Consider the following 117686-nt stretch of genomic DNA (forward strand, 5'->3'; position numbering starts at 1 on the left):
CATAAGGAAAAGAGGGCTAAAATTCTAGATGTTTCTAACAAAATATGCAAGCTGATATAGAGGGTAGGAAGTTGTCAGCATTTAGAGAGTGGTCTGTCTTATTCTAGTAAGGCTATCAATAGTAATTCTAATTTTTAATTATATGGACAGATACAAACAATTACAATACCAAAATTTCGCCTGAAAGTTTAAAATACACCTAAAATAAAATATCTTTCCTTTTAATAGAAGAAAAGCAAATGAAATGAAGAAAGCTTGATCAGTCCAGCTAAAAAGGACAATATAAAAGAATGAAGTCTATTAAGCATGAGGTAAAAATCATCTAGTGAGGCACTATGACTTCTCATTTCCTACAAAGACTGCATGGGTTTTTATCAGAAGCACCTCCTGAATATACTGCCCAAGACCAGTATGGACTGAAGAAATATGAAGACTAAAAGTGAATTCTGTGTACAAGAATCAAGTGCAAACAATAGCAATGATGAAAATTACCCCAAAAGTTGTATGGAAAATAGTTCTAGAATGTCCTTTATTGCTAGCAAGTACATCAATAACATTTATTTCAGGTATATCTAGATATTTAGTTTAACATTTAATTAATTAATTTAGGTAACACAGGCATGCTAAGTCACTTCAGTCTAGTCTGACTCTTTGTGATCCCATGGACTATAGCCTGCCAGGCTCCTCTGTCCATGGGATTCTCCAAGCAAGAATACTGGAGTGGATTGCCATGCCCTCCTCCAGGAAATCTGCCCAACCCAGGGATTGAAACCACCTCTCTTATATCTCCTGCATTGGCAGGCAGGTTCTTTACCATCAGCACTACCTGGGAAGCTCAATGTAGTTAATAAATACTTCTTAATATTTCCGAAGCTGAATTTAATAATAAAATACAACTAGCATATAACCAACAAGATAAGATTTATCGAGGAAATATTTTACTGGCTCTTCTGTGCCAGATATTTCCCACCCAGTTAGCTCACTTGATCTTCATAAGATGCTTTGAACAGAAATGTTTTAACTGAATTACCTGATACCTCCCTGCCCAGTTAATAAAGGAGAGAGATGGAATGGAACCTAAGACATCTGCCACACCACATATGCCAAGTATAACTTTAAAAAAGAAATTCGTGTTCTACAACAACAGCTGCCTGGAGAGAAGTCCCCCTCTTAAGAGTTGTGCACATATAAAACTCAATCAAGACAGCCAGTGTTACTTAGTTTTCAACATGGAAGTCAGCAAGACGGTTCTCAGAGACAAGAGCTTCCCTCCAAAGCTTCTGAGGGATCAGAGGACCATGGCTCAGGGTGGATACTGGGGAACTAACCACATCCAATAACAACCCAGTCTGGAAAGACCACCATGTCCATATTCCACAGATAAGAACACAACATATTTAAACTAGCATCTAAATGCAATAAAATCAAAAGAACCAAATTTAAAAGCAGTCTTCTTTAAAGCCACTATTAGATTTTTAAATAATGTGTCTAGAATTCTAAAGTGGTTTTTTTAAAGAAAATAAATGGCTTCCCTTAACTAAAAAATAATTTTTTATTTGTAGAAAGTTTACAAAGCACTTTTGTGGCTGCCTTATTATTTGACTCTCATCATCAACTCATAAAACAGATATCTTTCAATCCCTTTTACAGATGAGGAGAATGGGAACCAGAACTGAAGGGATGCATTCAAATTACTATTTCTAAGGCATAGTATAAGACTTCAGCTCTGGTTTTGTGACTTGTGAACTCTGCATTGGAAAGTGTTTCAAGTCAAATACATTGTACATTTGCTGAGTAAATGTTATATATCTTGCAGCTTCATTTTGGCATGAAAATCCGTTTAGGATTTTAAAGTTACTGAGTCAGTAATTTCATCATGAGTAAATAAAAATAAAAGTTCAGAAAAGTTTGTCCCTTTGAAATCTTTAGAACCTCAGGAAGCCAGATTCACAGATTCAAAGAATTTGATTTCAAAGCAACCCCATACCTATTGTGTGCTGCCTGAGGACATTCTTGACTGGAAGAAGAGTTGATTTTGTTGTTATTCTTTTGGGATTCAGATGATCATTATATCCACTACTGTGGGCAATTGTTCTAAGAATCCCTTAGAAGAAATGGAGTAGCCCTCACAATCAATAAAACAGTCTGAAATGTAGTACTTGGGTGCAATCTTAAATGATAAAATGATCTACATTCATTTCCAAGTAAACCATTTGACCTCACAGTAATCCAAATCTATGCCCAAACCACTGATGCCAATGAGGCTGAAGTTGACCAGTTCTATGAAGACTTACAAGATAGAATGAACACCAAAAGAAAATGTCCTTTTCATGATAGGGGATTGGAATGCAAAAGTAGGAAGTCAAGAGATACCTGGAGTATCAGGCAAGTTTGGCCTTAGAATACAAAATGAAACAGGGCAAAGGCTAACAGAGTTTTGACAAGAGAACAGACTGGTCATAGCAAACTCCCCTTTCCAACAACACAAGGGATGGCTCTACATATGGACAATACCAAATGGTCAATACTGAAATAAGATTGATTATATTCTTTGCAGTTCAAGATGGAGAAGCTCTATGCAGTCAATAAAAAAAGACCTGGAGCTAATTGTGGCTCAGATCATCCTAATTGCAAAATTGCTCCTTATTGCAAAAATTCGTGCTAACTTGGAGAAAGTAGGGAAAACCAATAGAACATTCAGATATGACCTAAATCAAATCCCTTATAACTATACAGAGGAGGAGACAAATAGATTCAACGGGTTATATCTGGTAGACAGAGTGCCTGAAGAATAGACAGAGGTTTATAACATTGTACAGGGGGCAGTGACCAAAACCATCCCAAGGAAATAGAAAACAAGAAAGCAAAGTGGTTATCCGAGGAGGATTTACAAATAGCTGAGGAAAGAAGAGAAGTGAAAAAGCAAGGGAGAAAGGGAAATATATACCCAAATGAAGGCAGTGTTTCAGAGAATAGCAAGGAGAGATAAGAAAGCTTTCTTCAATGAATAATGAAGAAAAGTAAATGAAAACAATAGAATGGGAAATACTTGAGATCTCTTCAAGAAAATTGATAATATCAAAGGAACATTTAATGCAAAGATAGGCACAAAAAAGAACAGAAACTGTGACGACCTAACAGAGGAAGAAGAAATTGAGAAGAGGTGGCAAGAATACCCAGAACTGCACAAGAAAAGGTTAATGACCTGGATAACCATGATGATGTGGCCACCAATCTAGAGGCAAACATCCTGGAATGTGAAGTCAAGTGGGCCTTAGGAAATATTAATACAAACAAAGTTAGTGGAGGTGATGGAATTCCTGCTGAACTATTTCAAATCCTAAAAGATGATGCTGTTACAGTGTAGCGCTCAATGTGTCAGCAAATTTGGAAAATTTAGCAGTGGCCACAGGGCTGGAAAAAGTCAGTTTTTATTCCAATCTCAAAGAAGAAGAGTGTCAAAGAATGTTCAAACTACTAAACAATTGCACTCATTTCTCATGCTAGTAAGGTTATGCTCAAAATCCTTCAAACCTGGCTTAAGCAGTGTGTGAACTGAGAACTTTCAGATGTACAAGCTGGGTTTAGAAAAGCCAGAGGAACCAGAGGTCAAATTGTCGACATTTTTTGGATCATTGTGAAAGCAAGGAAATTCCAGAAAAATATCTACTTCTGCTTCATTGACTACCCTAAAGCCTTTGACTGTGTGGATCACAACAGACTGTGGAAAATTCTTAAGGAGATAGGAATACCAGACCACATTACCTATGTCCTGAGAAACTTATATACAGGTCAAGAAGCAACAGTTAAAACATTACATGGAACAACTTACTGGTTCAAACTTGGGAAAGGAGTACAAAAAGGCTGTGTATTGTCACCCTGTTTATTTAACTTCTATGCTGGGTACATCATGCAAAATACCAGGCCAAATTAATCCCAAATTAGAATCAAGATTGCCAGGAGAAATAGCAACAACCTCAGATATGCCGATGACACCATACTTATGGCAGAAAGTGAGGAGGAATTTAAGAGCTTCTTGATGAAAGTGAAAGAAGAGAGTGGGAAAACTTGGCTTAAAACTCAACTTTCCAAAATTTGAGATCATGGCATATTGTCCCATCACTTCATGGCAGAGATGAGGAAAAAGTGGAAACAGTGACAGATTTTATTTTCTTGGGTTCCAAAATCACTGCACATGGTAACTGCAGCCATGAAACTACCAAAAAAAAAAAAAAAAAAAAAAGCTTGCACCTTGGAAGAAAAGCTATGACAAACTTAAACAGTTTATTAAAAAGCAGAGACATAACTTTGCTGACAAAGATCCATGTAGTCCAAGCTGTAGTTCTTCCAGTAGTCATGTATAGATGTTAGAGTTAGACAATAAAGAAGGCTGAGCACCAAAGAATTAATGCTTCCAAACTGTGATGCTGGAGAAGACTCTTCAGAATTTCTTGGACAGCAAGGAAATCAAGCCAGTCAATCCTGAAGGAAATCAATGCTGAATATTCATTGGAAGGACTAATGCTGAAGTCGAAGCTCCAATAATTTGGCCACCTGAGTAAACAGTGGACTCCTTGAAAAAGACCCTGATGCTGGGAAAGATGGAAGGCCAAAGGAGAAGAGGGCAGCAGAGGATGAGATGGTTCGATAGCATCACTCAATGCACATGAATTTGAGTAAACTCTGGGAGACAGTGAAGAACAGGGAAGCCTGACATGCTACAGTCCATGGGGTTGCAAAGAGTCGACACGACTTAGTGACTGAATAACAGGAATAATTTAGGGAAATAAAAAGAATTGTCTTTATTTGCAGAGTATATGATCATTTATGTAGAAAATCAATGGAAGCTACATAGAAGAGTAGATTTTTGAATGATAACTATTCTCTCTATTTCTCCAGAGCAATCTGTTTATGTGAAAAACTTGTGACTTCCCTTTTTCTATGCAAAAATCCTAGGGTTTCATATGCCTAACCATTTTACTCTTCATAGAAGGGAGAAAACACAGAAATTGTTGAGCTGGGACAGATCTTAGGAATACTCTAATAAAATGCCTTATATCTGTGTTTTAAGAGCAATGTGATAATGGCTCAGAGAGGCAAAGACTTTCACACATAATCACACAGTGGGTTAATACCAGAACTTCCAGCTGAAAAGTCTTTGCTTTCTCAAATATGAGTTTTTTAATCATGTGAATCTGAAGAAATTGTAAATATTGAACATAGTAAACACATACTATTAAATTTTAACTATCTAGTAGATTAACATGAGAAAGCTGAAAGGTTATGAAAGTTTGTAATAACCTGTGTTACCCCAGATAGTAGGGACATCAAAGTTTAGGGAACGACAGTCTTCCACATAAAGTTCTCAATCAGAGCTCGAAAAGAAACTGGGATGTTAATAACAAGACATACTCTCTTGCCCTTTGCTCTCAGTGATCCACAAAATTCTAAATAAAGAATATGTCAGAATATTTGAGTACAGGATCTACTTTCTAGGTCCCTGACCAGAACTCTAATTTATGAGTAGGTAGAGAATAGGCATTAGTTAAGGCTAAAAAAATCACACCATCCCCCAAGTAAGCAACGTTCAGTGTGGTGAAGGAACCTCCCAGGTAGAAAGAGTTCCCCTCACCAGGAGCGGGAGAGAAGTCTGGGCAACAGGCTTCTCCAGCCTTTGGGGTCATTGTACAAATGTCCTGCTTTGATTTCACCCTACCCAGACTCACAAAGCTCAGATGTATAGAGATGTGAGGAACAAGAAGAAAAGCAGGGACTACTAATAGCAGCCACACAGCAGAAGTTGTTGCAGTTCACAGGGACCTACTTAAGAGACAAACTCAGCAGATTCCACCACTGATCTTGCAAGCCACCTGGCATTTCCTGCAGATGACACCAGTTTTTGCACTACACGTATTCACATTTGCTGATGTGGCTACTGGAGCCCCTTCCCAGTCTGTCCCCAGACCCCTGCCAGAGTCCAAGAGCCATGCCTAAAGTCAGCTTTTTTTTCTGAGGCCGTGTGAGTGTAAGATGCAAGCCTAGGCTCCTCTGGCTGAGACTCCAGCCTGAACTACGTGTGGCCTCCACTGTACTGCACATCTAGAGGGAGAGTTTGCAGCTGTGGGAGAATTTGCCAACAGCCAGGAGACCTGCAACTGCCAGTGAGCCCTTAATTGGCCCGATTTTTGCTATATATATATATGTGTGTGTGTGTGTGTGTGTGTGTGTGTGTGTGTGTGTGTGTGTGTGTGTCTGCACCTGGCTTCTGCTCCAACATAAGACCTGTAGCTGACTCATGCTGCTGAGTTTGTGTCCACCACTTTCTCTGGCTACCATCAATGCCTGTCCTGTTCCCTAGCCACTGCGCTTTTAGACAAAACTGAAGATGCCTATTATCCTTGCAGTCACTGGGAAACCCCAGCAGTGTTCATGAAGGTCCACATAGTTTGTCAGTGTTTTGGTACCAGTGGCCTGAGCTGAAGAGACATCATGCCCCTTTCCTCAGACTCAGTGCTTCAACATGCTCCCATAACTCATACCTTGCAGCACTTGACAACAAAAACAAGACCAGGAGCTGACTGTGGCTCAGATCATGAACTCCTTATTACCAAATTCAGACTGAAATTGAAGAAAGTAGGGAAAACCGCTAGACCATTCAGGTATGACCTAAATCAAATCCCTTATGATTATACAGTGGAAGTGAGAAATAGACTTAAGGGCCTAGATCTGATAGACAGAGTCCCTGATGAACTATGGAATGAGGTTTGTGACACTGTACAGGAGACAGGGATCAAGACCATCCCCATGGAAAAGAAATGCAAAAAAACAAAATGGCTGTCTGAGGAGGCCTTACAAATAGCTGTGAAAAGGAGAGAGGCAAAAAACAAAGGAGAAAAGGAACGATATAAGCATCTGAATGCAGAGTTCCAAAGAATAACAAGAAGAGATAAGAAAGCCTTCTTCAGAGATCAATGCAAAGAAATAGAGGGAAAGAACAGAATGGGAAAGACTAGAGATCTCTTCAAAAAAAATTAGAGATACAAAGGGAACATTTCATGCAAAAATGGGCTCGATAAAGGACAGAAATGGTACGGATCTAACAGAAGCAGAAGATATTAAGAAGAAGCGGCAAGAATACATGGAAGAACTGTACAAAAAAGATCTTCATGACCCAGATAATCACGATGGTGTGATCACTCACCTAGAGCCAGATATCCTGGAATGTGAAGTCAAGCTGGCCTTAGAAAGCATCACTGAAAAGAAAGATAGTGGAGGTGATGGAATTCCAGTGGAGCTATTTCAAATCCTGAAAGATGATGCTGTGAAAGTGCTGCACTCAATATGCCAGCAAATTTGGAAAACTCAGCAGTGGCCACAGGACTGGAAAAGGTCAGTTTTCATTCCAATCCCAAAGAAAGGCAATGCCAAAGAATGCTCAAACTAACGCAATTGCACTCACCTCACATGCTAGTAAAGTAATGCTCAAAATTCTCCAAGCCAGGCTTCAGCAATTTGTGAACTGTGAACTTCCAGATGTTCAAGCTGGTTTTAGAAAAGGCAGAGGAACCTGAGATCAAATTGCCAACATCCCCTGGATCATCGAAAAGCAAGAGAGTTCCAGAAAAACATCTGTTTCTGCTTTATTGACTATGCCAAAGCCTTTCACTGTGTGGATCACTATAAACTGTGGAAAATTCTGAAAGAGATGGGAATACCAGACCATGACCTGTCTCTTGAGAAACCTATATGCAGGTCAGGAAGCAACAGTTAGAACTGGACATGGAACAACAGACTGGTTTCAAATAGGAAAAGGAGTACATCAAGGCTGTATATTGTCACCCTACTTATTTAACTTCTATGCAGAATATATCATGAGAAATGTTGGGCTGGAAGAAGCACAAGCTGGAATCAAGATTTCTGGGAGAAATATCAATAACCTCAGATATGCAGATGACACCACCCTTATGGCAGAAAGTGAAGAGGAACTGAAAAGCCTCTTGATGAAAGTGAAAGAGGAGAGTGAAAAAGTTTGCTTAAAGCTCTACATTTGGAAAACGAAGATCATGGCATCTGGTCCCATCACTTCATGGCATCTCGTCCCATCCCTTCATGGCAAATAGATGGGGAAACAGTGTGAGACTTTATTGTTTAGGGCTCCAAAATCACTGCAGATGGTGATTGCAGCTATGAAGTTAAAAGATGCTTACTCCTTCGAAGGAAAGTTATGACCAACCTAGATAGCATCTTCAAAAGCAGAGACATTATTTTGCAAACAAACGTCTGTCTAGTCAAGGGTATGGTTTTTCCTGTGGTCATGTATGGATGTAAGAGTTGGACTGTGAAGAAGGCTGAGTGCCAAAGAATGGATGCTTTCGAACTGTGGTGTTGGAGAAGACTCTTGAGAGTCCCTTGGACTGCAAGAAGATCCAACCAGTCCATTCTGAAGGAAATCAGTCCTAGGTGCTCTTTGGAAGGAATGATGCTAAAGCTGAAACTCCAGTACTTTGGCCACCTCATGAAGAGTTGACTCATTAGAAAAGACCCTGATGCTGGGAGGGATTGGGGGCAGGAGGAGAAGGGGACGACAGAGGATGAGATGGCTGGATGGCATCACTGACTCGATGGACGTGAGTGAGTGAACTCCGGGAGTTGGTGATGGACAGGGAGGCCTGGCATGCTGCAATTCATAGGGTCGCAAAGAGTCAGACACAAGTGAGCAACTCAACTGACTGACTTACTAGCGTGTGAGATGAGTACAATTGTGTGGTAGTCTGAGCATTCTTTGGTGTTGCCTTTCTTTGGGATTGGAATGAAATCCAATCCAATCCAATCCCTTTTCCAGTCCTGTGGCCACTGAGAGTTTTTCCAAATTTGCTGGCATATTGAGTGCAGCACTTTCACAGCATCATCTTTCAGGATTTGAAATAGCTCAACTGGAATTCCATCACCTCCACTATCTTTGTTCGTAGTGATGATTTCTAAGGCCAGCTTGACTTCACATTCCAGGATGTCTGGCTCTAGGTGAGTGATCACACCATCGTGATTATCTGGGTCATGAAGCTCTTTTTTGTACAGTTCTTCTGTGTATTGTTGCCACCTCTTCTTAATATCTTCTGCTTCTGTTAGATCCGTACCATTTCTGTCCTTTATCGAGCCCATTTTTGCATGAAATGTTCCCTTTGTATCTCTAATTTTTTTTGAAGAGATCTCTAGTCTTTCCCATTCTGTTGTTTCCCTCTATTTCTTTGCATTGATCACTGAGGAAGGCTTTCTTTTCTCTCCTTGCTAGGAATTCTGCATTCCGACGCTTATATCGTTCCTTTTCTCCTTTGTTTTTTGCCTCTCTTCTTTTCACAGCTATTTGTAAGACCTCCTCAAACAGCCTTTTTTTTTTTTTTTTTTTTTTTTTTTTTTTTGCATTTCTTTTCCATGGGGATGGTTTTGATCCCTGTCTCCTGTACAATGTCATGAACCTCCGTCCATAGTTCATCGGGGACTCTGTCTATCAGATCTAGTTTCTTAAATCTATTTCTCATTTCCACTGTATAATCATAAGGGATTTGATTTACATCATAGTTGAATTGTCTAGCAGTTTTCCCTACTTTCTTCAATTTAAGTCTGAATTTGGCAATAAGGAGTTCATGATCTGAGCCACATTCAGCTCCTGGTCTTGTTTTTGTTGACTGTATAGAGCTTCTCCATCTTTGGCTGCAAAGAATATAATCAATCCGATTTTGGTGTTGACCATCAGGTGATGTCCATGTGTAGAGTCTTCTCTTGTGTTGTTGGAAGAGGGTGTTTGCTATGACCAGTGCGTTCTCTTGGAAGTACTCTATTAACCTTTGCCCTGTTTCATTCTGTACTCCAAGGCCAAATTTGCCTGTTACTCCAGGTGTTTCTTGACTTCCTACTTTTGCATTCCAGTCCCGTATAATGAAAAGGACATCTTTTTTGGGTGTTAATTCTAAAAGGTCTTGTAGGTCTTCATAGAACTGTTCAACTTCAGCTTCTTCACTGTTACTGCTTGGGGCATCAGCTTGGATTACCATGATATTGAATGATTTGCCTTGGAAACAAACAGAGATCATTCTGTAGTTTTTGAGATTGCATCCAAGTATTGCATTTTGGACTCTTTTGTTGACCATGATGGCTACTCCATTTCTTCTAAGGAATTCCTGCCCACAATAGTAGATATAGTGGTCATCTGAGTTAAATTCACCCATTCCAGTCCATGTTAGTTCGCTGATGCCTAGAATGTCGATGTTCACTCTTGCCATCTCCTGTTTAGCTACTTCCAATTTGCCTTGATTCATGGACTTGACATTCCAGGTTCCCATGCAATATTGCTCTTTACAGCATCGGACCTTGCTTCTATCACCAGTCACATCCACAACTGGGTATTGTTTTTGCTTTGGCTTCATCCCTTCATTCTTTCTGGAGTTATTTCTCTACTGATCTCCAGTAGCATATTGGGCACCTACTGACCCAGATAGTTCCTCTTTCAGTGTCTTATCATTTTGTCTTTTCATACAGTTCATTGGGATCTCAAGGCAAGAATACTGAAATGGTTTGCCATTTCCTTGTCCAGTGCACCACATTCTGTCAGACCTCTCCACCATGACCCACCCATCCTGGGTGGCCCCACATGGCATGGCTGTTTCATTGAGTTAGACCAGGCTGTGGTCCATGTGATTAGATTAGCTAGTTTTCTGTGATTATGGTTTCAGTGTGTCAGCCCTCTCACAACACCTACCATCTACTTGGGTTTCTCTTACCTTGGACATGGGGTATCTCTTCATGGCTGCTCCTGCCGGCTCCAACAGACCCCACAGAAGCGTGGCCAAAAGGAGCTACCCCTCACCCAAGGTCAGGCTTGGCGACCGAGAGTGCCAGGCTGCAACAGCACAGGAGCAGCCTAGAGGAGCTACCCCCCACCCAAAGTCAGGGGCGGCAGTCGAGAGGAGCAACCCCACGTCCAAGGAGCAGTGGCTGCGCAGGGGCAGGATGGCCGAGAGGAGCTACTCCATGTTCAATGTCAGGAGGGGCGGCCGTGTCGAGATATACCAAGCTGCTCCTGCTAAGTAGCTTCAGTCATGTTTGACTCTGTGCAACCCCATAAATGGCAGCCCACTAGGCTCCTGTCCCTGGGATTCTCGAGGTAAGAACACTGGAGTAGGTTGCCATTTCCTTCTTCAATGCATGAAAGTGAAAACTGAAAGTGAACTCGTTCAGTCGTGCCTGACTCTTAGCGACCCCATGGCCTACAGCCTACCAGGCTCCTCTGTCCATGGGATTTTCCAGGCAAGAATACTGGAGTGGGGTGCCATTGCCTTCTCCTTATACCAAGCTAGTGGTTGCCAAAAGAGTCTCTGTTTTGTAAGTAATTTCATTTATATCATTTCTTTTTAGATTCCATATATAAGAACATCTGCCCATTTAAAAAACTGAGTATTTTTAAAAATTGAGTTGTATGAGTTTTTTCTTTCTTTCTTTCTCTATTCTTTATGGATATATGAAAAAGTTTTTTATTTATTTACACATTTAAGCATAGTTGGTTTATAATATATGTTTCACATGTGCAGTATGATGATTTAGTATTTTGTAGAGTATACTCCCTTAAAAGTTAAGTAGTGGCTATAGTTCCCTGTGCTATACAATATATTTTTGTTGCTTATCTATTTTGTAGATAGTAGTTTGTAACTCTTAACCTCACGCCCAGAATTAAAGGTTAATTAAGGTGAGCATCTGCCTGAAATGTGGGAGACCCGGGTTCAATCCCTGGGTCAGGAAGATCCCCTGGAGAAGGAAATGGCAACCTACTCCAGTACTCTTGCCTGGAGAATCCCGTGGAGGGAGGGAGGCTACAGTCCATGGGGTCACAAAGAGTCGACACGACTGAGCAACTTCACTCACTCACTCACTCAAGGTGAGGTTAAAAATTACAAACTACTATCTATAAAATAGATAAGCAACAAAAATATATTGTATAGCACAGGGAATTATAGCCACTACTCTGTTGCAACTTTTAAGGGAGTATACTCTACAAAATACTAAATCATTATACTGCACATGTGAAACATATATTATAAATCAACTATACTTAAATGTCTTGATAAATCTGTATGCAGGTCAGGAAGCAACAGTTAGAACTGAACATGGAACAATAGACTGGCTCCAAATAGGAAAAGGAGTACGTCAAGACTGTATATTGTCACCCTGCTTATTTAACTTCTATGCAGAGTACATCATGAGAAACGCTGGACTGGAAGAAACATAAGCTGGAATCAAGATTTCCAGGAGAAATATCAATAACCTTAGATATGCAGATGACACCACCCTTATGGCAGAAAGTGAAGAGGAACTGAAAAGCCTCTTGATGAAAGTGAAAGAGGAGAGTGAAAAAGTTGGCTTAAAGCTCAACATTCACAAAACGAAGATCATGGCATCTGGTCCCATCATCTCATGGGAAATAGATGGGGAAACAGTGGAAACAGTGTCAAACTTTATTTTTGGAGGATCCAAAATCACTGCAGATGGTGACTGCAGCCATGAAATTAAAAGACACTTACTCCTTGGAAGAAAAGTTATGACCAACCTAGACAGTATATTCAAAAGCAGAGACATTACTTTGCCGACTAAGGTCCGCCTACTCAAGGCTATGGTTTTTCCAGTAGTCATGTATGGATGTGAGAGTTGGACTGTGAAGAAGGCTGAGCGCCGAAGAATTGATGCTTTTGAACTGTGGTGTTGGAGAAGACTCTTGAGAGTCCCTTGGACTGCAAGGAGATCCAAACAGTCCATTCTGAAGGAGATCAACCCTGGGATTTCTTTGGAAGGACTGATGTTGAAGCTGAAACTTCAGTACTTTGGCCACCTCATGCGAAGAGTTGACTCATTGGGAAAGACTCTGATGCTGGGAGGGATTGGCGGCAGGAGGAGAAGGGGATGACCGAGGATGAGATGGCTGGATGGCATCACGGACTTGATGGACGTGAGTCTGAGTGAACTCCGGGAGATGGTGATGGACGGGGAGGCATGGCGTGCTGCGATTCATGGGGTCACAAAGAGTCGGACACGACTGAGCTACTGAACTGAACTGAACTGATGCTTAAATGTGTAAATAAATAAAAAACGTTTTCATATATCCATAAAGAATAGAGAAAGAAAAAAAAAGAACTCATATAACACAATTTTTAAAGATACCCAGTTTTTTAAATGTGCAGATGTTCTTATATGTGGAATCTAAAAAGAAATGATATGAATGGAATTACTTGCAAAACAGAGACTCACAGAGTAGGTACTTATGGTTGCCAGGGGAAAAGGATAGTTAGAGAGTTTGGGTTGGACAGGTACACACTGCTATATTTAAGATGGATAACCAGCAATGGCCTCCTGTATAACATGTGGAACTCTGATCAATGTTTTGTGGCAGCCTGGATGGGAGGGGTATTTAGGGGAGAATGGGTACACATATATGTATGGCTGAGTCTCTTCACTGTTCACCTGAAACTATCACAACATCGTTAATCAGTTATAACCCAATTCAAAATAAAAAAGTTTTTAAAAACTGGGCAGATGATCTGAACAGACATTTTTCCAAAGAAAGTTTCCAAATGGCTAACAGCTTTGTTAAAAGATGCTCAACATCTCTAGTTACCAGGGAAATGCAATAAAAAACCATAGATAGGCATCTCCTCATATCTGCTTTAATGTCAATGACAATTATGGAATAATTGTGGTAATAATTCACAATGTATTCATATAAAACCATTACATTGCACCTTAAATATGTTCTTTTCTGCTTTTTATTCTAGCATTCGCTCTCTTTTCATTTCCATAATTTTTCATCATACTTGCTATTTTCAGATAATTCCAATGCATAGATTTAACAGGTTTTTCTTTCTATTGTCTACTTTTTATCTTCACACTTTTGTGTGCATCTTGTTTTTTATGTCTATTTTTTAAATTTTTTCCCTTGATAAAATATTAATATAAAATATATGCAATAAAGTGTATTAACCTTAAGTGTACACTTTGGTAAATTTTTACATATGTGTACACCTTCCTAAGCACCATCTACATCAAAATCTAGAACATGGTCCTATACCACAGGAGGCTCTCTCACTTCTTTTCCAGTCTCTCTACCCCAGACAATAAATCATTTTTCTGACTCCTCTCAATGAAGGTTAGTTTTGCCTATGCTAGACAGAAACAGAATCTTACAGAATGTACTTTTTGGTGTCTGGACACTTTCATTTAACTTCATCTTGGAGATTCTTCCACGTTTCCACAAGTTGCTGAGGATTGTCTTTTTTTATTGATAGCAGTACCCTATTCCATGAATGTGATGTGTTATATTTACCCACTATTATGCTAATAGATATTGAGTTGATTCCAGTTTGAAGCCAATATAAAGCTATTGTGAACACTTTTTCCCATGTGTGATCTTAGATACAGGCTGACATTTTTCAAGAATATACAGCTTAAAGTCCTCGGGCTCCAGGAGAAGGCTGATGTCTAGCTTTAGAACATATGGTTAAACATTTCAAGGTTTTGAAACAGTTTGTCCTCCCACCAAAATGTATGGTAGGTCTAGTAGAACCACTTCCTCATGAATACTTGGAATTTTCAGGACTTTTAAAAAATTCTGGTAGGTACATACTAGAGGTAGTCCATTGTGATTTTAATTTTTATTTCCCACATAACTAAAAATATTGTGTACCATTTTTTCATATTTATTGACCATATGGATATTCTTTTCTGTGAAGAATTTGTTCAAACATTTTGCCCATCTAAAAAAATATCTGAATGGAAGTCTTTCATTTTACTGATGTAATCTGGATGTAAGTCCTTCATTGGATTTATTCAGTGTAAATATTTCTCCCAGACTCTGGCTAGCTTTTTGATGATATTAAATGATATCTTTTGAAGAAGAGGAATTTTAAAATTAATTTAAATAAAGACCAATTTGTTGATCTCTTGTAATTAGTGCTTTTTTTGTTCTATTTTCTTAAAACTTTGTCAAGTTCAAAGTCATAATGACTTTCTCTTATGTTTCACAGCAAAGGCTTTATACTTCTGTTTTTCATACTTATGTCCATGATCCATTTCAAATAAGTGTTTGTAAGCAACTTGTAAGGAACAAGTTGATTTTTTTCCCAATATTAATTTCATCTAGCATGAAGATTATTCTTTTCATGCTAATTAAATAGCACTATCACATGGCCATATAGGTGTGAGTCTGTTTCTGAAGTTTTTCCTATTCTAGTGTATTTCAAGCTGTTATTCTTGTGTCAATACCATATTGTCCTAATTATTATAGCTTTAAACTAAGTCCTCATATCTGGTGTAAGTCTTCTACCTTTATTCTTCCTTCTTCTTGATTATATTAGCTTCTTTGTATTTCCACACAAATTTTAGATCAATTGATCAATTCAGAACCTCTGATATTTACTAAGAATTCATTGAATCTCTACATTGACAGAATTGACACTTAAACAATATTGATTTTTCTAAATTTATGAACATGGTATAACTCTATATTTGGGTATAATTTCTCCCAGCAACTTTGTGAAATTTGAAGTATTGAAGTGTTTCACATTATTCATTAGATTCAGCCCTAGATATTAGTGGGGAATGGTTAGCTTATTTAAAATATTTCTTTTATCCATATCATTATTTAATTATTTGATCTTAGCACAAAGCAGTACAATTAATTCTTTTCAATTCATTTTTTAATTAACCACATAGCCAGTTCTCAGGCCACTCTACTTTGCTATGAGCAGTGTATTTCTATTGCATTCTCAGGTGCAACACTCTCAAGACCTAAGGAAGACATGCTTAACAGTTCCTTTATTTTTGTTTGGCAGCTCCTTGGAACTCACATAAAGTTTCTATTCTTTGTCATATATGTCCACTAAAGACTACTCAATTAGCTTAGTGCTCATCTAATAATTGGACAGATATTTACTTACTAGTTTTAGGAACAAAATAGCTCCTACTATTTGCAAGACACTTTATATATATGTTGGAGCATGCTTTCAACATGCATCCAGACACTTTATAGTTTTGCTGTATCCTTCACTTCCTTCTTGCACAGAACCTCCAGGTTTGCCAGAGGTGAAAATTTAGGGTCTTCTCCAGTCTTTTCAGAACATTTGTAGATTTCTAATGTCTCAGGAGGGCATCCCAGGTGTTGCTAGTGGTAAAGAACCTGCCTGACAAGGCAGGAGACATAAGAGATGAGGGTTCAATCCCTCAATCAGAAAGATCCCCTGAAGGAGGGCATGGCAGTCCAGTCCAGCATTCTTGCCTGGAGAATCCCATAGACAGACGAGCCTGGCTGGTTATAGTCCTTACAGTTGCACAGAGTCAGACACAACTGAGTTACTTAGCAAGCGCGCACACACACGCAGTATCTCAGGAATTCATCAGTTTTTCAAAGCCTTCCATGAATATCTCATTCCTCAACTTTTCCTTTTAAGCTTTTTGGTTAGTGTATTGATTTCTATAGCTTCGGGCATCTACAATAGTCAAAAATTGCCCCTGACCGTTCTCAACAAATGTGTCTGTGGAAAGGCTGTTCATACTGGGAAAGTTCTGAGATCAATCCTGAATGTAGTCTTCCACAGTGACCACAAGCAGGTCAAATAATAATGATTCTTTGGGAACAGGGTTTTGAAGGAGTTCCATCTCCACTCACTGCCTTCTGCTTGTGACTGATATATTATTGCTGCTTTTCACCATGATTATAGTCTGTAGCTTTTCAAGGCTACCTCAAAGCTGGGAAGATAGAAGGGAATAAGGCAAAACATGACAAACCTCACTGTTATTACTGAGGTTTATCCATTTTCTTGAAGAAACACTCTGCAGATTGATGCATGTCTTGGCTAATGGCCAAAGATCTGAAAAAGCAGACCCCATAATTTTTACTTGTGCTCTCATTGTTATATATCAGAGAGAATTATTAGAAGTCATTACTCCATACCACATTTGCTGACATCTTTCGGTCTAATTTTGAAAGGAAGTAATGAAAAGTGGTTACTGTTACTTTTTTCACACTTACGGGGAATGGGATCAATATTTCACCAATAATGAAAATAGTTTCTAGGATTTTAGAGACATCTGTTTTTCAGAAATTTTCTCAATTTGCAGAGAATGTTTATCATTAAAAAAATGTTAACCATTATCAAACTTTGTACATTTACTTCAATAAAGGACAGAAATGGTATGGACCTAACAGAAGCAGAAGATATTAAGAAGAGGTGGCAAGAATACACAGAAGAACTGTACAAAAAAGATCTTCACGACCCGGATAATCACGATGGTGTGATCATTCATCTAGAGCCAGACATCCTGGAATGTGAAGTCAAGTGGGCTTTAGAAAGCATCACTAGGAACAAAGATAGTGGAGGTGATGAAATTCCGGTAGAGCTATTTCAAATCCTGAAAGATGATGCTGTGAAAGTGCTGCACTCAATATGCCAGCAAATTTGGAAAACTCAGCAGTGGCCACAGGACTGGAAAAGGTCAGCTTTCTTTCCAATCCCAAAGAAAGGCAATGCCAAAGAATGCTCAAACTACCCAACAATTGCACTCATCTCACATGCTAGTAAAGTAATGCTCAAAATTCTCCAAGCCAGGCTTCAGCAATATGCGAACCATGAACTTCCTGATGATCAAGCTGGTTTTAGAAAAGGCAGAGGAACCACAGATCACATTGCCAGCATCTGCTGGATCATTGAAAAAGCAAGTGTTCCAGAATAGCATCTGTTTCTGCTTTCTTGACTATGCCAAAGTCTTTGACTCTGTGGATCACAATAAACTGTGGAAAATTCTGAAAGAGTTGGGAATACCAGACCACCTGACCTGCCTCTTGAGAAATCTGTATGCAGGTCAGGAAGCAACAGTTAGAACTGGACATGGAACAACAGACTGGTTCCAAATAGGAAAAGGAGTACATCAAGGCTGTATATTGTCACCCTGCTTATTTAACTTCTATGCAGAGTACATCATGAGAAACGCTGGACTGGAAGAAACACAAGCTGGAATCAAGATTGCTGGGAGAAATCTCAATAACCTTAGATATGCAGATGACACCACCCTTATGGCAGAAAGTGAAGAGGAACTAAAGAGCCTCTTGATGAAAATGCAAGAGGAGAGTGAAAAAGTTGGCTTAAAGCTCAACATTCAGGAAATGAAGATCATGGCATCCGGTCCCATCACTTTATGGGAAATAGATGGGGAAACAGTGAAAACACTGTCAGACTTTATTTTTCTGGGCTCCAAAATCACTGCAGATGGTGACTGCAGCCATGAAATTAAAAGATGCTTACTCTTTGGAAGAAAAATTATGACCAACCTAGATAGCGTATTCAAAAGCAGAGACATTACTTTGCCGACTAAGGTCCGTCTAGTTAAGGCTATGGTTTTTCCTGTGGTCATGTATGGATGTGAGAGTTGGACTGTGAAGAACACTGAGCGCCAAAGAATTGATGCTTTTGAACTGTGGTGTTGGAGAAGACTCTTGAGAGTCCCTTGGACTGCAAGGAGATCCAAACAGTCCATTCTAAAGGAGATCAGCCCTGGGATTTCTTTGGAAGGAATGATGCTAAAGCTGAAACTCTAGTACTTTGGCCACCTCATGCGAGGAGTTGACTTATTGGAAAAGACTGATGCTGGAAGGGATTGGTGGCAGGATGAGAAGGGGACGACAGAGGATGAGATGGCTGGATGGCATCACAGACTCGATGGACGTGAGTCTGAGTGAAGTCTGGGAGCTGGTGATGGACAGGGAGGCCTGGCGTCCTGCGATTCATGAGGTCGCAAAGAGTCAAGACTGAGTGACTGAACTGAACTGAACTGAACTGAGAAGGTCACTTGTTCCATCAGCTAGGTTTGTGTCTATGCTATGCATTGTAAATCAAATAATGCAACGATAACATGGGACTCGGGGTGACATTAGTTTTCTCCAGCAGAAAGTATATTCCAGCAGGAGGAAAATGTTTAGGGGTGAATCAATGTAATTTAAGCAATGTTTAAAATTACTTAAAGACGAACTCTAGTCTTATAACTACTCATCAACTTCAGTTTTATTCTTAAGGCTTGTTTACAGATCTTCATAATCTTCAGGTCAGTTGAAGTTCGTACATTTACTTCATCCTTCTTACTTGGCAATCTCTAGGCTCCAGTTTTTTGTTTTTTTTTTCCTCTGAGCACTCAGAACATTTCAAAATTTTTTTCTTTTTTTGGCTTCTACATCTCCTACATAACATTTTATAGTCAGCCCTTCAGACTCTCAGCTCCTGATTTCAAATCAACAATCACTTCAGAGGTAAAATCACATCAAATAACAGGATTCCTAATATGGATTTCTCAAACCCTCTGCTTTCTTGTTCCCAGAAATCCTCACAACTTTGAACTCTCCTCCCTGCTGACAAATATATATGTACATAGGCATGTGTTTGTGTGTGTGTGTGTCTGGGATGAGCCAGACAGAGGAAGAAAATACAGACATAAATATAGATGTTATATCAAGAAGTTTCTGGTCATAGCAATTATATATTATTTGTAGATGATAAAATTTCCCACTTGAAAAATCCATGAAAGGAAACTAAAGTTACTAAATCTACCAAAGAATTCAGTTCTCAGCATATAAAAGGGTTCAGTCAAATAGTCTTTCTATTAGAGTCATGGCAGAAAAGTAAAGAGATACATACTTTTTAGGGTATTATTCTTCAGTATTGATGAAAAAAATGCACATATATGTGCAGACACTTCACTGCTACCAAACTATCCCAAAGAAATAGTACAGGAATAATAAAAGATGTATGCAGGTAGGAGCATTTCTATATTAACAAAGGTTCAAAATTAATCTAAATATCCTTGAACACTAAGATATTTTTTAAGATTATTATAGGCATGAAATATAGTATTATGAGATACATTTATTTAGATAGATTGTGAGAGTACCTGTTGCTAAAATCTAATGTCATCAAGAAGTCAGTGATATAATATAAATAATACATACATACCCACAGAAACACACATGCATATTTCTGTGTGTGTTCAAATATAACCATAAATACATATTATTTTCCTTCTTTTTTGCCTTAATATGTCTGTATATCTGTAACTGGGTCTATGTGTGGGTCTGTGTTTAATAAGTAGGGGAAAAGAAAAAGGACAGCCTTGAAAATAACCAGCAAATGTAATTTTTATCTCATGTTATTCCCCCTAGCTGGAGCAATCCTCCTCTGCTTTCTTCCTGCATGTATGTATGTATGTGTATATATATATATGTATACATGTATAAAAACATATATATCACACATATAATTACACTTTAATGAACATTGAAAAAAACAGAAATTATACATGTCAAACTGTCAAGAGATTACTCCCCAAAGGGATAATAGCAGTAAGAGATGAGTACATTATACATATATATTTTTTAACACATGTGATAATTTTCTACTCTAATTTTTTTTTAAAATCAAAATATGACATTTATAAGATACCTTTTCTCTGTAGATAAGTTACAGCTTAAGATCTCAGGATAGAACTACAAAAAACATTTTATTGAAGACAAAACAGTGAGCTGTAGTTCATGAAGCAAAACTTGAACTGAATCTTAAAGAAAATCAGAAGAGACAGGGCTCAGGAATGTTACTACTGACATTAAGGGAGAGGTGGACCATAGCTAACAGCAAGGGCAAAGAGCACCAGCTTGTGTAGACAGAGCTGGAGAGGCTCATCTGTGATCTGGCAGCGGCCTTTTCTTCAGACTGGAATGAAACAGACCTCGTAGAAGTGTGGTATAGAGCCCGCCCCTTTCAGAAGTGGTGTAGTGTCAATGTTCTTGGGATCGACCAGAGGTTTCAAGGTAAATTGCTGTAAAATGCTGACCAGGAGTAAAAACAGCTCCATGCGGGCCAGGCCTTCTCCAACACAAACTCTTTTTCCTAAAAATGAGACATAAATGAAATATCCATATAATTCTCTTTTGACCTAGTGCACAGGGAGGTGTAGATAAATATGAAATGAAAGACTAGAGTAAATAAATAGATAAACTAAGGAAAATCAAATAATCAATGGCTTCTCCTATTTACACCAAAATCTGTTCTGCTTCATTCCTTCAGAACATATTTCTGTGTACATTCTATTCAATATAGTTTTTAAAATCTCTTCTGTACACCCATGTTGGAATTGCTTTCCTGAGGGTGGCCAGTGACATTTTTCTACACTCACACACACACACAGATATATACAAACACAAAGACATATACACACACAGACATATATACACACACTCGCTCATCCCAATCGACATGAGACACACTATGCATTCTCCATCTACCTCCAACCCAAGTCTCAACAACAGATTTCATTCATTTCATCTGATTTCTAAAAATAATCTTTACCTTGCCATGTCCCTGCTTTAACACTATTTTGAGTTTACCACTATCAGGTATAAAAAAAAATGTCACAAACTAGACACAAGTATTACTACATGTTCACCAAGCCCGGACACATAAGCTATTTCAAGTGTTAGGAATTTCCAGTCATTCTTCCAACTGAAATACTCGTCCCCTGAGCTCTGCCAGCTGAGATTCTCTACACCCTTCTAGATCCACCACAGGTGTCATTTATTCTACAAAACTTCTTTTATCTATTCAAGTGGATACAATTTACTCCCTCACTGGTATTCCACAAGACTTATTAATGCTTCTAGTACAGAATATTTCACATGAAATTGTCATTATTCCTCTGTCCCCGCACACTGGAATATAAGCTCATAAGGTAAAGCCTTAGATCTTATAATAGTAGCACAGTGTCAGGACAAAAGCAATCCCACAAACCCTGTAAATTGAGCAGAAATCTTGAGCAGGCTCATTATGTAACAATGGACCCAAAATTCAGGAAGAAGGTAAGGAGATTATCAGGTCTCTATGCGATGACCTCTGGGCATTGTTCACAGTCTAGGGATGTTTCTCCATCTTCCCAGATCCATTGTTTGTTTTTCTTTTGCACCTACTCTGTGTTTAGGAAGTTGATCTCTTTGGAATGCATAACCCCAGTAGTTATCTTCTTCACTGTGAGTAAACTCAGAGGATTGAACATTGAGAAGGTTAGAGTATGCCTTCCCTCAGTCCCAGCCTGTCAGGCCACAGTTCAGCAGGGGCTGTATTCTCCAACCCACAGACCCATCTCCTGCTGAGGCAGCCATTCTCTCTTTGCTAAAAATCTGCTTGAGTTTCAGCAACACCCTCGTTCTCCCGAGCCCTTCGACATAGGATGGTAACATCGTCCTACTGATGCTCATCCCTGAGTACTTGACCACTCCTTGCCACTTCCTTTAATTGTGTCTGCACCTCTGAAAACAGTTTCTTCATTAAACTGTCTTAAGTATCCTACCTCTTTCTTTCAGGGACCCTGACAAATTAAAGGAAAATACTAAATATAAAATATTTCTTCCTGCAAGAAAACTTCCTTTATCTTCCAACTACTCTGCCCTCTGCCCTGGCCCTCAAAATGCAAGATTCAGGAGCTTCTCTCTCTGGGAGCCCACAGAAACCCTTTGAAGAGTATTTTCTCTCTGGAGTATCCTTGCCTTTAACCTGCATTCCTCTTTCTTAAAGGAAGGATGCATCTGTTACTCACATTTGTATCTCTGGACATGAGTGAGCACGAGTCTACTACATATAAGGCATGTAGACTACATTCAGTGAATTCACTTCATTGAGTGAACTGACTTCTCAGGGCGGGGGAGAAAAGTCACAGTGGAACTAAACATCTAGGAGGAGCTCTTAGGAGACTCAGCAGTGGATAAGGGAGCAGAAGTCAGGAAATACAGCCTCCAACCAATGAGAAATGATCTGCACTTTGGGAATGGTGCCTCTGGCCTCATGCAAATGGCAATTTGTCCAGCCCAGACTAGCCTCCATGCAAAGCCCTTCCTTCTCTCATTTCAACACTGATGTACAGACAAAAATGAAGCATGCTTGCCTGCTGAAAAAGCCATGAAGTAGTCACTCTTCTTAAAGTTACCACTTTTATCCAGGAAGTGACCAGGATCAAACTTCTCTGGGTTGGGAAACTCCTTGTCATTGTGCAGGACAGAAGTCAGAGATGGTAATATGGTTGTGCCCTGAGATAAAGAGAAACAGATTAACTGGATTTTAAAAATGGTCATGGAGCTCGAAAAAAAAAAAAATACCTTCTCTAATCCTTTCCTCTTGTAGATGAGATGACTGAGGCACACACACACACACAAAATTGTTCTTTCCATGTCAGAGAACAAATTAATGACCAAGCCTGTGCTGTGCTTAGACCCTCAAGTCATGTCCGGCTCTTTACAACCCCATGGACTGTAGCCCACCAGGCTCCTCTGTCCATGCGGATTCTCCAGGCAAGAATACTGGAGTGCCATGCTCTCCTCCAGGGGATCTTTCCAACCCAGGGATCAAACCTAGGTCTCCCTCATTGCAGGCAGATTCTTTACTGTCTGAGCCACCAGGGAAGCCCAATGACCAAGACTAACAGATCTTAAATTCTATAATGCCCGTTCAGGGCACTGTTAAAACCTGACTCCAAGATAATCGTCTCCAGCTTGTAGCCTACTTACTATGCTTGCTTTCCAGTAAATTAAAGGAGCTGCACTTTTCTTGATCCCAAAAAAAAAAAAAAAAAAAAGTCATTGTTTAAACTTGCTGATGTCACTTAAACTCTAGCTCTTTCTCTTTGGAATCAAATCTGACATCTTCTTCAAAACTATATGAGTGGCCATATTTTTGAAAACAATTTTCTTCTCCTACTAAGATGAGAAACTGGTAAGCATACCCTCATCCTGCTATGTTTTCTCAATGTATTTGTTGAATATTCTTCTGGAAGTCGGATGGCATTTCTGGATTCTTGTAAGGTTGTATTAAAATCAAAGATACCATATAACATGATGATTTAGAGTTTAGTTTTTAGAATCAGTTGAACATTTTTCTCTGCTAAATCAATCTCCGTGACTATAGGCAAGTTTTTTGTTTGTCTTTTTTTTTTTTTTAACGTTTGCCTGCCTCATTTCCATCACAAGTTAAATATAAACAGGGAATTCCTTGGTGGCTATGGTTCAATCTGTAGCTTAGGTTTAATCCCTGGTTGGGGAACTGAGATCTCACAAGTGGCTCAGCATGCCAAAAAAAGCTAAAATGACAACAACAACAAAATAAACGATAAATTTGCATTATTTTATTATGTAATGAGATAATATAAGAAATACTTTTTAAACAGAGGTTATTACCACAAGTTAAAATGCTCAATAAGTAGAAATTTTGCTATTGTTATGATAACAATGATTTTTTTCACAATATCTTAGGATCATAATACTACAGAGACATAATTCCAATTCAGATTCATCTGAATGCCTTCTGGTATACTGTATGCCCTTTCCAAATACATGATATACTTCCCACTCCAAAACGTCATGAATTGAAAGATGGACTGTCATTTCCATGTGGGCAAATAAATAAAAGAATCAAGATTGCTGAGAGAAATAAAAATAACCTCAGATACTCAGATGACAACACCCTTATAGCAGAAAGTGAAGAGGAACTAAAGAGCCTCTGGATGAAAGTGAAAGGTGAAAAAATTGACTTAAAATTCAACATTCAAAAAATTAAAGTCAGGGCATCCAATTCCATCACTTCATGGCAAATAGATGGGGAAACAACGGAAACATGACAGACTTTATTTTCTTGGGCTCCAAAATCACTGCAGATGGTGACTGCAGCCATGAAATTAAAAGATGCTTAGTCCTTGGAAGAAAAGCTATGATCAACCTAGACAACATATTAAAAAGCAGAGACATAACTTTGCTGACAAAGTTCCGTCTAGTTAAACCTATGGTTTTCCCATAGTCACATATAGAGTTGGACCATAAAGAACGTTGAGCACCAAAGAATTGATGCCTTTGAACTGTGGTGTTGGAGAAGACTTTTGAGAGTCCCTTAGACTGCAAGGAGATCAAACCAGTCAATCCTGAAGGAAATCAGTCCTAAAAGTTCATTGGAAGGACTGATGTTAAAGCTCCACTACTTTGGCCACCTAATGCAAAGAACTGACTCATTCGAAAAGACCCTGATGATGGGAACGACTGAAGGCAGGAGGAGAAGGGGACAACCGAGGGTGAGATGATTGGATGGCATCACCAACTCAATGGACATGAGTTTGAGCAAGCTCCGGGAGATGGTGATGGACAGGCAGGGCTGGTGTGCTGCAGTCCATGAGGTCTCAAAGAGTTGGTCATGAATGAGTAACTGAACTGACTGAAATAAAGGAGAAACTGAAGTTTCAGTCTTTCTTGAACCTCTTCGTTATGACACAGCAACTCCTGTGATTCATTTCCTGACCTGGGTGGGCTTAGAGATATGCCCTGAGCATGAAGTACAGGAAGATAGTATGGCCACAGTACAAAGGTTTTCATATAAAGTTAATAAGTGACAAAAAATTTATCCTGGATGATGGAACCATCTGTTGCTGTTTAGTTGCTAAGTTGCGTCTAACTCTTTGTGACCTCGAGGACTATAGACTGCCAGGCCACTCTGTCCGTGAGATTTCCCAGGCAAGAATACTGGAGTGGCTTGCCGTGTCCTTCTCCAGGGGATCTTCCCAACTGAGGAAGATGGGATGATATACTTCAAGGTATAACAGAGTAACTGCTTTTGAGTTGCCCTCACAAACCTGAAGTATACATAAATACAGAGAGGAGGACTTTCCTGGTGGTCCAGTAGTGAAGAATCTGAGACAGGACATGGGTTTGATCCCTGGTCCAGGAACATCCCACATGCCTCGGGGCAACAAAGTCCGTGCACTACAACTACTGAGCCCACATGCTCTACAGCCTGCATGCTGCAACAAGAAAAACCATTGCAATGAGAAGTCCAGGCACTGCACTAGAGACTAGCCTCTGCTCACCACAACTAGCAAAAACCCACACGCAGCAATGAAGACCCAGTGCAGCCAAATTAGATAATACTTTCTGAAGTCTACGGGGGAAAAAAACACGAAGTAACAGCTGTCCAGCATTGAACAAGAAGCAATCCAGGACTGTGAACTTTAATAAAGAGGAATTGGTAGGCCCTATATTCACTCCTAATATACTTCTGAGAACATTTTCCTCCTAGAGTGCAGGGAGGTGGCAGCCAAGCAAAGTGGGACCCTTTCTGAGCTAAGGAGACAGAGATCAAAACCTGATGCCTACAACTCATGAGGAAGGACACAAGTCAGGAAGAATCTATAAACAGGGAAGATCTCAAAAGTATACGAGACTATTCTCTGTACTTTCATGTCTGTGGGTTGGGCAGCTTCAGGACCCCAATTAGAGTACGACTCCTGGGGCGGTGAGAACTGAAGGTGGATACCAGATACTGTACAGTGATAGAGAAGTTGAGGTTCCAACCCAGTGAGAGTAGAAAGAACTTTCCTGGCAACTCAGGTTTTCTGTCATGATTGATCCCCCAAATTCTAAGTTGTTGGGTTAGTGAAACCACCCTGGACTAAGGGTCATGCCCTAAGATTAAACCAAAAATTGAAATTAAATCACAGTGACAAACAATTATAGTAAGCTTAAGAAACAAAGGACATCTGTCAGTAATTTAGCTGCCTATCAAAATAAATTTCAGTGCCCTTTAAAGAAAGGGTAATCCAGACTCCCCATAAGGCATCATTCAAAATGTTCACTATACAACAGAAAATTTAAAATAAATGTGAAATGAAGGAAATGTGACCCAAATTTGAAGGAAAAAGAGCCAATAGAAGTAGAACCCATATTATCCTAGATATTAGAATTATCTAAGAACTACACAAGAACTACAAACCATCTATCATAAGTATATCCAAGTTCTTAAAGGAATAATTAATAACAAAAAAAATGAGAAATCTCAACAGAGATTTAAAACTGTAAAAATAGAAATTCTAGAAATGAAATTTTTACTGGATTGAATTAAAAACATTAGAGACTGCAAAAGAAAAGGTTAATGAATTTAGAGACATATCAATAGAGTAACAGCTGAGAAGCCCCTACTGGAAGAACTTTCCAACAGACAGTAATTATAAACTATGAAATACACACAAACATACACATTCTGCAAGGTAGCCAAAAGCATGAAGATACTGAAGTGTAGAAAACATATGAGGAGAGAAAAAGATACTGGGTGAGTTTTCCATTTGAAAGATGTTATCATGAGGACAGGTCTCAGACAACAAAATATTGAGTGACTACAACATGGCCATAAGCCAACTCTCACTGCTTTAAAGAATCAGTGACAACATTCAGCTGTACCTACTGCACAGAAACAAAAAAAAGGGGGTGGGGGGGGGTGGGGAGGTAATACCATAAAAGGAAGAGCCAGAGAAGATGAACCTTAAATTCCCTATATGAAATATCCCAAATCTCTGACAATCCTATAATCCTTGGATTACATGTGGAATAAATTCCAGATAAGTACCCTAAAGTTAAAAAAAACTAAATTTAAAACTCAGAACTTTGAGTTGAGAACAACATAGTTAACCACCTGCTAAAACAAGCAAATGAACAAAGCTTGATGTTCCTCAAAGGACATAAATGAATCAAGAGTCCCTATGATATATCATTAAAAATATATAGGACAAAATCCAAAATAATTAGACACACATACATACAAACACACACACCCCAAGAAAATGTGACCCATAGACAAGATAAAAAGAAGAACAACAGTAACATGAAGATAACGATAGTGATAATGGAATAAAGAGATAAGAATTTTGAATCAGAGTCAAAATTTGAATTTATAATCATAACTATTATATTCAAGGAAATGAAAAAATGTCTCAACATTAAGTAAAATGTTAATGAATGAATGATAAAAATATAAATTATAAGGAGAACCCAAATGGAAATTCCAAAACAAATATTTACGGTTGATTATATTAATTATTAAATAGGCTTTACAATAGTTTGAAAGAAAAAGTGGTGAAATAGAAGATAAATAAATAAAACTTTTTTAAGTCTAGAGAAAAGGAAAAAATTGAAAATAAATAAGCAACCAGAACCTGAGGAACCTTTTCAACAACACCATAAGGAGATTGGAATACTAAAAAAAAAAAAGAAAAGAAAAGAAGTAAAAGAGGATGGGCAAAGAAAATTGAGAAAATAATGAAGAAAATGTAGACATCTACAATGTAGACAAATAGAATAAATAAAAACAAAACCAGACTTAAACATAAATATATTGTAGTTAAAATATAGTCAAAAACACAGAGAAAACTTGAAGGCAGTCAAAGAAAATTGGCCCATTACCTACACAAGAACAAGAATTCAAATGACTGCTGACTACGTATCAATAAAACTACATTCCAGAAAATAGTAAAATGATAAAACTCCTAGAGGAGGACATAGCCAAAACACTTCCCAACATAAATCACATCAGGATCCTCTATGACCCACCTCCCAGAATACTGGAAATAAAAGCAAAAATAAACAAATGGGACCAAATTAAAATTAAAAGCTTCTGCACAACAAAGGAAACTTTAAGCAAGGTGAAAAGACAGTCTTCAGAATGGGAGAAAATGATAGCAAATCAAGCAACTGACAAACAACTAATCTCAAAAATATACAAGCAACTCCTGCAGCTCAACTCCAGAAAAATAAAAGACCCAATCAAAAAATGGTCCAAAGCTAAACAGACATTTCTCCAAAGAAGACATACAGGTGGCTAACAAACAGATGAAAAAATGCTCAACATCACACATTATCAGAGAAATGCAAATCAAAACCACAATGAGGTATCATTTCATGCCAGTCAGAATGGCTGTGATCCAAAATTCTACAAGCAATAAATGCTGGAGAGGGTGTGGAGAAAAGGGAACCTCTTACCCTGTTGGTGGGAAGGCAAACTAGTACAGCCACTATGGAGAACAGTGTGGAGATTCCTTCAAAAACTGGAAATAGAACTGCCTTATGAACCAGCAGTCCCACTGCTGGGCATACACACTGAGGAAACCAGAATTGAAAGAGACACATGTGTACCCCAATGTTCATCGCAGCACTATTTATAATAGCCAGGACATGGAAGCAACCTAGATGTCCATCAGCAGATGAATGGATAAGAAAGCTGTGGTACATATACACAATGGAGTGTTCAGTTCAGTCACTCAGTCTTGTCCGACTCTTTGCAACCCCATGAATTGCAGCATGCCAGGCCTCCCTGTCCATCACCAACTCCCGGAGTTCACTCAGACTCACATCCATCAAGTCAGTGATGCCATCCAGCCATCTCATCCTTGGTCGTCCCTTTCTCCTACTGCCCCCAAACCCTCCAGCATCAGAGTGTTTTCCAATGAGTCAACTCTTTGCATGAGGTGGCCAAAGTACTGGAGTTTCAGCTTCAGCATCATTTCCTCCAAAGAAATCCCAGGGTTGATTTCCTGCAGAATGGACTGGTTGGATCTCCTTGCAGTCCAAGGGACTCTCAAGAGTCTTCTCCAACACCACAGTTCAAAAGCATCAATTCTTCGGTGCTCAGCCTTCTTCACAGTCCAACTCTCACATCCATACATGACCACAGGAAAAACCATAGCCTTGAGTAGGCGGACCTTAGTCGGCAAAGTAATGTCTCTGCTTTTGAATATGCTATCTAGGTTGGTCATAACTTTTCTTCCAAGGAGTAAGCGTCTTTTAATTTCATGGCTGCAGTCACCATCTGCGGGGATTTTGGAGCCCCAAAAAGTAAAGTCTGACACTGTTTCCACTGTTTCCCCGTCTATTTCCAATGAAGTGATGGGACCGGATGCCATGATTTTCGTTTTGTGAATGGTGAGCTTTAAGCCAACTTTTTCACTCTCCTCTTTCACTTTCATCTGGAGGCCTTTTCGCTCCTCTTCACTTTCTGCCATAAGGGTGGTGTCATCTGCATATCTGAGGTGCTTGATATTTCTCCCGGCAATCTTGATTCCAGCTTGTGTTTCTTCCAGTCCAGCATTTCTCATGATGTACTCTGCCTATAAGTTAAATAAGCAGGGTGACAATATACAGCCTTGATGTACTCCTTTTCCTATTTGGAACCAGTCTGTTGTTCCATGTCCAGTTCTAAATGTTGCTTCCTGACCTGCATACAGATTTCTCAAGAGGCAGGTCAGGTGGTCTGGTATTCCCATTTCTTTCAGAATTTTCCACAGTTTATTGTGGTCCACACAGTCAAAGGCTTTGGCATAGTCAATAAAACAGAAATAGATGTTTTTCTGGAACTCTCTTGCTTTTTCCATGATCCAGCGGATGTTGGCAATTTGATCTCTAGATCCTCTGCCTTTTGTAAAACCAGCTTAAACATTAGGGAGTTCACGGTTCATGTATTGCCAAAGCCTGCCTTGGAGAATTTTGAGCATTAGTTTACTAGCATGTGAGATGAGTGCAATTGTGCAGTAGTTTGAGCATTCTTTGGCGTTGCCTTTCTTTGGTATTGGAATGAAAACTGACCTTTTCCAGTCCTGTGGCCACTGCTGAGTTTTCCAAATTTGCTGGCATTTTGAGTGCAGCACTTTCACAGCATCATCTTTCAGGATTTGAAATAGCTCAACTGGAATTCCGTCACCTCCACTAGCTTTGCTCGTAATGATGCTTTCTAAGGCCCACTTGACTTCACATTCCAGGATGTCTGACTCTAGATGAGTGATCACATCATCATGATTATCTGGGTCATGAAGATCTTTTTTGTACAGTTCTTCTGTGTATTCTTGCCACCTCTTCTTAATATCTTCTGCTTCTATTAGGTCCATATCATTTCTGTCCTTTATCGAGCCCATCTTTGCATGAAATGTTCCCTTGGTATCTCTAATTTTCTTGAAGAGATCTCTAGTCTTTCCCATTCTGTTGTTTCCCTCAATTTCTTTGCATTGATCTCTGAAGAAGGCTTCTTATCTCTTCTTGCTATTCTTTGGAATTCTGCATTCAGGTGCTTATATCTTCCCTTTTCTCCTTTCCTTTTTGCCTCTCTCCTTTTCACAGCTGTTTGTAAGACCTCCCCAGACAGCCATTTTGCTTTTTTGCATTTCTTTTCCATGGGGATGGTCTTGATCCCTGTCTCCTGTACAATGTCATGAACCTCATTCCATAGTTCATCAGGCACTCTATCAGATCTAGGCCCTTAAATCTATTTCTCACTTCCACTGTATAATCATAAGGGATTTGATTTAGGGTATACCTGAATGGTCTAGCGATTTTCCCTACTTTCTTCAATTTGAGTCTGAATTTGGTAATAAGGAGTTCATGATCTGAGCCACAGTCAGCTCCTGGTCTTTTTTTGTTGACTGTATAGAGCTTCTCCATCTTTAGCTGCAAAGAATATAATCAATCTGATTTCGGTGTTAACCATCTGGTGATGTCCATGGGTAGAGTCTTCTCTTGTGTTGTTGGAAGAGGGTGTTTGCTATGACCAGTGCATTTTCTTGGAAAAACTCTATTAGTCTTTGCCCTGCTTCATTCCGCATTCCAAGGCCAAATTTGCCTGTTCCTCCAGGTGTTTCTTGACTTCCTACTTTTGCATTCCAGTCCCCTATAATGAAAAGGACATCTTTTTTGGGTGTTAGTTTTAAAAGGTCTTGTAGGTCTTCACAGAACCGTTCAACTTCAGCTTCTTCAGCATTACTGGTTGGGGCACAGACTTGGATAACTGTGATACTGAATGGTTTGCCTTGGAGACGAACAGAGATCATTCTGTTGTTTCTGAGATTGCATCCAAGTACTGCGTTTTGGACTCTTTTGTTGAGAACTCCATGAACAGCATGAAAAGGCAAAATGATAGGATACCAAAAGAGGAACTCCCCAGGTCATTAGGTGTCCAATATGCTACTGGAGATCAGTGGAGAAATAACTCCAGAAAGAATGAAGGGATGGAGCCAAAACAAAAACAATACCCAGTTGTGGATGTGACTGGTGATAGAAGCAAGATCTGATGCTGTAAAGAGCAGTATTGCATAGGAACCTGGAACGTCAGGTCCATGAATCAAGGCAAATTGGAAGTGGTCAAACAAGAGATGGCAAGGGTGAACGTCGACATTCTAGGAATCAGCGAACTAAAATGGACTGGAATGGGTGAATTTAACTCAGATAACCTTTACATCTACCTCTGCATGGCTAATAGAAGGGGGAAAATTGGAAAGAGTGACAGATTTTGTTTTCTTGGGCTCCAAAGTAACTCACTGCAGACAGTGACCACAGCCATGAAATTAAAAATCACTTGCTCCTTGGAAGAAAAGCTACGATAAACCTAGACAGCACATTAAAGAGCAGAGACATCACATGGCCAACAAATGTCCATACAGTCAAAGCTATGGTTTTTCCAGTTAATTATGTATGGATGTGAGAGTTGGACCATAAAGAATGCTGAGTGCCAAAAAAATTGATGCTTCCGAATTGTGCTGCTGGAGAAGACTCTTGAAGAGTCCCTTGGACTGCAAGATCAAACTAATCAATCCTAAATAAAGTCAGCCCTGAATATTCATTGGAGGACTGATGTTGAAGCTGAAGCTCCAATATTTTGGCCACGTGATTTGAAGAACCAACTCATTGGAAAAGAAACTGATGCTTGGAAAAATTGAAGGCAAAAGGAGAAGAGGGCAGCAAAGAATGAGATAGTATCACCAACTTAATGGACATGAATTTGAGCAAATTATGGGAGATGGTGAAAGTCAAGGAAGCCTGACGTACTGCAGTCCCTGGGGATAAAGAGTCAGACACGACTTAGGGACTGAAAAACAACAACAATCCTTGGTAAACATAGATGCAAAAATCCTCAACAAAATACTAGCAAACTGAATTGAAGAATACAGTAACAGGTGGATTTATGAGCAAGCTGGATTTATTCCAGGGATGCAAGGATGGTTCAACACGTGTAAATCAACTGGTGTGATAGAACTCATTAACAAAATGGGGAATAAATATCATAGAATCGTCTCAGTTGATTCAGGAAAAAAAAAAAAGCATTTGATGAAATTCAACATTCATTTATCATAAAAATTCTCAACAAAGCGGTATAGAGGGAAGGTACCTCAACCTAATACAAGCTATATATGACAACCCAACAGTCAATATAATACTCAATAGTGAAAAGGTGAAAACTTTTCCATGAAGATCAGTAAGACAGAATCACCACTTATATTGAACAGAGGGGTCAGGGTTTGGGAAAATTTTTCTTTTTCTTTTTTTTTTTTTTTTACTTTACAATATTGTATTGGTTTTGCCATACATCGATATGAATCCAACATGGGTATACACGTGTTCCCCATTCTGAACTGCCCTCCAACCTCCTTCCCCATACCACCCCTCTGGGTCATCCCAGTGCACCAGCTTAGAGCATCCTGTATCATGCATCAAACCTGGACTGGTGATTCATTTCACATATGATATTATACATGTTTCAATGCCATTCTCCCAAATCATCCCACCTGCACCCTCTCCCACACAGTCCATAATACTGTTCTATATATCTGTGTCTCTTTTCCTCTCTCACATACAGTATTATCATTATCATCTTTCTAAATTCCATATATATGCATTAGTATACTGTATTGGTGTTTTCCATCCTGGCTTACTTCACTCTGTATAATCGGCTCCAGTTTCATCCACCTCATTAGGACAGATTTAAATGTATTCTTTCTAATGGCTGAATAACACTCCATTCTGTATATGTACCACAGCTTTCTTATCCATTCGTCTGATGATGCACATCTAGGTTGCTTCCATGTCCTGGCTATTATAAACAGTGCTGCGGTGAACATTGGGGTGCACGTGTCTTTTTCAATTCTGGTTTCCACAGTGTGTATGCCCAGCAGTGGGATTGCTGGGTCATATGGCAGTTCTATTTCCAGTTTTTGAAGGAATCTCCACACTGTTCTGCATAGTGGCTGTACTAGTTTGCCTTCCCACCAACAGGGTAAGAGGGTTCCCTTTTCTCCACACCCTCTCCACCATTTATTGCTTGTAGACTTTTGGATCGCAGCCATTCTGACTGGCATTAAATGATACCTCATTGTGGTCTTGATTTGCATTTCTCTGATAATGACTGATGTTGAGCATCTTTTCATGTGTTTGTTAGCCATCTGTATGTCTTCTTTCGAGACATGTCTGTTTAGGTCTTTGGCCCATTTTTTGATTGGGTCGTTTATTTTTCTGGAGTTCAGCTGCAGGAGTTGCTTGCATATTTTTAAGATTAGTTGTTTGTCAGTTGCTTGATTTGCTATTATTTTCTCCCATTCTGAAGGCTGTCTTTTCACCTTGCTTATAGTTTCCTTTGTTGTGCAGAAGCTTTTAATTTTAATTAGATCCCATTTGTTTATTTTTGCTTTTATTTCCAGTATTCTGGGAGGTGGGTCCTAGAAGATCCTACTGTGATTTATGTTGGAGAGTGTTTTGCCTATGTTTTTCTCTAGGAGTTTTATAGTTTCAGGTCTTATGTTTAGATCTTTAATCCATTTTGAGTTTATTTTTGTGTATGGTGTTAGAAAGTGTTCTAGTTTCATTCTTTTACAAGTGGTTGACCAGTTTTCCCAACACCACTTTTTAAAGAGATTGTCTTTTCTCCATTGTATATTCTTGCCTCCATTGTCAAATATAAGGTATCCATAGGTGTGTGGATTTATCTCTGGGCTTTCTGTTTTGTTCCACTGATCTATCTTTCTGTCTTTGTACCAGTACCATACTGTCTTGATGACTGTAGGCTTGTAGTAGAGCCTGAAGTCAGGCAGGTGGATTCCTCTAGTTCCATTCTTCTTTCTCAAGATTGCTTTGGCTATTCGAGGTTTTTTGTATTTCCATACAAATTGTGAAATTACTTGTTCTACCTCTGTGAAAAATACCGTTGGTAGCTTGACAAGAATTGCATTGAATCTATAGATTGCTTTGGGTAGTATACTCATTTTCACTATATTGATTCTTCCAATCCATGAACACGGTATATTTCTCTGTCTATTAGTGTCCTCTTTGATTTCTTTCACCAGTGTTTTATAATTTTCTATATTTAAGTCTTTAATTTATTTAGGTAGATATATATTAAGTATTTTATTCTTTTCTTTGCAATGATGAATGGAACTGTTCCCTTACTTTCTCCCTCTATTTTCTCATTATTAGTGTATAGGAATGCAAGGGATATCTGTGTGTTGATTTTACATCCTGCAACTTTACTATATTCATTGATTAGTTCTAATAATTTTGTGGTGGAGTCTTTAGGGTTTTCTGTGTAGAGAATCATGTCATGTGCAAACAGTGAGAGTTTTACTTCTCCGTTTCCAATTTGGATTCCTTTTATTTCTTTTTCTGCTCTGATTGCTGTGGCCAAAACTTCCAAAACTATGTTGAAAATTAGTGGTGAAAGTGGTCACCCTTGTCTTGTTCCTGACTTTAGGGGAAATGCTTTTGATTTTTCACCATTGAGGATAATGTTTGTTGCAGTTTTGTCATATATAGCTTTTGTTATGTTGAGGTATGTTCCTTCTCTTCCTGCTTTCTGGAGAGTTTTTATCATAAGTGGATGTTGAATTTTTTCAAAGGCTTTCTCTGCTTCTATTGAGAAAATCATATGGTTTTTATGTTTCAATTTGTTAATTTGGTGTGTTATATTGATTGATTTGTGGATATTACAGAATCCTTGCATCCCTGTGATAAAGCCCACTTGGTCATGGTGTATGATCTTTTTAATATGTTGTTGGATTCTGTTTGCCAAAATTTTGTTAAAGATTTTTGCATCTATGTTCATCAGTGATATTGGTCTGTAGTTTTCTTTTTTTGTGGCATCTTTGTCAGGTTTTGGTATTAGGGTGATGGTGGCCTCAGAGAATGAGTTTGGAAGTTTACCTTCCTCTGCAACTTTCTGGAAGAGGTTGAGTAGGATAGGTGTTAGTTCTCTAAATTTTTGGTAGAATTCAGCTGTGAAGCCATCTGGACCTGGGCTTTTGTTTGCTGGAAGATTTCTGATTACAGTTTCAATGTCCATGCTTGTGATGGGTCTGTTAAGATTTTCTATTTCTTCCTGGTTCAGTTTTGGAAAGTTATACTTTTTGAAGAATTTGCCATTTCTTCCAAGTTGTCCATTGTATTGGCATATAATGGCTGATAGTAGTCTCTTATGATCCTTTGTATTTCTGTGTTGTCTGTTGCGATCTGTCCATTTTCATTTCTAATTTTATTGATTTGATTTTTCTCCCTTTGTTTCTTGATGAGTCTGGCTAATGGTTTGTCAATGTTATGTATCCTCTCAAAGAACCAGATTTTGGCTTTGTTGGTTTTTGCTATGGTCTCTTTTGTTTTGTTTCTTTTGCATTTATTTCTGCCCTAATTTTTAAGATTTCTTTCCTTCTACTAACCTTGGGGTTCTTTGTTTCTTCCTTTTCAGGTTGCTTTAGGTGTAACATTAGGTTATTTATTTGATTTTTTTCCTGTTTCTTGAGGTATTCCTGTATTGCTATGAACCTTCCCCTTAGCACTGCATTTACAGTGTTCCACAGGTTTTGGGTTGTTGTGTTTTCACTTTCATTCATTTAATGCATATTTTGATTTATTTTTTGATTTCTTCTGTAATTTGTTGTTTATTCAGCAGCATGTTGTTCAGCCTCCATATGTTGCCATTTTTAATAGTTCTACTTCTGTAATTGAGATCTAATCTGACTGCATTGTTGTCAGAAAAAATGCTTGGAATGATTTCAATTTTTTTGAATTTACCAAGGCTAAATTTATGGCCCAGGATGTGACCTATCCTGGAGAAGGTTCTGTGTGTGCTTGAGAAAAAGGTGAAATTCATTGTTTCAGGGCTAAATATCCTATAGATATCAATTAGGTTTAACTGGTCTATTGTATCATTTAAAGTTTGTGTTTCCTTGCTAATTTTCTGTTTAGTTGATCTATCCATAGTTGTGAGTGGGGTATTAAAGTCTCCAACTATTATTGTGTTATTGTTAATTTCCCCTTTCATACTTGTTAGCATTTGTCTTACATATTGCAGTGCTCCTATCTTGGGTGCATAGATATTTATACTTGTTATATCTTCTTGGGTTGATCCTTTGATCATTATGTAGTGTCCTTCTTTTTCTCTTTTCACAGACTTTGTTTTAAAGTCTATTTTATCTGATATGAGTATTGCTACTCCTCCTTTCTTTGCGTGGAATATCTTCTTCCAGCCCTTCACTTTCAGTCCGTATGTGTCCCCTGTTTTGAGGTGGATCTCTTGTAGACAACATATATAGAGGTCTTGTTTTTGTATTCATTAACCCAGTCTTTTTTGGTTGGGGCATTCAGCACATTAACGTTTAAGGTAATTATTGATAAGTAAGATTCCATTGCCATTTAATTTTTGTTTTAGGTTTGAGTTTATAAACCCTTTTTGTGTTTCCTGTCTAGAGAAGATCTTTAGCATTTGTTGGAGAGTGGTTTGATGATGCCGAATTCTCTCAGCTTTTGCTTGTCTGTAAAGCTTTTGATTTCTCCTTCATATTTGAATGAGATCCTTGCTGGGTACAGAAATCTGGGCTGAAGGTTACTTTCTTTCATCACTTTAAGTATGTCCTGCCATTCGCTCCTGGCCTGAAGAGTTTCTATTGAAAGATCAGCTGTTATCTTATGGGAATCCCCTTGTGTGTTACTTGTTGTTTTTCCCTTGCTGCATTTAATATTTGTTCTTTGTGTTTGATCTTTGTTAATTTGATTAATATGTGTCTTGGGGAGTTTTGAGTTGGGTTTACCTTATTGGGACTCTCTGGTTTTCTTGGACTTGGGTGATTATTTCTTTCCCCATTTTAGGGAAGCTTTCAACTATTATCTCCTCAAGCATTTTCTCATGGTCTTTCTTTTTGTCTCCTTCTTCTGGAACTCCTATGATTCGAATGTTGGGGTGTTTAACATTATCCCAGAGATCTCTGAGATTGCCCTCATTTCTTTTAATTCATTTTTATTTTTTCCTCTCTGATTCATTTATTTCTACCATTCTATGTTCTACCTCACTTATGCCAAATTCTGCCTCTGTTATTCTCCTTGTTCCCTCCAGACTATTTTTGATCTCATCTATTGCATTATTCATTATACATTGAGTCTTTTTTATTTCTTCTAGGTCCTTGTTAAACCTTTCTTGCATCTTCTCAATCCTTGTCTCGAGGCTATTTATCTGTGATTCCATATTGATTTCAAGATTTTGGATCATTTTCACTATCATTATTCTGAGTTCTTTATCAGGTAGGTTCCCTATCTCTTCCTCTTTTGTTTGGGTTGGTGGGCATTTATCCTGTTCCTTTACCTGCTGAGTATTCCTCTGTCTCTTCATCTTATTTATATTGTTATGTTTGGGGTGGCCTTTCTGTATTCTGGCAGTTTGTGGAGTTCTCTTTATTGTGAAGTTTCCTGGCTGTGGGTGGGGTTGTACAGGTGGCTTGTCAAGGTTTCTGGTTAGGGAACCTTGTGTCGGTGTTCTGGTGGGTGGAGCTGGATTTCTTCTCTCTGGAGTGCAATGAAGTGTCCATTAATGAGTTAAGAGATGTCAATCGGTTTGGAGTGACTTTTGGCAGCCTGCATATTGAAACTCAAGGCTGTGTTCGTGTGTTGCTGGAGAATTTGTGTGATATGTGTTGCTCTAGAACTTGTTGGCCCTTGGGTGGTGCTTGGTTTCAATGAAGATATGGAGGCATTTGATGAGCTCCTGTCGATTAGTGTTCCCTGGAGTCACGAGTTCTCTGGTGTTCTCAGGATTTGGACTTAAGACTCCTGCTTCTGGTTTTCAGTCTTATTTTTACAGTAGTCTCAAGACTTCTCCATCTATACAGCACCGTTGATAAAACATCTCCTTCCAAAGACAATGGGCTGCTTTTCTGGGTGCCTGATGTCCTCTGCTGGCATTCAGAAGTTGTTCTCTGGAATTTACTCAGAGTTCAAACGTTCTTTTGAATTTGTTGGGGAGAAAGTGGTCTCCCCGTCCTATTCCTCCGCCATCTTAGGACTGACCCCCATAGTTCTGGAAAATTTTTCTTAAGACGCAAGAGAATTGGGTATGTTTAAATGCTAATGGAAAGGAGCCAACAAAGAAGGAGAGAATAAAGGAAAAACGAGAATGATTATTTGAGGAAGAATGCTCAAACTATCACACAATTGCACTCATCTAACATGCTAGTAAACTAATGCTCAAAACTCTCCAACCAGGCTTCAGCAATGCATAAACTGTGAACTTCCAGATATTCAAGCTGGTTTTAGAAAAGCCAGAGGAACCAGAGATTAAATTGCCAACATCTGCTGGATCATTGAAAAGGCAAAAGAGTTCTAGAAAAACATCTATTTCTGCTTTACTGACTATGCCAAAGCCTTTGACTGGGCAGATCACAATAAACCATGGAAAATTCTGAAAGAGATGGAAATACCAGACTACCTGACCTTCCTCTTGAGAAACCTGTATGCAGGTCAGGAAGCAACAGTTAGAACTGGACATGGAACAACAGACTGATTCCAAATAGGAATAGGAGTACATCAAGGCTGTATATTGTCACCCTGCCTATTTAACTTATATGCAGAGTACATCATGAGGAACACTGGGCTGGAGGAAGCACAAGCTGGAATCAAGATGCCAGGAGGAATATCCATAACCTCAGATATGCAGATGACACCACCTTTATGGCAGAAAGTGAATAAGAACTAAGAACCTCTTGATGAAAGTGAAAGAGGAAAGTGAAAAAGTTGACTTAAAGCTCAACATGCAGAACACTAAGATCATGGCATTCAGTCCCATCACTTCATGGCAAATAGATGGGGAAACAGTGGAAACAATGGCAGACTTTATTTTGGGGGGCTCCAAAATCACTACAGATGGTGATTGCAGCCATGAAATAAAAAGACGCTTACTCCTTGGAAGAAAAGTTATAACCAACCTAGACAGCATAGTAGAAAGCAGAAACATTACTTTGCTAATGAAGGTCTGTCTAGTCAAGGCTATGGTTTTTCCAGTAGTCATGTATGGAAATGAGAGTGGGACTATAAAGAAAGGTGAGCACTGAAGAAATGATGCTTTTGAATTCTGTTGTTGGAGAAGACTCTTGAGAGCCCCTTGGACAGCAAGGAGATCAAACCAGTCCATCCCAAAGGAGATCAGTCCTGGGTGTTCATTGGAAGGTCTGATGTAGAAGCTGAAACTCCAGTAATTTGGCCACTTGATCCAATGAACTGACTCATTCGAAAAGACCCTGATGCTGGGAAAGATTGAAGGCAGAAGGAGAAGGGGATGACAGAGGATGAAATAGTTGGATGGCTTCACTGACTCAATGGACATTAGATTGAGTGGACTCTGATAGTTGGTGATGGACAGGGAGGCCTGGCGTGCTGCAGTCCATGGGGTCACAAAGAGTCAAACATGAATGAACAACTGAACTAAACTGAACTGATTGAGTTGGTGACAATATTACCCTGAGGGGTTGCATGGTCTTCCAGAAGGGATCAGTAGCTCAAATGCAGGTAGCGAGGAAGAAAACTGTTGCATTAGACTTTTGACAAGTGAAACAGATAGGGAGGTGCTTACTGATTGAGTGGTAAAAGTAATAAAACATACACTGGAAAATAAGGATTGGATGGAAGAGTAGCCTAATGAACAGGCAATGTACTAACAATGTATTGAGAATCCTTTGGGAGTCTAAGCACTGTTATATTTATTAAAATGTATCTACAAACTAAAAGGAAGGAAGCATGTGGTCAGAGGGTGAAATACCTGAGACATGACTGTGTAATAATGTAGACAATTAGGCAATCTATGCATCTACTGCTGTGATAGTTGAAACCTAAGAGTCTTAATGAGGAGTATAGATGAAATACCTCTTACCTTGGGAATAAGATATTCTCTGAATTCAATGTCCTGAGTTGCTGCATGGGGTAGGTTGTTGGGGACAAGGTCAATGTATCTCTGGATCTCGTGGATCACAGCATCTGTGTAGGGCATGCGGCTCCTGTCCTGCATGCAGGGACTCCGGTTTCTGCCAACCACACGGTTAATTTCTTCCTGGACTTTAGCTGGAAGGTAGAAATCAGAATTTATGTCAAGTGATAAAGATATTTTTTATCTTCTTAATCATGATTACATTGTGGTAGAATATGGAGAGAAGGAAATATTACACGTGTTTCCCTACAGGGGAAAAGACGAAAAAGAATTTCAGTGTCATGGGCAAATTGGATTTTCATTAGAGACTTAAATACACCTACATATAAAACACAGTTACATCATGAAATTCATTTCTTAATTCTGATTCTCTCCTTTGTGTATTTTTTAAAATAAACTCAGGAATGTGGGATCTCAAAGGCTCACATCATGCAGTTTAACCATTTTGTTTATGTCAGTTTTATTTTATAAAAGTTCTAAGAGAGTAGAAGTACTCCATGCAGTAAATACTTAATAAATGGACGAACTGAACAAGATGCTTTGTTGACTCAACACATAGGAATAATAAGTTAAGGGAGAATATCCAAGATGACAGAGTAGAAAGACTCTGAGATCATCTCCTCCCACAAGCATTACAAAATGATTAATACAATAATTTACAGAGCGACTATCAATAAGAACAACCTGAAGTCTAAGAGGAAAGTTCTTCAACAACTAAAGACATAAAGATGGAATCACGAGATGCATAGGAGAAGCAGAAACATAGCATAGTTAAGACCGTACCCCCAGATAGGAGACCCATGAACAGGATAATTACAATTACAGAGGTTCTTCCTGAGGAGTGGGGGGTCTGAACCCATCACTGGGCTCCCTAACCCAGGAGTGCTGAACCAGGAAGATGAGCCCCCAGAGACCTTGGCTTTGCAGGCCAACAGGGCTTATTTCAGATGGTCTAGTGAGCTGAGGGAAGTAGAGACTCCACTCTTAAAGAGCATATACAAAATCTCACCCACTCTGGGACCCAGAAGCAGGAGCACTAATTTGAAAGGAGCCTGGATCAGACCCATTTATTGATCTTGCACAGCCTCCCAGAGAGGCACAGGGAAGTTATGGCTTACCTCTGGAACACATATGCTGGTAGCAGCTACTTTGGAGAGCTCATCCCAACACATGGACATGGATGATAGTAAGTGCATTTTCAGAATCTTCCCTGTGGCTTATTAGTGCCAGAACTTGGCCCTTCTGATCAGCCAGTTATCACCCGTTCTTGGATATGGGAGGCCAAGCAGCTAGCTAGGCTGGGACATAGTCCTACCCACCAGCATGCCACATACTATAACAGCCCTGAGCCCCAGCTGCCCCTGGACCCAACTCCTCTCACCCGTTGGGAGACACCAACCCCAGGTCCCCCTGGGCCCCCATGTAGATAACAGGCATGCCAACTGCAACTCCAGGACCCCTAGGGTCCTACAGCCAGAGAACACAGGATCTGGCTCCCCCCACCAAGATACCCAAGACCCTGCAGCCAGAGAAGCCAGGATGTGGTCTCATACACCAGAAGGCAGGTACTATCCTCAAGACTCCTGGGGCCTGATCCACCAACCAGCAGGCCAACCCTAGCCCCAGGACCACAGCAGTCCTGCAGCCAACCATGTCAAGATCCAGCCTACTCAACAGCAGGCCAGTGTCACTAGAAGACATCTTGGGCCCCAGGCTCACCCAACAGCAAACTAACACCCAGTTCTAGGAAACCCAGAACTCTCTGCCAGCCATCTCAGGAAGAGGCCCTGACCCAGCTCTAACCACCAGAGGGCCAGCACTAGACAGGACCCCATGGGGTTTCATAACCAGCTGCCACATGACCCAGCCCACCCACCATCACCCAGCAGCTACTCCACAAGTAAAATGTATTGAATACAAATGGAAGAAAAAGAAAGTTGAGGAAACAATTCTTACACAAAATAGACTTTAAAACAAAGACTGTATGGAACAAGAGAAAAAAGGACATTACATAATGATGAAAGAATCAATCCAACAAAAAGATATAACAATTATAAATCTATATGCATATAGATTTATAATAGTGCTAAGTTGTTTCAGTCATGTCTGACTCTTTGCGATCCTTTGGACCATAGCCCACCAGGCTCCTCTGTCCATGAGATTCTCCAGGGAAGAATAGTGGAGTGGGTTGACATGCTGTCCTCCAGGGGATCTTCTCAACTCAGGGAATGAACCCACATCTCTTATGTCTCACACACACGTTAGCAGATGAGTTCTTTACCACTAGCGCCCCCTGGTAAGCCCGAAAATACATATACATATAACTGGTTCACTTCGTTGACAGCAAAAACTAGTACAACATTGGAAAACAATTAAACTCAAAAAACTAAAAATAATAGGTCTTAATAGATCAAAGCACAAAGCATGATAGAGTAAAGGAAATATTCTCTTAGATGAGGACTGAATAAAGAAAAAAATGAGGATGAGAAATTACATTTTTAGGAATTTTTTTTTTGGCCAAAAGGGTGTATTTGAACAGAATTTTTGTGTATAACTTTGTAGTCTAAAGAGTGAGGTTTTTTGATGAAGAAAGATTGTGATTTTGTTCAGTCAATCCTTCCATTGCAAATGCACCTGAGTAGAATTAACTTTTGACAAAAGTACATTTATCTGGACTTGGAAGGGTTATCAAGCAATATCATTGTAGAGAAGATTCTTAACCATCTGAGCCACCATGGAAGCCCTACTGCACCTGACCTGATGCAAATCAAGGATACTCCACCACAGTAGGGAGGACAGTGATCTATGCCCTCCATAACTCTGCTGCTGCTAAGTCACTTCAGTCGTGTCCAACGCTGTGTGTCCCCATAGACGGCAGCCCACCAGGCTCCCCCATCCCTGGGATTCTCCAGGTAAGAACACTGGAGTGGGTTGCCATTTCCTTCTCCAATGCATGAAAGGGAAAAGTGAAAGTGAGGTTGCTCAGTTGTCTCCGACTCTTAATGACCCCATGGACTGAAGCCTACCAGGCTCCTCCATCCATGGGATTTTCCAGGCAAGAGTACTGGAGTGGGGTGCCATTGCCTTTTCCGCCATAACTCTGCTACTGGTTAAATATTTCATTCTCCTGTTTTACTATACTCTAATTTGAATGCAATTCATACAATGATAGAAAGATGTACTAAGGATGGAAATTTTTCTTGTCCATCTTCTAGGCAGATGAAGAGTAGAAAAGTCATCAACGTTGCCTGCCAATTTCTAACCAGAATTTCATCCTATCCATCATCTCTGATACTACCTGTGACCTCCGGGTGCTTCAGCAGGAGCAGCAGTCCATATCTCAGAGTGATGCTTGTTGTCTCTATTCCAGCAGTAAACACATCCCATACAGTGGTGATCAAGTTATCCATGGTAAACTCAGACTGTTTATTGTGTTTCTCCTAGCAATGATGTATTAGGATTACTTAATAAGTAAAAGCAGCTTACAATAATTCCATATAACAACATAACATAATTGTTTAAGTTTACGAATTTGACAAATTAAACCAAACATTAAAATATGCTATTGATGATGGTAAAGCTAGATCAGCTGTTAGAATTTCTTCAATTAAAATATAACCAGAGTTAAACTTCTAACAAGTCCTTTCTGATTCCTCACTTTCTCACCCAATGGAGTAAATCAGTTCTTCAGTAATTTCTTTCTAATCTGACCCTTATCAAATCATCACTGCTACTCACCATCGGATGTTCAGGCATCTATTGTCTATATCATCATATCTGAATTTCTCACTCAGACCTTCAGAACCACCTATCCTCAAACTGAAACACTATTCCCAAATTCATCAGTCATTAAACCCACGACAGTTCCTCGGTTACTATCAAGACAATCTCTTTAAAACTTCCACACACTTCATCACTGCACTTATCTTTCCCTGAACCAATTTTGTCATCTCTGCTAATCCTCAAAACCTACTTCATCTGTTTCCTACTGTCCTTCCAAGAGTAAGCCTTTCTAGATGCGCATCCATTTCTGCCTTCTCTCATTTCTTACATCACCCATTCATGGAATTTATTTAATGAAAGAGAATATACTATCTTATCACTTATCTTGAATGTGTGTGTGTGTTTCAATCTGTTCTCAAATAAAGAACCAGCTTTAACATAGTAAATATACAAACTTCCAAGCAATTTTCAGTAACAATGCAGAAATAATTCAAGACAACCAGTATGGTTTGCACAACAATAAGTTGCACAAGCAATGCATATATCTTTAAGAAGGAGCATTTGTTTTAATAAACTGATTCCACTAAGAATAACAAAGCTATTCCATGCATCACATCACTCCACATACAAAGATGAAGGAGTAAATCTGAGTCCCCTTTTACCTTTTCCATTTTAATCAGGAAGTAATCAATAAAGTCTTGAGGGTTATTGAGGTCCAAGGATTCTTGGTGTTCCTTTATTTTCTCCAAAATAAACTTTCTTTGCTCAGTCATGTTTTTAAATAATGTGTTATGACTCCCTGGGAGATAATGTAGTAAAGAGGGGAAAGCATTGTAGAGCTGAAAAAGAAAAGAAATAGTCAATTCATTCAGCAAACATTTACAAGCCCATATTATGGTGCAGGCATATTGCTATTAAATGAGTAAATACAGACGAGTAAGATATGCTCCTTGCACTAGAACCCATTTAGGATTTGAAGGAGAGGGAACTGATGAAATGGCCTGAGTGACAGTATGCACAAATTAACAACTAATTTCAAAACCATGCGAATTATTTTCCTAACCATAACTCTGAAGAAGTTCAGGCTCATACCACATCTTTCCAAATGAGGGTACTGAGGGTCAGAAAGGTTAGTCAACCAGTCTAAGTCACAAAACTAGTGACAGAGGTAGTGACAGTGTTTATCCCATTTTACACTACACACATGTCTACAGACAGTCACCTAAACAGCGTCCAGGGATCATACACTTTTTCTACATTTATTTTTATGAAAACATATTAACAGTTGACACATATTATATTAGTTTCAGGTGTACAAAATGGTGATTGACCATTTACATTCATTACAAATTGATCACCATGATAAGCCTAGGAATCATCTGTCATCATACAGTTATTGAAATGTTATTGACTCTTATTCCTTATGCTGTATGTTACATCCCCGTGACTTCTTACATTTATATCTGGTTTATACTTCTTAATCCCTTTCACCTATTTCATTCATCCCTTTACTTTTTCCTCTCTGAGGACAACAGTTTCTTCTCTGTATCTATGAATTTGTTTCTGCTTTATTTGATTGTTTTAACTTTTAGATTCTAAATATGAAGTAAATCATATAATATTTGTCATTGTCTGCCTGACATTCTTCCCTTAGTATAATATCTTCTAGGACTATCCATGCTGTATAAATGACACAATCTCATGCTTTTATATGGCTGGGTAATATTTCAGTGTGTTTGTGTGTGTGTATATATATATATCACTTCTTCTTTATCCTTTCATCTATCAATGGACACTTAGGGGATTTCAATGTCTTACCTGTCAACAGTGCTACAATGAATATAAGGGTGCATATATCTTTTTGAGTAAGTTTTTTTCTTCAGATAAATACCCAGAAGTTTTCTAGAGAGAAGTACCCAGTTAAGTCCCAGATCTTATAGGAGATCTATTTTTAACATTTTGAGGAACCTCTATACTGTGTGCCATAGTGACCATTGCAATTTACTTTCTTACCAACAGTGCATGAGTGTTCCTTTATCTCTACATCCTCCCAACACTAATTATTTCTTTTCTTTCTTATAATAGCCATTCTGACTGGTGTGAAGTAAAATCTTTCAGTGTTTTTATTTGTATTTCCTGATAATTAGTGTTCTGACCATCTTTCCATGTGCCTATTGGCCAACTGTTTGTCTTCATTGGAAAAATACCTATTTTAACCTTCTGTCCATTTTTTAATTAGGGTTTTCTTTTGGTTGTTGAAGTGTACGAGTTCTTTGTGTATTTTGAACACTAACTTCTTGTCAGATACATCATTTGCAAATATATTCTACTCAGCAGGCAGGCATTTTGTTTTGTTGATAGTTACCTTCACTGTGCAAAAGCTTTTACATTTGATTAGGTCACATTCCTTTATTTTTGCTTTTGTTTCCCTTGCGTAAAAATGCATAACCAAAAAAAGATCAACAAGATTAATGTCAAAGAGTGCACATCTATGATTACTTCTAGAATTTTTATAGTTCTGGTTCTTACATTTAAATCCTTAATCCCTTTTGAATTTATTTTTATATGTGGTGTGATAAAGCCATCCAGTTTAATTCTTTTGTATGTAACTGTCCAGTTTTCCCAATACCATTGATTGAAGAGGGTGTCTTTTCTACATTCTGTATTCTAGCTTCTTTTGTTGTATATTAATTACCTACTAAGTGTGGGTTATATCTAAGCTGTCTCTTCAGTTCCATTGATTATGTCTGCTTTTGTCCCAGTACCACACTTCTTTTTCTTTGCTTGCTGTGGCTGGAACTTCCAGTACTATGCTGAATAAAAGTGGGGAGAGTGGGCATCCTTGTGTTGTTCCTGATTTGAGAGGAAATACTTTCAAGTTTTCACCATTGAGAATGATGGGAACTTTATTATATTCAGGTATGTTCCCTCTCTATTCACTCTGGAGTTTTTATCATAATGGATGTTGAATTCAGTCCAAAAGTTTTCTTGCAAAACTTAAAAAATCATATGATTTATTCTTCATTTTTAATGTGATGTATCACATAGGTTGATTTGCAGACACTGAACTGCCGGGAGCCAACACAGGAGATCCCACCCACGACAAGGTCATGTGGAAGAGACCTGATGGGCAAGGCAGATCAGGACTCGAAGGACCCCCTGGACCTGCTCAGCACCTACACCCAAACCAGAATCTGTCTGTCTTACTATTTTATGCCTTTCACCAACTCCTCTGACATTAATGGGGGGGCTATCCCCTACCACCTCTCTCTAAAGGAAATCAACTTAGATCTCTAGTTAATAAGTCTCCTGGGCATAATTGGAGTGTTTCAATTCAAACCCCTCTGATGGCTTTCTAACTTGCCTGACAGGTTTATCCGGACTTTTACAACCATGCCTGTGATTGTTCACAGCTTCCCAACCACGAGAGGCATGGGAAGCTTAAAACATTTTAAAAATATAGAGCCTTTTGAGGAGTTAAAAATTATTAGAATAGTACTGGTGGAGGGTTTCATTGTTGAACCAATGCTTGCTGCTAAGTTTTCATATCTTTCATTTTGTACCTGGGAGTGCATTAATTAATATAGTTGATATATAGAAATATAAGTAGTAGCCTTGGTATTAACAACATTAAACCTTGTGTTAATAAATTCTTTGTTTGTTATACCCCACTGCACCTTTGCCCTATAGGAATGCAACTTTCTCTAGTGCTTTCAGAGAATGGCGCTAGACTTTAGAAAAATCACCTTTAGAGAAAATAAGTTTTTTGCTTGATTAACCTTTATCACAAGAAAGAGTCATAAAATGTTATCAGGCCTCCTAGCAGAAGATGATGTAAATCACCTAAGACCTTTGTAAATGGAAAGGTATGCAGAAAGAAAGCCTGGTCTTGATAAGGGTCAGGACTGCTGACCCTGCATGACTTTGCATCTTCCATTATTCTCTATGTACAACTTAAGGTATAAAAGCTCCTTTTGAAAATAAAGTTGCGGGCCTGGTCTCCCCGTGTCATTCTTTCCTTCTCTCTCTCTCTTTCTCTTTCCTTTTCAGGTTGATCCCCTGGAGTGCAGAGGCTCTCTGAGTTCACTTTCCTGCCCAGGCTTCTAAGACCCTCTTGAGAAGGTGCTCTGCACCTTCGCCACATCGAGAGGGTGCCTGAGGCCTTCGTGAACAGAGCAAGTCCCATGCAGGGGCTTTATTGGCTTTCTTTTTAAACCAAGGAATACCAACCTCTTCCTCTCCTCTACTTTCTTAACTGCAACATTCTCTCTCTCTCTCTGTCACCGACGCCATCTCTCTTGAGGGTACTCTTGGATCCTGCTGGGGCTGGACCCCAGCACTGAACCATCTTTGCATCCGCACAATAAATTTGGCTCATTTATAGATTATAACATGTTAATGTATTGCTGATTTCAGTTTCATGCAAAGATGGGCACAATAAAGGAGAGAAATAGTATGGATGCAACAGAAACAGAAGATATTAAGAAGAGGTGACAACAATAAACAGAAGAACTATTAAAAAAAAAAAGTCTTAATGACCCAAATAACGATGACAGTGTGCTAACTCACAAAGCGCCAGACATCTTGAAATGTGAAGTTAAGTGAGCCTTAGGAAGAATCACTACAAACAAAATGAGTGGAACGATGGAATTCCAGTTGAGCAATTTCAAATCCTAAAATATGATGCTGTGAAAGTGCTGCACTCAATACACTAGCAAATTTTGAAAACTCAGCAGTAGCCACAGGACTGGAAAAGGTCTGTTTCATTCCAGTCCGAAAGAAAAGCATTACCAAAGAATGTTCAAACTACCACACATTTGCACTCATCTCACATACTACAAAGTAATGCTCAAAATTCTCCAAGTAAGTCTTCAACAGTATGTGAACTGGGAAACTCCAGATGCTCAAGCTGGATTTAGAAAAGGCATAGGAACCAGAGATTAAATTGCCAACATCTGTTGGATCATTGAAAAAGCAAGAGAGTTCCAGAAAAACATATACTTCTTCACTGACTACACCAAAGCCTTTTACTCTGTGGATCACAACAAACTGGAAAATTCTTCAAGAAATGGGAATACCAGACCACCTGACCTGCCTCCTGAGAAACCTGTAGGCAGGTCAAGAATCAACAGTTAGAATTGGACATGGAACAAAGGACTGGTTCCAAATCAGGAAAAGAGTACCTCAAGGCTGTATGTCACCCTACTAATTTAACTTATATGCAGAGTATATCATGGGACTTTCTGGGCTGAATGAAGCACAAGCTGGAATCAAGATTGCCTGGAGAAATAGCAATAACCTCAGATATACAGATGACACCACCCTGATGTCAGGAAGCAAAGAAGAACTAAAGAGCCTCTTAATGGAAGTGAAAGAGAAGAGTGAAAATGCAACTTAAAACTCAACATTCAAAAAACAAAGATCATGGCATCCGGTCCCACCACTTCATGGCAAATAGATGGGGAAGCAATGGAAACAGTGACAGACTATTTTATTGGGCTCTAAAATCACTGAAGATGGTGACTGCAGCCATGAAATTAAAAGACACTTGCTCCTTGGAAGAAAAAAGATGACCAACCTAGACAGCATATTAAAAAGCAGAGATGTTATTTGCTGACAAACGTCCATCCAGTCAAAGCTATGGTTTTTCCACTAGTCATGTATGGATGTGAGAGTTGGCAAAGAAAGCTGAGCACGAAAGAACTGATGCTTTTGAACTGTGCTGTTGGAGAAGACTCTTGAGAGTCCCTTGGACTGCAAGGAGATCCAACCAGTCCATCCTAAAAGAAATCAGTCCTGAAAATTTATTGGAAGGAATGATGCTGAAGCTGAGGCTCCAATACTTTGGCCACCTGATGTGAAGACTTGACTCATTAGAAAAGACCCTGAAAAGACCCTGAAGCTGAGAAAGATTGAAGGCAGGAGGAGAAGGGGTTGACAGAGGATGAGATGGTTGGATGGCATCAGCAACTCAATGGACATGAGTTTGAACAAGATCCAGGAGTTGGTGATGGAGAGGAAATCCTGGCATGCTACAGTCCACAAAGAGTTAGACATGACTAAGCAACTGAACTGAACTGAATATTTTGTTGAGGATTTTTGCATCTAGCTTCATCAAAAGTATTGACCTTAATTATTCTCTTTTTAGTGTTTTTTTATTTTCTAATTTATGTTTAAGTGTAATGTTGGCATCATAGAAAAATTTTGAAAATGTTCATTTGGACATGTTTGGAAAGGTCAGGCATTAGTTCTTTTTTAAATATTTGGTATAATTCACTCGTGAGGCCATCTGGTCCTAGATTTTTGGTTTTGATGTGTTTTGATTTCTGGTTTTATTTCATTACTAGTGTTCAGTCTTCAGATTATCTGTTTCTTCCTGATTCAATCTTGGTATATGTGTTGATATGAATTTATCCATTTTCACTAGGTGTTCAATTTGTAGGTATATAATTATTCATTGTGGTCTCTCATAAGTCTTTGAATTTCTGTGGTATATGTTCCTCTTTCATTTCTGATTTTGTTTATTTGAGCGTTCTTTGTTTCTGATGAGTCTGGCTAGAGTTTATCCAATGTGATTATCCTTTCAAAGAACAAGCTTTTAGGTTCACTAATCTTTTCTAAAGTGGGTGACTTTATTTGGGGGGCTCCAAAATCACTACAGATGATGACTTCAGCCATGAAATTAAAAGATGCTTACTCCTTGGAAGGAAAGTTATGACCAACCTAGACAGCATATTAAAAAGCAGAGGCATTACTTTGGCGTCAAAGGTCCATCTAGTCATGGCTATGGTTTTTCTAGTGGTCATGTATGAATGTGAGAGTTGGACTATAAGGAAAGCTGAGCACTGAAAAATTGATGCTTTTGAACTGTGGTGTTGGAGAAGACTCTTATGAGTCCCTTGTACTGCAAGGAGATCCAACCAGTCCACCCTAAAGGAGATCAGTCCTGAGTGTTCATTGGAAGGACTGATGTTGAAGCTGAAACTCCAGTACTTTGGCCACCAGATGTGAATAGCTGACTCATTTGAAAAGACTCTGATGCTGGGAAAGATTGAGGGCAGGAAGAGAAGGGGACGACAGAGAATGAGATGATTGGATGGCATCACTGACTCAATGGACATGGGTTTGGATGAACTCTGGGAGTTGGTGATAGACAGGGATGCCTGGCATGCTGCGGTCCATGGGGTGGCAAAGTGTTGGACACGACTGAGCGACTGAACTGAAGTGAACTGAACTGAATATTTTCTATTGCTGTTTTAGTCTCTATTGTTTATTTAGTCTCTGATCTTTATTATTTCCTTCCTTCTGCTAACTTTGGGCTTTGTTCTTTTTTCTAGTTTGTGTTGTGTGTGTGTGTGCAGCAGTTTTATTAAAGAAAGAAAGGGAACAGAGAAAGCTTCTGACATAGACATCAGAAGAGGGACAGAGAATGCGCTCCTCAGTCTAAACAAGGGAGTTACATACTTTTTTAATTAGTTATTATTATAAATAAAAAGAATGTCTCAAGGTTGTAAAGATCTTACTAGATCCACTCCCATAATTAACATTTTAAGATAACAGGATTAGCCAGAAAGTTTTCAAGAAGGAGAAACTGTCCTCAAGCAGGATGTATTGTTGCTACATAATTCTTAGTACAGAGTTTAAACTGAGTTGTTTGTTGTGTAATCATCAGTACCAGGCTTAGAGAAAAAAACGTTTTATGTGACTAAGACTAACGAATGTAGAGGGGGGAAAGATGTTTGTCTTTTCCTCCTTCTTGAGAATTCCAGACCCCTGTCTCCACTTCATGAGCCCCAGATCCCTTTCTCCTCCTCAGGGACCTCAGACTTCTTATCATCCTGCCTAGGAATTGACTCTCTCATTCCCCCTTTTTCTTTTAGGACAATTATGTTGCCAAGAGAAAAGAACATCGTTTCCATTCTATAACTACTTCCTGCTGTTGAGAGGCATCATCCCTAAATTGTTCTCCTAACCCTCATATTGAGGGTCTCTGACCCAAGGGCCCCAAGTAATAGTTGGAGGAGGCTGTGGCACTCGTAGGAGCCTGGACAATCATTTGTAACCTAAAGGCTTTCAGACAGTTAGAAACAAACCCCTTTACAGATGTGAGGCAAAATAGTCTTTAAACCAAGTTAAAACATAATCAAAATTAAAAGTACATTATGTCCATAGTTACATCAGTCCATCTTAGGATTGCTAGCAGTCATCAGATCAAGAAGAGGTGTCACATAGGATTGTTGTGGTGAAGAGTTGAAGAAAGTCCTTTCCTTGAAGTGGAGAAACCCACCGTGGAAAGCCTTCAATTGATAAGGAGATTGAAAAGCTGAACGCTGAGTCACATGGTTAATTTTAAGGCCTCAGAGTCTATAACAATGTCTGTGTGTAAGAAGGGTCTTCCATAGATACATTCAAAGTGGGACAGACCTTCCTTTTTAGGGGCAGTTCGAGCCCTCATTAAAGCTACAGGTAGAACTTTAAACCAACTGTCTTATGTTTCCTGAGCTCACTTACACGGATGCCTCTTAATTATGTCATTAGCCTTTTCAACTTTTACTGAAGATTGGGGTCTCCAGGAACTGTGTAAGTGATAGTCTATTCATAGAGTCTTCCATGCCCCTTGAGTTACAGCAGCTTTAATGACAGAGCCGTTGTTGCTCTGAACTTTAGAGTTTAAGATCTCACTTACATCACGATGTTAGGTAGGTAGAATAGGGAAACGAAATCCAAAATGGCGGTGGCTAAAAAAACAAGGAAGGTCAAATGAAGGTCCGAGGACCAGAGTGAAGACTTCAGGTAGAAAAAACAGCACTCCTGGCTAAGCCCAATTGCATAGAGCAGGCCCAGGTGGAGGCAAAAACATATAAAAGGAAGAGCCAAAGCACTCTCTCTCTCTCTTTCTCTCCCGCGTGTGTGCACTCTTTCTCTCTCTCTCTCTCTCACTTTTTGTCTCTCTCTCTCTCTTTTTCTCTCTCTCTTTCCTTCCCCCACGCACTCCTCCACTCTCTTCTCTTCAAGTCTTTGGGTTGGTATGCCCTCACGCTTCAAGGATGGATTCTCCTGCTATCTTCTAAATAAAATAGAGCTGTAACACTGATTTGCCTAAGAGCTATAACACGGTTTGTCCAAAACCTGAGAGCTGTGACACACTGAGGGCTTTAATATCCATCGCTCCAAATCTTTGCTGTGATGAGACAAAGAACCTAGGAACATACACTCACGTAACAATGAGAAGTCAGTACAGTAAGATTTTGCCCATTAGTCAACTTATGAGCTATAGACATTAGCAAAACAATAGTAGCAATTACCCTTAAGGAATGTGGCCATAAGCTTTTTTTTAACTAAGAAACAAACTAAACTCTGATCCTATGGGCAAGCTCAAAGCAGGAGCCTGCAAGAGGGCAGTTTGAAAAGGCTTCAAAGCCTTTTGAGTCTCTGGGGGCCTAACCAGCTTGTCGATTTGGGCCTGCTGAGTTTCAGTTATAAGTTCATATAAAGCTCAGGCAAGTTCTCCATAATCCGGAATCCAAATGTGGCAGTAGCCTGTAATGCCCCCAAATCTCCTCAATTATCTTAAAGTCATATTTGGCTCATTTAGGAATTTCAGACAATAAAGTATAAGGATTAGGCACTTATTATTTGTATATCTTGAATAAGTCTCCATTTATCATTTGACATTTTTACATCCAAAATAGGAGTGTTACATGGACTATTACAGGGAGTTAATAGCCCCTTTCCTTTAAATCTTCAATGATGTGTTTTAACCCTTCCTTAACCTTGGGCTTTAGTGGGTACTGCTTTTGATGTGAAAATAGGTGAGAGTCTTTGAGCTTGATAATGACAGGAACAGCATTTTGTGTTCAACCCTCAGTTTTTCCATCAGCCCACACTTCAGGGTTTATATTTTGTTCAATTAACAGGAGAGAAAGAGCAGGCTCCATATTCATGAAAACAGAGGCCTGGAACCTTGTTCAGTATATCCCTCCCCAGAAGGGGCAAAGGATATTCTGGCACGATTAGAAACCCGACAAAATAGCACAGAGTTCTAATTGTAGTTTAAAGGACAACTGAGATAATAAGGTTTGGTGTATCCAGACAGTCCCATTACGGTAGTGGATCAGGAGGAAAGAGGACCAGCGGCTTCAGTGAGCACTGAGAAGTTTGCCCCAGTGTCCAAAAGAAGTTGACTGATTGGCTCCACACAGTTATTAATACCCAGGGTTCCTCAGGTGTAATTAGGATGGGAGCTTGTGTGGAGACCCCCAGGCACCTTCAGTCCCAATTGTCTTGAAAGTCCAACCCCTGGGACCTACACCTCGGAACAAGAGACTTTATTGACCTCTCTCCCCTTGCCTCTGTCTTTCCTCTCCTTAACCCTTCCTATCCTTCCCTGTTTTTCTAGTCCCCCAGTCCTGGAAGCAGGAATCTGGTCGAAGGGCTCTCAGCCTGAGCTGAGGATTGGAGACTGATCCCCTCCTCTTGGCAGAGAACTCAAATTCTGGTTCTGGTCTGGTCCGATTTCTGGTAGGGCTGAGTTCCAGTCCTCCCTTCTCTGGAGGCCCAGGGAAAAGTCCCATAATGCCTGGGTATCTGTAGGTGGCAGGAGACGTCTGTAAGGCCACCTCTTTCGCCTCCCCTCTCCCGCCTCCTCCCCCTTCTTCTTTCAACCTGGCTTCCTTTCCTCCCTTGAAATCTTTGATGTCAGTACTTGGATCTGAAGTTCTGTGTCTCTATAGGAGGTTTTCTGAGAGACCGTATTCTTGTCTTTAAGGTCTTCCCTGGTGGTGCAGAGGTTAAAGCGTCTGCCTGCCATGTGGGAGACCTGGGTTTGATCCCTGGGTCGGGAAGATCCCCTGGAGAAGGAAATGGCAACGCACTCCAGTATTCTTGCCTGGAGAATCCCATAGACAGAGGAGCCTGGTGGACTACAGTCCACGGGTCACAAAGAGTCGGGCACGACTTCACTTTTTCACACTTCGGAAGGCAATCTCTTCTCCATTATGGTCCTTTGCAGACTGGACATGGAGCCAGGGGCAACTTATATGCCTCAGGCCAATCCCACTTAAGATGCCCCTCCTTTACACAGTAATAACAGGTCCATTTCTTTTCACCTGGGTCCGTCTGGGCATTTTTCCTTAGGCTGTTTCAGAGTGGATCTAACAGCCATGCTGGGGCTTTAGTCTTTTGCCTGGTTCTTTTTTGTCTCATTTTCCTCCTCATATTCTCCACCAAAATATACTGTCTGAGACACTGCAACAATTGTTCTAAAGACTAATTTAGGCCGAACACCTGTTTTTGTAACTTACAGCAGATATCTGGAGACGACTGAGTGAAAAAACTACCTTTTAAGATCATTTCTCCCTCTGTAATTTCAAGATCAACATCAGCAAACTTGCAGAGAGCCCCCTGTAGTTTATCTAGGAATTTACCAGGAGTTTTCTTCTCTCCCTGTTCTATGTCAGTCAACTTAGCATAGTATAAAGTCCTTGGGCACGCCTGAGTCCTACAAGAATACATCCGGCAATCTGGCTCTGTTATTGGAACCACTTGGCTCCCAGTAGGAAGGAGCGCTATTTCATGCTCCCTCATTCCCCTTGCCTTCAAGCCATTCATCTCCAAAAGTAGTAGCTTCCCCCAAAACTCGAGTTTTTGAATCAAGAGTCAGTGTCTTTCCCAAGACATACATTATATCTCTCCAAGTAAGGTCATAAAGTAAAGTTAATCCCATAAAACCTTCTATGTACTTTTTGGGTACTCTAAATAGTCTCGATCACAGTTGGAACTGTTGGAATTTCTACTGAGACTAAGGCCACCCCTCCTGGAAGGGTACCCTGATTCTCAGCCTGTTCAGTTGGGAGCCCCAGATACAGGGGCAAAGTAAGAGAACAGGAGGCAGCTGAAGGCTTCACACCCAAATCAGCACACTTTGTACATAAGTCTGGCATGTCTCGCAGAGAGATAAAGAGCAACACATATGCCTCTTCAACCCATTTCCTTTGTTTTCTACAGAACTGGTCTAGTTGTAAAATGGTATCATAATTGAGAGACCCTTTAACTGGCCAGTGTTCCCCATTTTCCAAAGGATAATGTGGCTATTCAGTATCACAGAAGAAGAACCAGGCATGTATTTTTTAAACTCTGGGGATCAAACTTGTCCCAAGTTTTTTAACGTTTGAAAAGAGTGGTTCTGGAACTGTTAGCTCCCATCTGCAAGAGAGAAAAAAGCAGCATCCATGGCTGTGTCTTCTTTCCACCAGAGGCGTCCCTCCCTGCTCTAGATGGGTGTGCAGACAGACTTTCCACTGAAGCTTTCCTTCCCTGGACAGACTTAGTCTGTCCCTTACTGACGCAGGCATCTTACTCATCCCTCCCAGTTCTACCACCAAGGTGGGGTGGAGATGCACCAGGGGTAGACGTGATGGCATCCCAGATTGATTTCTAGTTCCTTACCACCAAAACCTTTGTTTGATTTGCCAAGTAGTTTCCCAGAATGTTTCCCAAGCTAGGACTACTAGAGGAAGCATCCATCTTATGTGTGACCATGTACATTCCTAAATACAGTCCTGACGGCAGTAGAAGTGGTGAGTCATAAAGAGACGAACAACAACCAAGCTGTCCCTTTTGAGTGTCACCATGCCAGTATATGTGATAGCAAAAGAGGTGGTAGAGGGCTGGCCAGTGAGGAAAAAGTTATTTTTGTTCTCAAGCTACTAGATCCAATCCTTCCAGTTCCTTTCCACAGATTCCATAAAAGGAATATCTAGGGAGTTGAGACAGAAGCCACTGGAGAGCTTTCTCTGGTCAGCTAACAGCTAGCACTACCAAAGGAAGAAGCCCATTGCACTTCCAATCTGAACAGATCATGCAATTCCCAATTGATATCCTCAAAAACCTCATGGGACCAGAAGTGTTTTTATCCACATAGATAGGAGGCACAGCCATGACAAAGACTTACTTTTAGGACTGTGGACCCTAAGTCAGGCAGTCAAGAGAGTGACCTCTAGCCTGAGAGACATTCTTGGAGCTAGAGCTCCTGCTTACTCCCAAACATGCTCTTCTAAATTTTGCCCTCTAGCAAGGCTAGGCACTTCCATACTTGGGGTCTAAGTACATAGTATTGGCACGAACCCCAATTCCCTTGATAGTCTATGATCCGACAGATTAGGTTCAGAATCAGTTCAGTAACTCAGTCTTGTCCGACTCTTTGCAACCCCATGAACTGCAGGACGCCAGGCCTCCCTGTCCATCACCAACTTCCGAAGTTCACTCAGACTCACGTCCATCAAGTCCGTGATGCCATCCAGCCATCTCATCCTCTGTCATCCCCTTCTCCTCCTGCCCCCAATCCCTCCCAGCATCAGAGTCTTTTCCAATGAGTCAACTCTTCAAATGAGGTGGCCAAAGTATTGGAGCTTCAACTTTAGCATCATTCCTTCCAAAGAAATCCCAGGGTTGATCTCCTTCAGAATGGACTGGTTGGATCTCCTTGCAGTCCAAGGGACTCTCAAGAGCCTTCTCCAACACCACAGTTCAAAAGCATCAATTCTTCGGCGCTCAGCTTCCTTCACAGTCCAACTCTCACATCCATAGATGACCACAGGAAAAACAATAGCTTTGACTAGACGGACCTTAGTCGGCAAAGTAATGTCTCTGCTTTTGAATATACTATCCAGGTTGGTCATAACTTTTCTTCCAAGGATTAAGCGTCTTTTAATTTCATGGCTGCAGTGACCACCTGCAGTGATTTTGGAGTCCAAAAAAATAGTCTGACACTGTTTCCACTGTTTCCCCATCTATTTCCCATGGAGTGAGGGGACCAGATGCCATGATCTTCGTTTTCCAAATGTAGAGCTTTAAGCCAACTTTTTCGCTCTCCTCTTTCACTTTCATCAAGAGGCTTTTTAGCTCCTCTTCACTTCTGCCATAAGGGTGGTGTCATCTGCATATCTGAGGTGATTGATATTTCTCCAGGCAATCTTCATTCCAGCTTGTGTTTCTTCCAGTCCAGCATTTCTCATGATGTACTCTGCATAGAAGTTAAATAAGCAAGGTGACAATATACAGCCTCAACGTACTCCTTTTCCTATTTGGAACCAGTCTGTTGTTCCATGTCCAGTTCTAACTGTTGCTTCCTGACCTGCATACAGATTTCTCAAGAGGCAGGTTAGGTGGTCTGGTATTCCCATCTCTTTCAGAATTTTCCACAGTTTATTGTGATCCACACAGTCAAAGGCTTTGGCATAGTCAATAAAGCAGAAATAGATGTTTTTCTGGAACTCTCTTGCTTTTTCCATGATCCAGCAGATGTTGGCAATTTGATCTCTGGTTCCTCTGCCTTTTCTAAAACCAGCTTGAACATCAGGAAGTTCACAGTTCACGTATTGCTGAAGCCTGCCTTGGAGAATTTTGAGCATTACTTTACTAGTGTGTGAGATGAGTGCAATTGTGCAGTAGTTTGAGCATTCTTTGGCATTGCCTTTCTTTGGAATTGGAATGAAACTTGACCTTTTCCAGTCCTGTGGCCACTGCTGAGTTTTCCAAATTTGCTGGCATATTGAGTGCAGCACTTTCACAGCATCATCTTTCAGGATTTGAAGCAGCTCAACTGGAATTCCATCACTGCCAGTAGCTTTGTTCCTCACGATGCTTTCTAAGGCCCACTTGACTTCACATTCCAAGATGTCTGGCTCTAGATTTGTGATCACATCATCATGATTATCTGGGTCATGGAGATCTTTTTTGTACAGTTCTTCCATATATTCTTGCCACCTCTTCTTAATATCTTTTGCTTCTGTTAGGTTCATACCATTTCTGTCCTTTATCGAGCCCATCTTTGCATGAAATGTTCCCTTGGTATCTCTAATTTTCTTGAAGAGATCTCTAGTCTTTCCCATTCTGTTGTTTTCCTCTATTTCTTTGCATTGATCACTGAGGAAGGCTTTCTTATCTCTTCTTGTTATTCTTTGGAACTCTGCATTCAGGTGCTTATATCTTTCCTTTCCTCCTTTGCTTTCGCCTCTCTCCTTTTCACAGCTATTTGTAAGGCCTCCCCAGACAGCCATTGTGCTTTTTTGCATTTCTTTTCCATGGGGATGGTCTTGATCCCTGTCTCCTGTACAATGTCACGAACCTCCATCCATAGTTCATCAGGCACTCTATCTATCAAATCTAGGCCCTTAAATCTATTTCTCACTTCCACTGTATAATCATAAGGGATTTGATTTAGGTCATACCTGAATGGTCTAGTGGTTTTCCCTACTTTCTTCAATTTGAGTCTGAATTTGGTAATAAGGAGTTCATGATCTGAGCCACAGTCAGCTCCTGGTCTTTTTTTGTTGACTGTATAGAGCTTCTCCATCTTTGGCTGCAAAGAATATAATCAATCTGATCTCGGTGTTGACCATCTGGTGATGTCCATGGGTAGAGTCTTCTCTTGTGTTGTTGGAAGAGGGTGTTTGCTATGACCAGTGCATTTTCTTGGCAAAACTCTATTAGTCTTTGCCCTGCTTCATTCCACATACCAAGGCCAAATTTGCCTGTTACTCCAGGTGTTCTTGACTTCCTACTTTTGCATTTCAGTCCCCTATAATGAAAAGGACATCTTTTTTGGGTGTTAATTCTAAAAGGTCTTGTAGGTCTTCATAGAACCGTTCAACTTCAGCTTCTTCACTGTTACTGGTTGGGGCATAGACTTGGATTACTGTGATATTGAATGGTTTGCCTTGGAGACAAACAGAGATCATTCTGTCGTTTTTGAGATTGCATCCAAGTACTGCATTTCGGACTCTTCTGTTTACCATGATGGCTACTCCATTTCTTCTGAGGGATTCCTGCCCGCAGTAGTAGATATAATGGTCATCTGAGTGAAGTTCACCCATTCCAGTCCACTTTAGTTTGCTGATTCCTAGAATGTCGACGTTCACCCTTGCCATCTCTTATTTGACTACTTCCAATTTGCCTTGATTCATGGACCTGACATTGCAGGTTCCTATACAATATTGCTGTTTACAGCATCGGATCTTGCTTCTATCACCAGTCACATCCACAAACTGGGTATGGTTTTTGCTTTGGCTCCATCCCTTCATTCTTTCTGGAGTTATTTCTCCACTGATCTCCAGTAGCATATTGGGCACCTAATGACCTGGGGAGTTCCTCTTTCGGTAGCTTATCTTTTGCCTTTTCATACTATTCATGGGGTTCTCAAGGCAAGAATACTGAAGTGGCTTGCCATTCCCTTCTCCAGTGGACCACATTAGCTCTTCACATCTGGTGGCCAAGGTATTGAAATTTCAGCTTCAACACCAGTCCTTCCAACGAACACCCAGTACTGATTTCCTTTAGGATGGCCTGGTTGGATCTCCTTGCAGTCCAAGGGACTCTCAAGAGTCTTCTCCAACACCACAGTTCAAAAGCATCAATTCTTCAGCACTCAGCTTTCTTGACAGAGTAGGTTCAGTTCAGTTCAGTTCATTTCAGTCGCTCAGTCATGTCTGACTCTTTGTGACCCCATGAGTTGCAGCACGCCAGGCCTCCCTGTCCATCACCAACTCCAAGAGTTCACTCAGACTCACGTCCATCGAGTCAGTGATGCCATCCAACCATCTCATCCTCGGTCGTCCCCTTCTCCTCCTGTTCCCCAATCCTTCCCAGCATCAGAGTATTTTCCAATGAGTCAACTCTTTGCATGAGGTGGCCAAAGTACTGGAGTTTCAGCTTTAGCATCATTCCTTCCAAAGAAATCCCAGGGTTGATATTCAGAATGGACTGGTTGGATCTCCTTGCAGTCCAAGGGACTCTCAAGAGTCTTCTCCAACACCGCAGTTCAAAAGCATCAATTCTTCGGAGCTCAGCCTTCTTCACAGTCCAACTCTCACATCCATACATGACCACTGGAAAAGCCATAGCCTTGACTAGACAGACCTTAGTCGGCAAAGTAATGTCTCTGCTTTTGAACATGCTATCTAGGTTGGTCATAATTTTTCTTCCAAGGAATAAGCGTCTTTTAATTTCATGGCTGCAGTCACCATGTGCCGTGATTTTGGAGCCCAAAAAGATAAAGTCTGAAACTGTTTCCACTGTTTCTCCATCTATTTCCCATGAAGTGATGGAACCGGATGCCATAGTAGTTCTAATTCCCCAGGCAGTTATGGAATGGTCAAAAAGACCAGAAAAAAATTTGACAAGAAAGGAAAGTTCACTCCACACGCTTTGTCCATTTGTGGCCACTCCCCTCGAAGGGATGTTGAGCACCTCTTGGCACTGGCAGGTCAGCATAAACCCCCAACAAGTCTCCCCTTTGGGGAGCTGCCTTCGGTCATTATGAGGCACCTCAAAACCACAGAACAGGGCTCATCACTTGCTTCGTGCAGGGCATGTCATTCATTCACACAAGCACACCATAGCGTTAGTAAAGTAAAGCAAAAAATGTGTATACTAAGAAAGCAGAGAGGCTAGAGCTCTTGAGGGTTTTGACTTTGTCCTGAACATCCCGGATGAGATGATAGCTTATGGTGAACTGTGTCGGATTCGTGATCTCAGAGGAAGATTTAGCTTTGGACCAGGGGCCATTCTTGATTAGTCAAGAGCTTTTGTGTAGCAGTTTTATTAAAAAAAGAAAAGGGACAGAGAAAGCTTCTGACATAGACACCAGAAGGGGGATGGAGAGTGCCCACTCTTTTTCTAGTTTTATGTGTAAGGTTAGATTGCTTACTTGGTATTTTTCTGGTTTCCTGAGGTAGACCTGTTTCACTATAAACTTCCCTCTTAGAACTGCTTTTGTGAGTCACATAGATTTTGGAATGTTGTGCTTCCATTTTCATTTCTCTCAAGGTATTCTGACTTCCTCTTTGACCCATTGTTGTTTAGTAGCAGCTAACAATATATTCAACAACATATTCAGCTCCTATGTGTTTGTGTTTTTTCCAGGGTTTTTTTTTTTTTTCTGTAATTGATTTCTAGTTTCATACCATTGTGGTCAAAAAGGTCCAGAGGGATTGTACGGGGAGGGAGGAGGGAGGGGAGTTCCAAATGGGGAACACATGTATACCCATGGTGGAATCATGTTGATGTATGGCAAAAACAATACAATATTGTAAAGTAATTAACCTCCAATTAAAATAAATAAATTTATATATTTTTAAAAAGATGCTCAATATAATTTCAATTTCTTGAATTTACTGGCACTTGTTTTGTAACATCATATGATCTATCTTGGAAAATGTTTCATGTGTACTTGAAAAGAATGTGTATTCTGCTGTATTTGGATGGAGGGTTGTATATAAATCTATCAAGTCCTTTGTGTCTAATGTGTTGATTAAGGCCAATGTTCCCTTATCAATTTAGTTTGGCTGCTCTGTCCATGGGGCTGCAAAGAGTCAGACATGACTAAGTGACTGAACTGAACTGTTCTGTCCATTGATGTAAATGATGCGTTAATGTCTCCTAGTATTATTGTATTACTGTTGATGACTCCTTTTAAGTCTGTTCACACCATACCATTTTTTAAATGAAGAAACTATACCAGAAAGACTAAGGAAATGCCTATATTACCTAACTTACTTTTATTTAGGCATTTTACATCTTCAGAAATGTACACATTCATTTGACCATCATAGTCCTAGAGTTTACAGAATCCTTTTTAAATAGTATCTTCATGACTTAATACCCTCAGTAGGTACTGAAGAAATTTATTCAGCTGCTATCTTAGAGAATCAAGAAATCTAGTTTTTATATCTAACTCATTCTTCTTTTGATTAGGTTACTTTGAAAGTAAGCTCAGTATTTCCAGGTGAGCTTTCTGTTCCATAGACTACTTGCTCTCTAGAGTCCTTCCCAGGTAGAAAACATCATAACATTATGATCCATGGAATTTTAGTTGTTAGTAGTACAGCATAAGTTATTGTATTTTTCTGACAGTTTACTAATAGTAAAAATACAATGTATATACATCCTATTTATACACATAAAAATCAGGGGAAAAAAGATTTCTCAAAAAAAGGAAAAACCTTGCTATAATTGTTGCACTATTTTTTATTACTATTCTTATATTTTGTTTACAAATTCATTTCAACACATTCAATTGCTTTGATAACTCACTGTTGCTCCTGCTGCTAAGTCACTGCAGTCATGTCCGACTCTGTGCAACCCCATGGATGGCAGCCCACCAGGCTCCTCCGTCCCTGGGATTCTCCAGGCAAGAATACTGGAGTGGGCTGTCATTTCCTTCTCCAATGCATACGAAGTCACTTCAGTCATGTCTGACTCTGTGCAACCATATGGACAGCAGCCCAACAGGCTCCTCCAGCCACAGGATTCTCTACGCAAGAATACTGAAGTGGGTTGCCATTTCCTTCTCCATGATAACTCACTAAGTGGTACCAAACAATAGCACAAAGAAATGTGGTAATCACTTTAGATTAAAAGTTATTTCTTATTTAAAGAGAACCTTGACCTTACCTCAATCCAGGGGGTGCTAAAAATTGTTGCATTTTCATGAATATACTTTGCCAAGGTTAGAAAGTTTTCATCACTGTATTCAAAACGATTCCGGAATATAATGGAGCAGATCACGTTGCAGGGAGCATAGGTCAGAAGGAAAGTAGGATCACATGGAGATCCTAAAAATAATATATGAAAGTTGGAATATAATTTTCAAATAAATCTTAGTTTACTGTATAAAATAATGGAGAAAGGTTGATTCCTAAGATTATTTTTATTACTAGAACAACCTGGACCTGCCATCATCACTATAAATTCAACATGCCTAGAGAGTTGGACAATAAAGAAGGCTGAGTGCTAAAGAATTGATGTTTTCGAACTGTGGTGCTAGAGAAGACTCCTGAGAGTCTCTTGGACAGCAAGATTAAGCCAGTCAGTTCTGAAAGAAATCAGTTCTAAATATTCATTACTGCTAAAGCTGAAGCTCCAATATTTTGGCCATCTGATCCGAAGAGCTGACTCATTGGAAAAGACTGTGATGCTGGGAAAGACTGAAGGCAAGATGAGAAGGGGCTGACATGAGTTTGAGCAAACTCTGGGAGGTAGTGAAGGACAGAAAAGCCTGGCATGCAATAGTCCATGGAGTTGTGAAGAGTAGGACATGACTTAGCAACTGAACAACAACAAAAACAAAATAACATTGTGTTTCCCTAAGCAAAATTACATAATCTGGTGTAATTTATTTATTAAATTTCTCCCAATTATTCTATTTATATCATTCTCCAGTTAAAGCCACAAGGTAATACACAAGAAGGAGATCATTTTGAAATGTCTTTAAAATTATAAAATTAAGCTCTTGGTGTTGATAGTCTTCAAAATACCCAGAAGAAACTGACCAATATAATAAGAAGGTAAGGAGACTGAGGAGAATTGAAATCATATTTTACAAAATGCATTGAAAATGTTGAATGTGCTTTTCTCTCAGAAGACAATAATGAGAGGGGTTGAAGACTAGAGATCGCATCAAGAAAATCAGAGATACAAAGGGAACGTTTCATGCAAAGATGGTCACAATAAAGGACAGAAACGGCATGGACCTAACAAAAGCAGAAGATAGTTAGAAGAGGTGGCAAGAATACAAAGAAGAACTACACAAAAAACATCTTAATGACCCAGATAACCAGGATGGTGTGGTCACCCACCTAGAGCCAGACATCCTGGAATGTGAAGTCAAGTGGCCTTAGGAAACATCACCACAAGCAAAGCTACTGGAAGTGATGGAATTCCAGTTGAGCAATTTCAAACCCTAAAAGATGATGCTGTGAATGTGCTACACTCAATATGCCAGCAAGTTTGGAAATTCAGCAGTGGCCACAGGACGGGAAAAGTTCAATTTTCATTCTGATCCCAAAAAAAGGCAATGCCAAAGAACGTTCAAACTACCACACAGTTGCACTCATCTCATACACTGCAAAGTGATGTTCAAAATTCCCCAAGCGAGGCTTCAACAGTGTGTGAACCGTGAACTTCCACATGTTCAGACTGGATTTAGGAAAGGCAGAGGAACCAGAGATCAAATTGCCAACATCCGTTGGATTATAGAAAAAGCAACAGAGTTCCAGAAAAATATCTCCCTCTGCTTTATTGACTAGACCAAAGCCTTTAACTGTGTGGATCATAACAAACTGTGGGAGATTCTTCAAGAGATGGGACTGCCAGACCACCTTACCTGCCTTCTGAGAAACCTGTAAGCAGGTCAAGAAGCAACAGTTAGAACTGGACATGGAATAACAGCCTAGTTCCGAATCAGTAAAGGAGTACATCAAAGCTGTATATAGTCATCCTGCTTATTTAACTTATATGCATAGTATATCATGTGAAATGCTGAGCTGGGTGAAGCTCAAGCTAGAATCAAGATTGCGGGGAGAAATATCAATAACCTCAGATATGCAGATGACACCACTCTTATGGCAGAAAGCAAAGAACTAAAGAGCCTCTTGATGAAAGTGAAAGAGGAGAGTAAAAACGCTGGTTTAAAGCTCAACATTCATAAAAATAAGATGATGGCATCTGGTCCAATCGCTTCACGGCAAATAGATGGGGAAACAATGGAAACAGTGACAGACTTTATTTTAGGGGTCTCCAAAATCAATGCAGATGGTGACTGCAGCCATGAAATTAAAAGACGCTTACTCCTTGGATGAAAAGCTATGACCAACCTAGACAACATATTAAAAAAACAGAGACATTACTTTGCCAACAAATATCTGTCTAGTCAAAGCTATAGTTTTTCCAGTAATCATGTATGGATATGAGTTGGACTATAAGGAAGCTGAGAGCTGAAGAATTGATGCTTTTGACTGTGGTGTAAGAGGAGACTCTTTAGAGTCCCTTGGACTGCAAGGAGAACAAATCAGTCCATCCTAAAGGAAATCAGTCCTGAATATTCATTGGAAGGACTAATATTGAAACTAAAACTCCAATACTTTGGCCACCTGATGAGAAGAATTGACTCATTCGAAAAGACTCTGATGCTGGGAAAGATTGAAGGCAGGAGGAGAAGGGGACAACAGAAGATGAGATGGTTGGATGGCATCATCAACTCAATGGACATGAGTTTGAGTGGACTCTGGGAGTTGGTGATGGACAGGGGGCCTGGCGTACTGCAGTCCATTCGGTTGCAAAGAGCCGGACACAACTGAGCAACTGATCTGAACTGAACTATAAACAGGTTAACAATATAAAATAGAGAATGTGACACCATTTATTGTTGTTTGAGTCCTGGCAATTTTTAACTCTTACTTTTTCTTCTACTCACACATGGACTAGCTGATGTGATTGCTTCTTTGGCACAAGCAGGAAGTTTAAACCACAGAAACCCTGGTCTATACATTGGAACCCTCTTCCCCACTCCAGCCCCTAACCATCGTTAATATTCCAAGCCAGTATCCTTTTCCGGCTTTCTCCAGGCATTTTTTGGTCGGTTTTCTAGCTACTGTGCCTTACTCCGAAAGCCTCATTATGTGAGTAATAGAACTTTTCATATCCTATTGAGATGTGTGTATCACTACCAACCTCAACAGCTATACTAAATTTTCAGTGGGAAATCCATCCTGCTTCTGCCTGGTGACTAGTACCAGAACACTTTACTACAGAATGAAAAAACTTAGTAGGGATCAAAAAGTAGAAATTACAAGAAAAAAGGTTCTGCCCAACGTGTGAAATAAACTTACAACAGTTATTTAACCCGTGACAAACTGGGCCACCCCAAGAGGATGAGGTCTCTATAGTTAGGTAGATTTGAGCAGTCTGGGTGGTCATAGGCAAGGAAGCTGAGAGAAGGTCATATTCACTATGGGAAAATTTAACCAGTTAATAATAAGCTGTTTAAAAGACACTTGCTCTTTGAAATAAAAGTTATTAAAAACCTAGATAACATATGAAAAAGCAGAGACATCAGCTTGCTGACAAAGATCCATCTAGTTAAAGCTATGGTTTTCCCAGTAGTCGTGCATGGATGTGAGAGTTGGATCATAAAGAAGGCTGAGTGCCAAAGAATTGATGTTTTCCCATTGTGGTCCTGGAAAAGACTCTTGAGAGTCCCCTGGACAGCAAGGAGATCAAACAAGTCGATCGTAAAGGAAATCAACCCTGAATATTCATTGGAAGACTGACGCTGAAGCTGAAGCTCTATTCTTTGGCCACCTGATGGTAAGAGCCAACTCTGATGCTGGGAAAGATTGAGGGCAGGAGGACAAGGGGGTGACAGAGGATGAGATGGGTGGAGGGCATCACCAGCTTAATGTACATGAATTTGAGCAAACACTGGGGGATATTTATTGAAAAACATTGAAGCCTGGTGTGCTGTGGTCCATGGGGTCACAAACAGTCAGGTATCACTTAGTGACGGAACAACAACATGCTAAAACCTAGTATTTATTAATTTGTTAATTGCATTTCCAAAATTTTACTCTAGAAAATAATCAGGGATGTTCAATAATTAATATAGATTGCATTGTTTAATATTATTAGCAACAAAAAACTGAAAGCAATCTATTTTGCCTAAAATGAGTTATGATACATGCAAAATAATGAACTGCTATTCTATTTTGTTAACAATTAATAATAAACATTTAAAAATTAATCATGTGAAAATATTTATTTAATATGTTAAATTTGAACAACAGAGTAGAGAACAATCTATGCAGGATGAGCCTTGTGTTCTTTTTCTGCCAGATCTCCCACCCATTCCTAGATAATATGGACCAAATTCAAATGAGTTCATTGACACTTTATTGCCATCTTGAGAAACTTACTCAAAAGAAAAAACCCAAATCATGCAAATATTTGTAATAATTGCATTATTTATATGAGTAACACCAAAAACTGAGGGGCAAAACCGATCTGGACAATAATATAACACTGAAAAAAATAAAAACTTGAAGTAGCACCATTTAGAATATAGTGTTATTAAGTTCATAATGTTCTTCAAATTTAAACATTTTGTTTTACAAAAGCACAGCCTTGAGATCCTCATCTTACTCCTTCCCTGCCAAGTCAGGAGACTCAACCCTTTCTTTCCTATCCCCTCTTCCTGTCCTGCATGGGCATCCACACATGTGGATGTGTGCTACTGAAGCTCCCTCCCCTCACACCAACAGGGGAGCTGTAATACAGGCCTACTCAGAGAAGGATTTAGTGTGAAGCCCACACCTGAATCACTAATTTTGTTTCAGTTTTGCTAAGATATCACTGATAGATAGGACTGTTCAAGTTTAAGGTGCTATATAGCATAATGACATGACATGGATATGTTGCAAAATATTTGAAATGCTTCTCAAGAAGTTACCTGAGAACTTACACTTTCAAGTTACTAGCAGATTACCAGAATCCATGTTTTCCTCTTCTTCCTGTGCACACAGCTAACCACATTTCCCAGCTCCTTGAACATTTAGCTGTGGCCTTGTAACTGAGTTACAGCCCATGGGATATGAAAGAACTCTTGTGTGTGAGTGCCATATCTCACCTATTAAAAACACTATTTGTTCTTTTCTTTCTTCTTTACTACCCCCCGCTCTACCATTCTAAGAGATGAACTCTGAGTGCCACAGGAAGGCATTCATATGTTGAAGGCATCAAAGGCCCTGGAAACCAGGTGCTTGAAAAAGCCATTATGCCAGCAAATTCACCTCCTGCTACTGTCATGTGAGCAGAAAGTCAACTCTGTTGTATTTGAGCCATTATCTCTCTGTAGTCTACTTGTAAAATCATTTAGTCTGCCCAAGCAGTTACTGTTAATTACTACAGAAATACCCACCATTGGTTTTTTTTAATGCTTCCACCAAACATAAGGCTTCCTCTTGAATTCTGTGTTCAATAGTCCTCTTCCCCATCCCCATATTCCTCAAAATCATGAGGGAGAAACGTCGAGTTTGCTTCCATTTTTCTCCATTGCTGAACACAATTCCTATCAGGACAAAAACCAAAAACAGAGAATAATCCATTGCCATGAATTCTAGCTGAGAGTCTTTAAACCAGGAAATGAGGAGGACACCTAAGCCGGGATTAAATATAGTAGTGACAGCTTCAGGAATTCCTATCGGGCCCTTCATCACCTGCCTCCTCCTCTCTTAACCCAGCTTGTATCTTACTGTCAAGACTCTTGATTTTACATATTACTACACTCTTCCTTATCCATTATCTCCTGCAAAATTCAGAACAACCCTAAGAATCAAGTGTTTTGTCTCCAGTTCTTATGAGGATGCTGAAAATCACAGAAGCAAGATATTCGCTCTTTGATAACATAGTTACCAATCCATAGAGTCCAAGTTATAGGTTAAGTTTTCAGGATTGATTTGTGCACTGAAAATGAACTGTAGGAGAAACAACAAAAGAGTCAATTCTTAAGACAGAGATAAACAGCACTTGTGTCTTGAAAGGGAGCGCATGCAAATCTATTCCTTGAGTAAGGGACATGGCCATAGCTTTTCTCATTTTGACATTTTCCTTCTATTTTCTAATCTCTTCCTTGAAATATGGATGTCTTCCCCGTGTTCTATCCTGCGGGTGCATGCCACCCCTTCTCACAGTCCCACGGCTAGGCTGGGTCTATGATACAAAGCATAAAGCACAAACATGCTCTGAAAAGAAGGTCATGGGGAAACACAATAATTATAAATTAGAATATTAAAGAAAATCTTTTGAAATCAAATACTTGCGCTGTCATCTGTTTTACTACATTGTACCAAAAAAAGTTCAATGTCAGACTTCCAGAGCCAAGGACAAGATCAAAAGAGACAATGCTCATAGGGACCTTCTCAAATAAGACCTTAAAGAACAATGTAAAGGATGAAGTGACCCTATTCAGGCATTATCTTTGTAAGAACCCAGTGACCCACAGAGTATGGGACAGTTTAAGTTCTAGCTATTAAAACGCAGATGACAAACAGAGCAAGTATTTAATTTCAAAAGATTTTCTTTAATATTCTAATCTATATTTATTGTCTTTCCCCATGACCCTCTTTTCAGAGCATATTTGTGCTTTATGCTTTGTATTATATTCTATTGGATGAAAAAATCTGTTGTGCTTTTTATTCTAAGAAGAATAGAAAGTTGAATGCAATGTGCATACTTCAAACCTTTGTTGGTTCCATGTATATATTATGCAAGCTTCCAAAACTAGTCTCTTAGCAACCATGACTCAGGCCAGAAAGCAAAATGTTCAGTAAATAGGATAATTTATTGTCATTTTCCTCCTTTCTTTTTCTCTCTGTCTCTTTCTCATTATCTGACCTGGCCATAATTTATTAATAGAACATTAGTGATTAGAAGATTTGCTTTCACTACACTTAATGTTTCATTCAGACTGTATCATCTTCATAATTTTAAATATGGATTAATGATCCATAGAAAACTGTTTAATGATGATGCTTTCATAAACTTCTCTATTACCTATAATTTCTCAATTCCTTAGCCTATTTGAATCTTTCCAACCTACAATTTCCACACACTCCTCAAATAGAAGCATACCTAATCCCTGGTTGATGTTGTCTGCCACTGGTAAACTACCTCTGCCAGAAAATTCCTCACTCTGATCAATCAGGACTTGCTTCACTGCTTCATATCCATGCAACACCACGGTGGGCTTCATGCCAAAATACAGAGTGAACACAGGACCATAATCTTCTGCTAGCTGGAAAAAGAACAGGAAATGCAAGAACAGTGAGCATTTCAAAACTGAAAATGTAGATAATGTAGGAAAATATAGATAATGTGGGAAATATTTTAATCTTCTTAACATTCACCCATTATAAAAGATTTCAATATCTAGAACAAGTAATCTAATATGACATCACTTTACTACAATGGTAATTATCATTATATTATTAGGAATACTGTAATTATTATCATCACCGTCAAGAGTTATTCTTTATTCAGCTCCTACTCTGTGACAAAGGCCATAGTATGAATTTTATTAGTATTATTCTATTAAGATTTTTTCTGCTAAATCTATAATTGTTCCTTCCTTCTTATAGTGGCAAAAAATGATATGTTTCCTCTATGTAAGGGAAGGTGCTCCATCTCTCGCACATGCAGACATCCCCTCATTATCCATTCTCCACATCTTTAACACCAGAGACCTCTAAACCTTCAAAAGACACAAGGACGTAGCCACAGACATTTTCCATCTTCCCAGTGTGATGATGTAAATAAGTTTCCACGAACTGAGAGAAGCAGAAGGGATGTGCACAAATTCTACACTGGCATAAATGGGTGACAACACATTTCTCCAAATATCCATAGGTTGAAATGACAGCGTGGAGATGACCCCTCTGTGACTGCAAATGAGAACAACAGCCTTAGAGCACAGGATGGTAAACCACAAGACTGAGAAGATCTGGTTCTCTGAAAGACCTGGTGGAGGAGAGGCAGCCCAGCAGCACTTAACTCTATGCCTGCTACGTGGAAGGCAGAAATAAACTGTCTTCCTTAAGTCACTGCATTATTGTGGTCTTTCTGTCATAGCAGCTTATTTAGTGTACTACATGGTATAGACTTTCACTCTTTCAACTTGTCCAATATTTGAGTTCTTTTTCGACCTTATAATTCATTCTCCCTACAGCAACCCATTTCACAAAGCATATTATAAAGAACATCATATTGTTATGCTTAAGACCTATATTCTTAAAATCCCTGTAAGATCTACATACTCTGGTCCCTTCTTACCTGCCTAATCTCATGTCACACCATGCTTTAACCTACTCTCTGGGCAACAAACAAATTGGTCCTCTTTTAGACATTCCAATAACTAAGTCTGCTCCAGATTGAAAAAAAAGATAGAACAAACATTTACCTGTATTTTATCCAGTTAATATCTAATTACTTTTCAGATCTCAGCTCCAATTTCACTTCCACAGAGAACCCTTACTGACTATGCCTCCTACCTGTAATCCTTTAAACTACATCACCATTTTCTACTGTGTTCCTATTACATGGTTCGTAATCATGCACTTATTTGCATGATTGTTTCATAAATACATGCCTACCATCTAGACTGTACATTCCGTACTGCTCACTCTTTTTTGTTTGTTTTAATTCACTGCTTGGAAAAAGAACCTGTCTGCCATGTGGGAGACCTGGGTTCAGTCCCTGGGTTGGGAAGATCCCCTGAAAAAGGGAAGAGCTACCCACTCCAGTATTCTTGCTTGAAGAATTCCATGGACAGAGGAGACTGGCTGGTGGGCTACAGTCCATGGGGTTGCAAAGAGTAGGACATGACTGAGTGATTAAATTTTCACTCTTTCACTTTGAAAATTTCCAGCATCTGACACACCTGGTACTGAAAACAGGCATTCAGTACCTTGTTAAGCTCAGGTATTAATATCTGTGCATAATAATTATTATTCTCATTTTAAAGAAATAGAAATTAAAGCTCAGAGATTTTTAAAATTTGACCAAGGCTGTGAGTTAACAAGTGTATGAGCTGGGGTGCTGACACAATCTCTTCAAAACCAGAGTCTGATATACAGAAGGAGGAGCTTCCAGGGGAGGTACTCTCATAACTTCCTTTCCCAGAGAAGTCAGATTTCAGATAATTCCTTCAAGATTTAAAGAGCTATAGAACAGTTATTCATTCATTAAGCAAATACAACAGAAACTGTGAGATCTCTTGAAACTTGGTTATTTCCTTGATTTCAACTCAATGTATTCTTTCAGGAAATTTGGGGGTTGTCACTCTGTAACTATGCAGTTTTTAAAAATTAAAGCAATTTCATTGCCATTAGAATTCACCAAAAATAAATGTTATAAAGGACACGTAGGTCCCAACATGGACAGAGAATTCCTACTTTTGACAATTTCAACAATGATCTCATTGATCTCACTCCACTCTGGCAACCTTTAGCTGTATACCATCTAAAATCATATCTGGATGTCATACATCATGAACAAGTGGGATTATCCCAAGGATACAAGTATGATTCAATATTCTCAAATTAATCAATGCTATACATGACATTAACAAATGGAAAAATAAAATCATATGATAGTTCAATAGATGTAGAAAAGTTTTTTATAAAATCCTATATCCATTTAAGATTTAAAATTCTCCACAAAGTAGGTATAGAGGCAACATACTTCAACATAATTTAAAAATCACATATATGATAAATCCACAGCTATCATCATCATACTTCACAGTGAAAAGCTGAAAGCATTTTCTCTAAAATCAAGAACAAGACAAGGATGCCCATTCTTGCCAATTTTACTTAAAATATCATATTAGAAATCAAAGCCATGGCAATCAAAGAAAGAGAAATAAAAGGAATTGAAATTGAAAAGAATGAAGTAAAACTGTTCTCATTTGTAGCTGACACAATACTATCTATACCAAATTCAAAGTTCAGTTCAGTCACTCAGTCATGTCCAACTGTGTGCAACCCAATGGACTGCAGCATGCCAGGTCTCCTTGTCCATCACCAACTCCTGGGGTTTACTCAAACTCATGTCCATTGAGTTGGTGATGCCATCCAACCATCTCATCCTTTGTCATCCCCTTCTCCTCCTGCCCTCAATCTTTCCCAGCATCAGGGTCTTTTCCAACGAGTCAGCTCTTAGCATCAGGTGGCTAAATTATAGGAGTTTCAGCTTCAACATCAGTCCTTCCAATGAATATTCAGGACTGATTTCCTTTAGGAGGAACTGGTTGGACTCCTTGCTGTCCAAAATTCTAAAAATCCCAACAAAAGCCTTCTAGACCTCATGAATGAATTTGGAAAAGTTGTAGGATAAAAAATTAACATACAGAAAAGTTGTAGGATAAAAAATTAACATACAGAAATCTGTTCCATTTCTAAACATTAAGAACAAACTATCAGAAAGAGAAATTAATAAACCAATTCCATTTATCATCACATAGAAGAGAATAAAATTCCAAGCAATAAATCTAATTAACACAGAGATGTTATGGGGAGGGAGGTGGGAGGGGGGTTCATGTTTGGGAACACATGTAAGAATTAAAGATTTTAAAATTAAAAAATAAAAAAATAAAAAATTTAAAAAAATAAAAAAAATTTAAAAAAAAAATAATAAATCTAATTAACCAAGGAAGTAAAAGACATATACTCAGAAAACTATAAAATGCTGGTTAAAAAAAAAAAGACAATACAAATAGATGGAAAGATATAACATGCTCATGGACAAGGAAAGTTAATGTTGTTATAAAGAATATATTACATATTACCCAAGGAAATCAACAGATTCAAAGCAAATCCTGTCAAAATGCCAGTGTAATTTTCAAAGTACTACAACAAGTAATTCTAAAATTTGTATGGAAACACAAAAGATCTCAAGTAGACAAAGATATCCAAAGAAAGAACAGAACTGAAAGTATCATACTCCCTGATGTCAGACTACAGTACAAAGTTACAGTAACCAAACAGAATTGTACTGGCACAAAAATGGACACAGGTCTATGGAGCAGAATATATATCTCAGAAAATAACCCACACTTACATGAACATCGAATCCGTGAAAAAGGACACAAAAATATACAGTGGGGAAAAGGCAATTTCTTCAATAAGTGGTGTGAAGAAAACTAGACAGCTACATGCAAAAAAATTAAATTAAAATATTTCACATGCTAGTAAGGTTAGGCTCAAAATCTTTTGAGATAGGCTTCAGCAGCACATGAATAGACACCTTCCAGATGCAAAAGCTGGGTTTAGAAAAGGCAGAGGAACTAGAGATCAAACTGCCAACATTCACTGGATCATAAAGAAAGCAGGTTCAGTTCAGTTCAGTCACTCAGTTATTTCCAACTCTTTGTGACGCCGTGGACTGCAGCACGCCAGATCTCCCTGTCCATCACCAACTCCCAGAGTTTACTCAACCTCATGTTCATTGAGTCAGTGAAGCCAACCGACCATCTCATCATCTTCTAGGAGAAAGCAGGCGAATTCCAGAAAAATATCTACGTCTGCTTCATTGACTACACTAAATCCTTCTACTGTGTGGATCACAACAAACTGTGAAAAATTCTTAAAGAGATGGGAGTACCAGACCACCTTACCTGTCTCCTGTGAAACCTGAATGTGGGTAAAGAAGCAGCAGTTAAAGCTGAGCATGGAACAACTGACTGGTTCAAAATTGGGAAAGGAGTAAAACAAAGCTGTATATTGTCACCCTGCTTATATGGAGAGTATATCTTAATATATATGCAGAGTACATCATATGAAATGCTGGGCTGGATGAATCATAAGCTGGCATCAAGATTACCAGCAGAAATATCAATAACCTCAGATATGCAGATGATACCAATCTAATGGTAGAAGGGAAGAGGAACTATAGGAGGGTGAAAGAGAAAAGTGAAAAGGCTGACTTAAAACTCAGCACCAAAAATGAAAATCATGGCATCCAGTCCCATTTTTTCATGGCAAACAGAAGGGGGAAAGTGGAAGCAGTGACAGATTTTATTTTCTTGGGTTCCAAAATCGCTGGGGACAGTGACTGCAGCCATGAAATTAAAAGATGTTTCCTCCTTGGAAGAAAGGCTATGACACATCTAGACAGCATATCAAAAAGCAGAGACATTGCTTTGCTGACAAAGGTCCATATAATCAAAGCTATAGTTTTTCTAGTAGTCATGTATGGATGTGAAAGGTGAATCATAAAGAAGGCTGAGCACTGAAGAACTGATGCTTTTGAATTGTGGTATTGGAGAAGAGTCTTGAGTCCCTTGAACTGCAAGGAGATCCAACCAGTCCATCCTAAAGGAAATCAGTCCTGAATGTTCATTGGAAGGACTGTTAATCAAGCTGAAGCTCCAATACTTTGGCAACCTGATGGGAAGAGCCAAATCATTGGAAAAGACCCCATAAGGGGAAAGACTGAAGACAAAGGAGAAGAGGGTGGCAGACGCTGAGATGGTTAGATAGCACCACTGACTCAGTGGACATGAGTTTGAGCAAACTCCAGGAGGTAGTGGAGGACAGAGTATCCTGGCATGCTGTAGTCCATGGGTCGCAAAGAGTCAGACAAGACTCAGTGATTGAACAACACAGAAACAAACATTTTCTCATACTATATATAAATCTTAACTCAAAAAGGGTTGAGGACTTAATTGTAAGACCAGAAACCATAAAACACCTGGAAGGAAACATAGGCTGTATACTCCTTGACATGACTCATAGCATATATTTTTGGATCTGCCTCCTAGTGAAGTGAAAGTGTTAGTCACTAAGCTGTGTCCAACTCTTTGCAACCCCCTAGACTGGACTGTAAGGAGATCCAACCAATCCATTCTAAAAGAGATTGATCCTGGGTGTTCTATGGAAGGAATGATGCTAAAGCTGAAATTCCAGTACTTTGGCCACCTCATGCGAAGAGTTGACTCATTGGAAAAGACTCTGATGCTGAGAGGGATTGGGGGCAGGAGGAGAAGGGGACGACAGAGGATGAGATGGCTGGATGCCATCACCGACTCGATGGACATGAGTCTGAGTGAACTCCGGTAGTTGGTGATGGACAGGGAGGCCTGGCGTGCTGCAATTCATGGGGTCGCAAAGAATTGGACACGACTGAGTGACTGAACTGAACTGAGACTGTAGCCCACCAGGCTCCTCTGTCCATGGAATTCTCCAGGCATGAATTCTGAAGTGGGTACCCATTCCCTGCTCCAGGAGATCTTTCTCAACCCAGGTATCGAACTCAGGTCTCCCACATTATGGGCAGATTCTTTGCCATCTTTACCATAAAAGAGAATGAAATTTTGCCATTTGCAATAACATAAATGAATCTGGAGGGCATTACACTTAGTGAAGTAAGTCAGACAGAGAAGGAAAAATACTCTATGTTATCATTTATATGTGGAATATTTTTTAAAAATAAAATGAATAAATTGAACAGAATATAAACAGGCTCACATATGTAGAGAACAAACTAGTGGTTACCAGTGTGAAACAAGAAAAATGGAAGGGGAAATAAGTGGAAGCGGAATAAAAACTATAGACTACTATGTATAAAACAAATAAACTACAGGATAAATTGTTCAGCACAGGGAATACAGCCTATAATTTATAATAAATTTCAAAGGAGCATAATCTCTAAAATTTTCTATATTCTCACTTGAAACTAACATAATATTGTAAATCAACTCTAGCTCAATTGAAAATAAACTAACAGGGTTCCCCTGGTAATCCAGTGGTTAAGAATCTGCCTTGCAATGCAAGGGAATCTGGTTTGATCCCTGGTCTGGGAAAACCCCACATGTTGCAGACAACAAGTCTGAGTGCCACAGCTACTGAGCCTATGCTCTGGAGACTGTGAAGGGCAACTACTGAAGCCCACGAGCCACAGAGTCTGTCTATTGCAACAAGAGAAGTCATGGCAAGGAGAAGCCCGCACACTACAACTAGAGTGTAGTTTCTGCTTGCCACAACTAGAGAAAGCCTGTGCACAGTTATGAAGACCCAGCACAGCCAAAAATAAAAATAAATAACAATGAATAAATAAATAAATAAAACCATGTCCAGGTGTCCAGTGGGAACTCCCCTTTAAAACCACTTTTAACAAACATGGTGTCTGGGACTATGGAGTCTGGGACAAAACATAGGGCAGTCTTATTTACTCATTACAAACAACTGGAAGAAAAGTAATCATACTTGCCTTACTTATGGATTTGCTGACATTCTTAATATTTATATGGAGAATATTTCCAACAATTGGGAGAGGAGTGGGCCCAGGTGGCAGCTTCCCTTTGGCATGCCTCTGATTCCAGAGAAAAAGGAAAATCAAAATAGAAAGACAGATCACCAGAACTGCAAAGAGATCCATTGGTGCACTTTGTGTGAGGGCAACTGAAAGCCTACAATCCAAACACTTTAAAAAACTGAGTGCAAAGAAAAAAACAAACAAAATGCAAGCTTATCACCAAACATGCAAAAGTCTTTGAACTTTTAAATAAATATTGCCTTATCATCAGTGCACTTTGACTTCTCAATAGATATTTAAACAAAAGGTTACATTAGTATTGATAAACATGTAAGCTTCAATGGAAATCTCAACTAAACATTATTTCACTTTCTCAGAGATGGCCATATTTTAGTAGTAAAATTGAAGCTATCAGAGTTTCAAAGGACTGGAATTCACAATCACAACAAATGATGAGAGCGTCTTTGCTCATCATATAAGCAGAAAAAGAAGCACTCTCTTAGAGCTTTTTCTCATAAAATCCACGGAAAGGCCAGGTGAAAACAGAAGAAGGGGGCAGGACAAATAAAGAAAGGAATAGGGGGCTGGTCTTCTCTTAGAAAAGAGTAGAGCTATCCCACGAGTTCTCACAGAGCCCTTTTTTTGTGCCAGGAGTTCTGACACCACTTACTTCCAGAGGAGATGCTGGTCAGCAGACAGTAGACAGAAAACAGGAATAACAAGTCAAGGAAAGAAATCACTCAAAGACATCAGTGGAAGGTCCCGTGGCTGCATATCGCCCGCCCCACTTCTTTGCATACCATTTCCAATAAGCATCACATAGCCAGAGCAAACATTTTATGTTCACACCTAGGTGAAAAAATACACTCCAGCAGTCAATACTATAAATATTTGAAAATGTCTAGAAACTCACAGATATGAACAAAATTTCAAGACTCAAAAGATATTTGACGACCTCCAATTGCATAATAAGCATCAAACTTAAAAGTCAGAAAACTATTCCTTGAAGGACTTAACTTAGTGAAAACAGAATAGTTAAGATAAGTGTATCATCAGATAAATTTAGCCATGAAAAAGAAAAAGTTATTAGAAAACTGAGAGGTTCTTGGTAATTATGTATGTGGTGGCAAAAAATATTTTTCAATAAATGGATATGCTGAGTAATAAAATAGATTTAGTTCCATTTTCACTTATTTTAAACAGCAGTAAGATTTAGCAGTAACATGGGTTTCCACAAGGGTAGAGTACAAAAAAGTAATGATGAAAACATTAAACAAATTAAGTAGTATGGGAAATAGTTCTATCAATAGAAATCCTAGTTACTTTATCACAGGAGTTTTGAGGAGACAGAAAAATAAGCAAACAATAATAATCAAAGGAAACTGAATACATTTTTCCTACAATGATGAAAAATCCAAAGAATCCACCAAATTCTAAACAGGATTACAGAGAAAAGATCCACACTCCCAAAATCTTGTGAAGCATGAGAATAACAAGGGAAAATAAAACCCTGAAAAGTTTTAAAGAGAAAAAGGAAGCTACAAAGAATGAGACTCAATTTAGAATAAATCTTTCCTTCAGTTTAGTTCAGTCCAGTTCAGTCACTCAGTCGTGTCCGACTCTTTGCGACCCCATGAATCGCAGCACGCCAGGCCTCCCTGTCCATCACCATCTCCTGGAGTTCACTCAGACTCACGTCCATCGAGTCAGTAATGCCATCCAGCCATCTCATCCTCTGTCGTCCCCTTCTCCTCCTGCCCCCAACCCTCCCAGCATCAGAGTCTTTTCCAGTGAGTCAACTCTTCTCATGAGGTGGCCAGAGTACTGGAGCTTCAGCCTTAGCATCATTCCTTCCAAAGAAATCCCAGGGTTGATCTTCAGAATGGACTGGTTGGATCTCCTTGCAGTCCAAGGGACTCTCAAGAATCTTTCCTTACACAATGCTTATAAATGATTAAAAACAGTCAAGTAAAATCTTCAAAAGCTCAATAGGAAATGATTTTCAAAATTGTTATTCTATACCTGATAAACTCAATTCAACCATAAGGTCGAAGTATAGACATTTGGGGGCCTTCCCTGGTGGTCTAGTGGTTAAGACTCCATGTTTCCACTGCAGGGAGCACAGGTTCAATCCCTAGTCAGGGCACTAAGGTCCTGTGCTGTATGGTAGAGCCCAAAATAAAATAAGTAAGAAACATATAGACACTTTTGGACATGTGAACATTCAGAGTTTTATAATCTTGAAATCACTTCTGAAATAATTACCTGAGGAAAAACTCCAAAAAAAATAAAAACATATCCCCAAAAGGGGAGAAAATGGGACACAAAATTAATGATGTACAAAAGGCAAGCAAAACATCTGAGTCTAAATAATGACTGAGAATGTGGTAGCAAAGCTTAAAGAAATTATCAAGTTATTTTTCCATAAGGAAAAGAGGGCTAAAATTCTAGATGTTTCTGACAAAAAACATCATGGAAGCTGATATAGAGGATAGGAAGTTGTCAGCATTTAGAGAGTGGTCTGTCTTATTCTAGTAAGGCTATCAATAGTAATTCTAATTTTTAATTATATAGACAGATACAAGCAATTACAATACCAAAATTTTGTCTGAAAGTTTAAAACACACCTAAAATAAAGTATCTTTCCTTTTAATAGAAGAAAAGCAAAATGAAATGTAGAAAGCTTGATCAGTCCAGCTAAGGACAATATAAAAGAATGAAGTTTATTAAGCATGAGGTAAAAATCATCAAGTGAGGCACTATGACTTCTCATTTCCTACAAAGACTGCATGGGTTTTTTCAGAAGCACCTCCTGAATATACTGCCCAAGACCAGCATGGACTGAAGAAATATGAAGACTAAAAGTGAATTCTGTGTACAAGAATCAAGTGCAAACAATAGCAATGATGAAAATTACCCCAAAAGTTGTATGGAAAATAGTTCTAGAATGTCCTTTATTGCTAGCAAGTACATCAATAACAGTTATTTCAGGTATATCTGGATACTTAGTTTGAATAACATTTAATTAATTTATTTAGGTAATATATGCATGCTAGGTCACTTCAGTCATGTCTGACTCTCTGCGATCCCGTGAACTATAGCCTGCCAAGCTCCTCTGTCCATGGGACTCTCCAAGCAAGAATCCTGGAGTGGGTTGCCATGCCCTCCTCCAGGAAATCTGCCCAACCCAGGGACTGAAACCGCCTCTCTTGTATTTCCTGCATTGGCAGGCGGGATCTTTACCATTAGCATTACCTGGGAAGCTCAATGTAGTTAATAAATACTTCCTAATATTTAAGAAGCCGAATTTAATAATAAAACACAACTAGCATATAACCAACAAGATAAGATTGATTGAGGAAATATTTTACTGGCTCTTTTGTGCCAGATATTTCCCACTCAGTTAGGTCACTTGATTTTCATAAGATGCTTTGAACAGATATGTTTCAGCTGAGTTACTTGATACCTCCCTGCCAAGTTAATAAAGGGTAGAGATGGAATGGAACCTAAGACATCTGCCACACCACATATGCCAAGTATAACTTTAAAAAAGAAACTGGGTGGGGCAGTCCTAAGATGGCGGAGGAATAGGATGGGGGAGCTCACTTTCTCCCCCACAAATTCATCAAAAGAACATTTAAACACTGAGTAAATTCCACAAAACAACTTCTGAATGCTGGCAGAGGACATCAGGCACCCAGAAAAGCAGCCCAGGGTCTTCGAAAGGAGGTAGGAAAAAATATAAAAGACAAAAAAGAGACAAAAGAGGTAGGGACCAAGCTCCATCCCAGGAAGGGAGTCTTAAAAAGAGAGAAGTTTCCAAACACCAGGAAACACTGTCACTGCCAAGTCTGTGGCGAGCCTTGGAACCACAGAGGGCAACATAACTGGGAGGAAAAATAAATAAATAATTAAAACCCACAGATTACATGCCCAACAGTAACTCCCCCAGCAGAGAAGCAGTGCAGATGCCTGCACCCACCACTAGCAAGCGGGGGCTGGGCAGGGAGGCGCGAGCTGCATTGCTTAGAGTAAGGACCAGGCCTGAAGGCCCTGAGAGCAATCTGAGGGAACCAACTTGGGCTAGCAAACCAGACTGTGGGATAGTGACCATGCGAAAAGCCCTAACCTAAGACACTGCCAGGCCTGCTCACAGAACAAAGGACTGAACAGAGCTAGCCCATTGAAGATCATCCCCCTCCAGTGACAGGCAGCCAGAGCTGGAAGGGGGCAATCACAGCCCCAGAGAGACATTATCTACCAAACTGCAAGCAGGCTTCTGTGCTAAGACTTCTTGGGGTTCTGGATGGTCAACATCTGCCTGAGAAGCTGCACTGGTTGTATGCCCAGAAAACCGAGTGGCAGGGACGGGGGAGGCAATAAGTCACAGGGACCGTGCTTGCCAAACACATCATCACCTGAGCTGCTCGGACCTGGGAAGGGCACAAAACGCAGGCCCAACCGAGTCTGTGCCTCTGAGGATTACCTGAGTGCCTGAACCTGAACGGCTTAGACCTGGGAGGTGCATGAAGGCCAGGGCTGGCCTTGGATGGTTCCCGGTGGAGCAACCTAGAGCCTGAGCAGTGTGGGCAGGGAGGGCACACACGCCGTGAGCAGGGGCAGACCCAGTGTGGCTGAGGCACTGGGAGCACATGCCAGTGTTATTTGTTTGCAGCATCCCTCCCTCCCCACAGCACGACTGAACAAGCGAGCCTATAGAAGTGTCCACTACTGCCCCCTTGTTTCAGGGCAGAAAACAGACACTGAAGTGACCAGCAAACAGAAGAAGCTAAAACAGAGTGTTGGAAGTGACAGATGCAATAGATTAAAACCCTGTAGTTAGTACTGAATACATAGGAAGGGGCCTATAGATCTTGAGAAATATAAGCCGGACCAAGGAACTATCTGAAAATGAACTGACCCCACACTGCCCACAACACCACCAGAGAAAGTCCTACATATGTTTTTACTATTTTTACTATCATTCTTTTCTTAGTTTTTTTTAATTTTTAAGTCCTCTATTACTCCTTTAGTTTTCATTTATATAACCTACTATTACTTTACAAAAAAAAAAAGAGAGAGAGAGAGAGAGAGAGAGACCCTATTTTTTTAAAGAAAACCTCATATATATATATTTTTACATAATTTTTGTGACTTTTTCTTTTCTTTTCTTTCATATTGTATTTTTGAAAATCCAACCTCTACTCTAGATTTTTAATTTTTGCTTTTTGGTATTTGTTATCACTTTTGTACCTTTAAGAACCCAACCATCAGTACCCATTTTTACTTGGGAGCGAGATTCCTGGCTTGACTGCTCTCTCCCTCTTTGGACTCTCCTTTTTCTACACCAGGTCGCCTCTATCTCCTCCCTCCCCCTTCTCGTCTTTACCCAACTATGTGAATCTCTTTGTGTGTTCCAGAAGGTGGAGAACATTTAAGGAACTGATTAAAGGCTGGATCTGTCTCTCTCCTCTTGATTCTCCCCCTTTATCCTCCTGGCCACCACTGTCTCCTTCCTCCCTCTTCTCTTCTCTGTATAACTTCATAACATCTCTGAGCGGTCCAGACTATGGAGTGCACATAAGGAAGTGATTACTGGCTAGCTTGCTCTCTCCACTTTTGATTCCTCCTCATATCATTCGGGTCACCTCTAACTCCCTCCTCCCTCTTCTCTTCTCCAAGTAACTCTGTGAACATCTCTGGGTGTCCCTCACTGTGGAGAAACTTTTCATCTTTAACCTAGATGTTTTATCAATGGTGCTGTACAGACAGAGAAGTCTTCAGACTACTGTAAACACAAGACTGAAAACCAGAAGCAGGTGGCTTAAGTGCAAATCCTGAGAACACCAGAGAACTCCTGACTCCAGGGAACATTAATTGACAAGAGCTCATCAAACATCTCCATACCTTCACTGATACCAAGCACCACCCAAGGGCCAACAGGTTCCAGAACAAGACATATCACACAAATTCTCCAGCAACACACGAAAACAGCCCTGAGCTTCAATATAAAGGCTGCCCAAAGTCACTCCAAACCCACTGACATCTCATAACTCATTAATGGACACTTCATTGCACTCCAGAGAGAAGAAATCCAGCTCCACTCACTAGAACACAGACACAAGCTTCCTTAACCAGGAAACCTTGACAACTCCACAATAAAGAGAACTCCACCAACTGCCAGAATACAGAAAGGCCACCCCAAACACAGCAATATAAACAAGATGAAGAGACAGGAATACCCAGCAGGTAAAGGAATAGGATGAATACCCACCAAACCAAACAAAAGAGGAAGAGATAGGGTATCTACCTGATAAAGAATTCCGATAATGATAGTAAAAATGATTCAAAATCTTGAAAACAAATTGAAATCACAAATGAATAGACTGGAGACAAGGATTGAAAAGATGCAAGCAAGGTTTAACAAGGACCTAGAAGAAATTAAAAAAAGAGTCAATATATAATGAATAATGTAATAAATGAGATCAAAAACACTCTGGAGGCAACAAATAGTAGAATAATGGAATCAGAAGATAGAATAAGTGAAGTAGAAGATGCAATGGTAGAAATAAATGAATCAAAGAGGAAAAAAGAAAAATGAATTAAAAGAAATCAGGACAATCTCAAGACCTCCAGGACAATATTAAACGTCCCAACATTCGAATCATAGCAGTCCCAAAGGAAGAAGACAAAAAGAAAGACCATAAGAAAATACTTGAGGAGATAATATTGAAAACTCCCCTAAAATGGAGAAGGAAATAATCACCAAAGTCCAAGAAACACAGAGAGTCCAAAACAGGATAAACCCAAGGTGAAACAACCCAAGACACATATTAATCAAATTAACAAAGTCAAACACAAAAAACAAATATTAAAAGCAGCAAGGGAAAAACAACAAATAACACACAAGGGGATTCCCATAAGGATAACACCTGATCTTTCAATAGAAACTCTTCAGACCAGGAGGGAATGGCAGGACATACTTAAAGTGATGAAAGAAAATAACCTACAGCCCAGATTACTGTACCCAGCAAGGATCCCATTCAAATATGAAGGAGAAATCAAAAGCTTTACAAACAAGCAAAAGCTGAGAGAATTTAGCACCACCAAACCAGCTCTCAAACAAATACTAAATAATCTTCTCTAGACAGGAAATGCCAAAAGGGTGTATAAACTCGAACCCAAAACAATAAAGTAAATAACAATGGGATCATACTTATCAATAATAACCTTAAATGTAAATGGGTTGAATGCCCCAACCAAAAGACAAAGCCTGGCTGAAGGGATACAAAAACAAGACCCCTATATATGTTGTCTACAAGAGACCCATCTCAAAACAAGGGACACATACAGACTGAAAGTGAAGGGCTGGAAAAAGATATTCCATGCAAAGAGAGACCAACAGAAAGCAGGAGTAGCAATATCCATATCAGATAAAATAGACTTTAAAACAAAGGCTGTGAAAAGAGACAAAGAAGGACACTACATAATGATGAAAGAATCAATCCAAGAAGAAGATATAAGAATTATAAATATATATGCACCCAACATAGGAGCAGCACAATATGTAAGACAAATACTAACAAGTATGAAAGGGGAAATTAACAATAGTACAGTAATAGTGGGAGACTTTAATACCCCACTCACAACTATGGATAGATCAACTAAACAGAAAAATAGCAAGGAAACACAAACTTTAAATGATACAATAGACCAGTTAGACTTAATTGATATCTATAGGACATTTCACCCCAAAACAATGAATTTCACCTTTTACTCAAGCGCACACGGAACCTTCTCCAGGATAGACCACATCCTGGGCCATAAATCTAGCTTTGGTAATTTAAAAAAAAAAAAATTTGAAATATCCCAAGCATCTTTTCTGACCACAGTGCAGTACTATTAGATGTCAATTACAGAAGAAAAACTATTAAAAATTGCAACATATGGAGGCTGAACAACACACTTCTGAATAACCAACAAATCACAGAAGAAATCACAAAAGAAATCAAAATATGCATAGAAACGAATGAAAATGAAAACACAACAACCCAAAACCTGTGGGACACTGTAAAAGTAGTGCTAAGGGGAAAGCAATACCGGCACACCTCAAGAAACAAGAAAAAAGTCAAATAACTAACCTAAATCTACACCTAAAGCAACTAGACAAGGAACAAATGAAGAACCCCAAGGTTAGTAGAAGGAAATAAATCTTAAAAATTAGGGCAGAAATAAATGCAAAAGAAACAAAAGAGACCATAGCAAAAATCAATAAAGCCAAAAGCTGGCTCTTTGAGAAGATAAATAACATTGACAAACCGTTAGCCAGACTCATCAAGAAACAAAGGGAGAAAATAAAATCTGTAAAATTAGGAATGAAAGTGGAGAGATCACATCAGACAACACAGAAATACAAAGGATCAGAAGAGACTACTAACAGCAATTATATGCCAATAAAATGGCCAACTTGGAAGAAATGGACAAATTCTTAGAAAAGTACAACTTTCCAAAACTGAACCAGGAAGAAATAGAAAACTTTAACAGACCCATCACAAGCATGGACATTGAAACTATAATCAGAAATCCTCCAGCAAACAAAAGCCCAGGTCCAGGCGGCTTCACAGCTGAATTCTACCAAAAATTTAGAAAAGAGCTAATACCTATCCTACTCAATCTCTTCCAGAAACTTGCAGAGGAAGGTAAACATCCAAACTCATTCTATGAGGCCACCATCACCCTAATACCAAAACCTGACAAAGATGCCACAGAAAAAGAAAACTATAGGCCAATATCACTGATGAACATAGATGCACAAATCCTTAACAAAATTTGGGCAAACAGAATCCAACAACATATTAAAAATGTCATACATCATGACCAAGTGGGCTTTATCACAGGGATGCAAGGATTCTGTACTATCCACAAATCAGTCAATGTAACACACCACAAAAACCAACTGAAACATAAAGACCATATGATTATCTCAATAGATGCAGATAATGCCTTTGACAAAATTCAACATCCATTTATGATAAAAACTCTCCAGAAAGCAGGAAGAGAAGGAACATACCTCAACATAATAAAAGCTATATATGACAAACCCACAGCAAACATTATCCTCAATGGTGAAAAATTGAAGTATTTCCCCTAAAGTCAGGAACAAGACAAGGGTGCCCATTTCACCACTACTATTCAACATAGTTTTGGAAGTTTTGGCCACAGTAATCAGAGCAGAAAAAGAAATAAAAGGAATCCAAATTGGAAAAGAAGAAGTAAAACTCTCACTGTTTGCACATGACATGATCCTCTACACAGAAAACCCTAAAGACTCCACCACAAAATTATTAGAACTAGTCAATGAATATAGTAAAGTTGCAGGATATAAAATCAATATACAGAAAAGCCTTACATTCCTATACACTAATAATGAGAAGATAGAAAGAGAAATGAAGGAAACAATTCCATTCACCATTGCAATGAAAAGAATAAAACACTTTGGAATATATCTACCTAGGGAAACTAAAGACCTATATATAGAAAACTCTAAAACTCTGGTGAAAGAAATCATAGAGGACACTAATAGATGGAGAAATATACCATGTTCATGGATCAGAGAATCAATATAGTGAAAATGAGTATGCTACCCAAAAAAATCTATAGATTCAATGCAATCCCTATCAAGCTACCAACGGTATTTTTCACAGAACTAGAACAAATAATTTCACAATATGTATGGAAATATATTTAAAAAAAAAAAAAACCTCGAATAGCCAAAGCAATCTTGAGAAAGAAGAATGGAACTGGAGGAATCCACCTGCCTGACTTCAGGCTCTACTACAAAGCCACAGTCATCAAGACAATATGGTACTGGCACAAAGACAGACATATAGATCAATGGAAAAAAATAGAAAGCCCAGAGATAAATCCATGCACCTATGGACACCTTATATTTGACAATGGAGGCAACAATATACAATGAAGAAAAGACAATATCTTTAAAAAGTGGTGCTGGAATAACTGGTCAACCACTTGTAAAAGAATGAAACTAGAACACTTTATAACACCATACACAGAAATAAACTCAAAATGGATTAAAGATCTAAACGTAAGACCAGAAACTAGAAAACTCTTAGAGGAGAACATAGGTAAAACACTCTACAACATAAATCACAGCAGGATCCTCTATTACCCACCTCCCAGAATATTGGAAATAAAAGCAAAATAAACAAATGGGACCTAATTAAAATTAAAAGCTTCTGCACAACAAAGGAAACTATAAGCAAGGTGAAAGACAGCCTTCAGAGTGGGAGAAAATAATAGCAAATGAAGCAACTGACAAACAACTAATCTCAAAAATATACAAGCAACTTCCGCAGCTCAATTCTAGAAAAATCAACAACCCAGTCAAAAAATGGGCCAAAGAATTAAATAGACATTTCTTCACAGAAGACATACAGATGGCTAACAAACACAAGAAAAGATGCTCAACATCACTCATTATTAGAGAAATGCAAATCAAAGCCACAATGAGGTACCACTTCACACCAGTCAGAATGGCTGTGATCCAAAAATCTGCAAGCAATAAATGCTGGAGAGGGTGTGGAGAAAAGGGAACCCTCCTACACTGTTGGTGGGAATGCAAACTAGTACAGCCACTATGGAGAACAGTGTGGAGATTCCTTTAAAAATTGCAAATAGAACTGCCTTATGACCCAGCAATCGCACTGCTGGGCATACACAGCAAGGAAACCAGAATTGAAAGAGACACATGTACCCCAATGTTCATCGCAGCACTGTTTATAATAGCCAGGACATGGAAACAACCTAGATGTCCATCAGCAGATGAATGGATAAGAAAGCAGTGGTACATATACACAATGGAGTATTACTCAGCTGTTAAAAAGGATACATTTGAATCAGTTCTGATGAGATGGATGAAACTGGAGCTGATTATACAGAGTGAAGTAAGCCAGAAAGAAAAACACCAATACAGTATACTAACACATATATATGGAATTTAGAAAGATGACAATGACGACCCTGTATGCAAGACAACAAAAAAGACACAGATGTGTATAACGGATTTTTGGACTCAGAGGGAGAGGGAGAGGGTGGGATGATTTGGGAGAATGGCATTGAAACATGTATACAATCATGTAAGAATCGAATCACCACTCTATGTCCGACGCAGTATACAGCATGCTTGGGGCTGGTGCACGGGGATGACCCAGAGAGATGTTATGGGGAGGGAGGTGGGAGGGGGGGTTCATGCTTGGGAACGCATGTACACCCGTGGTGGATTCAAGTCAATGTATGGCAAAACCAATAAAGTATTGTAAAGTAAAATAAAGTAAAAATTAAAATTAAAAAAAAAAAACAAACAAACAAAATGCAGTACTTGGATGCAATCTCAAAAACGACAGAATGATCTCTGTTCATCTCCAAGGCAAACCATTCAATATCACAGTTATCCAAGTCTATGCCCCAACCAGTAATGCTGAAGAAGCTGAAGTTGAACGGTTTTATGAAGACATACAAGATCTTTTAGAACTAACATCCGAAAAAGATGTCCTTTTCATTATAGGGGACCGGAATGCAAAAGTAGGAAGTCAAGAAACACCTGGAGTAACAGGCAAATTTGGCCTTGGAAAGCAGAATGATGCAGGGCAAAGACTAATAGAGTTTTGCCAAGAGAACGCACTGGTCATAGCAAACACTCTCTTCCAACAACATAAGAGAAGACTCTACACAGGGACATCACCAGATGGTCAACACTGAAATCAGTTTGATTATATTCTCTGCAGCCAAAGATGGAGAAGCTCTATACAGTCAACAAAAACAAGACCAGGAGCTGACTGTGGCTCAGATCATGAACTCCTTATTACCAAATTCAGACTCAAATTGAAGAAAGTAGGGAAAACCGCTAGACCATGCATGTATAACCTAAATCAAATCTTTATGATTATACAGTGGAAGTGAGAAATAGATTTAAGGGCCTAGACTTGATAGATAGAGTGCCTGATGAACTATGCAATGAGGTTCGTGACACTGTACAGGAGACAGGGATCAAGACCATCCCCATGGAAAAGAAATGCAAAAAAGCACAATGGCTGTCTGGGGAGGCCTTACAAATAGCTGTGAAAAGAAGAGAGGCAAAAAGCAAAGGAGAAATGGAAAGATATAAGCATCTGAATGCAGAGTTCCATTCTGCATAGTAAGAAGAGATAAGAAAGCCTTCTTCAGTGATCAATGCAAAGAAATAGAGGAAAACAACAGAATGGGAAAGACTAGAGATCTCTTCAAGAAAATTAGAGATACCAAGGGAATATTTCTTGCAAAGATGGACTCGATAAAGGACAGAAATGGTCTGGACCTAACAGAAGCAGAAGATATAAAGAAGAGATGGCAAGAATACACGGAAGAACTGTACAAAAAAGATCTTCACGACCCAGATAATCATGATGATGTGATCACTAATCTAGAGCCAGACATCTTGAAATGTGAAGTCAAGTCGGACTTGGAAATCATCGCTATGAACTAAGCTAGTGGAGGTGATGGAATTCCAGTTGAGCTGTTTCAAATCCTGAGAGATGATGCCGTGAAAGTGCTGCACTCAATATGCCAGCACATTTGGAAAACTCAGCAGTGGCCACAGGACTGGAAAAGGTCAGTTTTCATTCCAAACCCAAAGAAAGGCAATGCCAAAGAATGCTCAAACTACCGCACAATTGCATTAATCTCACACACTAGTAAAGTAATGCTCAAAATTCTCCAAGGCAGGCGTCAGCAATACGTGAACTGTGAACTCCCTGATGTTCAAGCTGGTTTTAGAAAAGGCAGAGGAACCACAGATCAAATTGCCAACATCCGCTGGATCATGGAAAAAGCAAGAGAGTTCCAGAAAAACATCTATTTCTACTTTCTTGACTATGCCAAAGCCTTTGACTGTGTGGATCACAATAAACTGTGGAAAATTCTGAAAGAGATGGGAATACCAGACCACCTGCCCTGCCTCTTGAGAAACCTGTATGCAGGTCAGGAAGCAACAGTTAGAACTGGACATGGAACAACAGACTGGTTCCAAATAGGAAAAGGAGTATGTCAAGGCTGTATATTGTCACCCTGCTTATTTAACTTCTATGCAGAGTACATTAAGAGAAATGCTGGACTGGAAGGAACACAAGCTGGGAGAAATATCAATAACCTCAGATATACAGATGACACCATCCTTATGGCACAAAGTGAAGAGTAGTGAAAAAGCCTCTTGATGAAAGTGAAAGAGGAGAGTGAAAAAGCTGGCTTAAAGCTCAACATTCAGAAAACGAAGATCATGGCATCCAGTCCCATTACTTCATGGGAAATAGACGGGGAAAGAGTGGAAACAGTGTCAGACTTTATTTCTTGGGGCTCCAAAATCACTGCAGATGGTGATTGCAGCCATGAAATTAAAAGACGCTTACTCCTTGGAAGAAAAGTTATGACCAACCTAGATAGCATATTCAAAAGCAGAGACATTACTTTGCTGACTAAGGTCCCTCTAGTCAAGGCTCTGGTTTTTCCTGTGGTCATGTATGGATGTGAGAGTTGGACTGTGAAGAAGGCTGAGCGCCGAAGAATTGATGCTTTTGAATTGTGGTGTTGGAGAAGACTCTTGAGAGTTCCTTGGACTGCAAGGAGATCCAACCAGTCCATTCTGAAGGAGATCAACCCTGGGATTTCTTTGGAGGGAATGATGCTAAAGCTGAAACTCCAGTACTTTGGCCACCTCATGCGAAGAGTTTATTCATTGGAAAAGACTGATGCTGGGAGGGATAGGGGGTGGAGGAGAAAGGGACAACCTAGGATGAGATGGCTGGATGGCATCATGGACTCGATGGACATGAGTCTGAGTGAACTCCGGGAGATGGTGATGAACAGCGAGGCCTGGCGTGCTGCAATTCATGTGGTTGCAAAGAGTCAGACACGACTGAGTGACTGAACTGAACTGACCAGAACTCTAAGTTGTGAGTGGTAGCGAATAGGCAATAGTCGAGGCTAAAAAGATCACACCATCCCCCAAGTAAGCAATGTTCAGTGTGGTGAGGGAACCTCCCAGGTAAAGCGTTCTCTCACCAGGAGAGGGAGAGAATTCTGAGCAACAGGCTTCTCCAGCCTTTGGGGTCATTGTACAAATGTCCTGCTTTGATTTCAGCCTACCCAGACTCACAAAGCTCAGATGTATAGAGATGTGAGGAACAAGAAGAAAACCAGGGACTACTAGTAGCAGCCACACAGTAGAAGTTGTTACAGTTCACACGGACCTACTTAAGAGACAAACTCAGTGGATTCCACCACTGATTAAACAAAGATCTTGCAAGCCACCTGGCATTTCCTGCAGATGACACCAGATTTTGCACCACAGGTATTCACATTTGCTGATGTGGCCACTGGAGCCCCTTCCCAGTCTGTCCCCAGACCCCAGCCAGAGTCCAGAGTCCCCACACCCAAAGCCAGCTCTTTTTTCTGAGGCTGTGTGAGTGCAAGATGCAAGCCTAGACTCCTTTGGCTGATACTCACTGCTGGTCTACACTTAGACTAACCACTCCAGCAGAGCACCTGCACACACCCAACCTGAGCCCTGTGTGTAGCCTCCACTGCAGTGCACATGTCTAGAGGGAGAGTTTGCAGCTATAGGAGAATTTGCCAACATCCAGGACCCCTGCAACTGCCAGTGAGCCCTTACTTGGCCTGATTCTTGCTTCCTATACATTACATATATGTCTGCACCTGGCTTCTGCCCCAACATAAGACCTTTAGCTGACTCATGCTGCTGAGTTTCTGTCCACCACTTTCTCTGGCCATGACCAATGCCTGTCCTGTCCCTAGCCACTGAGCTCTTAGGCACCACTGAAAATGGCTATTACCCTTACAGCCACTGGGCAACCCCAACAGTGTTCATCAAGGTCCACGCAGTTTGTCAGTGTTGTGGTACCATGACCTGAGCAGAAGAGATATCATGCCCCTTTTCTCAGACTCAGTGCTTCCACATGCTCCCATAACTTGCAGCACCTGACCTAGAGTAACAGCATACATCAGCATACTCCCACTCACAGGTGAAAATCTTCTCTTACTAAAGATAGTCCATAGGCCTGAAAGAGGTGGATGCTTTTTCAAATCTGTAGACTTATGTGGAAGGTTCTGGGGATCACTGAAGAATCAGGGGGAAATGACTCAGAAGACCATAGTAAATCTCCAGTAGCTGGCCCTAATGTAATGGAGATCTAGGAATTGTCCAACAAAGCATTATAAATAATTGTTCTAAAGGTGCTCAGAGAGCTACAAGAGAGCACAGATAAACAACTTAAAAATATTGGGAGACAATAAAAGAACTAAATGGGAAGTTCAACAAAGAGATAGAAAATATAAAAAGAACAAAACATTGCTTATGAGTACAATGACTGAACAATAGACAGTTTCAACAGCAGACTGGAGCAAGCAAAGAAAAGAAGCAGTGGGCCTGAAGACAGAAGATTGAAATTATATTTTCAGAGGAGTAAATTAATAAAACAATGCAGCAGCAGCAGAGAAGGAATGAAAAAAGTGATGGAATTTATTGGACATCTTCAAGAGAAATAATGTATGCACCATTGGAGTCCAAGAAGGAGAAAGGTAGGCAAAAGGAGTGAAGGATTTACTTAAAGAAATAATGGCTAACAGCTTCTCAAACTTGGAGAGAGATTTGGCTAGTCAAGTTCATGAAGCAAATAGACCACCCCAGAACTTCAATAGAAAACAATCTTCTCCAAAAAAATGTATAATGAAACTATTTAAAATCAAAGATGAGAAAGCTTTAAAAGCAACAAGAGAAAACATATTTCTCTTAGAAAAGGGACCCAACCTTAAGGCTATTGAAATATTTCTCAACAGAGACCTTGTAGACCAGGAGATAATGGGATGATACATTCAAAGTTCTAAGAACAACAACCAAAAAAAAAAAAAAAAAAAACTGCCAATGAAGAATGTTTTACCCAGTAAGGTTATTCTCCAGAAGTGAAGGCAAGATAAAGAATTTTCCAGTAAAAATAAACACAAAAGTAAACAAGTGGGGCCTGATTAAATTTAAAAGCTTTTGTATAGCAAAGGAAACTATACACAAGGTGAAGAGACAGCCCTTAGAATGGGAGAAAATAATAGCAAATGAAACAAGTGACAAAGGATTAATTTCCAAAATATACAAGCAACTCATACAACTCAATACCAGAAAAACAACCCAATCAAAAAGTGGGGGAAAGACCAAAACAAACATTTCTCCAAAGACATACAGATGGCTAACAAACACATGAAAAGATGCTAAACATCACTCATTATTAAAGAAATTTAAATCAAAACTACAATGAGATATCACCTCAGACCGGTCAGAATGGCCATCATCAGAAAGTCTACAAACAATAAATGCTGGAGAGGGTGCGGAGAATAGGGAATTCTCTTGCACTGTTGGTGGACATATAAATTGATACAGCCACTATGTTAGACAGTATGGAGATTCCTTTAAAAAAAAAAACCTAGGAATCAAAGCACCATATGACCCAGCAACCCCACTCCTAGGCATATACCCTGAGGAAACCATAATTGAAGAAGACACATATGTCCCATTGTTCACTGCAGCACTATTTACAATAGCTAGAACTTGGAAGCAGCCTCGATGTCCATCAACAGATGAATGGATGAAGTTGTGGTACATACACACAAAGGAATATTCAGTTCAATTCAGTTCAGTCGCTCAGTCATGTCCGACTCTTTGTGACCCCATGAATCGCAGTACCCCAGGCTTCCCTGTCCATCACCAACTCCTGGAGTTTACCCAAACTCATGTCCATTGAGTCACTGATGCCATCCAGCCATCTCATCCTCCGTCGCCCCCTTCTCCTCCTGCCCCCAATCCCTCCCAGCATCAGGGTCTTTTCCAATGAGTCAACTTCTCGCATGAGGTGGCCAAAGTATTGGAGTTTCAGCTTCAGCATCAGTCATAAAAAGGAATGCATTTGAGGCAGTTCTGATGAGGTTGATGAACCTAGTACCTATTATACAGAGTGAAGTAAGTCAGAAAGAAAAAGATAAATATTGTATACTAATGCATATATAGAGAATCTAGAAAAATGATATTGAAGAATTCATTTGCAGGACAGCAGTGGAGAAACAGACATAGAGAATAGACTTATGGGCATGGGGAGAGGGAAGGAGAGAGTGAGATGTATGGAGAGAGTAACATGGAAACTTACATTACCATGTGTAAACTAGATAACCAATGGGAATTTTTTGTATGTCTCAAGAACTCAAACAGGGGCTCTGCATCAACTTAGAGCTGTGGAATGGGGAGGGAGAAGGGAGGGAGGCTCAAAGGGGAAGGGATATATATATACCTGTGGCTGATTCATATTGGTTTGACAGAAAACAACAAATTCTATACAGCAATTATGCTTCAATTTAAAAAAAAAATTTAAGTAAAGTGTAAAAAAACAAGATCCTATTATATAGCAGAGGTAACCATATTAACAAAAAGAAGAGTTTTCCATAAAGTAAAGCTGGGGGAATTTATCACCACTAAATGTGTCTTACAAGCAATTGTGAAAGAACAGCAGATAAACCATCAGCAAAACAAAAAGACAATCTAATGAATAGGAAAAAATAGTTGCAAATGATATTACCAATAAAGAGCTAATGCTCAAAATATATAAACAAAGAGAACATGAGTAAAAATAAACAAACCTGACCTGATTAATCTTAAAAACTGTTGCACAGCAAACGAAACCATCAACAAAATGAAAAGCTAATCTACAGACAGGAAGAAAGTATTTGCAAATGATATGACCAACAAGAGGTTAATATCCAAAATATATAAACAATTTATACAACTTAATATCAAAAACCAAACCAAATCAAAAAGTGAGCAGAAGATCTGAACAGTCATTATTACAATGACACACTAGCACATAGGGAATTGATTACTGGCTAGATTGCTCTCTCACCTTTTGATTCCCCCTCTTCTTCTCCTGGTCACCTATATCTCTCTCCTCCCTCTTCTCTTCTCCATGTAACTCTGTGAACCTCTCTGGGTGTCTCTCAGTGTGGAGAATCTTTTCACCATTAACCTAGATGTTTTATCATCGGTGCTTTATGGATGGAGAAGTCTTGAGGCTACTGTAAGGATAAGACTGAAAAGCAGAGGCAGGAGACTTAAGCCCCAAACCTGAGAACAGTAGAGAACTCCTGACTCCAGGGAACATTAATTGATAAGAGCTCACTGAAAAGCATCCATATCTACACTGAAACCAAGCTCCAACCAAGAGCCAACAAGTTCCAGAGCAAGACATACCACACAAATTCTCCAGCAATGCAGGAACAGAGCCCTGAGCTTCGATATACAGGCTGCCCAAAGTCACAACAAACCCATAGACATCTCAAAACTCACTACTGGACATTTCATTGCACTCCAAAGAGAAGAAATCCAGCTCCACCCTCCAGAACACTGACACAAGCTTCCCTAACCAGGAACCCTTGACACGCCACTTGTCCAACCCCACACAAAGAGAGGAACCTCAACAAGAAAGTAGAACCACAAACTGCCAGAATACAGAAAGGCCACCCCAAACAGCATCTAAACAAGATGAAAAGGCAGAGAAACATTCAGCAGGTAAAGGAACATGATAAATGCCCACCAAACCACACCAAAGAGAAGGAGATAGGGAGTCTACCTGAAAAAAATTTCAGAATAATGATAGTATGAATGATCCAAAATCTCGAAAACAAAATGGAGTTACAGATAAATAGCCTGAAGACAAGGATTGAGAAGATGCAAGAAATGTTTAACAAGGACCTAGAAGAAATAAAAAAGAGTCAATCAATAATGAATAATGCAATAACTGGGATCAGAAACACTCTGGAGGAACCAACAGTAGAATAATGGAGGCAAAAGATAGGATAAGTGATGGGGATGATAGAATGGTGGAAATTAATGAAGCAGAGAGGAAAAAAGAAAAAAGAATTAAATGAGGACAACCTCAAAGACCTCTGGGACAATGTCAAATGCCCCAACATTCGAATCATAGGAGTTGCAGAAGAACAAGACAAAAAGAAAGGCCATGAGAAAACACCTGAGGAGATGATAGTTGAAAACTTCCCTAAAATGGGGAAGGAAATAGCCACCCAAGTCCAAGAAACCCAGAAAGTCCCAAACAGGATAAACCCAAGGCAAAACATCCAAGACACATATTAATCAAATTAACAAAGATCAAACACAAAGAACAAATATTAAAAGCAGCAAGGGAAAAACAACAAATAACACACAAGGGGATTTCCATAAGGATAAAAGCGGATCTTTCAATAGAAGCTCTTCAGGCCAGGAGGGAATGGCAGGACATACTTAAACTGGTGAAAGAGAAAAACCTACAACCCAGATTACTGTACCAGAAAGGACCTCATTCAAATATGAAGGAGAAATCAAAAGCTTTACAGACAAGCAAAAGCTCAGAAAATTCAGCACCACCAAACCAGCTCTTCAACAAATGCTAAAGGATCTTCTTTAGACAGGAAACAGAGAAAAGGTGTATAAACTTGAACCCAAAACAATAAAGTAAATGGCAATGGGATCATACTTATCAATAATTACCTTAAATGTAATGGGCAGAATGCCTCAACCAAAAGACAAAGACTGGCTGAATGGATACAAAAACAAGACCCCTGTATATGCTGTCTACAAGAGACCCAACTCAAAACAAGGTACATACACACACACACTGAAGTGAAGGGCTGGAAAAACATACTTCATGCAAATGGAGACCCAAAGAAAGCAGGAGTAGCAATACCAATATCAGAAAAAATAGACTTTGAAATAAAGGCTGTGAAAAGAGACAAAGAAGGACACTACATAATGATCAAAGGATCAATCCAAGAAGATATAACAATTATACATATATATGCACCCAATATAGGAGCACTGCAATCTGTAAGGAAATGCTAACAAGTATGAAATGAGAAATTAACAATAACACAATAATAGTGGGAGACTTTAATACCCCACTCACATCTATGGATAGATCAACTAAAGATAAAATTAGCAAGGAAACAGGAACTTTAAATGATACAATGGACCAGTTAGACCTATTTGATATCTATAGGACATTTCACCCCAAAACAATGAATTCCACCTTTTTCTCAACTGCATATGGAAACTTCTCCAGGATAGACCACATCCTGCACAATAAATCTAGCCTTCAGTTCAGTTCAGTTCAGTTGTTCAGTCGTGTCCGACTCTTTGCGACCCCATGAATCGCAGCACGCCAGGCCTCCCTGTTCATCACCATCTCCCAGAGTTCACTCAGACTCATGTCCATCGAGTCCGTGATGCCATCCAGCCATTTCATCCTAGGTCGTCCCTTTTTCCTCCACCCCCAACCCCTCCCAGCATCAGAGTCTTTTCCAATGAATCAACTCTTCGCATGAGGTGGCCAAAGTACTGGAGTTTCAGCTTTAGCATCATTCCCTCCAAAGAAATCCCAGGGTTGATCTCCTTCAGAATGGACTGGTTGGATCTCCTTGCAGTCCAAGGGACTCTCAAGAGTCTTCTCCAACACCACAGTTCAAAAGCATCAATTCTTCAGCGCTCAGCCTTCTTCACTTTCCGACTCTCACATCCATACTTGACCACAGAAAAAACCATAGCCTTGACTAGACGGACCTTAGTCAGCAAAGTAACATCTCTGTTTTTGAATATGCTATCTAGGTTGGTCATAACTTTTCTTAGTAAATTCAAAAAAATTGAAATCATCCCAAGCATCTTTTCTGACCACAATGCAGTACGATCAGATGTCAATTACAGGAAAAAACTATTAAAAATTCCAGCATATGGAGGCTAAACAACACACTTCTGAATAACCAACAAATCAGAAGAAATCAAAATATGCATAGAAACGAATGAAAATGAAAACACAACAACCTAATGTAGGAGATTTCTGGAGATTACGAGTGAAATGACATAAAACAAGACACACATACAAGAGACAGACACCACTCTGGCCAGAGGAAAAATAATAACTGCGCAAGCAAGCAAGCTCGCAGTCTATTTTTATATAGCCCCCCCTGGGCAGAATTCCAGACTGTATGACCAAACTTGTTCAGTACAGCACATGTGCATAAATGTTATCGTATAGCAAAAGGGAGTGAAATTCCAGCTTACTGCAGAGTCTGTCCAGAGCCCTTATCACAAGAAGGGAATGTTCCCTTATTTGCAAGGGACCATTAATCTCAAGGCTGTGTCAGTCTCCTTGGCAGAACATCCTGTTTGCAAGCAGCACATCTCCACTTTCCCTATTGACTGCATTAACCCTTCATCTCCCCCTTTTTTATTTTATTTAAGCCCTCGAGACATTTGTATCGATGTTCTGTAGAGCAAGGCGTAAAGCTGTTAGGGGACCAACCTCCAGCCTTGCCAGCCCCTCTTGCAGCTGTGCCTGTCTTAGGTTGCCCTCCTCTGAGGGTCTTACCCGTCATTGGCTATCCAGCCACCTTTTGGGGGCTAGGCGGAATCTCTCTAGATGATGGGCATCTAGAACTCTTTTTATTTATATGTCTTGGTTAATTTCTTGAAGGGCCCATGTCAAATGGTACAGGTGTTATACAAAACTGAGAAGAAGTCCAATCACATTTCAACACACTTCGTGTAGATAAAACAGCTAATTGATCTCCAAGCCAGGAAATGGTGTGTTGAAGATTGAGCACGTCGGTAGCAAGTTGTGCATCCAAATCTCGCTGTTCTTGTCATAGCAAATGAGAGTCTTTATGCCAGTCCTGAACAAAATCAGCTGTTTGAATTCCTTGGTGTAACGCAAGGTTTGCCATCGCCACTGTTGCAGTTACTGACGCAATTGCTAGAATCGAAGCAATGACCACACCAAGCATATGTCGAGATGGATGCAGCAAAGTCTGTACAGCAGTTACTAGATGAGAGACAGCAAAAGAATCTGACCATGGCCTAGTCAGATTTATAGGCAACCATACTTCTGTCCGAGCTTTAAGAATTACTAACGAAAAATTGGAGTTACAGGCTTGTTTTTCAAGTTCTTTCCACCAAGACTGATTTACACATTGAGTTAGATTACAATAATCACATGACATAGACTGCACAGTATCATTCCAGGGCCAATTCCCATATAACAATGCAAAAGGATATTTTACACATGCCATTGTGGAATAAGATTTATTAACATGTAAATTAACATGGAATGGACCCGAAGAGTCACCACTGTCCAAATTATAGTTTCCTGACCAGATAGTGAGATTACCAGAAACCGCCCATAGTTTCCAAATATCCCTTTGAATGTGTGGATATCCCTGCAATTGTAATTGAGGAGGGACAAGTGCAAATTGCTGCCATTTAATTGTTTCATTCTCATTACCCATCAAAATGATATTTGCACGATGCCACCTAAGAGATTTATTTGACCATTTTTCTAAGAATTGCCCATAATCTGGACTCCAATATACAATGATAGACCCAAAATAATTTATGACTTTAAAGGGTTGATGACCTCGGCAACGTTCCCATTCCAAAGATTCTAGAGAAGAAGAAGCAAAAAGTTAACATTTTTGAACAAAGGGATCAGCCATTGTTGATTTTGATCAATCTCGCTGGGATCCAAAACCTGTATTATTAACAGAAATGAAAGCATACCCTCGTCCCAGATATATTAATGATGCTGGGATCCAGCCTTTCTCTTTATCTTTATACCAAATATGCATATTCAAGATCTTCTTGTCTTCTTTTTTCCCTTGAAAATGCAACTCTGCTGCTGATAGATTTCCCTTGCTCCAAATATTCAAAAAATTTAGGGTAAGTAAGGTTTTATTCAAAATGTCTTTAGGTTTCATAAATCTCTCCTGTTCCCCCTTTTTTATTTTTTCAAGATATTCACGCAAGGTAAGATTAGCTCTTTCAATGATAGCTTGCCCTTGACTATTATAAGGAATACCAAAAGTATGAGTTATATGATATTGGGATAAAAAGTGAGCTAACTTCGCGGATTGGTAGGCAGGTGCATTATCAGTTTTCAATTCAATTGGTAATCCCATAACTGCAAAAGAAGATAACAAATGAGTAATAACAGCATCAGCCTTTTCAGGATGTAATGCAGTGGCCCATTGAAAATGTGTATACATATCTATAGTATGATGCACATATTTTTGTTGTCCGAAAGAATAAGTGTAAATTACCTCCATTTGCCATATTTGATTTGCTTGTTGTCCCCTTACATTGACACCTGGTGAGGTAAACAGTAAAGAAAAGGGTGCACATATGGAACAAGAACAAACACTATTTTGAGCTTGTTTTCGAGTAATAGCATGAGATTTTTGTAACCCTTTGGAATTGGCATGCTGTAAGAGAAGTTCTTGTTTTGCTGCTTCTATAGGATAAAGTAAGGCATCAATTGTAGCATTTCTGAATGATAAGGGTCTAGGAAGGGCGGAATGTGCACGAATGTGAGTAAAGAAAATTAATTCTGAACGCTGCAAGAGCAACTGTTGTACTTGGTAAAACAATTTATCAATAGCTGTTTTAAGGGTCAGTGGAAGGGAGACATGGGGAAGCTGTAGGCAAGAGAGAACAGCATATCGAGAATCTGAAACAATGTTAACAGGAATTTGGGGAAAATCTTGTAAAACTAAATAGATAGCTCACAACTCAGCGGGCTGTACAGAAGAAAATGAGTGGGGAAGAACCTTAGAACTTTCTGGGGTCCAATATCCAGCAGTATTTATATTTGCATCTGTAAAAATAGTGGGTCCCTTAACTGGAAATTCTGAAATTGGGGATAGAGATATCATAGAGTTAGTCCAGAGAAAATCAATCAATTTAGAAGACAGATAATGATTAGAAAACGAACCAGGAAATGAGGCAAGAGAAAACTGTTTTGGAGGGTTCTCAATGGTTGCAACTTCATAACTGGAAGGAAGAAGAAGCTAGAAAGCAGGCTGAGATTAATGAAGGACAGAATCCCCCTCATCCCCTCGAGGATAAATTAATAGGAGAGGGCCACTATCGGGCTTTAAGAGGACAGGCTCAATACTCTGATCAGGACCTACAACAAGTCCACCAGGTCTTTTTACGAGCATGGCGTCATGTGGTGCTTACTGGCCACGCCCGGCCCTCCTTTGTTAAGACAATGCGAGGCCCCAATGAGCCATATACTGATCTTTTAGCAAGATTGAGGATGGCTATGGAACGAGCTATAGAGAGGGATGAAATTTCAGAGATATTATTACAAACTTTAGCATTTGAGAATGCAAATACTGAATGCAAACGTATACTGGGGACTTTTCCTCCCTGTCCTTCTGCCATCCTGCCTACCCCAACCCTGTTCCCTTTTTGGCTCTTCCTAATGAACGAACAGGAGGATTTGGAAGTACTGGGCGACATATATTTTGGGAAATGCTTATCAAAGATTCTCGCCCTATTCTCTCCTTGATTATACAAGGAAAAAACTTTGAGGGACTAATAGACACAGAGGCAAATGTTTCTTAATCTAATGGAATGATTAATTTGCCTTTTCCCAATGATTCCAGCATAGCCAAAACAAAGGGAGATTGAGGACCGTATTGCACTACTGCAGCTTTAAGATCTTTAAAAATTTTATATTCCAAAGGAGTATATTGAATATTTATCACATTGCCATCTTGCTGTCTCTGGATGGGAAATAATTGTGGAGGATCGATAAAACCACTAGGGGGAGCAGGCAAGTCATCATCATGAAGCATAGACAAAGGAAAGGAGAACTGACAATGTTCCCTGGCCACATCGGGTCGACCAATCTCATTACCAGTAGATAGGCAAAGTCAAAGCCTGTATTATAGCATTACATAAAGTCCATAACTTCAAAGGGATCACATTACCCTTCTGATGTTGTTTTTTTAATTTTTTTGAATTATTTTCCATTTCTTCAAATTTGATTGTAACTTCGTTTGATATTGAAACCAATGACAATATTGCTCCACCAAGCAAAAGAGCCCACTCAATCGACGAGTCAAGGCCTTAATGCCTATGGAGTGGAGAAGTCCTTTGACTAACTCCCTGTACATGAATTCCCGTAGTAATTCTCCATGATTTTCTGAAAGTTCCCCTGCTAGGGTGAGGAATTCCCCATGATTCTGTACATGAATTCCCCTAGCAATTCTCCATGATTTTCTGAAAGTTCCCCTGCTAGGGTGAGGAATTCCCCATTATTTTCCTGAAAGTTCCCCTGCTATGGATTTAAAATCCCCCCGGGGTTACTCACCCTTTTGGTTTCACTCGAGCCCCACTCTGGGCGCCAGATGTAGGAGATTTCTGGAGATTATGAGTGAAATGACATAAAACAAGACACACATACAAGAGACAGACACCACTCTGGCCAGAGAAAAAATAATAACTGCGCAAGCAAGCAAGCTCGCGGTCTATTTTTATATAGCCCCGCCCCCCGGGGCAGAATTCCAGACTGTATGACCAAACTTATTCAGTACAGCGCATGTGCATAAATGTTATTGTACAGCAAAAGGGAGTAAAATTCCGGCTTACTGCAGAGTCTGTCCAGAGTCCTTATCACAAGAAGGGAATGTTCCCTTATTTGCAAGGGACCATTAATCTCAAGGCTGTGTCCGTCTCCTTGGCAGAACATCCTGTTTGCAAGCAGCACATTTCCACTTTCCCTATTGACTGTATAAAACCTTCAACCTAAAACCTGTGGGACTCTGTAAAAGCTGTGCTAAGGGGAAGGTACATAGCAATACAGGCATACCTCAAGAAACAAGAAAAAAATCAAATAAATAACCTAACTCAACACCTAAAGCAACTAGACATGGAACAAATGAAGAACCCCAGGGTTAGTAGAAGGAAAGAAATCTTTAAAATTAGGGCAGAAATAAATGCAAAAGAAACAAAAGAGACCATAGCAAAAATCAACAAAGTTAAAAGCTGGTTCTTTAAGAAGATAAATAAAACTGACAAACCACTAGCCAGACTCATCAAGGAACAAAGGGAGAAAAATCAAATCAACAAAATTAGAAATGAAAATGGAGAGATCACAACAGACAACACAGAAATACAAAGAATCATAAGAGACTACTCTCAGCAATTATATGCCAATACAATGGACAACTTGGAAGAAATGGACAAATTCTTAGAAAAGTACAACTTTTCAAAATTAAACAAGGAAAAAATAGAAAATCTTAATAGATCCATCACAAACATGAAAGCAAAACTGTAATCAGAAATTTTCCAGCAAACAAAAGCCCAGGTCCAGACGGCTTCACAGCTGAATTCTACCAAAAATTTCAAGAAGAGCTAACACCTATCTTACTCAAACTCTTCCAGAAACTTGCAGAGGAAATAAACATCCAAACTCATTCTATGAGGCCACCATCACCCTAATACCAAAACCAGACAAAGATGCCACACAAAAAAGAAAACTACAGGCCAATATCACTGATGAACATAGATGCAAAAATCCTTAACAAAATTCTTGCAAACAGAATCCAACAACATATTAAAAAGATCATACGTCATGACCAAGTGGACTTTATCCCAAGGATGCAGGGATTCTTTGATATATGCAAATCAATCAATGTAATACACCACAATAAAAAATTAAAAGATAAAAACAATTTAATTATCTCAATAGATGAAGAGAAAGCCTTTGACAAAATTCAACATCCTTTTATGATTTAAAAAAAAAAATCCTCCAGAAAGCAGGAATAGAAGGAACATACCTCAGCATAATAAAAGCTATATATGACAAACTCACAGCAAACATTATCCTCAATAATGAAAAATTGAAAGCATTTCCCCTAAACTCAAGAACAAGACAAGAGTGCCATTTTTCATCACTACTATTCAACATAGTTTTGGAAGTTTTGGCCACAGCAGAGCAGAAAAAGAAATAAAAGGAATCCAAATTGGAAAAGAAGAAGTAAAACTCTCACTGTTTGCACATGAAATGATCCTCTACATAGAAAATGCCAAAGACTCCACCAGAAAACTACCAGAGCTAATCAATGAATATAGTAATGTTACAGGATATAAAACTAACACACAGAAATCCCTTGCATACCTATACAGTGACAATGAGAAAACAGAAAGAGAAATTAAGGAAACAATTCCATTCACCATTGCAACTAAAAGAATAAAATATTTAGCAATATAGCTACCTAAAGAAACAAAAGACCTATATATAGAACACAATTTTTTTAAAAAAACTGCTGAAAGAAATCAAAGATGACACAGATAAATGCAAAAATATACCATATTCATTGATTGGAAGCATCAATATAGTGAAAATGAGTATACTACCCAAAGCAATCTATAGATTCAATGCAATCCCTATCAAGCTGCCAACGGTATTTTCACAGAACTAGAACAAAAATTTTACAATTTATATGGAAATGCAAAAATCCTCGAATAGCCAAAGCAATCTTGAGAAAGAATGAAACTGGAGGAATCAGCCTGCCTGACTTCAGGCTCTACTACAAAGCCACAGTCATCAAGACAGTATGGTACTGGCACAAAGACAGAAATATAGATCAATGGAACAAAATAGAAAGCACAGAGATAAATCCATGCACTCATGGACACCTTAACTTCAACAAAGGAGGCAAGAATATACAATGGGGGAAAGACAATCTCTTTAACAAGTGGTGCTGGGACAACTTGTACAACAATTCTTTTACAATCATTTGTAAAAGAATGAAACTAGAACACTTTCTAACATCATACACAAAAATAAACTCAAAATGGATTAAAGATCTAAACGTAAGACTAGAAACTATAAAACTCCTAGAGGAAAACATAGGCAAAACACTCTGACATAAATCACAGCAGGATCGTCTATTACACACCTCCCAGAGTAATGGGAATAAAAGCAAAAATAAACAAATGGGACCTAATTAAACATAAAAGCTTTTGCACAACAAAGGAAACTATAAGCAAGGAGAAAAGACAGCCTTCAGAATGGGAGAAAATAATAGCAAACAAAGCAACTGACAAAGAATTAATCTCAAAAATATACGAGCAGGTCCTACAACTCAATTCCAGAAAGCAAAAAAAAAAATGACCTAATCAGAAAATGGGCCAAGGGACTAAACAGATATATCTCCAAAGAAGACATACAGATGGTTAACAAACATATGAAAAGGTGCTCAACATCACTCATTATCGGAGAAATGCAAATCAAAACCACAAGGAGGTGCCATCTCACGCTGGTCAGAATGTCTGCTATCCAAAAACCTATAAACAATAAATGCTGGAGAGGGTGCAGGGAAAATAGAACCCTCTTACACTGTTGGTGGAAATGCAAACTAGTACAGCCACTATGGAGAACAGTGTGGAGATTCCTTCAAAAACTGGAAATAGAACTGTCATATGACCCAGCCATCCCACTGCTGGGCATACACACCGAGGAAACCAGAATTAAAAGAGACACGAGTATCCCAATGTTCATCGCAGCACTGTTTATAATAGCCAAGACATGAAAGCAACCTAGATGTCCATCAGCAGATGAATGGATAAGAAAGCTGTGGTACATATACAGAATGGAGTATTACTCAGCCATTAAAAAGAATACATTTGAATTAGTTCTAATGAGGTGGATGTAACTGGAGCCTATTATACAGAATAAAGTAAGCCAGAAAGAAAAACACCAATACAGTATACTGATGCATATATATGGAATTTAGAAAGATGGTAATGATAACCCTGTATGTGAGACAGCAAAAGAGACACAGATGTATAGAACAGTCTTTTGGACTCTGTGGGAGAAGGCAAGGATGGGATGATCTGAGAGAATAGCATTGAAACACGTATATTATCATATGTGAAACAGATCACCAGTCCAGGTTCGATGCATGAGACAGGGTGCTCAGGGCTGGTGCACTGGGATGACCCAGAGAGATGGGATGGGGAGGGACGACGGAGGGGAGTTCAGGATGGGGAACACACGTACTTCCATGGCTGATTCATGTCAATGTGTGGCAAAAACCACTACAATAGTGTAAAGTAATTAGTCTCCAATTAAAATAAATTTTAAAAAAACAAAGACACACTAAAGGCTAACAAGATCATGAAAAGATGCTCAATATTCTTGATTAATAGAGAAATGAAAATCAAAACGATGAGATATCTCACACCTGCCAGATGGCTATCATCAAAAAGACCACAAAAAACAAATGGAGCAGATGTTAAGACGTAGGAATGTAAATTGATGCAACCACGAAGAAAAATATCAATAGTAAGGAAGTTCCACACAGGGCTAAAATAGAACCAGCAATTCCACACTTGGGTATTGTGTTCTACAGTCACTAAGTCGTGTCTGAATCTTTGCAACCCCATGAACTGCAGCACGTCAGACTTCCCAGTCCCTCACTATCTCCTAGAGTTTGCTCAAACTCATATCCATTGAGTCAGTGATGCCATCCAAATATCTCACCCTTTGTTGCCCCCTTCTCCTTTGGCCTTCAATCTTTCCCAACATTCATTCCCAGTGGAAAATTCTTCAAGAGATGGGAATACCAGACCACCTGACCTGCCTCTTGAGAAACCTGTATGCAGGTCAGGAAGCAACCGTTAGAACTGGACATGGAACAACAGACTTCTTCCAAACAGGAAAAGGAGTACGTCAAGGCTGTATATTGTCACCTTGCTTATTTTACTTATATGCAAAGTATATCATGAGAAATTCTGGGGTGGATGAAGCCCAAGCTGGAATCAAGATTGCAGGAGAAATATAAATAACATCGGATATGCAGATGACCCTACCCCTTGGCAGAAAGTAAAGAAGAACTAAAGAGGCTCTTGATGACAGTGACAGAGGAAAATGAAAAAGTTGCCTTAAAGCTCAACATTCAGAAAACGAAGATCATGGCATCTGGTCCCATCACTTCATGGCAAATAGATGGGGAAACAGTGGCTGACTTTATTTTTCTGAGCTCGAAAAATCACTGCAGATGATCATTACAGCCATGAAATTAAAAGATGCTTACTCCTTGGAAAGAAAGTTATGACCAAACTAGACAGCATATTAAAAAGCAGAGACATTACTTTGCCAACAAAGGTCTGTCTGGTCAAGGCTATCGTTTTTCCAGTAGTCGTGTATGGATGTGAGAGTTGGACTATAAAGAAAGCTGAATGCCAAAGAATTGATGCTTTTGAACTGTGGTGTCGGAGAAGACTCTTGAGAGTCCCTTGGACTGCAAGGAGATCCAACCAGTCCATCCTAAAGGAGATCAGTTCTGGGTGTTCATTGGAGGGACTGATGTTGAAGCTGAAACTCAACACTTTGGCCACTTGCTGTGAACAACTGACTCATTTGAAAAGACCCTGATGCTGGGAAAGAGTTAAAGCAGGAGGAGAAGGGGGTGACAGAGAATGAGATGGTTGGATGGCATCACCGGCTCAATGTATATGGGTTTGGGTAGACTCCAGGAGCTGGTGATGGACAGGGAGGCCTGGCGTGCTGCGGTTCATGGGGTCGCAGAGTCAGACATGACAGAGCGACTGAACTGAAATTTCCCAGCATTAGGATCTTTTTCGAGGAGTCTGCTCTTCATAGCCAGTCGCCAAAGTGTTGAAACTTCAGCTTCAGCATCAGTCCTTCCAATGATTATTCAGGGCTGATTTCCTTTAGGATTGACTAGTTTGATCTCTTTGCAGTCCAAGGGACTCTCAGCAGTCTTCTACAGCACCACAATTCCAAAGCATCCATCCTTTGGTTCTCAGCCTTCTTTATGGTCCAACTCTCACATGCATACATACATGACTACTAAAAAAGTCATAGCTTTGACTACATGGACCTTTGTGGCCAAAGTGATATCTCTGCTTCTTAGTATACTGTCTAGGTTTTCGCAGCTTTTCTTCTAAGGAGCAAATGTCTTTTAATTTTAAAGGACATTAAGAATTCTCCACTCACCATCTGCAGTTATTTTGGAGCCCAGGAAAGTAAAATCTGTCACTGTTTGCACCTTTCCCCCATCTATTTGCCATGAAGTGATGGGACTCGATGCCATGATCTTAGTTTTTTGCATGTTGTGATTTGGGCCAGTTTTTTCACTCTCCTGTTTCACCCTTATCAAGAGGCTCTTTAGTTTCTTTTCACCTTCTGCCATTAAAGTGGTATCATCTACATATATGAGGTTGCAGATATTTTTTCCTGGCAATCTTGGGCATATCTTGGATATATATTGAGAATAAATGAAAATCCTAATTTGAAATGATACATGCACCCCAGTATTCCTAGCAGCACTATTTACAATAGTGAAGATTTGAAAGCAAGCTAAGTATCAGTCAACATATGAATGAATAAAGAAGACTTAGTATATGCATATAATGTAATATTGCCCAGTCATAAAAATAATGAAATTCTTCCAATTACAGAAAATGGATGGACATTAAGTCAGACAAAGACAAATACTATATGATAACCATTATATGTGGAAACTAAGAAATAATACAAACAAATGTATATGTACAACAGAAAGAGACCTACAGATATATATACCAAGCTGCTGCTGCTGCTGCTAAGTCACTTCAGTCGTGTCCGACTCTGCACGACCCCATAGATGGCAGCTCACCAGGCCCCCCCATCCCTGGGATTCTCCAGGCAAGAACACTGGAGTGGGTTGCCATTGCCTTCTCCAATGCATGAAAGTGAAAAGTGAAAGTGAAGTCACTGACTCGTGTCCAACTCTCAGTGACCCCATGGACTGCAGCCCACCAGGCTCCTCCATCCATGGGATTTTCCAGGCAAGAGTACTGGAGTGGGGTGCCATTGCCTTCTCCGCTCTTCTAAGCTAGTGGTTACCAAAGAAAAGAGACAAGGGGAAAGGTCAATCCAGGGCATGAGGTTAAGAGATACAAACTACTATCTATAAAATAGATAAGCAACAAAAATATATTGTATAGCATAGGAAATTATAGCCACTAACCTGTTACAACTTTTAAGGGAGTATACTCTACAGAATACTAAATCATTATGCTGTACATTTTAAAAATATATTATAAACCAACCATGCTTAAATGTGTAAATAAAAACATTTTCATATATCCATAAAGAATAAAGAAAGAAAAAAAAAAGAACTCATGCAACTCAAACAAGTGGTGCTGGGAAAACTGGTCAACCACTTGTAAAAGAACTCAAAATGGATTAAAGATCTAAATGTAAGACCAGAAACTATAAAACTACTAGAGGAGAACATAGGCAAAACACTCTCCGACATCAATCACAGCAGGATCCTCTATGATTCACCTCCCAGAATACTGGAAATAAAAGCAAAAATAAACAAATGGGATCTAATTAAAATTAAAAGCTTCTGCACAACAAAGGAAACTATAAGTAAGGTGAAAAGAAGGCCTTCTGAATGGGAGAAAACATTAGCAAATGAAGCAACTGACAAACAACTAATCTCAAAAATATACAAGAAACTTATGCAGCTCAACTCCAGAAAAAAAAAAAAAGACCCAATCAAAAAATGGGCCAAAGAACTAAATAGGCATTTCTCCAAAGAAGACATACGGATGGCTAACAAACACATGAAAAGATGCTCAACATCACTCATCATCAGAGAAATGCAAATCAAGACCACAATGAGGTACCACTTCACACCAGTCAGAATGGCTGCAATCCAAAAGTCTACAAGCAATAAATGTTGGAGAGGATGTGGAGAAAAGGGAACCCTCTTACACTGTTGGTGGGAATGCAAACTAGTAAGCCACTATGGAGAACAGTGTGGAGATTCTTTAAAAAATTGCAAATAGAGCTGCCTTATGACCCAGCAATCCCACTGCTGGGCATACACACCGAGGAAACCAGAATTGAAAGAGACACATGTACCCCAATGTTCATCGCAGCACTGTTTATAATAGCCAGGACATGGAAACAACCTAGATGTCCATCAGCAGATGAATGGATAAGAAAGCTTTGGTACATATATACAACGGAGTATTACTCAGCCATTAAAAAGAATACGTTTGAGTCAGTTCTAATGAGATGGATGAAACTCGAGCCAATTATACAGAGTAAAGTAAGCCAGAAAGAAAAACACCAATACAGTATACTGACACATATATACGGAATTTAGACTGATGGCAATGATGACCCTGTATGCGAGACAGCAAAAGAGACCAGATGCATAGAACAGACTTTTGGACTCTGAGGGAGAGGGAGAGGGTGGGATGATTTGGGAGAATGGCATTGAAACATGTATACTATCATGTAAGAAACGAAGTGCCAGTCTATGTTCGATGCAGGATACAGTATGCTTGGGGCTGGTGCATGGGGATGATCCAGAGAGATGATATGGGGTGGGAGGTGGGAGGGGGATTCAGGATTGGGAGCTCGTATACACCCATGGTGGATTCACGTCAATGTATGGCAAAACCAATACAGTATTGTAAAGTAAAATAAAGTTAAAATAAAATTTAAAAAAATAATAAATAAAAATAAAAAATACTCAATTTTTGAAATGGGCAGATGTTCTTATATGTGAAATCTAAAAAGAAATTATACGAATGAACTTACTTACAAAATAGAGACTCACACAGAAGGAACTCATGGTTGATGGGGGAAAGGGATAATTAGAGAGTTTGGGATGGGCATGTACACATTGCTATATTTAAGATAAATAATCAACAAGGACCTATGGTATAACATATGGAACTCTGATCAATGTTTTGTGGCAGCCTGGATGGGAGGGGTATTTAGGGGGGAAGGGATACACTTATATGTATGGCTGAGTCCCTTCACTGTTCACCTGAAATTATCACAACATTGTTAAACAGCTATAACCCAATACAAAGTAAAAAGGTTTTTAAAAAATGGGCAGATGATCTGAACAGACATTTTTCCAAAGAAAGTTTCCAAATGGCTAGAGTAAATCATGAGAAACGCTGGGCTGGAAGAAGCACAAGCTGGAATTAAGATTGCCAGGAGAAATATCAATAATCTCAGATATGCCAATGACACCGCCCTTATGGCAGAAAGTGAAGAGGGATTAAAAAGCCTCTTGATGAAAGTGAATGGGGAGAGTGGAAAAGTTGGCTTAAAGCTCAACATAAAACCAAGATCATGGGTTCTGGTCCCATCACTTCAAGGGAAATAGATGGAGAAACAGTGGAAAGAGTGTCAGACTTTATTTTGGGGGCTCCAAATTCACTGCAGACGGTGATTGCAGCCATGAAATTAAAAGACACTTACTCCCTGGAAGGAAAGTTATGACCAACCTAGATAGCATATTAAAAAGCAGAGATATTACTTTGCCAACAAAGGGCCGTCTAGTCAAGGCTATGGTTTTTCCAGTGATCATCTATGAATGTGAGAGTTGGACTGTGAAGAAAGCTGAGGGCCAAAGAATTGATGCTTTTCAACCGTGGTGCTGGAGAAGACTCTTGCGAGTCCCTTGGACTGCAAGGAGATCCAACCAGTCCATCCTCAAGGAGATCAGTCCTGGGTGTTCATTGGAAGGATGATGCTGAGGCTGAAGCTCCAAAATTTTGGCCACCTCATGTGAAGAGTTGACTTATTGGAAAAGACCCTGATGCTGGAAGGGATTGGGGGCAGGAGAAGAAGGGGACGACAGAGGATGAGATAGCTGGATGGCATCACCGACTCGATGCACATGAGTTTCGGTGAACTCCGGGAGTTGGTGATGGACAGGGAGGCCTGGCAGCTGTGACTCATGGGGTCACAAAGAGTCAGACACGACTGAGTGACTGAACTGAACTGAACTGAACTGAACTGAACTGAACATCCAGAGTCACCAGGGAAATGCAATAAAAAACCACAGATAGGCATCTCCTCATACCTGCTTTAATGTCTATGATAATTTCAGAATAATTGTGGTAATCATTCTCAATGTATTCATATATAAAACCATTACATTGCACCTTAAATATGTTCTTTTCTGCTTTTTATTCTGGCATTCTTTCTCTTTATTTCCATAATTTTTCATCATACTTACTATTTTCAGATAATTCCAATGCATAGATTTAACAGGTTCTTTCTATTTGTCTACTTTTTATCCTCATAGTTTTGTGTACATCTTGTTTTTTATGTCTATTTTTTTATTAGTATAAAATACATGCAGTAAAGTGTATTATCCTAAAGTGTACACTTTGGTGAATTTTCACATATGTGTACACCTTCCTAAGCTTTATCTACATCTAGAACATGGTCCTATACCGCAGAAGACTCTCACTTCCTTTTCCAGTCTCTCTACCCCAGAAAATAAATCACTTTTCTGACTTCTCTCAATGAAGGTTAGTTCTACCTATGCTGCTGCTGCTACTATGTTGCTTCAGTCGTGCCCAACTCTGTGCGACCCCAAAGATGGCAGCCCACCAGGCTCCCCCACCCCTGGGATTCTCCAGGCAAGAACACTGGAGTGGGTTGCCATTGCCTTCTCCAATGCATGAAAGGGAAAAGTGAAAGTCAAGTGGCTCAGTTGTGTCCAACTCTTAGCGACCCCATGGACTGCAGCCTACCAGGCCCCTCCGTCCATGGGATTTTCCAGGCAAGAGTACCACAGTGGGTTGCCATTGCCTTCTCCATCTACCCATGCTAGAAAAGAACAGAAACAGAATCTTACAGAATATACTTTTTGGTGTCTGGACTCTTTCGTTTAACTTCATCTTGGGGATTCTTCCATGTTTCCACAAGCTGCCGAGCAGTGTCTTTTTTTATTGATGGCAGTATCCTATTCCATGAATGTGATGTGATACATTTACCCACTGTTATGCTAATAGACACTGAGTTGATTCCAGTTTGGAGCTACTATAAACAAAGCTATTGTGAACACTTTTTTCCAGGTGTGATCTTAGATACAGACTGACATTTTTCAAGGATATACAGCTTAAAGTCCTCGGGCTCCAGGACCAGGCAGATATTTAACTTTAGAATATATGGTTCAACATTTCAAGATTTTGAAACAGTTTATCCTCCCACCAAAATGTATGGTAGGTCTAGTAGTACCACTTCCTCGTGAATACTTGGAATTTTCAGGACTTTTAAAAAATTCTGGTAGGTACATACTAGTAGTCCATTATGATTTTAATTTTTATTTCCCACATAACTAAAAATATTGAGTACCTTTCTTCATATTTATTGACCATATGGATATTCTTTTCTGTGAAGAATTTGTTCAAACATTTTGCCCATCTAAAAAAATATCTGACTGGAAGACTTCCATTTTACTGATGTAATCTGGATGTAAGTCCTTCATTGGATTTATTCAGTGTAAATATTTCTCCCAGACTCTGGCTAGTTTTTTGATGATATTAAATGGTATCTTTTGAAGAAGAGGAATTTTTAAATTAATTTAAATAAAGACCAATTTGTTGATCTCTTGTAATTAATGCTTTTTGTTCTAATTTTGTTAAAAGTTTGTCAAGTTCAAAGTCATAACGACTTTCTCTTACGTTTCACAGCAGAGGCTTTATAGTTCTATTTTTCATACTTATGTCCATGATCCATCTCAAATAATTGTTTGTAAGCAACTTGTAAGGAACAAGGTGATTTTTTCCTAATATTCATTTCATCTAGCATTAAGATTATTCTTTCCATGCTAATTAAGTAGCACTATCACATGACCGTATAGGTGTGAGTCTGTTTCTGAAGTTTTTCCTATTCTAGTGTATTTCAAGCTGTTATTCTTGTGCCAATACCATATTGTCCTAATTATTATAGCTTTAAACTAAGTCCTCATATCTGGTGCAAGTCTTCTAACTTTATTCTTCTTTCTTCTTGATTATATTAGCTTCTTTGTATTTCCACACAAATTTTACATCAATTGATCAATTCAGAAGATCTAATATTTACTGAGAATTCATTGAATCTCTACATTGACAGAATTGACACTTAAACAATATTGATTTTTCTAAATTTAAAAACATGGTATAACTCTATATTTGGGTATAATTTCTCCCAGCAACTTTGTGAAATTTGAAGGATTGAAGTCTTTCGCATTATTAGATTCAGCTCTAGATATTTGCGGGGAATGGTTAGCTTATTTCATCAATATCATTATTTAATTATTTGATCTTAGTATAAAGCAATACAATTCATTTTTCTAATTCATTTTTTTTATTAACCTCATAGCCAGTTCTCAGGCCACTCTACTTTGCCATGAGCAGTGTACTTCTATTACATCCTCAGGTGTAACACTCTCAAGTTCTAAGGAGGACATGCTTAACAGTTTCCTTTGTTTATTTTTGTTTAGCAGCTCCTTGGAACTCACATGAAGTTTCTATTCTTTGTCATATATGTCCACTAAAGACCACTCAATTAGCTTAGTGCTCATCTAATAATTGGACAGATATTTCCTTACTAGTTTTAGGAACCAAAACAGCACCTACTATTTGCAAGACACTTTATATATATGTTGGAGCATGCCTTCAACATGCATCCAGACACTTTATAGTTCTGCTGTATCCTTCACTTCCTTCTTGCACAGAACCTCCAGGTTTGCCAGAGGTGAGAGTTTAGGGTCTTCTCCAGTCTTTTCAGAACAGTTGTAGATTTCTAATGTCTCAGGAGGGCACCCCAGGTGCTGCTAGTGGTAAAGAACCTGCCTGACAAGGCAGGAGACATAAGAGATAAGGGTTCAATCCCTCGATCAGAAAGATCCCCTGGAGGAGGGCATGGCAGTCTAATCCAGTATTCTTGCCTGGAGAATCCCATAGACAGAGGAGCCTGGCTGGTTATAGTCCTTAGGGTTGCACAGAGTCAGACACAACTAGAGTGACTTAGCACGCACACACACGCAGTGTCTCAGGAATTCATCAGGTTTTCAAAGCCTTTCATGAATATCTCATTCCTCAACTTTTCCTTTTAAGTTTTTTGGTTAGTGTATTGATTTCTATAGCTTCGGGCATCTACAATAGTCAAAAATTGCCCCTGATTGTTTTCAACAAATGTGTCTGTGGAAAGGTTGTTCATACTGGGAAAGTTCTGAGATCAATCCTGAATGTAGTCTTCCACAGTGACCACAAGCATGTCAAATAATAATGATTCTTTGGGAACAGGGTTTTGAAGGAGTTCCATCTCCACTCACTGCCTTCTGCTTGTGGCTGATATATTATTGCTGCTTTTCACCATGATTATAGTCTGTAGCTTTTCAAGGCTACCTCAAAGCTGGGAAGATAGAAGGGAATAAGGCAAAACATGACAAACCTCACTGTTACTACTGAGGTTTTTCCATTTTCTTGAAGAAACACTCTGCAGATTGATGCACGTCTTGGCTAATGGCCAAAGATCTGAAAAAGCAGACCCCATAATTTTTACTTGTGCTTTCATTGTCATATATCAGAGAGAATTATTAGAAGTCACTACTCCATACCATATTTGCTGACATCTTTCGGTCTAATTTTGAAAGGAAGTAATGAAAAGTGGATACTCCTACTTTTTCAAACTTACGGGGAATGGGTTCAATATTTCACCAATAATGAAAATAGTTTCTAGGATTTTTGAAACATCTTTTTTCAAAATTTTTCTCAATTTACAAAGAATGTATATCATAAAAAATGTTGACCATTATCAAATTTTGTACATTTACAGAGAAGGTCACTTGTTCCCTCAGCTAGGTTTGTGTCTATGCTACACATTGTACATCAAATAATGTAATGATAACATGGGGCTCGGGTTGACATTAGTTTTCTCCTGCAGAAAGTATGTTCCAGCAAGAGGAAAATGTTTAGGGGTGAATCAATGTAATTTAAGCAATGTTTAAAATTACTTAAAGGTGAGCTCTAGTCTTATAACTACTCTCCAACTTCAGGATTATTCTTAAGGCTTGTTTGCAGATCTTCATAACCTTCAGGCTTCAGCTGAAGTTGGAACATTTACTCGATCCTTCTTACTTGGTAAGCTCTAGACTCCAATTTTTTTTCCTATGAGCCCCCAGAAACTTCCAAAAATTTTTTGGTTTCTAAAGCTCCTACACAACATTTTATAGTCACCCATTCAGACTCTCAGCTCCTGATTTCAAATCAACAATCACTTCAAAGGTAAAATCACATCAAATAACAGGCTTCCTAATATGGATTTCCCAAACCCTCTGCTTTCTTGTCCCCAGAAATCCTCACAACTTTGAACACTCTTCCCTGCTGACAAATGTATATGTACATAGGCATGTATTTGTGTGTGTGTGTGTCTGTGATGAGCCAGACAGAGGAAGAAAAATACAGACATAAATATAGATGTTATATCAAGAAGGTTCTGGTCATTGCAATTATATATTATTTGTAGAAGATAAAATTTCCTACTTGAAAAATCCATGAAAGGTAACTAAAGTTACTAAATCTACCAAAGAATTCAGTTCTCAGCATATAAAATGGTTCAGTCAAATAGTCTTTCTATTACAGTC

The 117686-nt window shown here is 39.3% G+C and overlaps 1 protein-coding gene across 2 annotated transcripts; it reads right to left on the reverse strand.

Annotated features, from left to right (window-relative positions):
* Positions 1-20473: 20473 nt before the first annotated feature.
* On the reverse strand, positions 20474-103697 carry LOC128067983 (cytochrome P450 2C31-like). 2 transcript variants are annotated; one of them, XM_052661126.1, is made up of 9 exons: positions 103583-103697; positions 71139-71262; positions 69388-69537; positions 64089-64249; positions 45299-45475; positions 44212-44353; positions 40860-41047; positions 23008-23149; positions 20474-20963 (listed from the first exon to the last, which is right to left on the reverse strand). In XM_052661126.1, exons 2-9 carry the CDS (start codon positions 71218-71220, stop codon positions 20782-20784), a joined length of 1224 nt encoding a protein of 407 aa, XP_052517086.1. In that variant the 5' UTR covers positions 71221-71262; positions 103583-103697; the 3' UTR covers positions 20474-20781. The 2 variants fall into 2 exon arrangements, with proteins under 2 accessions (XP_052517086.1, XP_052517085.1); XM_052661125.1 differs by having other exon boundaries at positions 71100-71262.
* Between the last annotated feature and the right edge of the window lie 13989 nt (positions 103698-117686).

Source organism: Budorcas taxicolor, chromosome 23 (genome assembly GCF_023091745.1).
Source record: "Budorcas taxicolor isolate Tak-1 chromosome 23, Takin1.1, whole genome shotgun sequence".
Lineage (NCBI taxonomy): Eukaryota > Metazoa > Chordata > Mammalia > Artiodactyla > Bovidae > Budorcas > Budorcas taxicolor.

What these genes read in the sequence shown, in the direction of transcription:
- LOC128067983 (XM_052661125.1), bottom strand. Translation starts at nt 71,220, where the DNA reads ATGAAGCCCACCGTGGTGTTGCATGGATATGAAGCAGTGAAGCAAGTC. An exon ending in GAAGCACCCGGAGGTCACAG is followed by an intron (nt 41,048 to 44,211) that starts GTAGTATCAGAG and finishes TCTACCTTCCAG; the next exon opens with CTAAAGTCCAGGAAGAAATT. An exon ending in CTTCATGGCTTTTTCAGCAG is followed by an intron (nt 20,964 to 23,007) that starts GCAAGCATGCTT and finishes TCTCATTTTTAG; the next exon opens with GAAAAAGAGTTTGTGTTGGA.